Consider the following 144,179-nt stretch of genomic DNA (forward strand, 5'->3'; position numbering starts at 1 on the left):
ACTACCACACTGACCCAGTGTTGTAATATTACAACAAAGACATACAGTAAGCTGCTCAAAATCAAATTTGATGAATGTATTCCACAAAAACTAAATATGTATACATGTTCTAGACATTGTAATAATCACCAAAAAAAAGAAATGTTGCTCGTTTGAAGATTCGGAAGTTGTGTGAGTGTATGGCCAGAGGGCACATTTACTACCCAATAGCGTGAGGCTGAACAAAAGGACCTTTTGACTATGTGAATGTAGTCTTTAAGGATAGCTTAAAGTAATGTTGTAAAATTACAACCGTGGGCCTTACAGGGTTAAATGTGAAGATGTGCTGCTTTTGTTTTATTATATATTTTAAATATTTAAAAAACAAAACCCACCGCCACTCGAACAGCTTCTTCTCGTCTGATACTTGCCTCAACAACAAGGCCAGGACCCCTCCTGACCCTGGCTCTTAACCCCTCCTCAGACACTTGTGTTACATTGCGAGCAAATCTTGTTTAACTTGTGTTTTTTATTGCAAATAAAGGAGAGTATTTATCATATTTTACGTTACTTAGTTCTAGATTTAATTTGTTATAATAGTCTTTTAAATCGTTGTTATTATTGTAAAATTACTACTTTTCCACAATGTATTCCTCTGTGTCTGTGTGTTCACACCAAAGCCCATCCCTGTGTGTAACCCCACTCTGATTCTGAAGAACCTGTCGGTGTTTCAGTGATGGCCGCCTCCCTGTCTGCAGAGTCCTGCGTGGGTTAGGGTGTGGTGTGTAAAACAACACCCAGGGCTATGAAGGTGTTGCTATTAGTGAAAACACAATAGGTGGATTTAGCTCAGCCCATACCTGCAGCAAGGGGAGGCTTGGATTTCTCCCCCCCCCCCCACAGTGTCCACAATGACACCCTTTCGGGAAATGTTTTGCAAACAGCATTCCCTGCTCTTGATTCGTCACTGTTTGGAGAAGCAAGCAGAGCGGCACGAAGCCAAACACATTGAAGCTGTTGTCTGAAGCTTCTTCTCTGTTGAACCACTCAGTGTCGGTCAGGTTTGGTTACTGAAATGCACTCTTTTTGTATTGAATCATGGATTGCCCAAGACGTATGGATAACTCTACATGTCAAATTTCTAAAAGCACACCTTCCCCCGACTCCCTCAGCTACATGCAGGAAATGAATATTTTGTATGAACATCTGACAGTAAGTTTGTGATGAATTCCACACCAGACCCTGAACGCGGCTCTGGCTGAAGTTGTCTTTCATGCCTCAGCTGCAAAAAGATCTTGTGGCTTCAGCACCTCTGTGTATACTGCAGGAGGACTTCTATCAGTTTAAACACTCCTAGTGCACCATAAATGGGGCGAAGCCTGCGAGCTAGTTCAGGCAGTCAACTCGAGCACCAATAGCCGCGTTCACACCGGAGTACTTTTCACTGTACTTTTTGCGTTTAGTTCGGTTAGTACCCCTTATGTCGCGTTCATACCAAAAAGAGCACTTAATCTCGGGAACTTTTACCCCCATTTTTAGTGCCTGCTGAGAGATCGTACTTTCCTGGGGGAAAAAAGTGCCCCAGTTCTGGTTGGCTGGGCGAATTGCAAACCACGCCTCGTACAACTCTGAAATGTTTTGTAGAGCCGCCATTGTATTATCCTCGCATTAGCATTATTAGCATTAGCATTCGCCCAGCGCACAAACGCAGAGAGACTAACTTATGGCAACACAAAACAAAACATGGGAGCGGTGGAGATGAGGAGGTGTCGGCGTTCTGGCGATTTACTCGGAAGGCTTCAGTAGAAGCTGCTGGGAGTCCCAGCAGCTTCTACTGAAGCCAGTCCCCAACTCCGGGGACTTCCGGCCGGGGACTCCGGGTGGCAGTATACGCCGTGAAGTTGTTTGCTGCCTGCCAGTAAACCCAAAGCAGAAGAAGACGAAGTGACGTCAGCGGCTCATTTGCGTAATCTTCCCTCAGGGAAAAGTACTCCGGTGTGAACGCGATCTGTACTAAATGCCCTGGGGTCATAAGTGCCGGGGCTCTGAGTGCCGGCACTAAATACGGCAAAGTACTTGGTGTGAACGCGGCTATTGATATATTAACACGTGACGCACCTCGTCCCTCTTACAACCAACCAAACACATTCTCCTAAACATGCCGCTCTATTTAAGCTGCCAGGTCTTCCTGCCTCTGCCTCGCTATGCTGCTGCTGCCACTGCTGTGTTCACTTGCTATTGCTACGTTCATGTTCCTGCTGCTGTGTTTCATGTTGCTGCTGCTCGCCTGCCCCACCACCACCCCAGCTTCCACCCCAGCTTCCACCTGTAGGCTCGGGGGATAGTTATCTAATCATCACTCAATGTTCTTTGTAAATCTGTGGAGTGATGAGGCCTGAGCCTAGACGCCAAACTCAAACTATGGTGCTATAATAAACATATTAAGAAACACGTGAGTTGTCTGACTGAACTAACTAATAGCAGCAGAGAAGTGATGTTGTGTTCCAAAGAGGGTTGGTCCAGACTCAGCAGCTTCTTTTTTGTATCAGGAATCTTAGCCAGTCCTCTTGCCTGCTGTGCTTTGTTGTGCAGGCCTCATCTCTATGGATGATAAAGAGAAGAACCACTATCATATTAAAAAGGGCTTTTGTTACATAACAGGATCAGAACATTAAAGCATCTGTGGCCCATTGGATCAATAACCGTCTTTTATAGCAGTGGTCAGATCTTTTAATGAAACTTTCACATGTGGTTTTGAAATATAGCATCTTCCAGCTGTTAATCAAATCTCAACATGCTATTTGGTGGTGGCTTCACTTATTTGTTGCACAGTGTAATTGTATTTGTTGAGTACTTTGCATGTGGTGTCTTTATTGTCTGCACTGTATGAGCTGATGTTGGGGCAAACAATGTTTCCCAATTGGGTATTAATAAAGCTTTCTGAACTAATAAAGTATAGCACTACAGAATCAGTTGTAGAAGTAGAAACCGTAGTGTATTAGCAGCAGTAATAATAAAGATAAACGTTACTACTACCCCAACTACTGCTAATGCAAGTACTACTAATACTAATATTAATTACACATGTGCACCTCAGAAAAATAAAAAAAGGCAACCTCTTTGCTGATGATCATCAGAAAAACTTTTCAAATTGTAAGTATAAACACATTTCTACTTTTATATTATTACTTGGTAAGATATCAAGGTCCTTCCTTCCTGCAGCAGTCAGTCTTTACAACCTCCTGGAAGACCCCCACACATAACTATGACACCCCTGTTGTGAAACTTTTTTTGTTTTATATAATATGTGCATGCCCTTCCTAATAGTGTTTTATTTTTTGCCTCTATCTTCAATTTTGCTGTAACAATGTAAATGTCCTCACTGTAGACCGAAAAAAGGTATTCTGATTCTGAGGTTCAGTCTGGTGTCTTTATCATTTCAAATCTAGTCAAAAGGCTCTGCGAGGAGTGACCAAACTGATTCCAAGTCTGACAGATATTTGCCTACTTTTGAATACAGGAGACATACAGGTGACATGAGGGAGGTCTGTCAGCTTGTTCACAAAATGTATGACATCACAGCCGAGCCTTCCACATATTAATATGTATGATTTAAGAGGAAACTCCTTCAATTGATGGTGTTCCTTTGAAAAGAAGAAATGTCCTCACACTATGTGCTATGAAATAATGCAACAAGCTCAGGAGGATGAGGAGCCTCAGCTAACTCTTTAGAAAATAGATCAGATGTATTCTGCTCAACAAAGGATATGTTATTCAGTTATAAAGCTGATTTGGGATTATACTGGCGCATCATCTGTTGTATTGTTTTTAGTGTTAGTTGGACTATCTAGTATCCTATACCAGACATTTCAGTTATAAAATACGACTTTTTCCTCTCTAATACTTACAGAAGTATCCAAAAAGTATTATTATAATATAAATCATAAAATCCCCAATAAGCAATCTGATCCAGAATACCTGTTGTAATCCATCTGAGGGGCCTGAGGGGCCCAGATCTCTGTTTCCAGACCAGCAGAGTCACTTTTATTCCCACGTTTAAATTCAGTGTAAATGTTGGGGTTACTTTTCAAATGTATCCCATTACAGTTACTAGTTACGTGTAAAATCATGCAGTCACCTAATCTGAGTATCAAAACATAAAAGTAATGCAACCTGATTACTTTCCATTACTTTTGTAAAACATAGTGTTTCCAATGCAATGCCGATAAACAAGACAAATTAGATATTAAAATATGTTATACTGAGGTGTATTATTTAAGACAATGTAATCAGAGTGGAACATAAAAGTGTAAAAGTCCCACATTTTGTTCTCAGAAGACAGCAGCAGCCACACTTTGAATATGTAAATATGAATGTGTAGGAACATGGAAACCAGCAGGCCTTAATGTTGTTTGACTGCTTTAGTCAGACAGATTCTGCTCTGCCACATGCTAACACACACACATTCATTTCCCACTCATATCTATTAAAATGTTTTGTTTTCCTGTGACTTCAGACTCCTTCTCCCTCAGACTGTTCAGAGGAGGGGTGTGTGAACGTTCCTGGCAGTCTAATGCAAGTCCACACATGCCTGCATGGGAATGTCTGCCTCACCTGAGGAGACTTAAAGATTGTCAGGATGGGTGCATTAACATAAGAAATATACCTGCAGATCTCTTAAATCCCACAATAAAACCCAGCTGCGCATTTCCGGATCTTACAGGGTGTGTCTTGGATGTTTAATGTCCACTTTGTTATCTTTTGGCTCCTGACCAATCAGCACTCCCGTGTTTTTACTTACATCGTCACATTGCATAACCCTCCAATGACTTCACGTTCTCCCGCAGCCTCACCGTGGGCGGAGAGACTTCACCTGAAGAGACCAGAAACATTTCCTCCTCCGCCCTATCTGCCCCCAGGTGAGTGGAGAGTGTTACCTGGCTAAACCCTGCACCTATCGTTCTGCTTTCCATCGGAACGGCTGCTCTTTAACTCTGGAGAAAAGGTAAATACCCATTTCATATTCTTCTCAAAGCACTCCTTTAAATGTACCCGACACCTGCGCTTGTTTGACTTCTCTCTCATCCATTTGCTCTGCGTGTACACGGTGGACACCTTTCATTAGATGTGCTGCACCGTAATTGTGACAAGAAGATGAATTGGTGTGCCATTGTGAACCTTAGTTTAAAAACAGAGAGGACTTTATTTGGGAGTTCCCTTTACGCGCTTGCGTAAAGCCTCTTTGACGCGCTGTGTCCGGAGGCGCAGTGTGCACGAGGAGGTTTCCCCGTGTGTGTGACTGTGCCAAGCCGGGTCTACTCATCGCTCGATCTATGATGAATACTGCGTGGGAAAGGCTGTATATATGATGTGGCCACTATGTTCCACAGCATGATTTAAATGCGCATTATTTATCATACACTCACTGTTGGTGTGAGTGGATGTGCTTTTCCTTTCCTGCAGATACAAATCTAACAGAAGGAGCGCGTCCTCCAAGTGACAGCAGGCGGGCAGTAAAAAGATAGGTATGCAGATAAAGGGACAGGAATCATTTAACATGTATATAGTGCCTTTTGCTATTGGGACATGTAACAGAACGTGAGAGACATTTAGGACATTTGTGTTCTCCATATAAAACGAATAAACACTATTAATCCCACAAGGGGATGTTCAGTCTTCACTCGTTTTTAGAGAACACTAGGCCTACCCCTGAAATACATACACATGTACAGGATTGATAAACACTCAACGCAACGCATGCATTAATAGAGGTATCAGAGTCAACTACCTACTGTTCAGCAGCTGTATTCATGAACTTGCTTCATATTGATGCTAGACTGCTGCTCAAAGTGGTTGAAGTCATATTTTGAGAGCTATCAGTGTGTTTCATTCTCGCGTTGCTGTGATTTGGTTTTACGAGAGACCACTACAGCGAGCGCACGTGCGCTCTGACCACCTCGCGCCTACTGGAGGACCCGAGCGCAAGTGGGCGGCACCAGCTGGTGCAGTGATGCTCGAGACCAATGCTGCTTTCAAACCCGTAGGAAATAACCACACGTTCACACGTTATATTTAAAGTACCTGGAAGACTAGTTCCCCATCATTTTTGTTTTACATTCAGCCACTGATTAATTATTTACACATCCTTCAATGCATGAAAAATAAAATGGTTCAGATTTAGTAAGCAAAAAACACTGGGTTCCTTGTGTGTGTTATCATCATATTGAAAAGTGAAGATTGGGATTTTCAGAAATATTAATAACCAGTAATATTTGACAGGTGATTGAATCACACTTCCTGCATGACTCTTGTTTCCTGAAGAATTGTATTGCAAAATGCACCAACAATAATGAACAAAAGATCCAGAAAAGCGAGCCAGTCAGGAATTGAAATACAAAGATATAATACTTTTTGGATTTTAAATGATTTCAGTATAGTGTTACCTCGTTCAGATATGCAGCAAGATATGTCGTTTTTGATAAACACATTTTTCTATTGAATGCTTTGGCTAAAATAACTAAATTATTACTTCCTTTTTGGACCCCAAAAACTAATGTCTGAATTAAAGAAGAATATGCACAATTAAAGTACTTTTAAAAACGTTCCCATGTTATGATTGGATCTTGTTATCCACGTCCCCCGAAAAGACCCTGAAATGAGAGGAAGTGTTATCGAACAATCTTAAGGGATTTTCAAAGCTCTAATTGTGGTTAATTCTCTGCTGAATGGTAGTAGAGGCATTTTTTTGAAATCTAAACTCTCTTTTCTCTACCCCCACCAGCCACCACAACAGTCTCATTTATCAAATCAATCCGAAAAATAGAAGAAGAAAAATGTGTCTACACAGACATCCACTCGAAGTCAACCATTTTTCTGAAGAATGTGCTGACATGGGGGTTTAAATTGCCATGCCTCTTTTTGGCTTTCGAGCCCGTCTCAGGATTAATGCCCAGGAAGCACCTGAAAACAATAAGCCAAGACAACAATTTCAATTTTACATAGATTTATATGTTGCATCGTTTATTTTAAGGCACATGCAGCGGTGCCCCTTTCAATTTAAGTAAAACCTGCACCAAAGAAAGAAATTAGTATTTAAAGCCAAGCAAGAGCAATAAAAGCAATCTTAATTTGTTGTGTTATCACAGAGGATGGTCTGAATACAGTATTTTACTATGAAATAATACAGTAACATGTTGTGAAATCCTGGTAATCATTTATCCTGTACATTCACAGTAATTAACTGTGCCTGCATTGATTTCCCTGTGAAATTCAAAATTACAGTATTATATTGTGAACATTACAGGTAAAGACTGTAAAGTGGTAAAACAGTAATTTATTGTAAAATATTACAGCTAAATATTGTGAAATCATGGTCATATTTTACAGTGTAACTACACCTAAAAGGTGAAGTCATGTCAAAGAATTGTCCCGACCCTTACCATGGCGTTTTATGCCAATGGTTAACATGACCTAGGAATATTGCAATCCTTATCGTTATAGAAGTAGCATCCCTGCACAATTATTGTAGAAATATCCAGTTAAACAGTTTCAGTTTATCACCTGAAACTGAAATCTCTGAGGAAAGCCAATGTTAGCTGTTTTCCTATGGGACTTGAACGCACCACCATTCTAGACAGTTTTGGCACCATTTTCGCTCAGCTTCCCTGCGCGTTATCTCTCTGCTCTATGAGGGGATAATCCCATTTAGACAGAGAGCGTCCTCACACGAGGACAAGATGTGTTAGCATAGAAGTCTCACTGTGACAGATGATGATATTTAGGCAGGGATTATCCAGAGCTTCTGTAATCTTTTTTTTTGTATATGAACTAAAATAAATAGATTAATCCAGTCGTTTCAATTGAAGGAGTTATTTATTTTTGGACAGATCACACAGGGAATTGTGACGGTCTTTCCTAAAGAATGAATTAGTGGCTCTCGGGCAGCGTTTCCATGCAACAGCGCAGAAAGCCCCGCAGCACACGGACGCACGGATAGATGCTGTAGACCGCGTTCACCGGGACTCAGGGCGCCTTTTAGAGCCGATGGAGCGACAGGATGATGGGGAGGATAGTGCCGAGGAGCCGGGTAAGAGCTTTGGCAAGAAACGCAGGAATATGATGGCCAATATGTGTGCAGTAGGGAGAACATAGAGCTGTTGGTACTCTATTTTCCAATTGTCATGCATGTCCCTAAATTCCCTCTGGTTAGTTCAGGAGATAGCGCACGTGCACTGGGTCTAATACAGATATTTGCATGGTGAGAGCAACATCACAGTGAGCCCATTAAAGGAGATTTTGACATTAAAATGCAGATAAGTGCTACTTTTATTTATTATTTTCTCATCAGGCAGTCTCATTGAGATCACGGTCTGGGAGGGAGACCTGAAAGCAAGACACTCTTACGTCAGCTGCAAAAACACAAACAATACAAATCTACATTACAAGGAATGAAAATAGTTTGATAAAAAAAGACCTGATAATAAAGTCTCCCATTGGATAGCAAGACTCCAGTTCAGCTTGAAGTCTGTGTAAAAGGTGCACAGTCCCTGAAAACAGTTCTGCCAACGTTTGTGTACAGGAGTACTTTAAGCATTGACTGTACATTTTAATGAGAGAACATGTGCGGTAGTTTGGAAGCTTTTTAAAGGAAAATCACAAGATGGCTTTACTGCTGGACTGTAAGGAGCTTCATCCTACTGTTACACCAAAAACCAAAATATGTAGTTTGTGATTAAAAATGATACACTACAATACAATGCAGGGTAAAATGGCTACAGTTTGGATGGTAGTTTCACAGACGTCCTTCTATTTAACACAAGAAGCCTAGACAACCTTAATCTTGAAGGGATAGTTCAGATCATAGCCTATTGTTTATGTATCATAGCATATAAACAATACTTGTTTCACTTTACACTCCACTGGGAAAACCCAGACCATTTTTCTACAATATTTTGTCTAAAATCCAGCTGCGGATGGAAACATGATATAGAATACATATTTTACTACCATACAATTTAACTTAAAAAAAGGTAAACACATTAACAAACACATCAACTGCAGAAACGATGTTAAGAAGTGCGTTTTATTCCAGTTTGGGGAAGCCTTAAACATTAATGCTCTCTTTCCAATTGTATTTGAAATGCAGGAACAGATAAATGGTGTTGTGTAGAATTCATCCATTACATGTTGTGGAATATTGGACCAAAAACTGTTGTGGGTAGTGAGGATAGTTGGTGTGTATATATTTTAAGATGAGTTTCAGCCATGCTTAAGTGAACAGTGATTACAACTACACATTGTGGATGCTTTTTGATTGTGTAAAATCATTTCTAGGTCGAAATAAAACACAAGGTGTGAAATAAAATGTTGCTGATAATATGACCAATATTATATATTTATTAGTGCAGCTAATCACTGTCATGAACATGAACAGATCTGCATAGGGATGCTCTTTTGGTAATTCTCAACATGTGTCCATATTTCCCAGCCATGCTCTCTCATGTGAGCTCAGTTGGTTTGACACACCTGTTCGATTCTCCACACATGCCTCAGACCTTTTGTGGCTTTCTTCCATAAGCAGGCAACATGTGCTGAATTGTTGGATAGTTGAATTATGTGGCACCCTCTTTCTTATGAAACAGAGCCATTGTGTAACACGTAAGTATTTGTGGTGGACAGGTACACATTGGGGTTGATAGATGCCAGTTCACATCACCCTGATGGTAAACACTGTCAGCATGCCTTGTGATCCTGTTAGATTGCTATTATATTCAATGTAAACCCCTCCTGTGTAGCCAAGACCAAGGCAGGTGAAACAAGGTTCAGCCGTTGAGTTTTTCTGCAGGTTTTCTGATTCCTGGATTTCCTAAAAGTATTGGCATGATCCTAGCACCAGTTCTCAAGGCAACAGGCAAATGACTATTCCAGTGATTTGCATGGAGATCTTTTATTTTGCAGCATGTCTCTGTTCGGGCTTGGCTCTTATTATATTGCAAGTTAAGCGGTTTACTATTCTGCTAACTGAGGTCAAAGGTTTTTCCTAACCTGTTGACCATGCTAACACACTGCTTTTTGATATCTAAGAGGACACAAATGGTAACATGATAACCGTGTGTGTGCAGATTTCAGAAACATGGTCTTATCATAGTCCTAAATGTAGATTTACAGTAAAACATCTCATGTTGTGAAAGCAAATCCATTCCCACACTGGGTGCCGCCTGTCTAGGCTGTGTGTCAAGACATTTGGCAGATTATATCAAGACTTGGGCAGGGTTGCATTGCCATGGAGGGCGTTACCTGAAACTAGGGCTGCTCAATTAATCGTATTTTAATCGCAATTACGATTTTGGCTTGCAACGATTATGAAAACAACATAATCGAAATAAAACGATTTATTTATTTATTTAATTTATTTATTTTTAATTGGTTTTTCAGTTGAATTATACTTAAAGTTCAGGGTAATCAACTGTTAAAAACATACTGTTCAAATTTATTTTTCAATAAATGGATGTTTTCAAAGTAAATGGATAATCGTTTTTAATAATCGTGATATCAATTATTGACCCAAATAATCGAGATTATGATTTTTGCCATAATCGAGCAGCCCTACCTGAAACTAATAAAACCCATTATAAATCTGATTGATGTTATTTTAAATAAACACATAATGTGGTTGCAGACACTTATTGGAACTTAATTGTGGCAAATTAGAGGATTTCCTGTGGCAGTACCTACCAACAAACCAATAGCACAATTCAACAACAGCATCAAGGACTTTCTTCATGCAATGATAATTACATATAAAGAATACTGTTTAACCAGATAACGAACACACATTTGGGGAAGTATTCTTGCCTGGATTCTGAGTGAGATATTCAGTGTCAGTAGGCTGATGCTGTCAAAGTCAAACTTGCCATGCGAGACATGTTACACCAAGTTCACTTCAGGTAATTAAATCTGCCCAAACAAAACAAGCCTGTTCTATCCTCTCACCTTTACAGCGAGCTTCGCCTGAGGCCCTGTCCTGTCTGTGCCAGTTCTACATAACACCATGGAGCTCAATGACCCATTTAAGTGTCATTGTTGAGCTATAGTTGCCTTAATTTCATGTACACTTTCTAACTTCCCCTTCATTGGAAAGTTGGACGCAACAAGTCCTCTTACCTATGGACATGACTTTACTTTGTATAGCCAAGCCTCCACTAAAAACATCTCCCTAAGAGGTTCTGCGGCAGTCTAACAGCTCCTTGCTTGTGATTGAGCTTCTGAGGTAGGGCAGTCATTATGTACACCACCACTAAAGCTGGTTGTCAGGAAGACAGAAAGACTAATTAAGTGTTTATAGGAACATCTTTCCCACTGGTTCCTACTGAAGCCATTATAGGCTGCAAATACTGTATATTCAGTCAGAAACAGGACTCAAGCTACTGGTTAAGTCTGAATGAAACTGTTGGCTGCATAACACTTCCACTAAGCATATAAACAATATCATTGTGGAGGCAATATTAAAATATATATAGCAATAGCAACAATTCATAGTCTTATTTGGGTGATAGTCATCCCGTGAGGGATCTCATCTTACAAGAATAACGACTCTACTATCCAATGTTGGCAGTAAACAACTGCAGTTCAGAGGAAATTGGGCGAATTAACTTGGCATTTACTCTGTTGACAGATTGTAATGCTGGTGTCCCTATAGGTTCCAATGTATTAGCTCATCCTTCAATCTTTTTACCTTCTTGTCTCTTTATTGAATGTTATCTCTTGGAAGCATTTGTATAACGTCTTCAGAAAGTTGCAGTGCGAATCCTGATTAGCCAACAAAGCGTATTGGTTTGCTTTTGGAAATATGGACATTTCAAAATAACTATGGAATTGGGATTGCTTATGTAAGGAAGTCACATAACAAGTAAGTCAATGTTGGTTTAAAATAATGATGGAAGCCTTTTTTGACCAAACCCAACGACACTAGCCATTACCGGACTTCGGTGTTGTTTATACTCACCTGTCCTGGCCCGTGATAACATAACCTATACTAATTGATTATGTGGGTTGTTAATTATTGTGCTTTACTTTTGTAGGTATAAATAAGAACAGCGTATGAAAACAGCCTGTAATATTAACCAATCATTGCTCAATGATAGTTATGTCCCTATCATCAGTAGAAACAGGTTTATTGCCATGTGTTAACCGACTTGGCAATAAACCTGTTCCTGATTCTGATTCGTATGATGATAGTGACAATAACAAATGCACAATCCAAACAACATGCTGCTGTATTAAATAATTAACAAATGTAGACCTAATTTGTCTGACTTCCTTTAAATATTCTTTAAAACATACCTCTTTATAGCCACCAACACGTGAGGCTGTCTAGTGCAGCTTTTTAGAACCACACAGCACTGGTGGCATGGTTTGTAGTCCATTAGTTTCAAACCACTTCTTCTTCAACGTTTCCCAGGTTTTCTCCAGACTGAGATTCTTCAACAGATTACTACTCAAACTCTTCCACACTGACATGAAGTTGTGCAGTGCTGCTTTAAAGGACCACAGTGATGGTTTGTTTGTTTGAGCTCATTAATCATATTGTTTATACTTTACATTAAGGCTGCTCCCTGTTGCATTAGACAGACTTTTACCATCAGACAGTCAGTGGTTTTAGTTCATTTCATCACAAGGAAATCTCTCTGATGGATTATCTGCAGTAACTTTTGAACGGCTGCAAGTTGATTCAAATTATTAATGAAATTAAATCTTATCTCAATGTATTTAACATCTGGGATGCTAAAGACCAAGTGGTCCCAAGTTGGTTTTGGTTTCTCCGCCTCCATATTGATTGTTTTGCTTCTCACAGCTCTCTTCAGCGTTGTTTCCAGCAGCAGCTGTTCAGGAAATAAACTGTGATATACACTCTGTATCTGCCTGGCACAAACTTCATCTAGTTAGTGTTAGCATCTAGCTAGTGAACACAGTGGAGCATTTAGCAGCTAAAGAGCCAGATATTACAGGAGTGGTTGGAAACCAAAACAGAGCTTGAAGAGTTTCAACATATGTTCATCGCAAAAATAACCACAAATAAACAGAGAGGTTGACTTATTCAAAATGTACTTAATTTGTAGTTTGTTATTGTCAAAGGGCAATGTCTCTTTGCTCAGCCTTGTTTGAGGCGCAGATGTTTGTAGTACTCTGATGGCCCCTTGCAGAACTGATAGTTCCTTTTTTATTCTGACAAAATCATAAGGGTGGTGAAATGTATCAGTGGAATTATGGTACAGCGTTTTACAGTCATATGTTCTACCAACAATGAACAGTCACTGAAGACCGAAGTGTACGCAAACCATTCACTGTTGCCTTATGAACCCCCCCTCTTCTGGTCTTGACGGATGATAAAGTGTCCCCAAAAAGGTTTCTACCGAAGTGGGCAATTGCCGAGTTGGCAATTTCCTCAAGGAGTTGTGTTTCTGTTAAACCTAACCGACGATAGGTTGGGATGTGTCACGTGTGCCGCAGACGATAGGTTGGACGTGTCATGTGTGCCGGATGTCGCCAATGACGTTATAGGAGCGAAAATTCTGGATCTGCTTGTTAGCACCCCCCCCCTTTTGTTTTCTGACACGTTGTGAGTTCCCTGACACACCGGGGACACATATTTATGTATAAAAGACCCAAAAAGTGCATTTTGCATAATAGGTCCCCTTTAACTTGTGTTTACAGGACCCAGAGAGGACGCCTTCCGAGCGTCATCTTGTTGAACGTCAGAGAACTGAGAATATCTAATATTACTAACCTCTCTAAACATTGAACACATTAGCATCGAGTTGTGTTTAGCAGTGTGTAACAAGCAGTTATCCAGTGATACTGATACTCCCTATGAACACCCAGGAGAGGTGCATTCAATTGTTTTCTTCATGATGGTTCCTCCTGAGCTTTTTATTAATTAAAAGTATCCATCACGGTTGATGGGAATGTCGTGATTACAAACTGTGGCCTGGTTAGAGAAGGTATAAATATATATGAGTGTTTTAGCCTACAGCAGTCTGTGGGTGTTTCTCAATCGCGAGTAAAGCTGCTTCAGAGCCACTATTTCAAGCATACTACATCATCGAGTGCCGCCGAAGTACTGTTCCAATCTCCAGCATACTTGGAAATCTACCGAGCCCGGCGTACTCCGTTTGGAGAAATATCGAGGCTGCACATGAGTAGACTCCGCGGTCTTAAAATCCCCACAATGCTTTGCGCACGGACCAATTTCCCCAAATCTGTGGCGGAAGATGTAAGGCGGGGCCTCTCATATGACGCACACCTGCACACTTGCTAGCGTGTTCCACTCTTCGTTTTCCGAATGCCAGGAAGTATTCTTGACTCGCTTCTGAAGCAAGATGCTCGGCAGACATGTGCTACCAAGCAAGCGTACTCGCGATTGAGAAACACCCTGTGACTGATAACCTTCATCTTGAGAGCTTCATTACACACAGAGGAAGGTGATCCTGTTGAAATGTCTGCCATTGGAGCACACTAACCTCCATCCCATCATTCTTTTCAGAGATAATACTCAGCCTCCGCTAATGAGTTCACATAAATCAGCTGGATCGGGCTAATTTTGGTGATATTACAGAAGAACAGCTTGTAATATAATGGTTGAACCAGCCGCGCGTCTATCAGTATCCATGGCGACAGCTGTTTCCTGTAAATGGAGAGTGGCCGTTCATCCGTCTTTATCTGTTTATTTCTAGCCTTCCTCAGTGTGCCGTGCTGCGTTTACTGCCATCTCGTAAAGTTTGTGAGTGATCTGGGACAAGAGGGGGTAAAATGTGTTACATTTATGAACCAAATTGTTTCCATGGAAACAAAACGTAATATCTCAAAATGGTATTCTGAATGGTTCTTAATAATGTTTTATTTTCGTATAATAAATGGCTGGTAGTAGCATTTCCCTCGATGAGCTGCTAAACAATCTGTCTCATTTAGCAGATTATACAAATCTGGCTTTCACATTTGGTTTGTAATATAAATCCTCACTGCATCAATTCTTGTTTTTGGATTTACTCATTTGAACTTGCCTTAAGATGATCATATCCATACAGTTTTGCTTATTGAGGGATTACTGAATGAGTTGATCAAGAGCCTGTTTGAAACAACCTTTATTATATATTTTTTAGGAATTTTATGAGGCTGTTATATTTTTAACCTGTTAAGCCCGAGAGACCCCGGTACCGGGGCACTGCCGCAACATCTTGCAGGAAACAGTGTCTGAGGGCATGTTCATTTAATAAAACTATGAATGTTTTATATCCATGTAACGGGAAGAAACTCATCTAACTGATAATTTTTTTTTTTTTTTCAAAAGAAAACCCACAATGCTAACACTGAGCCTCTGAATTAGCAACGAGCGAAAAATGCTAACACTTTACTGCACCGAAAATCACTCACAAAACCTTATTATTCATCTTTTCACCACATCCAACACATCGTTTCACATCGTGAGGTGACACAGAATCGATTGACACCGACATTATCACTGAATTATACGTATTTGCGACGTTCTAAGCAAAAACGGACATCAAAACAGGTGACGCTAGGTAGCTAAAAATGCTAACATTTTTACCTTGGCTCTGTAGTCTCTCCAAAGTGGTCTTCAATGGCATTAAAACTATAAAAACGCTGCTGAAGTTAATCCATAGGTTAATCTAATGTGTCTGTGTCCCTTTGAAATGATTTCTGATAATCCATAAGCATTAAAACTACTTTTCCGTTTCCAGATGTCAAAGCTAGAGATAGGTTCACTCTGATGCAAAATTACATGCGCGAAGCCCTCACCTTTTCTCTTCACAACGTGTGTGTGGGGGACTCCCCCTTCGATTCTATTGGCTCTAACGGTCAGAAAGAGGTGTCAACCATCAAAATCGAGCGAGGAGGGCCAGAGATATGGAAAATCCACCCAAATGACCCCAGAAGTGGTTTCTTTTTGCTAAACCTCTCTAAAAAGGTCAAATGTCACTTGTTTCAATCTTGATACAGGGTACTTATTATATGTTGTACTTTGGATTCCTAAAGCTTTTAGTCTACTAACCCATCATCCAAGGGTGATTTTCACTTTAAGTAAAAAAGAATTTTTGGACGGACACTATAATTTACAGTTTTTTACTATGTAAAATCTGAATTTTCTTTAAAATAAAAAACATCTATATTGATTCTGACTTTTCTACATCCAACTCACAGGTTTATCATTACTTTGAGAAAAAAGATTATTAATTTAACCCTTTTAGAAGGGAAGATATGGTAATTTGTTCTGGGAATGTCATTTTCGAGCCTGAGACCTGAAAAACAGGCTCAGGGCTTAACAGGTTAAAGCAGTGCAACGTACTGTGGCAACACTAACTTGAAAGAAAATGCATTAGTTATCCAATTCAAAGTCAAGTACAAAACAGTTCTGCTTTCAGAAAAATAGAAGCTGCATCTTAGGTTGTGTCTAATGGTTTATAGTGCATTTAGTAATATATGTAGTCTCAGTGTGAATATTGTGTGGCAGGAAGCTTTGGCCGGGAGTCAGATAGATTCTTACTATTACCAACATGAAAGAAACACTATTGTTCAGCTGCAGTTTAACCAACAGCTGCTCTTGATGGCTCTGTTCCCCCTGTATAATGTCACTGAGAAAACAACGAGGTAATCTGTAATGGATTTGTTTCTTTCTCATTTGATGGGGTGCTCTTTTCAGTCTGTTATGTATGTGCATGTTTAAAGCCTCGACACAGGAAGATTTAGCAATATGTTTTATAATAATACATTTATTTTTATTCAAGCATGCCTTTCACGATACCCAAGGACACCATACACTTCGATTAATACTCTAAGAGGTTCAAAGCAGCACAACATGATAAAAAAAAACAGGCAAACATGGAGGAGACAATCAAAAAAGACACTAATGATGGGGACAGGTTGTTCAGAGGATGGTGAGCACTACAGTGAGGAGGTTTTTTGTTGGGATCTGACTGTGGTGATTGTGTCAGTAGGATGTGTGTTGTGAGGGACTAAAAGCCTGAGCACCCATGGTGATTTATCCAATGCGACATCAACAAAAAGAAAAAGTCGGGTAGAAACAGGGTATTTAGCCTGGATCAAGGACTTTGAACTCTGCATGGTCAGTGCTATTGTTAGGCTAATAACTCATTTCATATTCATCTCTCTGCTCCTCTCCCAGGATCTCCAGCCCTAGCTCGTGAGCACTCAGGCAGCCCACAGCAGGAGGTGTCAGCCAGCATGAGGAGGAACGACAACTACCTGCCGGTCGCTGGCGAGGAGAAGAACCTGGATGTGGACTTCAACACCACCGCCAGGAGCAACGAGTCCATAGTAAGACCCGACACCGTACTGTTCTACTGGGTCATGATGTGTGGCGTAGAGCAGTGACTTAGGGCCAGTACGGAGGACCAGTAAAATACATTTTTATGAAAAGAGCCAAAAAGGTGCACATTACATTTCATTAGAACACAGAGGAATATTTTCATGGCTTTGTTTCTTGACATAGTTAGCAAAGACCTGCATGTCTCTGATTACTGTGAAAAATGCTCAAATAATAAGCCTGAAAGTATCAAGTTAAAAGCAGTCTAATATTTCTTTGGATTACCGGTTAACATTGGAGTTAGTTGGAAGCCTGGTTAGTCTAATCAAGACGCTGGAGGTTGGCTTGTATGTCGGAATCAAACACAGAGGGGTGGGACAAAGCGTCTGTATTTGACGACCAGGAAATTATCACCACCTGCAGTAACACTTGAAACTGGGGACATGGGCAGACAGAGTTCTAGAATACTCCTCAACTTACTAGGAATAGGAAATAGGAAAACCTCTTGCAGGTAAACCTGTGTGTGTGGCAGGGTTGTGTTTAAAAAATATGACAATAGCAGGGACCTTAAGGTGATACCATTTCCAAAAGAGTATAATTTGACACCTTCTAAACCAATTCTTTTTTACTTCATTTGATACCCATCATGTGATGGAGGCATTCAGTTGCGTGAAAGGTCAACACCACTCCCCAAAGCCATAGTTTAGTTTTGCAGGTGTCTTGACAAGCTAAACTGCAAATACACACACGGCCCTCTCATGAAAACAATTTATTTCTTTGAGTAACAAATATGAAGTGATATTCACAATGTGCTTAGGTGCTTACACAGCAATGCAGGACACAATACAAATGGAGTGATTTCCTGAAGATAACTCAGTGGAATCTTCACTTGCATTGCATCACAGTTGTTCTTGACACGAGCTGTGTTGTGTAATCAGCGCTGATGAAAGGTCAGGTGCACACACAGCATGCCAACACAGGCTCACCTCTGATATGTGATTATGATCGGCTCCACACTGTTACCATGGTGCTGGATATAAGTGATGCTCTATTAAATGCTACATGTATATTGTGAACAGCCCAGTTACAGCATTCCTATTTTATGGAAATGTGGGGACTACTCAAAAGTATGTGGTGCATAAACCATTTCAAAGAGCCAAGACTCAACCATCCATAACTCTAACTTATGCTTTGTCATTGCATTCATAAATAACTTTTGACTCTCTACACGTATGCCAAAAGAACCGCCGTAATTTAGGCTATAGCCAACTGTTTTATATTTGCATAGTGTCCGGGGAACAGGAAGTCATTTGTTTTACAGAACATGTTAACTGACTGAAATGCAACAGGGCTCTTGAATATTGAGCTTGAGCAGCAGTAAAAAGAGCAGCTATGAAAGCGACCACTTGAGCTGAAGGATATTCCTGCAGCTCGGCGCCTCTCCTTCAGCAGACAGCTTTTTCATGGTCACCACAAACAAAGTCCTTTATACTGGAGATCAAGGGTCTAAATGAAACATATGTTCATATTAGCTCAGAGTGAAAGTGTTGCAACCTTTCACATGTTTACATTATTTATAGATTTTTATTGTGAAGATATATTACAGCCAATTGACCTGCTTGTTCTGTGTCACTGCTGCAGCTGTTTTCAAAAGCAAACAGCTGTAAAGACTGCTCACTACCTGCTGAACAGCAAACACACACATATTATCTGCTGAACCTAGTGGAGCATTTAGCAGCTAAAGAGGCAGATATATCCCTCAGGAGTTACACCAGAGAGTGAATATTGGACCCACAGTCATCAGGTGTCCAGAGACATGATATCACATGAATAATAATGTAGATGTGTTGATAGACGATAGATGATATTGTCAAAAAAGTGATTGCAGGTTGAATGATCTATTTAATATTGCATTCCCTTACTCACCACTAAAATGTGTTTTTATAGTCTTCATGTTCTATTCAAGTCTGTTTCATTACAGTTATGCATGGCCTTAAGGGAGGAATTATGAAAATGTGTTGTCTAGACTTAATAATAATGAACTTGACTTCATTTTAATTTGGTATCTTTTGAAAGGTTTGCATAATAATACATAATTGTCTTGAAACATTTTTACAATTCAAATGAATCAGTTTTAAATCTAGGAAAATGTGTTTTATCCAAAAATTAAAAAGTGCACTCAAAGATTGCAGATAAATGGAGACAAACCACAATTGTCTCCCAAACGTCGCCTCTCTGTTCATGGGACACTGAAGCGGCTGTCTATACTGATTCTGTCTGAGAATGTCAAAGCCTCGAGCTGCACAGGAGCAGACAAAGTCATCTGAAGGAAATGTAACTGACCCTTAAATCATTCATCATTTCACATCAGAAACCATAGGACATTCAAATGTGACGCACACAGCTGGGACCGGGACCATGGGAAACGTACCTCAAATATTAGTTTTAGCTTGTTCTAACAATGTGATCACATGATTCCTTCCTTCCTGCAGATCTGCTGTAAGCTAGCTTGCTAACGTACTGTAGATAACCTAGCCATTTTAAATATACTGACAAAACACTTACAATTATAAAACAGACTAACTCTGCCAACAGTGACACTTGTTTAACTGTATAATCTTCGAACATCAACAATCGCTCCAGACCCCGCTTTGTGCGTCCCTTTTTAGTGTCCCCGTTTACGTGGTGTTTTGAGCTTCGGCGTTTTTTCATTTCAGCGTTTGTTTTATACAGTGCTTTAAGTAAAACCCATTTGGCACATATGTTTTTTTTATATTTGACTTGTTTTTGAAAGTGCAGCTCATGTTTCTCCTCATGGAAATATTTTTGGGCATTACATCAGCCACCGTAAGATAAGAATGTACACAATAGAGGAACAAAGAGAACAGCAACATAGGAGTACATGCCATCTGAAACAATACAAAAAGAAACATGTAATGATAAAAAGCATTTGAAATAAATTGTAGTAATCAGGAGTCAGCAGTCAATGATAGTATAAAACAGTCAATACATATGTCAATAGTTTATTCCAAAAATGGTGAGTCATTGCACACACACACACACACACACACACACACACACACACACACACACACACACACACACACACACACACACACACACACACACACACACACACACACACACACACACACATACACACACACACACACACACACACACACACACACACAATCCCCCCAAGACCTGTGCCTGGAGGCCATAATAACAACAACCAGATAATTAAATCAAGTCTTGGGATAACATGCTGAGAAAATATTGTATAATTAGAAACTTTAATTTCAACAGAAAAGCAGCCATGGCCAATTTCACTGCATATGAAATAGGGCTTCAAAGATCATTTGCATAATTGATCATGTGGTCACTCTGGTGGAGCAAGGCACTAATTATATTTTAGGAATTATACTCAGAGGACGTCTTGGTTAAAAATGTACTTCTGCTTTGCAGCAAAATCAAAGCTTTCACTTTTCCTCTAGTGGGATGAGTTATTTCAAAGAGTCGCTTTCTCACTTAGATCTTGTGCTATTCAGCTTTGGAAATACTGAAGAATAAGCCACTTCAAAAACTGTATACACTGAGGCCAGTGGAGTATGACAATGTTACATTTTGTTAACAAGTTTCTATGTAATGTTGTGAGCACCGTAAATGGGATTGTTTTTACCTGTTGTAATGCACAGATATCTCATATCATAACACTTTCTGCATTGCCCTTGCCTATCTGGGTTTGTAATAACTTACTGCACATTTATTATTGGCACTGCGGCCAAAATTGTGATTGAAAGCCTCCAACGTGCAAAAAGACAGCTCCCAGTGCTGCATGCAGCTCACTGCTGCTGCGAAAAACATTATTGACTTGAAAACTGCTGGCTTGTCTCAGCCTTGAGCTTATTGTGTGTGTGTGTGTGTGTGTGTGTGTGTGTGTGTGTGTGTGTGTGTGTGTGTGTGTGTGTGTGTGTGTGTGTGTGTGTGTGTGTGGTGTGTGTGTGTTGTGTGGCTGTGTGTGGCTGTGTACATGTGGAAGCCCAGAGGAGAGGAGAGCCTCATTTCCCGGTGGCTTAGTGAGAAAAGAGTTCCTATTGGTGAATGATGCATACACCACCACATCCTCATGCGCCCTCTGAGGAGCGACCTCTGACCTTTGCTGCTATGACTACTTCCTGTTGAGAGAGGGCTAAAGATGAGTATGTGTGTGGGGATGAGGCAGGGGGCTGCTATATACAGTTTACACACACACATTCACACACAGCAGACCCTCCTGATACTGGTTCTTATCTCCCACACGAACAGTGGGTCGGTGGCTGTAAAAGGAAAAGCTCTTCCACTGTCCACAGTGCCCGCTGTGTCAATATTAGTTTTCAGTTTTATTGTTGATTTATATCGATTTATTGGCCATGCAATTGTCTCTATATCACTAAGTAAACATCCGTGTTGGATATCAGCAGCTTTTAATGCCATGACACATTCCCATGCAATTTGCTGCCTTCAGATTTGCGTATTCTCGTCACTCAAGGAGTTCACCTTTATTTGTACTGCTTTAACGCTGCATGTTAACTGATTAATCAACATAACATTCACATGCATCATTACATTACATGTCACTTGTTAGACGCTTTTATCCAAAGCGACTTACATACTCAATACTGTGGGCAATCCCCACAGGAGCAATTTGGGGTGAAGTGTCTCAGGGACACAACGACATGCTGACTGCAGTGGGGTTTGTACCCCCTGATCCGAACACCAATGCACAACCCAAAAAAATGAAATGGGTCAGTACCTGTAACCACAGCAATGCTATCACTGTACACACATATACCATATACACACCAAGCAGAACCAGAGCAACATCATTCAGTCTAAATATTGTCCAATATTCTTTTTGCTCTGTTTTTGGTCTCCACCAAGTATTAAAAGAAAATCTCTGCCTAATTTGCTATTAAATGCTTGCCTTTGTTCATCAGCTCATTTCTAACTTTGTCTTTCTTAACTTAAAGCAAAATTAGAGTGCCAGTTTTAGTGCTAGTTAGCATGCTAAACCAAGATAGTCGACATGGTAAACATGGGTTCCAACTTCTTTTTAACTGTGCAAACAAACAAACTTTAGCCCTAAACTTGTATCTACTTTTAAATTAGTTTACTTAACCAATAAAGCTGCTAGCATGGCTGTAAACTCTTGTTATTTGTTAATACCCGCATTATCTGGTAGACTATTTGTGGAACATAATTCCTTTTTAGATGCACATGTTTACACAGTATAACCCCTTACAGTATTTGTTTTTACTCTATTTGTATGTCTATCCTGTTCCCTGTTGTGACCTTCCTTGTTTTGGTGACCCAGTGACATCACTTTCCCCAAAGCATCATAAATTCTCATGTAACGTAATCAAAACAAAGATGTATCCGTCAGAGTTTATACAGCACGCCTTTTGTACTGTGTGTCAACTTTGCAGAGGGTCAGTGCAAGTCGCTGAGGATCTGTGTGTGTTTGACCCATGTGTGCCTCATGGTTCTGTCAGAAGTGTGTTACCATAACCTCTGCCAGCTCACACACACATTCTAGCACACACTCACGCAATAACACACGCACACACACACAAATGTGAATAGCCTGGAGTTTAGTTTATCATGTGGCAGGATACACTCAGCTGTAGTCAGACAGGGCAAGGTCAAAATGACGTTTTTATTTAGATTTGTGCTAGATTGCATCAGAAAATACATCTGAAAAAAAAATACGTCATCAAAGATGGTGGTTTTTCAGAGTTGTAACAGAAACTAAAATAATGAATGTGGACAAATTGTAGTTTCAGGTTATTTTCTGCAGTGATATTTTGTTGGTGGCCTAGTCTGAATAGAATTTCATTCTAAATCCTGCCTCAGCTGTTTTCAGTGTATTAATATGAGTACAATCTGTTTTGAGACTGCTCTTAACATACTGCAACATACAGTATACATTCAGTATACCAGCCACATAAGCAGTTGTAATCCAATCCCTTTTCCACACAATATAGTCTCCCTAATATCCTGTTCTAAATGATGATTATGACTTAAGCATTTCAAGCCTGTAGATCCTATATTTCTGCCTGTGGCTTCCTGACAAAAAGTCACACTTCAGACAATACCATATTTAAGTAAATAAGCTGCAGCAAACTGTCCATTTATTTACTTTCTTAAAGCCACCATTTTGTTCTGGTCTTTAAAAATCATTTGGCATTCATCTCCAAATGTATTGGATAATATTTACTTAGTATATATTTATTTATGAGCAAAACAAATGTGATTACGTTTTAAAATTGTCCTTAAAAGATGACAACGAAACAGAACTGAACTCAGACTGAATTACAACAGTCATTAACCTGTCCTTAACAAAGCTAACCTAACTGACTATGTAAAATATATACTGGCTGGAAAAACAAAGAGCCGTGAGGGATGAACAAAACACAACACATTATCTACAAATAAACAGTCACACCTTAATGCAAAATTCAATTGTGTTTATTAGATGTCTGTAACCAGGAAGTTAACTAAATTAAAGTAAAGGTGAGCGTGAATGAAAATGATAACATCCAGTATTTGTCGGCAGTTGTGGCTTTGGGGCAGGCAGGAAATATTTCATTTATTGGGGATTATTTCTAGCGGTAGATTAATCCACATTCTGTGTTGTAGTGAGTATATTTGTGGCAGCAGGATAAGTATGTGTATGTGTGTTCATGGTTTTGAATTCAAAATAGGAAGGAGCATGTTATGTGTGCCTCTTTCATGTGTTTTTAATAGGCGATGGAGCCTATTGCACATGGCAGGTTGAGGGCATGTGGGTATATTAAAATACAACTATTTGTCATTTTTTCTCTTGGTTTGGACAATATAAACCAAATAACAGAGACCCGTAGTCTCTAGATGCAACATGCAGCAAGCAAAATTCTTAATGTGTTTTAAAGTGTGAGGTGACATTTTTGCAGGAACTTGCCTAGCAGTATATTGAAGGGCTTTATAACCCACTGTTTGACAAGAACAACAACATATATCATTTAATACAGTTGGGAATTCAAACACAAATAGACATATATGTGTATATGTGAAATAAATATTCCATGAACAACATCTTTCAGCTGGACAAGCACATATTTGTTGCATGTACTGTAGCTCCCTGTTGTCAATGACAGTCAATGGTGTAACATTGAAAGTGTGAACATGTGTGTTGCCCTGGAGTGCATCAGTCCAGTGAACCATGAGGCAAATATACTGTACTATACGGAGAAAGAATAGCATGAAGTCCTCTGACGACCATGGACTATGTTATCTGCCCCTTTAACATGATGGCTGGAGTTTTTTGTAACCGCAAATCAGTTCTGCACAAATGAAGATGTTACACTTTACAAGAATAGAAAAGATAGATTATGTGATACAGTAGTTTCATAATCTTTCAAACCTCAGGGGGGCACAGGATTAAAGCATGGAAAAACATGGAAAATACACATCCATACCATCTTCTCCCAATACTTACAAGTACTACAAGTAATATTAGATGTAGATATTAGAAGTAGAAAGTTCCACTAGTTTGGTCCAACCAGTGTTTCTTTCAGTATATTGAAATGTTTTTTGGCAGCATCATGAGAACAACGTCATTGTTCAATTTATAGACAAAAAAGGATCAGGCCTTCAGATAACTTAAAGGTCCCATGTCATGGCCATTTCTACTGATCATAATTCCATTGTTGAGGTCTACTAGAATAGATTTACATTGTTCAATGTTCCAAAATCACATTGGTTTTCTCATACAGCATATCTGTATAGTACTGTATGTGTATTCACTCTCTGTCCTACACACCTTGTTGGAGCTCCTGCAAGGAGAAAAAAAAACGTTTTTTTTTCAATATTCTTTTTTCCAATATTTTTTTTGTTATATTTTTCATTAGTTTTACCAAAATAACTAATTTAATTGTATTTAAAATAACATTTCCAAAGAAATAAATCCTTCGAATCTGCCTGTTCAGTTTCTGTTTGAATGTGAAGGGTTAAATTAAAGAAGCTCGTCTCTGCGAGTTGCTGTGAAGATAGGAGCTGATTGGTGGTCCAGCTATGAATTCACAGAGGGCCCGCTATAGTAACTCAATGAGAGAGTAATGTCAAATGACAGTACAGTTGACCAATCATATCTTCCCTCTAAATGGGTGGGCTTTATTTTCGCACTTTATGACAAGTTCTGCCCGCTGTGAAGTTTATGCATGTGTATAGAGTGGTGCAGTGACGCGTCCTAAAACCCGGAAGTAAGCTGCGCTCGGGTTCCCTCGACAAAAAAGCAATGGGATTTCTCCATAGGATTTTGGAAAATAGCTTGAAATAAGGTCTGTGGAAAACGAACCTGTTAGATAAATGCACGTTTTGTTCAGCCGGATAATATCCACATGTCTACCCTACTTTTATAATTTTCTAATCATAAATCTAATCGATAGATTTATGATAGATAGATTTATGATTAGCATAAGTTCGTTCATGATGGCTCATGTCAGTGATAGTGATGACATCGTTGCGAAATTATTAACCGAGTCATTTTCAAGATTGAGTTACAATGATAAATTGATGAGAAAAGATAAGGCTGAGTGAGTGTGTGTGTGTGTGTGTGTGTGTGTGTGTGTGTGTGTGTGTGTGTGTGTGTGTGTGTGTGTGTGTGTGTGTGTGTGTGTGTGTGTGTGTGTGTGTGTGTGTGTGTGTGTGTGTGTGTGAGAAAAGATAAGGCTGAGTGAGTGTGTGTGTGTGCGGAGCTCCGCGGATTGGTCCATTGGACCAATTGGTCACAAGACCCGGAAGGAAACAATGGAAAAAGAGAAATGTCCAACGAGGCGTTCTGGGGCAGCATAGACACGTCTTTTCTGTGTTAGAGTTTTACTCGCTACAGGGTGTACTTTGAGGGTTTGTGACTTTGCAGACCGTTTACATGCAGAAAAAGCTACATAACACACAAGGGGACGGGTAATAACCAGAAAAGCATGACATGGGACCTTTGAAGGGGACCTATTATGCAAAATCCACTTTTCATGTCTCTTCTACATCAACATGTGTCCCCTCTGTGTAAAGAGATTCTGAAAATTTCAGGAAAAAAGATTCGCTCTCTTTTTGTCCTGACCCATTTATATAAAAACCTGTCTGAAAATGAGCTGATCAGATTTTGGCCACTTTATGATTATTAGCCATTAACCAACCAAGGTAACCCCCCCCCACACACACACACACCTTATCACCTGAATCTCCTCCTAGAGCACCATTGTGTTCTTTTTAACCAAATATCTCTCAGAGGGGCGTGGGGAGGGGCTCCTTATTTTCATCTAAAGTAACAGACAGAGAATCAGCACTTTTGAAACAGGGCTGAAACAGAGGGGATTATGGGATGCTGCAATGATCTATTTGGTATATCGAGCAAAACACTTCAGAGACATGTTTTGTACATATCTGACACCTATAATATATTGATGAAAATCAGTATAATAGGGGACCTTTAACTAAGTTATTAATATTTTTAAGGATGTGTTTAGGAGCATTTCCCGTAAGCAAGCATGTTTTGTCATGACTGTAATATATCTGAGGACAACAGGCAGAGGTGGGAGTAAGTCCTACATGTGCAAGTCATGAGCAAGTCTCAAGTCTTGACCTACAAGTATCAAGCAAGTCCCAAGTCACTGTGGTGAGAGTCAAGCAAGTCAAGTCAAGTCAAGTCATATAAAATTCTGATGAATAAGCCCAGGTTCCGCATTTAAATCAGTTAAAAGACAGTGGTTATGAAAATGGATTTAACCCACACTATGATCTTCATTACATACACAGTTAATCATTTGAAATGTAATTTAGACCGATGACAATCATATTAGATTCATATTAACCCTAGAACTGCAGACAATATAGCTAGGACTCAGTCAAAAAGTCTGTTCAAAAAGGCAGAATTCCAGGTAAGAAAATCATATACTGTATGGCATTTGCCATTACACATATTTAATTTAAATGTATGTTAACACTAGAACCGCCAACAGCATCAGCACCTACATAGATATCATTTTCAAATCATTTAATTTGTTCCTCTTCATAATTTCCTTATAAACTAAGTAGGACGATTTAAAACTCACTTAATTGGGTTAATTTTGAAATTGCTTCAGTTTATCATCATAACAGATCAAAAAGTTCATATTCATTTTACAATAAATCAAGGAATGATGCACTTCTACAAACAAAAACAACATAATTAAAACATTTAAAACAAACTACTAAAAGTAGATGAACTACATTATTCAAAAGTTTACAGTAACTTCTGATAACACAGGGGAAATAAACGAGGCATCTCTTTTCCTCTCTCTCTCTCCCTCAGCCCGTCAGTATCAGGGTTAGTACAAATGAATCCCTTGGCGGTTCTAGTGTTAATTTACCGTTTTGTCTTCTCTTTGCAATGCTTAATCGATTTGAAACCAAGTCTAACGTAGCTTAAACTTAACGTTAGCTTTCTAGCTAACACAACACATTCACGCACCTTTCTCTGTGGGGTTTTTTGTAGTGACGAATGAAGTTGGATGTTGTGGTGGTCGTGTCACTGATCTTTATGCTGCAGACCCTGCATACCGCTGTTCTCTTCTTATTAGCGTCATCGACAACATAATCCTTGAATCCAAACTTCACTATTTGTGAAGTAACGCTAGCCGCTGCCATGTTAACTGACACTCCTGCCGTCTAGTGGGTTGCCAGGTTTGCGCGCATGGCGCTATAATCACCCAATCACGTTTCTCGAAAAAACTAAACGTAATATCTCACTACAAAAACAAACGCAAATATTTAATTTTAAACAGACAAGTCCTTTCAAGTCATCTGTCTCAAGCTTAAGTCAAGTCTCAAGTCATGAATACCAAGTCAAAGTCAAGTCAAGTCTTTTATCAATATTAGTCAAGCAAGTCTCAAGTCAAAAAATATGCGACTCGAGTCTGACTCGAGTCAAGTCATGTGACTCGAGTCCCCACCTCTGACAACAGGTATCAACAGGTTCCCATGCAATGCTAACCAAGCTATGCAACACAACTGCCTCTAAAGAACAATAAGGATATTGTTTCATTCTTCACTTGAAACATGTTTGTGAGTGGTTCAAGGAAGTTTTGCTCGAAAGTGAATTTTTGGTGGTGATCGCAGATATTGCTTTGGTGTGACAGAAAATATTTGACCACAGTAAAAACAATGGAGAGATTGTTGACCTTGTTGTATTTGAACTTTGTCCTTCTTTTTAAATTAGATGTTTATATCTAAATAAATCTAGTAATTTCCCTCTTTGCCTGTCTTTCTTCTAGCCAATGAAAAATATGTATGCGGATGACGGCTCTTCTCTGTCTTCACGACTTGGCCCATACTTCTCTGACGGGCGGCGCCGGGTGGACTACGTGCTGGCATACCAAATCCAAAAGCCTGCCAGCATCCGGCGCCAGTCCTCCAGGTTCGGAGATAATAACTTCATCCGACGGATCCGGCGCAGCCTGAGCATGAGAAGCAGCCGTGCCCCCCTGCAGCCAAAAGAAGACCCTGAGATCGCCGCCCAGGATCAACGGACTGACTACCATGAGGATGACAAGCGCTTCCGGAGGGAGGAGTTTGAGGAAAACCTCCTGGAGACGGGGCTGGAGCTGGAAAAGGACGAAGCGGTGAGATATAAATGTGATTTGACCTGTCTTTCAAGGTTTCAGTTGTAGCACTATACCTTTGCATTTTACAACATTAACATTGGCAATACTTGAAATTGTTAGTCCTATTTGAAACTGACTCCAGGCAAGTCATCCTGAGCATAACGTTGTTATCCAGGTAGATTAGCAAGATTGCCCTTGGATAGCAGTGTTGCAGTTAAACATGGTAAAATAAGAAATACAAGATCAAACCTTTTTTTGTATCTAACATAAACCTCTTTGTCTGCTTAGTTTACAAAGTATATTATTTGTTTTTTCTCCTGGGAAATGGAATTGAGTGAGAGTAATAGATCTGAAATACATTTCCATTATTTCTTCTTATAAGTCTCAAGATGGACTACCTGCTATAAAATAGCTATTATACGCTCTTTCTTCAGCAACATGTAGGATCAAAGTAAGTCCAAAGTGTCAGCCATTGACAAAGCATTGAGTGTACTAGTCCCTACGTGGTCTGAATTAATATGTCTGCAGGAGTGTGTGATTTTGTGCACAGTATGTAACATTAGGTGCTCAGTGTGTAACATCATTGTTTTTAACAGGTATGTGTGTACAAAAGCATATGATGATAATAAAATAGAGGAACTAAAGAAATACAAATAAAATCTGAAAAAACAGGAACAATAATCATATTACTAAAAGAGGACAGAATATTATGGGTCACTGAGTGTTCAACAACACTAAGAGGCTGTGCTTGAGCTGGTATAATAAACAATGTTCACCAGGAGGATTTAGCTTGTAAGTGGGCAAACATTTGCTAATTAGCATTTAACACAAAGTACAACTGATATTTGACAAGAGGGAAATCGTTGACCCGTTTCTGGCACGAGAAGTAATGTCAGAGGACTGAATACTTTCAAACATATTGTGCAAAACTGTGAGAAGTAGCAGAGAAAGAAAATACATTTTGCCTTTGATTCCAGCGCATATTATGTAAGCAAGTCTGTTTTTGATTGGCTCTAGCATAAAACTTAATAGGGGCTTTCACACCGGAGTACTTTTACCCGTACTTTTCCCTTTTAGTTCCGATAGTGCCTGGAATTTTGCGTTCACACCAAAAAGAGAACTTAGTTCAGAGAACTTTTACCCCCATTTTTAGTTCCTGGGGAGAAAAAAGTACCAATTTCTATTGGCTGGGCGAATTGCAAACCACGTCCCGTAAAACTCTGAAAAGTGTTGTGAAGCCGCCATTGTATTTGCTGGCATTAGCATTATTAACATTAGCATTAGCCCGGCGCTCCAACGGAGAGAGAATAACTTATGGCAACACAAAAAAAAACATTGGAGCGGTGGAGTGATGAGGAGGTGTCGGTGTTCTGGCGATTTACAACTCCGGGGACTTCCGGCTGGGGACTTCGGGTGGCAGTATACGCCGTGAAGTGGTTTGCGGCCTGCCAGTAAACCCAAAGCAGAAGAAGAAGAAGTGACGTCAGCGGCTTCATTTGCGTAATCTTCCCTCAGGGACTTATTCCGGTGTGAACGCGATCTGTACTTAGTTCCATGGGGGTACTAAGTGCTGGCACTAAGTGCTGGCACTAAGTGCTGGGCACTAAGTACGGCAAAGTACTTGGTGTGAAAGCGGCTTATGAGACAAATTATGTTGTTGCCTTTATAACTTCAAAGGAAAGGCTTATTTTAGGCAATGTAGTTCTTCTGAGTATATGCTTACATTTTAAATACTGATCAAATTGGTTTACATTGTATTAAGGGTAGAACAGACTGATCTATTGACACTCTTTTTAATTTAATCCCCGTCTTTAAAACTGACTCCAGAGAATTACTCTGGTGTTTATTTATACATCTTATCTTATCTAAACGTGGATGTTTGGTCGGCTATATTGTTAGAAGCTCTTGTGTCACTACTGAGTATTTGCTACGTGAGTGGACCCATGAACACAGGGACTATGTTTTCATTAACAGTGAACCAGAGCTATTTGTCATCTCCTCGTCCGTTTTCTGTAGAAAAGCTAAATGGGGGGAAATTGACTCTTAGCACAGTGAATCATCCAATAAAAACTGCACGAACAAACCTGTGACATAATGTAGCTTGATATTTAACATATTTAAAATAAAAATAAAAGCTTTTAGCAACTCACAGTGTCAGGAGATGTCACTCTAAATGGTTTGAAATGTTTGGGCAAACTTTGGAGAAGGTGAACTATTGAGGACGATGAAGGCAGGAGTGTGCCTATAGATCATATTCTGTAGGCTGATCCATGATGGCAGCCTGATGATAGATATAATTAGGTTTCCTTTTTCAAGTCCATGGTTTTCATATATCTTGCCTTTGGGTTTTTATCACAAAATAATATTGCCACTTTTGAAGGAAACTAAAATCATAAAGCTGTGTTTATATTTTGCCCATTTAGTTTAAGTGTTGGTGGTGTTAGGTTTGTTCATGTGGACTAGCATCTACTAAGAAAGGTATAATCCAATGTGGAAGTGCCCTAAACCTGCATGTTGTTTCTTAATTGATTTATTATGGTCTGTTAAGGTCCCAAATGCTAGTTTCAAGTCTTACGACATTATGTACATTTTGTAAATATGGTTTCTTTGAAAGTGAAAAATACGTTAAAGCATAGGCTTTAGGTCTTGGCTAACTTGTGATTGACAGATCCATTCAGCCCAATGTTGAATGGCTACATAATTTGAGCTTTCACGGCCAAAATAGTGGTTTTGTATTTGTTTAGCTGCCTACCTTTCACCACTGCATGGCTGCTGCATATTCTTTTGATGACAAATCTGGTTACGTGGACATTAACTCAAGTCTGGCTTGAAGGTGTCAGATACAGCACTAAGCAAGAATTGAACTACTCCTTAAAAAGTGCAGCTATGTTCTAAAAAACATTGTTGCATTCTGAAAAATAAATAAAATAACATATGTCTCTTATTGACTTGAGTATATCAACCACAATTCTGTATTCTGTTTTTAATAAACAAACATACAAACCCAATGAACATTGCCGGATCCTTCCAGCTGCAGCAACCTTATTTCACCACGGATTTACTCTATCAGTCATTAGCTGTCAGCTCACAAACAGAAAATATTGATTTTATATTTAAATAACTGGAAAATCTCAGTGATGTATACCGTTAGTCAGCTAGTTGGAATTTGGTGGTTATGTATTTCTGTATCCAGACAGGTCAGTGTGCCGAGCTGAAGTGTGTGAAGTGAGTCTGGCAGTGTGTGAGTGGTTTTACATAACAGCAGGCCTAGAGGCTGCAGAAACATTCCCATATGCAGCAATAAAGATGTGAGTTTTTTTTTGCAGAAATAGCTGCAGAGGCTTTTTCTTGGACTATACAAGTAGAGATTTCAGAACAACAACTTTCTGTTCTGCCAGCTTGTTTGTTCTGATATGTCAACAAAATATGCATTATTTATAGATGTAGTTTTAGAAAATAATGAATTGTCCCAATTGTATTTATTCCGTTTATTTCTCAGGGACATTGCATATTCATGAACATGACTGTGAATATGTTATTTACAGTTCAAAGTGGGTGCAAACAGAATATTATTTTAATATCCAAACTGTGTTTGTATTTCAGACTAAGATCTCTGGAATTGGCTTCTTGAAGATCCATGCTCCTTGGAACGTTCTGTGTCGTGAGGCTGAGTTCATGAAGCTCAAGATGCCAACCAAGAAGGTACTCCACCCATCAGTCAATCGCCAATTTGTCAAATGCATATTTCCGGTAGCTTTTTCTTGTCATTAGGCTAATTGAACTGGTTCCCAGAGCTGCACTGCTTTGTGACAAGAGTGAAGACAAATGTTTCCTGTTCTGAGGCCAATTTGCGGTGACAGCTCAAACAAGCCTTGTAATGTTAATTTGATAGAAATCCAACAGGATTGCTAAATGCATAAATAACCAGTGGAAATGTGTTTAATTCCATATTGTATCATGTTTTCGGTATTTATAATAGTAGTGTGTGTGGCAAGAATCTCACTACATCTACCTTATCATGAATTCATCAAAATGAGAGGTTTTGTAAATTGGAACAAAACACAAAAATACGAACCACATTGTCTGAAAATTGTGCATTTCTGTAGATAAATACCAGATTAAAACCTCAGCAGTCAGGATTTTAGGTTCAAAGGCTATCCTATTCTTCAATTAGACATATCTAATGGTTCCAACTAAGTCAAGAGCTCTTCATTTAGTAAAGGTGTCCTGCAAGGGCCTAGTTTTGGTCCCATTCTGTTCACTAATTACATGCACACAATATTTTGTCCTAATCTGGCCATTGTAAACATAGTCTGGTTTTGAATCATTTTTATCCTATAACATTTTAAGCTTTTGAAAAAAATTCTGATGTCAATATGACCACCTTTTTTAAGTATATGCAGTGAAATAACATGCAGTCCTCTGATTTCCAGCTAAATGTAGTTATTTGACCTCCCCTGCAGGTTTACGAGGTGAAACAAGGCAGTAATCTGGTGGAGAAGATCCGACTGTTCATCCACAAAGTCACAGCTCCCCTCCACCCCAAAGTGGACGCCAACCGGCAACAAAGCACCAAGTCCCTCTCTCACCCCTTCTCCAGAGAGAAGCAGCATCTGTGAGTCACATCTCTGGGGACTTTCTGTCTGTAATCTTTCTAACACATGTAGCTTTGTGCATCTTTGCTATGCTATGTCCATGCTAAAAAGATTTAACACATGTGATGCACACTTTCTGACAGAATGTTTACAGGACACTTATACATTGATGCAACCTCATGAATGCACTTATTTTACAATGGAAGTTGTGAGGTATATTGGACGATTGCCATCATAGTAAAATGTACCTTGTTATCAGTCTATCCACCAGCAAAGAAATAGGCACAAAGGGAACAAAGCCTTTGCCATAGATTGATACACTTAAAATGTGTATTTTTTTTTAACATGAGGTGTTTTTGACAGCTAGTGTTAGGAGTAGAACTGATATAGATAGTTTAGATAGGCCTAAACCAAAAGTAAAACAAAAAGAATATAATTAAATGTCCTGCAAATGGTCTCATGACATCTCTATTTACTGTGGATTGTTAACTTAAAATGCTAAGATGTTTCTGAACATGAAATTGATTTTTACATCAGCATTTCAGTCCATTCCAAATCTAGTACACTGGATCGACACAATATAACTCTGCAACAACATATTGACCATTGCATCAGCCCAGTTAGCGACTAGCTGGTGAACAGAGTGGTGCATTTAGCAGCTAAATAAACATTATTTTCTCAGGACTTGTTGAAGAGCAAGAGTTAAGAAAGTAAATATTGGACCTACATTTGTCGCGTGGACACATCTTGATGTGAATGCTAGTGTTGCCTGGTGTGTTATGGATGAGGCAACTATTCACTTATACAGTAGTCTGTATCACCTCCACATGTAGCTCACACCTCTGTTCTCAACTTTGAAAAGTGGAAGAGCCTGAAAGTGCTGATACACAACTTTGAAATATCTATAGTTACAGTAGTTGGCTAAAGGATTCAATGTTATCCAGGTTGCTGAAGAAACCGTTATCTTTTACATGGGTGTAAACACTATTGTATATAAATGTAGGTTTAACCCTCCTATTGTCTTCGTTTTCCCCCCCTTACTTTGGTGTTCGCGGTCAAATTTGACCGGTCCTGTTTTAACTGCTATTACATTAACACAAAAACTATTAATCATCACCAAATTTCATTTAACACCCTTTCAAACTGTACATATTGTATCAGACTACTGGTATACAGGAAAAACTGCAGTAAATATACAAAGAATAGACACTGAACATGTATTGCGTGTGCCAGGTGTGATCCATGTGGGGGGATGGGCACATACGAGCGGGAAATGTGTCAAATTGTTCTGTGTGTGTGTCTGTGTGTGCCAGGTGTGATTCACATGGGGGGATTGGGCACATACGGGGGGACACACATATATAGTGTGTGTGTGTGTGTGTGTGTGTGTGTGTGTGTGTGTGTGTGTGTGTGTGTGTGTGTGTGTGTGTGTGTGTGTGTGTGTGTGTGTGTGTGTGTGTGTGTGTGTGTGTGTGTGTGTGTGTGTGTGTGTGTGTGTGTGTGTGTGTGTGTGTGTGTGTGTGTGTGTGTGTGTGTGTGTGTGTGTGTGTGTGTGTGTGTGTAGATTCAAAGAGAATGTTCCAAAACACATCATTTACCTCTGACCTGGAGTGTTTTGAGATGAGTTGGTTGCAGAGTGTTGCAGGAATTTTGGTCATCCCTTTAAATATCAGTAAGCAGAGCCATGTCTGTGAAGGTGCCATGTATCAACTGAATTCTGCATATAGTGCAGTAGGATAATCCAGTAAAACTTCCATAATAATCTCACACTGCAGTAAGATATTTCAATAGATACAATATTCTGAAGCGAGAGCTCATGGTGAAATATTCTCTCCAGCTGGTAGATGAAAGTTATTTCTGTGTGATTATAAGAATATTGTGTTGGATTTGAAACCTAAAAGAAGAATTACCATGTTTGATGATGTTTCACCTCTGAGTAAAGCAAAGTAGCATTACCCACACAGACACACACAGAGGTAGCAACCTCAGAGGTGTCAATTGGAATCAAATCCTGACAGGAAGGCTGAAGCGTGACGCTCTCCTGCTGCATTCTGCTGAAGCTCCCATTCCTCAGCTTTCTCTGCCTCCAGGAAATGAACACAACTCGCCTGAATTGCAAAAGTCATTTACATTTTCTCAACAGTGTGTTGGAGGATTTTGGAAAAGGCAAAATAAAGGTTTAGACTCATTTAGTGGATAAACTACAGACAGAAAAAAGGACTTATTTGCTGCTTTCAGTCCCAACAAGTAAAAGCATTTTGAAAAGGCAGTGATCAGAGAGGAAGAATGTCTTAGCATAAACGTCAGCCTGCTGGGATGTATGGAGGAGAGAGTGGGCAGTGGGCATCTATATTTACAGCTCTGACTAACAACTAGCAGGAGATCTCCCTCCACATATTTTCCATCACTTCATCTTCATCAGTACTGCCACTTCCCATAGATTAAGCCTAGATTACAGTAACAAATGTCTTCAGAAACTACATGAACTCAATCTGCCTTTATCAGACAGTGCCGTGCCTGTTCCGCCCATTGATTGGCCTCCAAGGCAAGGCAAGGCAAGGCAAGGCAAGGCAAGGCAAGGCAAGGCAAGGCAAGGCAAGGCAAGGCAAGGCAAGGCAAGGCAAGGCAAGGCAAGGCAAGGCAAGGCAAGGCAAGGCAAGGCAAGGCAAGGCAAGGCAAGGCAAGGCAAGGCAAGGCAAGGCAAGGCAAGGCAAGGCAAGGCAAGTTTATATAGCACCTTTCAACAAGGCAATTCAAGGTGCTTTACAAAAATGAAAGACATTCAGACAAAGGCATTTAAAAACAGTCATTAAAAAGCAAAGATAAAAAATAATAAACATTAAAAGAAAAAAATACATGAATAGAAAGTTACAGTGCAGTTTAAGATATGAATAGTTCACACAGAAGTTCCACTTTACTGATGCCTTTCTTTAAGGTTTCTCCGAACATGAGCTGTGTACGCTTGTATGGCACATACGTCCCGAGCAGCATACACAGAGAAAACCAGCCAGGACAAAGTCCCCAGACACTGATTCCCTGGTGTTACTAGCCCCAAATGTTCATTAACCAAAAACGAACCACAACCGCTCAGTTTCAATTAAAAGCAACGGCAAAAAGAAAAGTCTTCAGCCTGGATTTAAAAGTAGTAAGAGTTGCAGCGGATCGGCAGGTTTCTGAGAGTTTGTTCCAGATATTTGGAGCATAATAACTGAACGCTGCTTTACCATGTTTAGTTCTGACTCTGGGGACAGAAAGCTGACCAGTCCCTGAAGACCTGAGAGATCTGGATGGTTCATAATTTAGCAGTAGATCAGACATGTATTTTGGGCCTAAACCATTCAATGCTTTATAAACCAGCAGCAGTATTTTGAAATCTATTATTTGACACACAGGAAGCCAGTGTAAAGACTTCAGAACAGGAGTGATGTGATCCACTTTCTTAGTGTTAACCTCTTAAGGACGACGGTCCCCCCATTGGACCCCTCCCACCGTTTTTTTTTTCGAGACAATGTCTCAGGGCTTCTTAACATTTATGAAACTATTAATGTGTAGCACCAGATTAACGGGAAGAATCTCAGCTAACTGAAGATATGAACCATTTTTAGCAAAACAAAACACAAGTCTCATAAGAAGAGTCTAAATGACCCCTGAGCGAAAAAATTCTAACGCACTGCGGCACACAATTCAAGATAAAGATACCCTTATTACTTATCGTAGCTGCACATACAATATATCCGATTAAAGCTGAGACTCCACAGATTATTTAGGTATAGTATCATCACTGAGCGATCCGAACTTGCGACAGGGGAAGCAAACACAGACATCACAACACGTACCTTTACGGAGCTTTTATGGCAGATCGTCTCACCGTAGCTGTCAATTAGGTCAAAAGACGTGTTCAATGGCATTAAAACGAAAAAAAAAAATGCTACAACTGTTGATCCATAGGTTAATAATGTATCTGTGCCTTTGAAAAAATTATTTATAATCCATAATTCCATTTTTATGTAAAAATCGGAACGGAAAAGTTAGCTGCTAATGGTAGCCACCAGAGTGTATGCAGCTTCCGGTTTTGGTAACGCGTCACTCTCACTCCTTATTTGTTAAGGTGTTGGTGTGTATATAACTTTCCCTCTATTCCATTGGCTCTAGCGGTTATAAAGAGATTTCATTCATCAACATCGACCAAGGGGGGCCAGAGATAGGTCAAATCCACCCAAATGACCCCAGAAGTGGGGGTTTTTGGCTAAATCTCTCTAAAAAGGTCAAATTTTGTTTTGGATCAATCTTGATACAGGGCAAGGGTGTAACTTTGGTTTGAGAAGTGGAGGGGACACAAAACAGGGGGTCCTCCGCAATGAAATATTTTCTCAATTTAATTCCATTTCCTGCCTTTCTACAAATATATTAGGGACTATAGTGTTAACAAATCCAAGAAAAATGTGTAGTGTATATAATGAGTGTGCACACTTATCTAGTATCCTATCCATGTGAACCTGTTTTATTTGTGATTACCTGACATCCTCTAGGGGGGTCCGGGGGCATGCACCCCGGGAAGATTTGTTTCTTTAAATTGAAGTTGAATGCATCAATCTGGTGCACTTTGAGGGCAACATTAAGAGATTTATGGATACAGCTCTCAACACTCATATGAAACAGAACTGTATATATTTCAATAATCAAAAAGCCATTAGAATATGCTCACAACCAATAACAAATCATTGATAAACTCTCCTATCTTTATCTTACCTAGTCTGCATTCTTTCTTTTTATTTATGCATATTTGACTAATCACTCCCCTTTCAAACTGTGTTTTTTATTTTTGTACTGACCTATAGTACACATTGGAAGGATTTCTTAACTTATTTTATATACAACTATATATTACATAGATGGAAATATTTGTTTACATACTGTAGATGACCAAACCGTTTGAGACCCACTGAGATAACTAGACTAAAGTTTACAACCTAATCCCTCAGAGTCCTTTACCTCACTGAGCTGACGTTATCGCTCTCAGTCCGACAGGAGAGGACTCTCCCTCTCCTTATTGTTGAAACAGCTACTAATCTCCATTAGCTCCGAGCTAGCACCAAATGCTAACAACGTGAAGTCGATCGGATGAACAGGTGACGAGAAAAAGGATGGACAGACTGGGGGGCCTGCTAATCGAACAACCCATTTCAATTAAATAGTGTAACCAATTCAATGATCAATTTACCTTCAGATTGGGAGGCAATTTATTTTTGGGCCGTTTGGAGCTATAGATTCAATAATCAATTTTGAGAATGTTATTATTAATGTTGCACCCCAGGTTAAGTAGTTTTTCTGGAAAAGGATCAACCACAGGCATATGCAAGCTCTTCATTAAGTAGTTAAACCTTTATAAGTAGTCATTCATTTCAAACATATTCCCGAAGGACACTTAGAGTGGCATTTCTATGACAGTTACAGTACAGTCCCATTTTCTTTGTCAACTTGTCCGACTGAAAACCCATTTGAGTTAGTGTGATTCAATATTGGTGAAGCGCCTTAGAGATGGAAAATGTGCCAATAATGTATCCTGCTAACTGCAGCCAGGATGGTTGTGCCACAGCAGTAAGCTCATGCACAAAGCTCAACTATTAGAAAGATGGAGAGAAAATGTTGCTGTAGCAGCAGTAAGTAGAAAAATAAACTGTTGGAAACATTTTCTCTTCATCTCTAAAACGCCTGCCCATATTGTCTGACTCTCTTTTTGATCCGTCAAAGTCCGTTTTTGGGTGAAGCTTTTCAGTGCAGGCAGTTGCCAATGCCGGAATAGCAACTTTCCTGCAGGATATTCTGCATTTGTATCAGGCCTTTACCATGTTCCAAGATATTTAAATTCACCTGCCTTTGTTGAACAGCCAATAGTATTGCTTTCTTTATTACATGATCCATGAACCGCCAAAGCCTAGATTTTCTGAAGTCTGAAAACCAAGAGGAAGAACAGATATCTTGTTTCATCTCAGTCCACTTGAATTATAAAAGACTGCAAGGTTATTATGGAATGTTTGCCCAATATGTCTAAGTAGTATATTGCCTACCTCAGCTTTAATGCCGCCTGTCAGTGAAGGCACCATTTGGACTTTCAGCCAACACAAGCGCTGAGTGACTGACAGCAGCCGCCCACTCAGTCAGTGCAAACACTTTCCAGTGCTTTTTTCTAAAGATGCTTCCCCATTGCTGCGCAGCAGGCGCCCTGACAACCGCCCTGACAACCGCCCTGACGACCGCCTACCTGCCAGGGCGGTCCCCAAATCAGCACTGTGGCTTGGACAGAGCCAGGTGGTTACCACAAGAAGTTCAGCACAGTGATACAAATATATCTGAATAGACCTAATATTATGATCAGACCTGCTTCCTCTCTGCCCTTTAGTCGAATAAAGTAGACATTGAGTTATGTTGAATTTTGTTTACCCCATATGAATAACGCTAATTTTAACTGAGTCGGACTGCTGTCTTTAAGTAAAGTACGTAAATAAGTAACAATTATATAATTCAACTTTATCGTGAACTAATTATATATTACTGAAATGAAGTATGTTATTTAAAAAGGGACTTGTATCTAAAGTGTTAGCAGCAGATTGCCAAAACAGCTGTGTTTTGGTAATAAAATCTTAATTATTTTATTCTTATATTTCATGTGATCACATTCATTGTCAGCAGTATTGTTTAAAATTATGTTCTGTTAATTAAAAAGGGTTAAAGGGGGATGTAAAGCATTGGTTAACACATCGCGCAATATATTCATACTGATCTAAATACAAATAAATGTAAGTAACAAATACAACCATAGACACATATATATTTCTTCCACCCTCCATTTCCCAGGCTTCAAAAACTTCAAAAAATTGTAAAAATGAAATAAAATACATTAAAGCATTATCATTAGATTTGAAAAGGCTGATTTGCCCTTTTGAATATTTCATTATGCATTTATTGGGTCACTTTGTTTATGAACATAACTCTATGTGCAGTACGCCCTGAATGGCAGTAAATGTTGCCACTGATGGAAATCACTGCAGCATATTTCCTGCTCATGAACATCATTAGCAGGAGACAGGGGTGGCTAGGATGACAGGAGTTTATGTGCTCCACCCTTCATTATATCTCTGTTGGAAATTGCAGCTGGCGGTAATGAAACATATTGACAAAGCCTCACTTTAATTGTTGTACTTTAACATACATCATACATTTTCACTGTCATTTTCCGTTTGGTTCTTTTTTTGCGAGTTTTTTTGTTTTACATTAACAATTTAATCTCATTCTACATGTTATTCAATCATTTTTTTAAACTCACTTAATCTTGGTTCTTTCACAGAGAAGAGGTTGTTGCTCCACATTCCTTTAATCAGAACAGAAGTATGAAAAAGGTATTTCTCTTTCAGGCTTTAAACTTTAAAGGAGGACCTCAATGGTCTTTTTAGGTTAAATACAAATAATATAAAAAACATATTGTATGCTGAACAACAAAGGCCAATTTAGCAATTTCTATACCATTATCTGTGGTATTGAAGTGGCCTTGGATAAAGGTGTGAGCTAAAACAACATGAAATGTAATTTAATTGAATGCACCATAACCCTGCAGATGTTGAATGTTATTCATCTTCTTTTATCTTACCTCTTCTAGCATATTTGATAAGTATGCTACTATCAGACTGCACTCTATGTACCTGCTACTAAAACTGGACCTGTTGTGTTCTTTGTTGCCAGGTTTGATCTGTCTGACAGGGACAAGTTCTTTGACAGCAAGACCCGGAGCTCAATAGTAAGTATTGGTTGAAGGTGAAGGGAGACTTTTAGAAACAGTTTTAAATCCAACATGTTGACAGCATGTTTATACCATGTTTGGCACTGCCCCTCTTAGTCATATAGTTGGTTGCTTTGGTCTTAAGACTATTATTTCTTTAGTAGATTAGTCACTTTTAAATGCTTTCTTAATGCTGGCTTATTTCCAAGAAACTTCTGTAAACACAATATTTAAATAGGTGCTTTATCATGCTTCCTTGTGGAAAAACTCAGTTTATTTAATCAACAAAATTATTAGTTGACAAAATCGTATGAATATTATTCGACTTTCTTTTGGCCAATACAGCACTCGTTAATGCATTATTTATTGTAACGTCCACTTTAAGCAGCTGTTTACAAATGTGCTTTCCTGCTCATATCTATCAGTAAAGAACACCCTGTGCTCCCTGGTGTGCACTTTGCTCCAATAGCACCCTTTGCTTCTGTTTGACTCCAGTGAAAAACGAATGCGTTCTGTAAATCTGCGTATACATTTGCAACACTGACATACACCTACACAGCCTCCTGAGACTAATGACTGGGTAATGTGATTGGCTTCTCATTATTGGATGGAGCTCTGCAATCGTTGCAGTCGTTGGCTTTTTAGATCTTTGTGGTTTCAGTATTATATTTGAATAGGATGAAGGATTTTAGTCATGGGACGTCTGCATCTTAAGTTATCAGAGAAACAAGTTGAGCTAACGTTATCGGCAGCAAAACAGCCTAGCAAAAACACAAACCTACTATGAAACTGCTTTATTCAGTGTTTTTACTGGTTTTAATCTCTGGGTCTGTTTAATTTTGAGAAGACAAGACCACCACAGATAATTGGGCTCCAGTCAAAGAACTCCTGAAGGTTTCAAGTCATCACAAAAACTAGCTTAGCGCACGTTAGCAGTTGGCTTTGAGCACCTCAATCCTAGTCCGCTTTACTGCTTCAGAGAAACCCTGATTTTAACATGAAAGTACTTTATTGAGTATTTGTACGGGTTCTTATCACAAGTTCCCTTTGTTTTGGAGATAATTAAACTTCTGCAGATTGTTCGGCTCTAGTAAAAAACTCAGAACCTCAGGACACTGAGGGAATTCAAACAGGGAGAAACTGACTGCAATGACAAACTCCAATGACCCCATGTTACTTCCCGCTGAAATCAAACTCTGTCTTTTGTTATTTTATAAAAAGACAGACCCCTTGTTACAGAACATTTGGTAAATAAGAGTTTTTAATGTTTTCTTGTATTGTTAGGTCTATGAGGTTCTGAAGAGGACGAGATGCACCCGAGCCAAATACTCCATGGGTAAGAGATTCTGCCTGTAGCTCTAATTCAAGAGATACAAATCAATATGCAATTAATGTGGGCTGTTATCATCCGAGTTAGTGTAATTGCCACCACAGAAGAATGCCAGCATATCTCCACAACTAGTGACAGATTCATTCTCCTGAGAGAAGAAACCTATCGAGCGCAGTGACTACAGACCCTTCCTCTGGTGCACGTGTCAAACACAGCCACTTATGTGAAGCTTTATTACACAGTAGTGTTAACTTAAATTAAATAGTAACTGGTGAAGTTATTCAGCCGCACCTGGGTTCAACAGTTCTTGCATGTGTGTTATGAAGTAAAATTCAGTTGGAGAACACAAATACAATAAATATGTTTAGGTCACATTTTGATCAGAAAATGTGGAATACGCAGGGACTGGTGTTTTTTTTAAATACACCTGTCTGTCTTTGTCAAAGCCAAACATTTGGTCAGACGCTCTGAGCTGACTTTCACAATGTAGACAAAATGGCATTTAGAAAATGTATAGGATATCTCTGGTTTGTAACAACTTTTATTTTAGTTTAGTGCCTTCATTCCTATCAGTTTAGAATGTATTTATTTTGGTTGGTTGCAGTTTCATTATTAAGCTCACATTCTTAACATAGTAAAACTGGCAATTTAGGCAAACAGACTAATTTGCCAGAAAAAGTAAAAGAACATGGTATGGGTTAAAATAGGTAAGTTAAATAACTCAAAGGTGCATTTTGGTTTCACAACAAGACATACAAACTGGTCTCATGAGGGGAGTTGTCCCATTTTGAAATATGTCACCTAACTTTTTAATTGCTAGATATTAATATAAATGCAAATATTGGTTGTTTGATGCTGCTAATAAAAACACGTCAGGTCCTTTTTTGGCGAGGACAGGCTGTAAATAAGACCTACATTTAAAAAATAAACTATGTAACTTTAAGGTTGGTTTCCTGCATTCCTAGTACAACACACGTAAAAACTCCATGATGATATTTTAATGTCTTGAATCCTCCCTCTACGTGTATTTCTTTAACATGAAGGCTTAGGTTTGAACTCTCAAGGGGAGTCTACCTTTCTGGGTTTAACGTTTTTGTGAGAGCCTTTCCATTTGTTCTGAAGGAGAAATAAACCTCTTACATTTCTAACTATAGTTTAAAAACGGTAGCTGCTTTTGTGTGTGTGTGTGTGTGTGTGTGTGTGTGTGTGTGTGTGTGTGTGTGTGTGTGTGTGTGTGTGTGTGTGTGTGTGTGTGTGTGTGTGGTGTGTGTGTGTGTGTGTGTGTGTGTGTGTGTGTGTGTGTGTCTCTTCTGCTGGATTATAATCAATTTTTTGGCTTTTTACAGGGATCACCAGTCTACTAGCTAATGCTGTCTATACGTCTGCTTACCCTCTGCATGATGTGAGTTTTTATCTCACAGCCATCTCTGCCTGACCGGCCTGATAAATTGCTGTTTATATACTGAGAGATTTATTCCAATTCATTGAGTTTCTAATATGAAAATCCCCAAAGCTAAATTGACGGTACACTATAATGTATGTAAAATAATCCTAGGTTTCTAATTTATAATTGTGTTTTAAGTGAAAGGCGTTTTTCCATTTCATGCATGATGAACAAAGTGCATTTATGGTTACAGGGAGACATCGAGGGGGTGAATGCAGAAGCAAACGACAGGAAGGTACGTAGAGCAAGTCCACCAGTCAATACATGGAACCAGATGTCACCACGGCAACACCTTCAGTCAATTTACAGATACTCAATCCTCAATCAGTCCTAACGGAAACATAACACCACCTCTTCATTTTCATTAACTTCCAACTTCTCTTCCCCGCACTTTGTCACTCTCTCTCAAACATCACAAATGAGCATAGTGAGGAGGATTTGGAGAAAAACTGCATTCAGCAGCATCATGTTTTTCATCTGATAACGATGACACACAATCTCATGTGAAATACATTTGACTTAAAGAGGACCTATTCTGCTCATTTTCATAATTGTACTTTGTGTCTCTACTGTGACATGTCTCCATGCTTTAATGTTCAAAAAGCTCTTTATTTTTCTCATACTGCCTGTGCTGCAGCACCTATTTTCACCTTCTGAAACCCCCTCTGGAGGGAACACAGGGATTTTAGCCTTTGCAGGCCATTAACATGCACAAAACCTAAAGAACACACTACAGGAAAGATAAAAATGACTTTAGATTAGATTAGATTAGATAGAACTTTATTAATCCCGAAGGAAATTATTTTTGCCAGGTTGCTCCAAAATTACAATACAGATAATACAGATATATCTTAATAAAAGTATACAATATACAAAGTTTTAAAGTAACGTATTACAGTGCCCCAGTAGAGAATAGGTAGCAGCCTGTGACAGTGACAAGTCATTTGGTGACAAGTCATATTGCACATTCAAGTAAAATACTAAATATCAAATACTAAAAGCAACTAGAGAATGCAATTCCTGAAGAAATTGCTAGTGGGAATGCTTTATGCTGAAATGTAATGTGTAAGAAGAAAGTGAATAATTTATATTGAAATGATACGTGAACACTGGGGGCTTGAATGTGTGATGAGAGAAGAAAAGAAAGTAAAAAGGCTTGGAAAAGCAGCAGAATATTTGAACTGTAAACCTTTGAACTAACTTGATGGCGAATGATCTGTCGCCATGCCAACGCCATTTGTTTTGGGCCGTTTGGAGCATTTTCACTGAAGTTATGAGAAAACCGGGTTTCATGGTGAGCATTGTGTTGCCATGGCAACGGCAATTGAAGAAATCTCAAAACTGCCCCGTAGATGTCTTGACGGCTGGACTGTTAGCACACGTGAAGTTTGAGCACTTTTTGAACATTTTCATAGGCGTTACGACAACATTGTGTTTTATGGCGAGGGATGCGTTTCCATGGAAACGGCATATGGTGAGATGTCAGATTTGACGTAGAGCTGTTGAGGCATGGAGAGGTGATATACAGATGAAGATTGTGGGACGACCGGACCGTGTCCATTGGAGCTACAGCAACATCGTGTTTTATGGCGAAGGATGCGTTTCCATGGCAACAGCCTATGGTGAGATCTCAGATTTGGCGTAAAGCTGTTGAGGCATGGACCGGTGATATACAAGCGAAGTTTGGGGGACGATCGGACCGTGTCCATTGGAGTTACAGCGACATCGTGTTTTATGGCGAGGGATGCGTTTCCATGGAAACGGCATATGAAGACACCCCATAATTGACATAGAGCTGTTGAGGGCAGGACCATTAACCATTATCTGAAGTCTGCTGCTGTTTTATGGCGAGGGATGCGTTGCCATAGTAACACCACACTACGTAACATCAGATTTGATGTAGAGCTGTGTTAACCATTATCTGAAGTCTGCTGCTCTGAGCATGTCAGTTGGAGTTATGACATCATCGTGTTCCAAGACACAGGTGTTTATATTTGAGCTGACGTGTCCAGAGATCAAAGGTTTCCATGGTGATGTGCAGTAATCAGGGAGAGGAGAGCATTTTCATTGTTCTGAATGAGAGATAAACCTCTTACATGTGAACGTTTTGTTGAAGAACCGTAACAGATATCGGTGAAATTTCAAAGCGTGAAGCATGTCAAGGAACTTGAGCATCTGAAGTGTACTTTTTGTGTACTTTCGGGTTCATAATGTGGCCTTTTTGGCAGATTAACTAAAGGTGTGCGGCTGCTCTGGTGGGGAAAGATGAGGCTGAACTTACAATGGGGTTTAATGGAGACATGTTGAACGTTTTTGTCACTTCATGCCCTCAAGAGGCATTTTGTTTAATTATTTTGCTTAATTATTATTTTTTTTTTCAGCTACGAGATGTTTTCCTACGTTTGTCATGAAAAATGATGTCTCAGGAGTGTAGGGTTTGGGAATTATGGCAGGTTTAAAAGAAAATATGAAGGCAAAATTAAATCTGTCCTCCACTCTAGCTGTGACATCATGCACTCTAAAATCTGAAGAAGGCCTCTTTACCAAGGTCTGAACAATGTTTAATATCTCTAAAAGTATGAATCAGATTTAAAAGTTGTGTTACACGAATAATGTCAGAAAGATGTGTAACATATTAAAGTTGGAATGAGGTTTCTGAGTGAAAGTATGAAGGAACAGTTAGCAGTTGAAGTCGCATGAAGAGTTTCTCCATTGACTTCCAGGTTAAAAATGTGATGAATTATGGGATGTATCTCTGGAATTATGAAAGTTATGAATGAGAAAAGTAATAGCCATCGATTCCCGACCGAGCTGAACGTTTTGATGTTTGAACGGAGTTTCTGCGATGTGGAATGTGGGAGAAGAAGAGGTGCAAAATAACCTGGCGGAATAATAAAGAATTTTGTGCGTCGAAGAACAAGTAGTTGGAATGCTGTATCAGCATTCCCACTAAACTAATACTAATTGCTAATTTCTCATCGTACTAAATAAAATTAGGTTAAATATTAAAACTGCAAATGTTATGAGATTATGACATTAACCTAATATTGCTCATGGTGTTATAGTTTAATTATCCTTCCTGCAGAAGGAGGAGGAGTTATAAAGTTTGATGGCCACAGGAAGAAAATACCTCCTGTGGCGTTCTGTGGTGCTCCTCGGTGCTCCTCGGTGCTCGCAGTCTACTGCTAAAGGTGCTCTGATAGGCCTCCAGAGTGGCATGCATGGGGTGAGAGTTATTGTCCATGATGCTGAGCAGTTTACTCAGCATCCTCCTCTCTGACACCTCTAGCAAAGGCTCAAGCTCTACTCCCAGGACCGAACCAGCTTTCCTGATGAGCTTATTGAGCCTATTGGCGTCAGTTGCCTTCAGCCTGCTGCCCCAGCACACTAACGCGTACAATATGACGCTTGCTACCACCGAGTCATAGAACATCCGCAGCATGGTTCTGCAGACATTGAAAGATCTGAGTCTCCTTATGAAATACAAATTACTCTGACCTTTCTTGCACACTGCGTCTGTGTTTTTTAGTCCAGTCCAACTTATTGTGTATATAGACGCCCAGGTACTTGTAGTGATCCACGATTTCTACCTCTGTTCCATTGATGGTGACTGGGGTCGGGAGGGTCTTCTGTTTCCTAAAATCCACCACCAACTCCTTGGTTTTTGTGACGTTGAGTTGCAGGTGGTTTAGTTCACACACACTCCTGTACTCAGCCTCCTGATCCCTCTTGATGCAGCCCACGATGGTAGAGTCGTCTGAAAACTTTTCTTATATCCTGCAACCGTTTCCCACCAATCAGGACACGGTATTAATAAAAAAGTTGATTCCTTTCCCTGCCAATCAGGACTGCTTTCAGTTTTATTACCCCGGATACAGGCTTCTAAAAAAATAGATAATTTAACTGACAGACCATAGTGCTAACAGTACAGCATGTGTACCATTCTGAGCCTTGCTCCCACTGTACAATAATAAAATCACCCGGGCAATAAAAAGAAAACCAGAGCTCACGCTGCGTCTGAAGTCATCTCCTCCTCTGCTAACACTCTCCATAATTATACTGTAGGCTGTGTCACTACGGCAACAGCCTAAGAATTCCCCTCTGTTGTTCTCGAGCATCAGAAAAGCTCTAGCACGGTGCTTTCAAGTGCCTCCACATCAGCGTACTTTTATAGTGTTTTTAGGAAATGGGTTCCTCGGATGTAGGAATGAGTTGTTGAGTCTCAGTGATCTGTGAAGGCTCCTGCTGTGATTAAAAGCCTTCATTTGCTGCTCTGCCTGCGAATGGAGAGTGATTGTGTGTGAAAAAGCTGTGATTTATTGCCTCAGAGTAGTAGGATCACAGCACACACTCAGTACGCTGTTTGATAATCACTGTAAAGGCCCTATTATACTGTACATAAAGAGATTTGCATATAAATGACACTGGGACACACACACAAACACACATACAGTACAAACACATACACATGTTTCAGTGTTGTTTTATTAATCATGAGCATTTGGTCCGATATTTTAGAACACACTAATCACACAACGTTGTGAATCCTATTTGACTTAAATTATTAATACAATAAATAATAATGTGCTTATATGGACAGTGTGATTTTACTGTAACCTAATTCCCCAAACTTAACTATACTAAAACCAAAAATGGGGAAAATGTAGCTTGAATTGACCATTTACAGAATCATTTGCTGTTCAGGTGGATATGAGTATCCACTGAGGTGCTACTTGGTTTACGTGAATGACGCAAACTTTTGCTTGTTAGATGAATATAAAGTCAGATACTAAAGTTTCAAATTGGACACTCATTCCATTTATTTTCCATTCATGCTATCTATTCATTTCCATCCGACTCCCTCACCGTAAAAAAAATGACACTTAGAAACAGAATAACTTCGACAGCCAACTTTACCTCAGCGATTGTACGTGTATACCGTGTTTTTGTGTGTGTGCTCAGGTGTGTGGTCAAAAACAGCTTTGGCCATCCGGCGTAACTTGAATCAACAAACATTGGTTCCTACCTTTATACCCAGATCGCTAATTGGCTCCTTCACTACTTATTAAATAAATCAATGATTTGATAGAATTATAGAATAGAATCGGAGGATGAAACCTTCTCTGATGGTCACACATACATGCACACTGCACACACTGTGACATTTGGTCTCTGCATTTCACCCATCCTAGTACTAGGAGCAGTGGGCTGACATTTGTGTCAGCCCACTGACAGTCAGTTAAATCCAGTGTTCTGGATTTGGCTGACAATGTTGATTTTAAAATGTTATTGAATTAACAATTACAATTATCACCAACAAATGGTCTGTTCCACTGCAGACCTACGGCTGGAACTGAGGTGACAGCAACGTAACTCAAAGTGACAGCAGCTCTGATCAAGGTTTTCTGAATCTGTCCACGTCTGTTCACCTTTTCTTCTACATTATTTAGTCTTTAAACACTGCCAGAGCCCTTCTCCTCTGTCTCCCCCTTACAACACGATTACAAAGTGTTTTCTGATAGAGAAACCCTAACATTAAACTGATCAGACTTCTTTCTGCGGATTGATATGGCTCACATGGTCCCTGATAAGAGTGTCTTTAGTAATGGTCTGAATCCATTGAACCACCAATTACAAAATTAAAAACGCAGGTTCTCCAAACTTTAATGAATAAAGATTTATCTGAGGCTTTCCAAGAAACACAACCTATACAGTACAACCATTTGTTGTAACTAAAGCAAGTTGCTTAGGAGGTTAACATCTCGATTAAACTATACTAGTTTGGACTAGACTGTAGGAGCATTTCCATTACATGTCATTTGTTAGACGCTTTTATCCGAAGCGACTTACAGACATTCAGTACTGAGGACAATCCCCACAGGAGCACCCTGGGTGTCTCAGGGACACAACGACATGCTGACTGCAGTGGGACTCAAACTTGCTACCCCCTGATTCAAAGTCCAGCACTCTATCCACTGAGCCACAGCCTCAGCATTTCCACTGGGGGATCGACATGTCCTCAAAATTCAATCTTTTAGAGAGATTTTCAGTCTTGAACAGTGTCCATGATCCAGATAAGAGATGCTTTAAATTAAACATTTAAAAGCTCATCTGAGTCACCTTGATTTATAAGTGCAATACTTTTTTCAAATAACAGCAGCATGTGCTCTAAGCAGTTATTAATGCTAATGAATGCAATCCAATAATACCTAGCATTGCATTGTAAATGTCCTTGATGTTACCTGTGGTGAGAATGTCTGCTGGTCCAAAGTTTGCTTCACATTAGCAACATGACAGAAGTCCCTGTTGGGTTGGAATATGGTCTCTGTTGAAGTTAATGGTTTCAGGTTTCAGCCTGCAGGTTTGTTTTTGATTACAATCGATTTTTGTTGTCACGCAGCAGCTCCTTTGGATGTGTGAGCAGATAACTGAGGAGGTCTCAGTGTGCAGCTCGGCACTGCTGCCTGAGAAGCATATGTTACTATGAATATGCTGCATCAGTGGATTTGTATGAAATATGCAAATATGATTACATTTTAATGTATATCATTAGTGCTCCTTGCTGTGATACACATAGAGTATAATACATCTTCAAGGTAAAGCCAGCGGGCGAATCATATCTGACGAAGCAATAAATAGTGGGATGATGAATTTGTTTAGTATATTCACCATCATTTAAATTTCCACACCACTGATTACATCATTTCAAAAACAGTCAATGGAATCACGTCATCCATCCAATCACAATTCTATTCTTCTTAAATACATTTCTGGTATTGATTTTTATTTATCTGGTTTACAGCAGTATGAAACCCAAAAAGAGATGTTTTCGTTTGCAATAAACGGATCAAAACTATGCAGAAATAACTATATAAAGGTGCTGGATTTTTTTTTAACCTCGTCATGCTTTTTCAGGTCTGTTATCAAAAAAAAAGAAACTTTGAAAAAGACTGTATTCTGAATTGAGTTCTGTATGGCTGTGCTAACATCATAGCCGCTCAAAATAAAGTCACCTGAACTAGGATGAATACAGCCCCAAGTTATTGTTCATGAAAAGAGATATCTACATACTGTAGTTTAGTCGGGGAAAGCAGGACGTTTAAAGTTGTCACTATGGGCTTTGGGAAATCATGGATATTCTCCACTTATTGGTGACATTTTATAAATAATAATTACCAGGTACTCTCCGTTCTTCTTAAATGCTTTGAAAAATAAATGAGAGGGACACTGTTTTGCAACCAGTAAATATGGAGGAAGTATTTTGTTAGCTTTCAACAGCCAACTTGCTCAAGTGTGATATATATAAAATTGTTCAGATAATGGCCGGTAATATATAATTGAATATGAACGTTATTACAGTAATGATTGACTCTTCTCTTCCCAGCTGCTTTACGAGGAGTGGGCCAGCTACAGCGTCTTCTACAAGTACCAGCCCATCGGACTCATAAGGTCAGATCAATAGCAATGAGCTTTGTCACACATCAGAGGAATTACAGACACATTTGCAGGAATTATATGTATTGCTTTCACAGCTGCATGAACTGCCTCCAGCCGCCTGCGGGCAGGAAGGACGGAGGAAGACTCTGAATCAGATCGAAGCTCCGCTGAAGCTCTCTCACAGTCAGGGCTGAGCGCAGAGCTCTCCAGGAAAAAGACTGAATCTGAGCAGCTCACTCTGCTTAGGGACTTTAATCATGTCTTTTAAAGACTGTCATGTCAGCGTAGGATGAACTGGTTTGAGAGATGAATGCAGTTGGTAGAGGATGTCAAAAATATTTACAACAACTAAAGACAGCAGGATGGGATGTTTCCTGCTTTATTATTTATAAAAAATGGAACATCCGTGATAATGTCTATCATGATCTCATTTGTGAAGGGGTTATGGTTATGGACAGTGATGTATTCATGTTGTAATGTAGGATATTTCACCTATGGTGTGTCCTTCCACAGGAAGTATTTTGGGGAGAAGGTGGGACTATATTTCGCCTGGTTAGGAGTCTACACACAGATGCTGATCCCTGCAGCCATCGTCGGAGTCATCGTGTTCCTCTACGGCTGTGCCACTGTCGATGATAACATACCGAGGTACACACACACACACACACACACACACACACACACACACACACACACACACACACACACACACACACACACACACACACACACACACACACACACACACACACACACACACACACACACACACACACACACACACACACACTCAGCAGGATTTTCAATACAGAGTTGCTTTTCATGCCTACTCAATCATTTTTTAAGGTAGGATGGGTGTTGTGATCAAATTTCTACTACTGTATGAATCTTTATAATCATGTTTTTCTTTTGTAGAGAATGTATTTGCAAAAGAAGCCAGAAAGCTCAAATGTTAAAATATTTCCTAAATCTTAGTTAATAAGGTTAAAGACATGGATAGACACAAGGAGGTAACTCAAAGAGTGCAGATTATGTCACAATGTTAAAACAAATTAAAATAAATAATGTTTCTTATTGCACAGAGATTTAGATTGACCAAAAAGGGGAGTAGGAGCACATGTTGCCATGTTGACTCACAAGGTGAACAAATACCAGCCACACTCTGTTGTAACCAGACTGGGAACTTATAAATAGAACATTTGATGACATCTTTCAGATGGAAGGCGATACTTGGTGCTATGGACGCCTTTCAGAAGCCACCAAAAAGTGTTGATTGTTCATACCCAGCTCTGAAATAAAAACAAAAATAAAATGAGACACTACATTAAGGTACATATCCAAAATGATTTCTCATGTCGTTGTTAAAGTTGTATTTACTCCTAAAGGTTTTATTTATTGACTGGCTGGCTCTCCAAATGGCAAGCTAGCTAAATGTTATTAAAATACTATGCCAGTGTAAAAGGAGATGCTAACCACTGCTCCACATGGAGTTCAAACTAAGTTCGTTTTGCTGAAAAAAGGAAAGTGAGCTTATTATTGAGTGCAAAATGCTATACAGCATTTTCCTAAAACAAGTAAGCAAAGTTGCTTCACCTGTTGGCGGTACAGTATAAGTAAAACGGTTAGCATTGTACGTGAATCTAGTGTAGTATTGTTTTATAATATGCAGAAACTGAATATAACTAACTTGTGTTTGGCCTCTTTAGCACATTGTGAAAAAAACACACTTTTAACAACTATTGGTTTAGAAACTCCACATCAGACCCAATAGAATAAAGGAGGTCTCTTCCACTGTGCAGCCTGATGGTAGACGGCAGGATTAGCCCACACCCTGACTCCACCTGGTTACATAAACACACTTTGAAGCTTTGGGTTTATTGCAACACCGCATCATTACACACTTTACATTTGCACCGTATCAATTCTTGTTTAGGAACATGAGGATAAAGTATGTTAAATGAGGCAATAATGGGCAGTGATGAAGGACTACATTTCAAATGTAATCACATATACTAAACAATAGATTTGGGTTTTAACAATTATACTTGTGCAATATCCCAACCTCTGCCATTTACATGGATTTAATGATTTCTTATTTATTTACAATTTGCAATCACTAATCACAGCCCCTGAAGCAGCGTACTGTAGTTGTAGGCTTATCTGGATATTAGGAAATGCTATCAAAGGTGGATACATTTTCACAATCGCTCTCATAATCCAGAACCTTAAAGGTGGGGTAGGCAAGTTTGAGAAACCGGCTCGTGATACAGTTTTTGTTATATTCCATGGAATGCTCTTAACATCCCGATAGCAATGAATATCTTAAGTGCTTTGACAAAAAATCCATAAAAGAATGTCATCTGTGGAAGCCGTAGTACTGTAAAAAGCACGACCAATCATTTTAGCCGGCCCGGCTAAAGTAACTGGATGGCCTACCTGCCTGTCAGCCTTCCATCTGTGCACAAACTTATCTCGTGCCCTCATTGGTCATGTGCGCGTTCGTGTGTGTTGGAGGAGGGGCTCTGTAAGGAAGTGGCAGATTTTCTCCGGTTGTGTATTTTCAAATTCTAGCGCACTCGAGCCGGTTTCTCAAACTTACCTACCCCACCTTTAACAGACATACTGTAAATAAGAGAATATATTTAAACAAAATGGTTCACAAAGTGGGTGACCTCGAGGTGCCGCAAGATTGATCAGGTTAGTGTTCACAGTGCATTACGGAAACATGATGACATTTACATTAACTGTTTCATTCTAAGTTGAAAGATGATCAATACATATATAATTGACTCCATAAAGGGCAGTTGAGGCCTTTCTGCAGGGTTTTAGCATGTGTTCCCCATACACCTCGGGTTAATGGGAGTGAAGGTGTGAATGTGAGGGTGATGGCTGTCAGTCTCTGTACAGAGAGTGTCAGCCCTGTGATTGATTTGTGACCTCTCCTCGGGAAACGCTCACCCATTGTCAGAGTATATAAATTAAATATCCATATTTCTGTACAGATATGGCTGTTGGCTGGCACTGGTTTTGAAACTGCTGCTTTAGAAACAAAAAAAGAAGCATTTTAGTTGTAAAATGTATTTTGTTCTTTGCAATGTAACCTGAATCTAAACTCTTGTTCTGATCCCTCTCCAACATCATTTTTCCATCTCCTTAGAGAACACATTTTATGATCGTTAATCAATTGGTATACAGGGTAAAATATTCAAGTCTTTCATTAATTCTGCGAGAGTTAAGATTTAATTAATTTAATTTTCAGCACATTTGGTGTCTTTTGTTTGGTAAAGTAAGCTCATTACGCTCATAAACCCTGGACTAAAACGCTTATTTGTGTTTCAGCTAGATTTGTGATTATCATAAACCTCATATCTGTCAACGTGATATTATTATACGATATGTTTTAGATTCAAACCAATAATCAATCGCTTTCAATTAAATGAATGGGACCATTTGAGGGATTGAGGAAAGTGGACCGCTTTGCCTTTGATTAATTGGTCTTCTTGTGTCCATCCGTCAGTATGGAGATCTGTGATCCCAGGAACAACATCACCATGTGTCCGCTGTGCGACCGCGCCTGCAGCTACTGGAAGCTGGTGACCGCCTGCGGGACGGCCCGGGCCAGCCACCTCTTCGATAACCCCGCCACCGTCTTCTTCTCCATCTTCATGGCCCTCTGGGGTAAGGACCCTTCACATCCAATCATACCAACCGCATCCAAAGAGTCCAATAAAAACCAGCAGCCAGTTGCACAAAACATCTTAAATTAAAATAAATTCCAAGGTCTGACTTCAAGTTTCCATGTTTCTAAAAAGGTTTAGATGCTCAAAACACAATTCTTAAGGTTTGCTTAAAACTTTCCCTTAAGTATTTGAAGTTTTGTCCTTATTTTGGTCTTATACTTGAGGAATCTCCTAAGGTCAATTAAACCGTTGCACAAAAGACTTTAACAGCCAAAGTGAAAAAGGAAACTTAGATTAAATTAGACTAGATAATGTATACTTAATTCATCCAATACACATTAGTATTAGAATAAAATCCAAGTAGAATAAGATAATCATAAACACTAAATAAATACACATCATCAGCACAAAATATATATATAGATTATTTAAAATATACACAATATAAATAAAATACTAAATACATTAGAGTAATCCATAATAGATAAATCTACTACAAAAACTGCATAATAAAGATACATTCTATATACAAAAGTGTGCAACATTGAGTGCAGTTTTTGAATTAAAATTCATATCAATTCAATGAAGAAGCGTGATATGCCCACAATGATCAGGGTTACTAAAGGTACCACTGACCAAAACATGGCAGTAAATGGTGTTAAATAGGGAAAATGAATGTGTCTAAGAGGGATGACGAGCTATTAGTTTTACACAATATATTTGACCATTGGTCAGTGCATGATTTGTCTTACCGTCTACAGTTGGATCACTATATTTGCTGAAACTGCAATTAATTATTACCCTTCAGTTTTATGCTAATGAGTACTTCAAGAGAACACCTCAAGTGTATTTCGAAAAAGGCCACTGTAGATGAGTAGAATTTCAAACACAACCTGTTCAGCAAAGTAGTTGCTAAGTTGCCAAGTAAGTTGCTAGTTCAACCGTTTAACTTTATAGACAATACGGTTTAATCCATTCAGTTTAGAAAATGTGATTACTGCCCCTCAGGCGCACATAGACTGTACAATAGGAATCTGCAGAGTAACTCTTGAGTAAACAAAGAGCCGCTCCTCTGATGTCCTGCCAATCCACGCTGCCATCTGCGAGCAGCAGCAGGGCGTCAGACCAGAGAGGTTCTGGAGCTGGTGTCTGACAGAGTCACAGCCTGTCTGCCATCTGGGTTCATGTTCTGTAGCCCTGATAAAGCAGAATATCATGAACCTGTACGCACTGCTCCTTGTGGGAAATCATTGCAGGAGCCAAAATAGCAACATGTGTGTCCATGTGGGAAAATGAAACACAAAACACAAATGTGTGTTGCCTTCTTGTCAACTAATAACATGACAATATCCGATCCAACAATTACTGTTTCAACTAACAAGTATTGTAAGTTCTGTAAGTAAAGTTTGTTTAGTAAAGCACCCTAAATGAAACAATATCACACATTTCTTCATGACAACACAATGATTAACCATAAAAACACATGAGGTGAGAAGAAAGGCTAGCTTTAAGTGGGTCTTCAGCTGCTTTTAAAAAAAGGCTCTAAATGTTAAACAGGTACCTTCAAATAAATGACAATATTAGACAATGTAATAAGGAGATACATTGGGTTTGATCTGGGTTTCCCTGCTGGTAGGTGTTATCATTGCCATGTGCAGAAGTATTCAGGACCATTAGCAGAAGGTTCAGAGACAATTGACTGTGGCAGATCAAAAGGGAGACATAGGGTGCGTTTCACTTCTCTTATTTTTCATTTCCTCGCTCCTCGGTCTCGGTATCACCGGAAGTTGATTTGTCTGCGCCATCTTGAGTAGCGTCCCAGTGGCCTTATTTGTGCCGGAGGACCGAGGATCGAGGAGCGAGGAGCGAGGAGCGAGGAGCGATAACGGAGGAGCGATAATCGAGGAACTACCAGACCATCGTCCGGTGAAATCCTCATACACCGCCCCACCCCCCTTACTGTGTATCACTCACTGATTGGACGATGCAGCGCATGCACTGATCTGGCTGCTGCCAGACGATCAGCTGGGCGGCGTCATCACAAACGGACGTCGCTTCACGTGACGCTCCGGAGGAAACGACGTCCCATTGCTCTTAAAACTCATTTCCCTGCTTCTCGTGGTTTCCTTGCGTCTCTCCATGCTTCCCTGGTGGGAGGGACTAGTCGCAGGGAAACTACGCAAGTGAGGGACGCAAGGAATCCATTTAACCGAAGTGAAACGCACCCATAGTCCTGCTGGGATAATACAAAAGCGTGAATAATAATTTCTAGCTAAAAAAGAACCATATGACCTTATACTATGAGCAACTATGAAAGCTATGTTATCTGAAGCGATCATAGGACATCATCCTTAAGAGATGTATACCTGAATATCATCAGCGTTACAGTAAAATAAAATGTTCTCATTTTTTACCTAAATAATAACCTAGAAAAAACATAGGAGAAAATAATATAGGACCAAAGACTCATCCCTGAGGGACACCCCAGAAACGAGCAGCAGTTTCAGACTTGTAGGGACCAAGGGACACAGAAAAGAAACTCCTATCGAAGACATAACAGGAGAACCAGTCCACATTATGTATCAAAGCCTGATAGCTTCTTCCTCTGTGCCATAGAGCTCCACTGATGCCCATAACACATCATTGAGCCACACTGTTGCACTGTGTGACATGTTCCCTCATTATCATGATCCCACTCACACAGTCCTCATCTAATATGAACCAAAATTACTTTTTGTTGTTGTAATTAAGTGAAAACATGTGAAAAGCTTCTAAAGATGTACATGTTTATTAGGAACCAACAGACTTGGAACTGAGAGCCACAGACAGAGTAGTGAAGGATAGTCCATGTGGGATTTCTAGAGATACATTGTTCATGGAATTGCAATCACTACAGTTATCTAGCTAGGCATAGAGGTTAACTATATACAAGCTGATGATTAGTCACAATAATCATTGTCAATGTCAATTATAATCAACATAACATTGTTTATTGTCATGTATATATGATGGTATAAGGGGCATGTATACAGATGTTGCTTGAGCCTGTGTTAATATTGCTGTGTGTGCTTGGTTATGTAGCGGTTCTCTTCATGGAGCACTGGAAGAGACGACAGATGCGGCTCAACTATGTCTGGGACCTGACGGGCTTCGGAGAAGAGGAGCAGGTGAGACAATGCTACAAATGTCTAAAGATATACCTTTACAGGAGTATATTTGATAACAATAGTTTCACATTTTGGTAAAACCTATGATTTGTTTCTTTTCTGAGAGTTATTACTCTTGTGTCTGAATATGAGGCTATAGTCAGCAACTGGTTAGCTTAGCATAAAGACTGGAAATAAGCAGCAACAGAAACTAGCTTACAGGCAACAGGCACCTCTAAACAGAGGTGGGAGGAGTGCTCAGATCTTGTTCTTAAGTAAAAGTAGAAGAACCAGAGTGTAAGAATACTAAAATATTAAATAAATGTAGTGGAGTAAAAGTAGACTATTTACCTCTGAATCGTAGAAAGGCAAGGAGTCGAAGAACATTGAAATACTCCAGTAAAGCACAAGTCTGTCAAAATTGTACTCACTACACTACTTGAGTAAATGTACTTAGTTACTTTACACCACTGCCTCTAAAACATGTTAATGAACATGTTACTGTATGTAATGAAATGCTAAGATAATAAGTTATGTTTTCTACGCAAGCCCCGAGAGGCAAATGACTTAAAATAGATGTTGGTGGTCCAATTTTAAGTCTAATTTGAATAGTTTTCTCTACAAAATGTTTGGCAGTTTATTTGTTTCATTTCACCATGCTATCTTATCACAAGGTAGACATATGTTTGTGTTAGCAAAACAATAAGCAACATAACTGTCAGGTTTTTCTTTTGGCTAGCCTGCTCACATGCAATAAAGACCTTGTGTTTAGAATGCACGGAGAGATGAAAGCCTTTAAGAACACAGGACTTATTTAAGTCTCTTTTTAAACAACAACTCGTGCTGACACTTGTATTAACATGACAAGAAATACAGATGTGTCACTGCAAAGTCACATGGATCATATGGATGACAGAGAGGTGGGGGTGTGAGTCTGTGTTCCTGTGTCGTGAGTCAGCCCTCAGCTGTAATGTTCCCACACACACACCACAGTCTCACACATCACTATCTTTTCAAATCATAAGGAAATGAAGCAGTGTCCTACAGCCTTCTTCTCAAAGGTTTTTGTCAGTATCATGTCCTGTATCATTGACATTTGTTCCTTTTGTGTTTGTGTGTGTTGTATTTGACAGGAGGAACATAAGGTTTGGAATCCGACTTGCTTACCTTTTTTTTAACCTACCTGCAGCCGCTAACGCTAACATTTTCTCCCTCAAGGTGTCTAACAATCTCCCTCAGGAGTATTCCCTTGGCATTTTGTACTCTTTTATCTGCTGTGTAAGGTTTACTGCAGCTTTTCTCTTTCTCTCTGAGGTTTATACTGAAGCCTCTTGTTAGTGTGGCCTCTCAACACTGTGTTGTTGCTGTTGTTTGTCTCCTGACGGCAGCAGAGATGACAGGACCATTTATTTGACTCATAGCTCTCTGTCCTCCTCCTTGCTCCTCTGCTTTTCTTTTTAGATATACAGGGCCCATAGGAGCCATAACACAAGTAGCACACAAACTCCCAACGTGAAATCATATGCATTTGAACAAGTGGTGTGAAATATAGGCTTAGCATTCTGTACTTTTAAACAAAAAGGAACAGAACTGGCTAACCTGTTGGGTCAATAAAATCTGAACATTGTGAAGCACTTTAAGTGCAAATGGCATAACAGAATTGATACGGTTGGTTTAATTATGTGAGGCCTTGGTTTACCAAAATGGTTGAGTAATGGCCCAATGAAAGAAGTGGCTATCTGTTCCTTTTACTTCTCACAATTCCTAAAGGCCCAGAGAGTCATGTAGGGCTCATAGCACTGATGGTATTTGACCCATGTGCGCTTCATATAGTTTTCACAGTTCCTGCCCACTTTAAGCCTGTATTGGGCCCACATGGACATGTTGGCTGGGAAGTCAGTGGTATGTCAAACCCGTAAACTTCACAAATACCTGGAAATATGTTTCTCAAAAATCCACAACCTGGAACAGGACCAAAAGGGGATCAAATAGGCAGGATAGCTGTTTTTTTGTTCCCAATTAAAACAGTATAACAAGTCCACTCTGTGAATTAAAAAAAGAGCTTTTATATTTCCAGAGGTGTAATGAGTGTGTAATTTGAAAGGTGTGATATATAGGGTGTTTCTCAATCGCGAGTACGCTTGCTTGGTAGCACATGTCTTCTGAGCGTCTTGCTTCAGAAGCGAGGCAAGAATACTTCCTAGCATTCGGAAAACGAAGAGTGGAACAGGCGAGCAAGTGTGCAGGTGTGCGTCATATGAGAGGCCTTACATTTTCCGCCACAGATTTGGGGAAATTGGTCCGTGCGCAAAGCATTGTGGGGATTTTAAGACCGCGGAGTCTACACATGTGCAGCCTCGAAATTTCTCCAAACGAAGTACGCCGGGCTCGGTAGATTTCCAAGTATGCTGGACATTGGAACAGTCCTTCGGCGGCACTCGATGACGTAGTATGCTTGAAATAGTGGCTCTGGAGCAGCTTTACTCGAGATTGAGAAACACCCATACTGTAGTGATGAAACAGCAAAGAGTTATAACCTTGCTGTTATTATTATCACCTCAGCTTCAAAAGCTACTGTAGGTCTGGTAGGAGAGTGCATTTTTGACTTATATTTGTCAGGTGGCCAAACATGACTCAAGTTACTGCTGTGTGTATAAATAGTAGCTTGCTAACACGCTCTTGTTACAGTGAGGAAGAGTTGCCAAGAAATCTGTTAATGCAGGTTAAGTTGCAGTAATGATGGGTCATGAGGACTCTAAGAAGAAAATGATTACATTTCTACTGAATATGAAATGATAGAAGAGCAATTGTTCCTTTTAATAATCCAATTCTTGAAGAAGTCACTCTTTACATTTGCTTTTTGTCTGCATTTGGGTCTTTGTTTGCCTATCTTCGCTCATGTTCTAACCTTAACAATGCAATAACTATGCCTAACCACGTTTTGCAATTTTTTCCAACCAAGGGTTCCACTAGAGTCCTCTGTGTACGCTGCACCTCTTCATTCCTCTTGGCTTAATGCAACAAGTATTACTCTGTGACAAATGGGTGCATATACATTCATTTCTGACGGCATATTACATGGAAATAAAATGTTAACCTGATGTTCCTCACCATGCAAGGATTATTTGATAAAAACAAAAATTCAGTTTGCCATATCATGGAGCTTTGTGAATCAAGTGGTAACAGCTGGATTAAGAAAGGACAGTTTCAAATGTCCATCACAGACACATACTGACAGAGGTAGGTTTTGATGGCATACAGCACACATGTAGCTGTTAGCTTAGCTGTATTGCATTAAGCTTGGATAAACATAAATGCATCAAAACTAGCAAAAAAAATGGACTGGCTGTTTTTATGTTATTCTAACATTTAGTTTCACATACTCCTAATCCTTTCATGGTGGGTCCACGCATTGCTCTTTCCTTGCACAGAAGGCCGTAATCTAACTCAAACACACCATTTTGCTTCATGCACACAGGCTGTTCATTTCATGGCTGTCTCCACACGTTCTACTGTATATCGCTTTGTACTGCTTACTAACCCACAGGGGTCGCGTGTCAGTTACTGTAACATTCAAACTGATTTCCATTCCAGGACCACAACCGAGCCGAGTACGAGTTCCGGGTCATGAAAAAGACAATGAAACAGGAACAATCCAGCCCCAAGGTAAAGTAGATTTACTTGATGTTATTTATGTGTGTAAAGCAGACCTGCACAGTCAGAGGAGGTTTTCTTAAAAAGCAGAAGGCATCATGTTTTAGAGATCTGTCCTCAGAGCGTCGGCATCAGAAGATGTAGTATTCACAATATTACATCATTTTGTTACATCATTTGTTACTTGGTATGCCTTTGTGCCTTAGTACTCTAACTGCTTTGGACACCTACACTATCATTTACATTACTGCATCATTTTCTTAAGCATGCCATTAGTTTAACCCATAACATTTCATTTTGGGAACTTTTTGAAATGAATAAAGTGCACTTTTGTATGGGGTCAGATAGGACTTAAAATAAATAAATGCACACAAAAGTTTCAACAAATAATTTGGGATTTACATACAAATGTCTCTATTCACAAAAATAGTTTTCAATGGACACACAAATATTAATCATTTTATATAACTGTAAAACAATCCATATAAATAAGAAAGTTGCACAAATATACTTCCTATCCCCGCATAAATATTTATTGTTTTTAATAAATATATAATAAATCTACAAATATATCTATTCAAAAGTGTGTTATTTTTCATACTAAACATTCACAACAAATACAAAATACATATTTGAATGTTGTTACATTTATATAAAATACACTTTGTGTGTATGAACCGGTTTGTGTGTGTGTGGCCTTTTGAGACGCCACTCAACACTAGATTCACAAATGCCTTTTCAACAGGGAACTGTCCGTGGAACTGTTAAACTGAGACTGATCGGACTCCATACTTTTGAAATAAACTAGCAGGGACAAGAAAGTTGATAAGAAATAGCTCACTAAACACAGTAAATATTAAGTCTCCTTTAATTGTATTACTTTTAAATGACTTTGTTGCATCTTTGTCTGATAATATTACTCAGAGTCATCCAGCAAACATGGTTTCTGTGAAATGGATAATTAGACTTGGTCCTCTCTTGCAAAAGTCAAAGATAACATCCTGCCAAACACAGAGTGAAGACACACACCGTCCGTCAGCAGCTGACAGGGAACGTGGATCACACTGAACAGTGCAGGAATCAAATCGAATGGTGGCTTCATCAGCATGAAAGTGCTGATAAAACACTCTAACAACATTGTATATTGTAAAAAAAACGGTGTACTTGACCTTCACATCACTACGTGTGTGTGTGTGTGTGTGTGTGTGTGTGTGTGTGTGTGTGTGTGTGTGTGTGTGTGTGTGTGTGTGTGTGTGTGTGTGTGTGTGTGTGTGTGTGTGTGTGTGTGTGTGTGTGTGTGTGTTTTTTCAGAGTGAGAAAGTGAAGCTGACCTGTACAGACAGAATGCCAGCTTACCTGACTGCCGTGTTGATGATGGGCTTCATGGTGAGTCTCAGCCCCCCCCCCCCCCCCCCCCCCCCCCCCCCCGCCACAGTCAGTGTATTACCTCAATCCACTCACAAAAGGCTCAACAAAAACAAATCAATATCATTTAAAGTGTATCATATTACACGAGTCCACCTTTAGCTTAGCATTAATGACGTGCAGCCATGACACTGTGATGTAGTTTGTTTATAACCTAGCGTTAGCTTTTTACTGGCGATTGCATTTACGCTTCAAAAATCACAACGTGGTGTTAATATGTGGAAATGATCCTGCTGAACAAAAGTTCAGTAACATACAGTATACGAGAGTTTCCCTTAAGCAGGTCTTTTGCTTCATTTGATTCATTCATGGTTAGCATGGCAGGATAACTCAACACAAAGGTCACTGCGTGTCCAACATGGATATGACACACACACCAAGGGAAGAGCCAAATAAAAAAACTGAAAGAGAGCTTTTCTTTTAAAAATGCAACCACAACAGAATTTCAAGCCAATACTAATTATTTGACAAAAAGGTCCAAAACGGAGCCAAACCCTCAGGACTCGTCAGGGTTGATTGCAGGAGACTGTTGTGTAGCAGAAGTTGTTGCTATGGACACAGACACATTAAAGTATTACATCCAGGCTCAGGTGGGTAGTAATGCATGTCAGAGCAGTCACCCTTATTATTTATATTGTTTGTGACTCCTGTAAACGGCATGTTTAAACAAGTGTAGCCCTTTACTGTGCTTTGATTTAGTCAAATGATTATACATTTAAACCTTTCAATGCACTTCCTGCTGATTGTTCAGATTCAAATAAATGCAATAGAAATGAAGGAGTGGTTGTTTAGAAATATCTACTTGAGAGTGAATCCAACAGGCTCTTCAATACTTCAGCAGAGTTCACATATCTCCTTCCTCCCCGTGAATGTTTTGTCTCATTATCAGCAGATTGTTAGATTGCGTGTTCTCTTCCTCCTCCTCCTCCTCCTCTCTTTAGATCCTCGTGACGTTTGCCATGGTCTTCGGGGTCATCCTGTACCGGATCAGCATTAAGGCAGCGCTGCACATGAGCACCTACTCCGCAGCACGGTCCAACATCAGAGCCACAGTCAAAACCACAGCCGCCATCATCAACCTCATCATCATCATCATTTTAGATGAAATCTACGCCGCCATCGCCCGCTGGCTCACCAAACTGGGTGAGGCACATTTCACTGTTAACCCATTTAAAGCAAGATAATCTTTATTTGTGTTTGACTACAGATTGACAAGTTAAGATGTTCGAGCTTGGCTGTTCAGAATGATGTCTGTGCAGTTTGTTTTCACATTTACCTGCTCTCTTTGAGCTTCTCAGTTCAAAGCAAACCACTTTAACCAAATGTGTCTTATTGTGTCTATAGATTGGAAATAAGGAAGGTTTCATGATGATATCTGTTAGTTAAATGTTTAACCCTATTAACCAGTAGTGCCTCGTAAAATGTATGGATTTTTCGAACACATTTCTTTAAAGGTTATTTTTTCAAAATAAGCTTTCTTTCACCAGAAATCTCTACTTCAGTAGCAATTAGTAACACCAAAACGTTCCAGTTTCACTCAGTCTAAGAGGGGTTTGTCCAAATAAAACTCACAACCTGATTATAAAGCATTGTGTTACCTAAATAAAATAAAACATGTATCATGACTATTTGAAAGTGTTATCTGATTTAGCAAGTGAAATCTAAAATGTAAAATTGTTTCCAGGTAGGAAACCAATCAGTATTAGTGTTCAAACACAAATGAGGTTGCCTTTAATGGTGCATAGAAATTGCAATGGACATACAAATGTAAAACACACTCTGTACGGCTCATGAAGGGAATTCCAACCGATCTAGAAAAGTAAACACAGCTTTTTCTTTGGAATCAAAGTTGCAGAGGCTTCAGTAACGCTAATGATGAATGAATTTGTCTGTGATATATTCAAACAACATTTGACCTATATTTCAGAGGTGCCAAAGACAGACAAGAGTTTTGAAGAGCGTCTCATCTTCAAAACCTTCATCCTGAAGTTTGTCAATGCATTCACGCCCATCGTCTATTTGGCCTTTTTCAGGGGCAGGTAAACAATGGCTATATTTTGTAAATTGTTATGTTGAATCATTTTTATTAAATTCCTATCAGTCATTACTTAAAAAAGATTCATTCAATTGACCTTTAATTCAGTTTGTTTGCATAACCACATTGTAAACCACCTGATGTCCACGTCTCGTCTTGTGTTTGGTTCACAGGCTTGTTGGGCGGCCTGGAAGCTACTTGTATGTTATTGGATCGTACAGAATGGAAGAGGTAAATACACGTGTTCAAAATGTATACATGTTCCTGTTGTCAAAGACTGTCCATGACAATAAAATGTGAAAGATGTTATATATGACACTGACCAGTTCCATATTATATCACAAAAATGTATTGATCTTTCCTTGTTCAATGAAACAATTCATTTCTCAATTTAGGTGGTGTTAAAGCTGTTTAACTTTCCTTACAAAAGTCCATATTTTATTTATGTCACCAAATCAGACAGTCTCAAAATAACTGCTATAGTATTTGTTTTAATCACTTTTTAACCTGCTTGGGGCATAAAAGCGTAAGATTATAAGCCTAATAGATTCCTAAGGAAGAGATACATGTTCAACAATATATGCGCTGCATTATAATAGTATAGTTTTGAACCGAGGTTACCAAATTAGTAGGAAATGGTTCACCTGTCCGTGACCATTATAAGTACGCCTAGTGAAAATATTTGGCAACAGGACAGTGTAGGTAGCATTGATTAAAAAGAAAAAACTCCAGTGTGTTTCATAGAAATAATTTGAAAATTCAACGGCTGTTCTCGTGGTCATTTGACCAGTGTGGTCCAAAATGGCAATTGTTGTTATGGTTAAAGCCACATTCATGTGGGTGTAAAGTGTAGTGGTAGCTGGCCGGTAAGAGAGATAGCTGGCCCAGCTACAGATATAAATGAATGGCTAGTTAGATAGGTAACTTTTGGTTGGACCTGCCACTATTGCACTGTTTTGCAATTCTTGTGTAACCAATATAGATTCAATCATGCTGGAATCATCAAGCTAGCTAAGTCTGCCTTAGCGTTAATGCTAACATGATTAGAGAAAGTTTGCCAACCAAAGTCGTCACTTATCTGCCGACAGAAATGTGCTTTCCCATGCGAGTTGTGTAGATGAAGAACAATACTTACAATGTTTATTAAATCTGGCTCTCTTTGTGTAACGTTACCACTCAGCTGCTTGTTGAAGTTGTTACTGCAAAACCTCACTTATGTGAGTCCAAAACTTGCCACCAGTCAGTTTATATGGAAGTTACACTGTTTTGATTGTTTCAATGGTAACGGAACACATACAAATTACAACTGGCTTGACCAAGTTGTTATGTTGATTTGAATGTGAATCTTTGTTCTGCTCTCATTCTATTTCTAAGATAAGTTTGTGTGTTCATGGCAATAAGGGAACACCGAGTGACTTGGCTGTCTGTGGTCCGCTTCTCCTGACTGCACTTTGAACTCCCCACTGTCCCCCCCACTGTCCCCCCATGCTCTTTGCCTCCATCTGATCTCACTTCCTGAACCTTCTCTCTGCAGTGTGCTCATGCAGGCTGCCTCATGGAGCTGTGCATCCAGCTGTGCATCACTATGCTGGGCAAGCAGCTCATCCAGAACAACCTGTTTGAGATTGGCATGCCGTGAGTACATGACTTCCACTGTGCAACATATATTTTCCCACGATTATAACACAGTGAACAACCTTTCCACACACAGTAGATCACAATGCGTCGGTTCAGCAAGCCCCAGAACAAATATTGCACGCCCACTCAGTTGTACTTTTGCCCGAGAGAAATCATTTAAAGGCCTGTCTGGTTTTCAGACGCACTTACCTGGGAACTAGACAGCATTATGCCGAACTCTCTCAGCCTTCAATGTTCTCTGTCTTGCTTCATCTGTACAGAACTCTGTAATGGAAGTCTATTTTCCTTTTTGTTTGGTTCCCTTTCTTTATGACGTGGTACAACAAAAGCACAGTTCTCCACTGTGTCACATATATCATTTTTAGACCTAAGTACATTCTGTCCATGAAAGAGTTCTGTATCAGCAAGGGGAAACCACATGCTCTTGTATTTTCTCTGATAGTCAAGGAGAAAATGACCTTTGTCTGGATTTATCATGAGAACCTTGAGACTTTAAAACCATACTCCACAAACAAATGGTGTTGCCATGGTGATTACATCCATAACCAATTAACCACCAATAATCCAGGTGGCATGTTTCACGAAGATGAAGATGGATCAATTGGAAAAAAGACTTTGATATTGACAGTGTTGTAACAATTTATTTCACAACATTGAGTTATACAAAGAGGTATTTATTTGATTTTGTCCAGCCATATATATCAATAAGGGTAGGCAAAAATAAATGATTACCCAATGCAGCAACGTCACATTGCCAAGGAAACTTCATGTAGGGGTTTTTTCCCTGTTGTATTAGACTGCATTAGTTTAGCATCCGTGTAGTGAGTCCTTTTTATCAAAAGAAAATCCTGTAAAGATCAGACTCTGTTAACAATGTGTTGTTCCCATACTTGTATGTATGTACAGGAAGCTGAAGAAACTGCTCCGGAGGAGGAAGTCAGAGTTGGACTCAAAGCAAGAGGAGGAGCTGAACAAAACCCTGCAGCGGCACGAGAAGGACCACATCCTGGGTCCCTTCGTCGGCCTCAGCCCCGAGTACATGGAGATGAGTGAGTCTGAACACAAGGCAGTTGAACACACATAACACACATAACATGCACACTGATGCTCTGTTGGGATTGGTTATGTCTTCGCACTGACAACTGCTGGTCCCGAGGCTACAGTATATGTTTTCTGGTTATCTGTCTTTCACGTGATATTTCATTATCACCTTGAGGGAATTCTTTCAAATTGGTCACAAAGGTTGCACTCAGGGATGAAATGATGGGATGTTGGTGGTAGAAGGAAAAGCTCACTGTGACAAACAAAACCTGTTTCTAGCCTAACTTATGAAATTCTAATTATTACATTTCACACAAATGTCTAATAAGATACAATTAAGAAGTGATGAGTTTTTGGTCATTTGTAAAATACAACTTGACTGGTGGAGGCATACATCCACAAGGCGTTCATTCTAGTTTTTGAGGGTTTTACTTTAGGTTTTTTATTTTGTTATTTTATGGTTCCTGAACATGAATTAGACACACCGACTGTCCTCAGGAGCAGTCTGTAGTCCGATCCTTGTTGATCTTGCTCTTCACCTCAGTGATGCATTATCCAGCTGACTAACAGCAGAGGTTCTCAGCCTCATCGCTGTCAGAGTGGTGCCCCCCACCCTGACTCAAGAACATCCCTGCTCTGTGTTAATACCTTCCTCTTTAACACCCTAACCTTTACAGAGCATGACATTTTGAGGTCAAATCGAACAAGCATAATGGCTGCGAGCACTTTGAAACAAACACTCTAATGCTCAGATTCTACATGTATGTGCAACAAACACATTCGGCCTTTAATCCCTCTCCATGTGGGACCTTTGCTTGACATGACACATATAGTGTCAGCACAATATGTTAGCTTTAAGAAACAAGTAGGCTTAGATATTCCATTGAGCTGTAGTACAAGTAAATGTCCGCCTTGAAGTAAACTGTGTTGACTTTAATTGTATAAAGATATAATTTAGCAGCACACGGACAGTCAGTCAGTGATGTGGAAAACTTGGATTGATCATTCTTCATGTGCACCAGGGATGTCCGTGCATGCATGTGTTTAATTAAGTCGTTTTAATTTGGCTCATGGAAACTGCGGTCATGTAATTGCTCTTTTTTAATCTAATTAAGCCGTTGATCCATAATTCCCAAGGGGGAAGAAGATCCATATCACTTAATGAAGGATATCAGCAGCTCATCCCAATACAACTGAGAGAGGATTAAAACTGCTTCAAGCTCAATACTTCTACTTCTTGTGCCCTTTTTAGGATACTCAATTACACTTTACATAATTTCTAATTAGCAAATAAATGCTTTATGAGGCTGTACTTGATTCCTTTGAGCTAAATGCTGACAACATTTCATGGCAATCCATTAAATTGTTGATGAGATTGTTCAGTCTGTACCAAAGTGGCAACCAACTGAAAACCTTATACTAAATAAACATTGAAAAAGAATAAGGGAATCTCAAAATGCATTCTATCACCTTAATGGATCTTTAGCCAAACCATTCTATGTGCTGGTGCATTCACTTCAAATGTTCAGGACTAGTGTGGGCTATATTATTATTTCCTTTAATGAATGGCCATGTTCAGTCGGTACAGATGGGATTTCAGTCTGCGATGGAAGATGTGGACACTTTCAGCTGTCATGATAAACACTATATTCATTTGAGTTGTAGGTCAATCCGTCCAACTCTGACAGCAGAAGATAACTATAATATTTTTTTTTTTTATAGAGCCCTTTTTAGGGTACTCTGACACTTCACAGGTAACATTCATTAAAACATAATTAAAACAACACTTAAAATATACAATAAAATAAGTGATAAAACATGGCAAATAGAAGTTGAAATTAAGGTCACATCAAAATAAAAAGTAAGTTCTAGTTTTTTTTTATTTGAAATCATAAATGTTGGCGAACCGGAGCTAACCCGGAGAAAACCAATGACTGAGAACACAGAAGGAAGTCGGGCGGAGTTAAACCTTACTCTCTTACAGTAAAGCCTCAAACAGCTCATACTCCCCTCTGGTCAGCTCACAGGGACGTACATCCTGAAGACTCGTTGGAGTGTGAGGACCCCTGGGTGGTGTTGAAGCCTCTCTGGGTGCCTGGAGGGCTCCACAGGTCGGACAGCTCCTGCAGCCCCTGAAAGAGCTGAGAGACGAGCTCCAGGCTGGCTCCCTCCTTCTCCTCTACCATGGCACCATCGCCTGCCTTGGCGTTTTTCAGCTCTTGAACTTTGCGTCTCAGCTTCTCCCTCAGTTGGAGTGCGGCGTCTCTCTCTGCTGTGATGGCTTCGTTTTTGGCCAACACACCGTAATAGTTTCTGGACCTGCTGTGATTGAGAAGGACCTCAATGTTTTTGCGGAGAAAATAGTTCTCATCGCTTATTTTGTCCTTTTCCATATCCAGCTCCTCACATTCCCTGTCCAAAGCGTTCCTCGCTCTGATCCTGGCGTCCAGAAACTGATGTTGCTGCCTGAGAGCTTCATGCTCGCTGGAAATGGAATCCGCCTCAGCCTTGACCTGGTCACAACGGTTGGCCGGCAGGCGTTGGTGTCTCTCTGTCAGTTCTCGGACTCTGCGTTGGAGGATGTCAGTTTGTCTCAGCTTGGCCGGTTTTTCAGCTGTCATACGTGCACACTCGACCATTTTACTTTCTTCATCCGCAAGTGTTTGGGTTAGTTCCTGGACCCGTGTTCTCAGGGAAGTGTTGCGTTCGGTGACGCTAATGCACTCCTCCTGCAATTTTTTACGTTTGTCTTCCTGTTTTCTCCCACCTTTCTTGCGGATTTCCCTGAGTGTGGTCTGAATCTGCCTTTCCAGCGCATCATTTCCCCGGCTCTTTGTGGTGTTTTCACGTTTTATTGTCTCAAATTCACTAAGCAGTCTTTCGTGGTCGGTGAATCTCCCGTTTATCTCCACGATTTCACTCTGCAGCAGCCAATTTTCCTGGAGGATTTTTTGCTTCTCCTCCTCAACAGCCCTACATTTTTCCTGCAAGGCTGTTTGAGTCTGGAGTTTGATGCGGAATTCCTCCACTTGCCTTTCAAGATTTCTATTTAAATCTTTTGCTGCTTTCCTCTCTTTCTGTAGGTCTTTCAACTGCTTTTTAAAATCTTGACTGTTCACAAGCTGAGTGCTAAGCTCAATTATTTGCACACTCAAGCCAGCATTCTGTTGGTTGATCGCTCCTGTCTCCATACTTAGAGACAAAACCTTGTGGGACAGACTATTTTGTCCCTCCAGGATTTCACTTCCCTGGAGGGTGGTCTCGTCCCTGCTGGACTCCTGAGACATTTTGTGTTCAGACTTCCTCTACTTTTTATACCACCGAATATAATATAGTAGAAGCAGCAGCCTGATGTACGGGTTTTTTAAAGTAACGTACGGGTCTCCTGAGAAGATACTGTTACTGGAACATGTGTGTATCTGAGTATGTCAGTCAGGGTATATTCAAAAGTTCAAAGCCTAGAATTGTTACTATGACATCCCTGGAACTGCCTTTGTGCTGTCATCATATTCCAAAAGCATTTAGCCCCGCCCAGAATTAAGAAGTGCGGAATGTGATGACATCATTACATCATAAGTATGTGCCTCTGATAAAAAAAAAGAATAAAATGGATGGCTTTGGTTATATTAAATACATTGTGATATAGAGATTTTTATATTGATTTTAAAGGTATATTTGGGGGCTTTATTGGAGATACAGTGTGTGTGCTGTGTCATCCTTATACGATTACTTCAAATAATATAATATGTACATTTTTGCAAAAAAAGGTCTAAATCTACACCTAAATTATATACTTTGTTGAGTTGTGTATTTACTTTATTCCAACTATTCATATAATTTTCAAGTACAGAGAAATGTGCAATCTAAATCAAGATAAAGGTTTATTTCATTTGCCTGTAATGGCAACATATCCCTTTTGAGCATGATTCAATGTAGCAATGTCTACCAGAAGCTGGGATAATATCATCTTACACCCTACTACACACTTTTTGTGTGTTTGTTGATTTTACACATATATTTTAACTGATTAAAGGATTTTAGTAATTTAGCATCTGGATCTTAAGTGACCAATTTTCCTATATTAATGAAGTTTTTTTAATGTATTTATTTATTTAATTTATATATATATAATTTGTAGTATAGGGGCAATGGCACATCCAAGCATCTTTTGGACCTGACACATTCAACCCAAATGTAGTTGATACAGTTGAACAGTATAGCGTTCCAATACTACACTATTAATATCCAGTAGTCCAGGTCAGTAGCAGAAGAGAGTGTGACAATTCAGTAACTCCTGCTCATGTCTCCCCTGTTCTGTGTCTTCAGTCATCCAGTTTGGGATGGTAACTCTTTTCGTGGCCTCCTTCCCTCTGGCTCCTCTCTTCGCTCTCCTGAATAACATCATTGAGATCCGCCTGGATGCCAAGAAGTTTGTCATGGAGCTGCGCAGGCCGATTGCAGCCAAGGCCAAAGACATTGGTAGGTGACCCCCTGATCTGCCCCCCTATGTCAACTTTATTTTATTGTAAGAAATCCAGGAGAATAGCCTGTGCAGGAGACGAGAGGTTCAATCACAATAAAAACTAGAAGGACATTTACATACATAAAGGCATGTCAATATTGAATTATAACCAAAATGATTAAGCAGTCTTAAAAATGAAGGTGTTAACATGTCACTGTGAAAGCAAATATTCTTAGACTACCCTTAAATGTGCCAGACATCCAGAACATTTTAAATGCTAATAATAATAATAATAATAATAATAATAATAATAATAATAATAATAATAATAATAATAATAATAATAATAATAATAATAATGATAGTTACCTTTTATTTGTTAATTGTCTTAAAACAAAACAAACTGCTTAACTTAAACAAGCAATCATTAACCAAGCATAAGTGATACAATAAACCTCATAAATAGATATTTTACTCAGACCATCAATAGGAAATGAGAATCCAAACCTGCAATTTGGTCCTGGTCAACTGCAACAACACAAAACATAGGGACGTTTTACCAACTCTGTACTGGGGCCATCTAGTGGTGGCTGGTAGTAACTGAATACAATAATAATATAATGTCCACTTTTTTTTAAATGTCAAAAAAATATAAAAATCCTGGAAAAGGGCATATTGTCTGTTTGCACAATAGCAGGAACATTAATAAGAGGGGGTTCTGGGGTCTCCCTCAGGAACACTCGGTTTCCTTCATTCGAATTAGTGGAAAACAAAACAATTCAGGCGCCAGGAAGTTAGAATATAAAAAATAATCTGGTAAAACTCATTAAGGCTCTCAAGCATTCTGGGTCGCTTTGAAATATTTATATTACAGCTGCTGTCAGCGTTCCCCTCTATTTTAGTTTATTTTGTTTGGGGAAGTAACCTCTTTAAAGGTGGGGTAGGTAATTCACTTCAGAAACACTTTTTGTTATATTCCATGGAAAAGGGGCAGATTTTTTTCGGCTGCGTACTTTCACATTCTAGCCCACTCGAGCTGGTTTCTCCATTCTACCTTTAAATGTACATAAATTAATTTAAAATTAATTAATTAATCACTCATTTAAAAGCCTTTGAACTTTGAATGCTCATATAGATTTCAGCAAGATTTCTGCCCATGTTCAAAACTTTCTGCACATTTTCCAACATTTCTGTTTACTCTGGGAAAACACAAATGAATGTGGAATAGTTAAAAAATTAATTGTAATATTATGATATAAAGTCTTATTTTATTGAGAATGAATTCATAATAATCCAAGAACAAATCTACCCACCCTTAAGATTTCTGTGCATTATGCATTATCACACAAATAACAAACAAAGAATAAAAACATTTTATAATTGACATGAAACACCAAATAACTAGATGTCTTAGTTATTTTACTAAGATATTTACAAGCCAACATCAACAAATAAATACCAGCACATTCTCTCAGGGTTTACCTACCATTATAATGCTTAGGTGCTGCACCCATTTTGGCTCCACCTAGCTAAATGAATGTAAAATCAACGGGCAGAGCATCAATGTTAAATACATATATTTTACCAGATACAATGGTTGTAGTTCCTGAGTGGACTTCTTCTGCAGGTGTTGTCTTTAGACTATTTGAGTGTTCATTCATTGTCTGCTCTAGCTTTACCAAACTCTTGAACAAACATATTGTAGCAATACTAAAATGATCAGAAATAGCATTTTTTTTTATTCAGTAGTGTAGAATTGTAGGGAAACCCTAAAACACCCTTCATGCACTGAGGTCTTCCAAACAGCTTAATTCATTAAAATTAATAATAACAAAAATAAGTAGTCAAACTTATGAGTTGCTTCAATTCCATTTAGTTGCACCATGGGATGAAAGTCAGTATAAGCTCAGCTGGAAGCATTTTCCAATAGGATGAGGGAGTTAGGATAAGTGTAAATGTAAAAGCAGATTAAGCAAAGGCATTGGGCCTCATGGGATGTGTAAGTCTGAGTGTAGAGCAGATGAAGAGGTTCTGCAAATATGCTTAGTAACATTGTCAAAACTATTGAATACCAATTGACCTTCTGAAAAAACCTGAGGAGGCCAGTCTGCAGGAGCTGAAACCCCCTTTAAGGTCTGTGTGTGCATGTCCCAGTTGAAGCTCCTGTTTCCCAGCTTAATGGCAGACCTTCTGTCTTTCTGCAGGCATCTGGTACAACCTCTTGAGAGGCCTCAGCAAGGTAGCAGTCATCGTAAATGTAAGTCCTTTACCTTTACCGTCACTGCACTGTTGTACTTCAAAAACATGTCTGAAGAATAAAAATGTCAGATTATGGAAAAAAATGTCCTCTGTAATTCAAAATAACAAAGACAAACTAGAGAATGCAATTCCTGAAGAAATTGCTAGTGGGAATGCTTTATGCTGAAAATCTGACGCTAAACTGCTATGCTGAAATGTAATGTGTAAGAAGAAAGTGAAGAATTTAGATTGAAATGATACATGAACACTGGGGGCTTGAATGTGTGATGAGTGAAGAAAAGAGAGTAAAAAGGCTTGGAAAAGCAGCAGAATATTTGAACTGCAAACTTTTGAACTAACTTGATGGTGAATGATCTGTCGCCATGCCAACGGCATTTGATGACATCCCATAATACGCTTAGATGTGTGGATGGCTACATCGTTGCCAAACCTGTGAAGTTTTGGGCTGTTTGGAGCATTTTCACTGAAGTTATGAGAAAACCGTGTTTCATGGCGAGCCTTGTGTTACCATGGCAACGGCATTTGAAAAAACCCCATAATTGACGTAGAGCTGTTGAGAGCTGTACCGGTGATATACAAGCGAAGTTTGGAGGACGATCGGACCGTGTCCATTGGACTTACAGCGACATCGTGCTTCATGGCGAGTGGTCTGTCGCCATGGCAACGACATTTGATGACACCCCATACTACGCTTAGATGCGTTAATGCATCGTTACCAAACCTGTGAAGTTTGGGCCGTTTGGAACATTGTGTGTGAGAGAGAGAGAGAGAGAGAGAGAGAGAGAGAGAGAGAGAGAGAGAGAGAGAGAGAGAGAGAGAGAGAGAGAGAGACAGAGAGAGAGAGTGTGTGTGTGTGTCTGTGTGTGGCAGAGAGAGAGAGCGAGAGAGAGCGAGAGAGAGCGAGAGAGAGAGAGAGAGAGAGAGAGCGAGAGCGAGAGCGAGAGAGCGAGAGCGAGAGAGAGAGAGAGAGAGAGAGCGAGAGAGAGAGAGAGAGCGCGAGAGAGAGAGTGTGTGTGTGAGTATGAAATGAACTGACTGCTGTCAGTTGGAGTGATGACATCATCGTGTTCCATTACACAGGTGTTTATAGTTGAGCTAACGAGCTCTGTAGAGATCAAAGGTTTGCATTGTTCTGAATGAGAGATAAACCTCTTACATGTGAACGTTTTGTGGAAGAACGATAACAGATATCTGTGAAATTTCAAAACGTGAAGCATGTCAAGGAAGTTGAGTATCTGAAGTGTAATTTTTGTGTACTTTCGGGTTAATAATGTGGCCTTTTTGGCAGTTTAACTAAAGGTGTGCGGCTGCTGCTGTGAGGAAATATCAGCCTGAAATTGCAATGGGTTTTAATGGAGACATGTTGAACGTTTTTGTCACTTCATGCCCTCAAGAGGCATTTTGTTTAATTATTTTTTGCTTAATTATTTGTCATTTTTCAAGCTACGAGATGTTTTCCTACGTTTGTCACGAAAAATGATGTCTCTGGAATGTAGGGTTTGGGAATTATGGCAGTTTTAAGAAAATATATGAAGGCAAATTTTAAGATTTGCTCCACTCTAGCTGTGACATCACGCACTCTAGTTAATGTTAAAATCTGAAGAAAACCTCTTTAACAAGGTCTGAACAATGTTTAATATCTCTAAAAGTAAGAATCAGATTTAAAAGTTTTGTTACACGAATAATGTCAGAAAGATGTGTAACATTTTAAAGTTGGAATGAGGTTTCTGAGTGAAAGTATGAATGAACAGTTAGCAGTTGAAGTTGCATGAAGATTGTTCAAGTCTGAAGATTTTCTCCATTGACTTCAATGGTTAAAAATGGGATGAATTATGGGATGTATCTCTGGAATTATGAAAGTTATGATTGAAAGTATTAGCCTGCGATTCCCGACCGAGCTGAACGTTTTGATGTTTGAACGGAGTTTCTGCGATGTTGAATGTGGGAGGAGAAGAGGGCCAAAATAAATCGGTGGAATAATAAACTTTTTGTCCGTAGCATAACATATAGTTGGAATGCTGTATCAGCATTCCCACTAAATTAAGGGAATGCGCTGATTAGCAGTTCTCTGTCCCCAGGCCTTTGTCATCTCCTTCACCTCGGACTTCATCCCTCGGCTGGTGTACCAGTACATGTACAGCCTGGACGGCACCATGCACGGCTTCGTCAACCACACCCTGTCGTACTTCAACGTCAGCGACTTCCAGCCCGGCACAGACCCTCTCCAGCCAATGCACCTGGGCTACAAAGTAGAAATATGCAGGTAACATTTAACTTTATATCCAGGAGCACTTCACCAAAAGTGATATATTTAAAGGAGATTTATTGGACACATTTGAACGTTCATTCTAGTATTTTTCACACGTATTGCCTGAATATATATCTATATTCACCCTTGGTTTGAAATGCTCCGTTTTGGCGCCTGTTTCTTTAAAGGTCCCATGTCATGGCCATTTCCACTGATCATAATTCCATTGTTGAGGTATACTAAAATAGATTTATATTGTGCAATTTTCCAACCTCACATTGGTTTCTCATACAGCATCTCTGTAAAGTATGTGTATTCACTCTCTGTCCTAAACGGCTTGTTGGAGCTCCTGCCCCCCCCTCCCTATGAGCCCTGTGGCCGTCTGCGAGACAGCGAGACACAACGAAACCCAGCTCGAAACCAGCCCGAGCTCACACACCCGCAGCCTGGCTGGGAGTTTGTGTGTGTGCTCACACACAGACTCACAGCCTCGCCGCGTCCCGCCGTCTCAGGCGGAGAAATCGGCGGAGCTGCAGCTGAGAAAAGATTGAGCGTGTGTGTGAGGAAGTCCGCGGATTGGTCCATTTGGACCAATCCACGGACTTAACGTAACGGCTCCGCGGACGTAGCAGAGCTGTTACGTTACGTTACGTCACTATACCCAAATACGTCACTGTACCCAGGAAGAAAAAGAGAAATCTCCAACGAGGCGTTCTGGGGCAGCATAGACAGGTATTTTCTGTGTTAGAGTTTTACTCCCTACAGGGTGTACTTTGAGGGTTTGTGACTTTGCAGACCGTTTACATGCAGAAAAACCTTCATAACACACAAGGGGACAGGTAATAACCAGAAAAGCATGACATGGGACCTTTAAGCCCATTCTACTCTGATTGGTCAGTGTTTCAGAGGGTTCTGTATCCGTGGTATTGGCATATCTGCCAAGCCCAGAGGAAGTATACAACACAGGGTTTTGAAGCAAGCTACGTGGCCATTTTCGCCAAAAGGGGAAATATTAAATAACAGCTCAGTCATTTGATTCCATTGAGCCCAGAGAGAATTGTTCTCATTGATTGACATTGGAAAACACACATCAGTAAATCAGCGTATGATTTGTCTTTGAAGTACACATTTTTTAATCGTCTTAAAGGTTCCCTATTATACTCTTTTTCAACAATATATTACAGGTCTCAGATATGTACAGAACATGTCTCTGAAGTGTTTGACTGAAACACCAAACAGATCATTGTAGCATCCCATAAACCCCTCTGTTTCAGCCCTGTTCCAAAAGTGCTGATTCTTTGTCTGTAACTTTAAATGCTAATGAGCTGCTGCGGGCCACGCCCCACTGAGATGATTGGTTACTAAAAACACAATGGTGCTCTAGGAGGAGATCCAGGTGATAAGGTGGTCGGGGGTTACCTTGGTTGGTTATAATGGTTGCACAACCCAAAGAACATTGTGACATTACAAAGTGGCCAAAATATGATCAGCTAATTTTCAGACAGGTTTCTATATAGATGGATCAGGACAAAAAGAGAGCGAATATTTTCCCAATCTCTTATCACAGAGGGAAACATAATTATTGATGAAAGACATGAAAAAGTGGATTTTGCATAATAGGTGACCTTTTAAAAAGCGCTAACAGCTGAATCTTCAGTTATTTTCCATCCTCCATTCACACGACGGAGTCAAGATCAGACATCACTGAGCAGCCTGGAAGGGGGGATTGAGGAAAGCTTAAGGGCGGATGACCTTTGGGGCCCATGGATGTGAAAGATCGCCGGAACATCCTGGGAATGTTGTACTTGAACTTGCCATTTTGGCTTCATGTGCAACTTAGCACATTTTTTGTGACATTACAGCTCTATTGGTGCCCTGATGGTTCATAATTCAAAATTCATCAAAATTCAAACAATACTAAAACTCCTCCCATTCTCAGGAGGACATTTTAAAAGTCTTATTCTCATGGCCTGACCTCCTAAACAAGAACTGTTATACAGTAAAACCATGTACTGTTAAACAGCATCGTCATCTGTATTTCTGTCCTTTGTACTATTGATGATCTCCATTTCTTTAAGGGGAATAGGTTAGATTGACAAGCATCAAATGAAACATGTAAATTGCATTTCTTAATAAAGATGTTTTCTGTGTCCAGGTATAAGGACTACAGAGAGCCTCCCTCCTCCAGCTCACAGTATGAACTCTCCAAAGAGTTCTGGGCGGTTCTGGCCGCTCGCCTCGCCTTCGTTGTTGTCTTTCAGGTTTGGAACAACACACAGATATTAATATCACACACACCGTATGCTTCGACATGCTTTCACACAGTCACTTACTTTAACCATTCATATTTGATGTGGGTAAAGAAAGCAAACGTGCAAACAACTCATCCATATTTGATGAGGTGTGTGAGTGAGTGATGTAACTGAGGGATTCTCTGCGGACTTTAATGTGAAAGGTCTTTAAGGGGAACAGGCTGTCTGCTTCCCTTCAGTTCATTTGAATTATCTTGATTTTTATTTTAACTTGATTAATAAAAAAAAAATCTCCAAACAAGGAGAGGACCACTGTCAATTTAAAATAAAACAATAACTCGCTATTTGTTATCATGCCTATTAGCTATGCCTTATTTACATTTCTAACCTACAGTAAATCAAACCATGTTGTTCCTGGCGTATATTTTTTGACATCTGCTCTGTTTTGGTTGGACTTCCTTTCTGAAATGTATTTGTAGATTTTAATGTACTTATACAATCTGTTAGCAGATGGTCAGCTTCTCAAAAAAACGTATCTGTTTTTTGAGAAAATGTTTTATGAGACAGTGTCTACCTTGGAGTGTTTGTCCACTGTGGTGCACCAACTAGTTCATTGTTATACTGTAAAATGTCCCGCTTAGGATGTATCTTTACAATAGAAATAATATTCTTTAAAAATTATGGTGACAAATCTTTTTTAACTTGTTCTTAAGCCAAAATCACAAAGGCAAAACAGTTTGGATCAAACGTATTCAATAATAACTCAACAGGAAAAAAAAGCTAGGATAGCTAATGTAGTGAACCTCATTGCTTTTGCTGCTAACCTACACAAATTACTCTTTCAAATGAAAAGAAACACATCCTCATCCTAACAATGATTAGTTGAGATACAACTTGTTCTGGATTGACCAGTAGCCAATGATGGCTTAAGTTAGCTGATGTTAGCTGTTTAAAATACATTACTAATTAAGTTTAAGTCTCCTCTACTTCTGCTACCAGGCACGGCAGAGGATCTTCAGGCACAATGCTGAAGACTTCAGGCACAATGCTTCAGTAATGACGGGCAATAAGAAGACGCTGATATTGTACTGCTGAGATACTACTACTATGTGCCATAAACTGTGTTTAATATAACTCACAGATCATATAATACTTAGTAAGCACACAATTAGAAAAAGTACCACATAAGCTTTAGATAAGATGTATTAGACACAGGTTTCTTCTTTTTGTTTTGTTTATGTTATTGATTAGTGAAACAGTAATCGAAAAAGGGCCCTTCTTTGAGGTCTATCTGGGCACACAAAATTGTGTCAGCTTGTCACAAATAAACAACAGTTGGACAATAGTTATTTAGCTTGGCTTTATGTTACTAGGCTACTAGGCTGTGTGTTTCCATGCTTTATTTCTGAGGTGTTCCCATCTTCTCTCTGCCCCCCCTCTGCAGAACGTGGTGATGCTCATGAGTGACTTTGTGGACTGGCTGATCCCGGACATCCCCAAGGACATCAGTCTCCAGATGCACAAGGAGAAGATTCTCATGGTGGAGCTCTTCATGAAGGAGGAGCAGGGCAAAAGGCTTGCAGCGCGGGACAACCACAACCAGGACAACTGCAACTCCCCCTCCTCTGCGACGCAGACCCCCCCGCAGCCGCGCTCCAGAACCGCCACGCACGCAGTCGGGTGGGAAAACAAGCACAAGCAGCCAGAAGAAAACCCAGCACCTATATAGAAACTGTAAATACGCTACTTTAAGACAGCTGTTAAAGACCTTAAACACATGATCAGTTTTTAATAATCAGCAAAGCTTTGCTGCATTCATGTTGTTTGGTAATACTTGCAGGAATTAACCTGCAGTTCAAACATTAACGTGTTAGCAGTAGCACTAATTGTTTGCCTCTTTTTATCTTTTTTCCCATGTAAAGAGCAAGCCATACATTAGGCATACATCTAGCCAGTGGTTAAACAATACTCGTAGGATTTAGAATCGCAAAAACATTATTTATTGAAGTAACTGTGTTTGAAGGGAACAAGCCATTAGTTCACTTGACTCTGGGAAAATTCCTTGTCAATGGGATCTTCATTCAGGATTTCCAAACCAAACCCAACCTGCAACTTAATATGAATATTTTTGAGCAGTAGGTTCATAACTGCCACCTTTCTCACGGGACTTGAATGCAGCTTTTATATTAAAGACAGCCTCCGTCCAAATGGCCCTGCTGAGAAGAATTCCCTCCCAACACAACAGGAAGTCCTTTCTCCTGCCAACACTAAAGCTCAGATAGGCCTTTTACCCCGTTTCTTTGCAGAGTTATATACAAATGCAAGAATGTATTGATGTACTGTTTTTAATGCGCAACATGGTCTAGCACATGTGTTTTGGTTGTTGAGATGAACACCAGAAGGTTTTGGAAGACCTTCTGTGTCATCAATTTGTACTCTTGTTTTGTACGAGCACCATTTTGCTCATTGTTACATTTGTTATATTTTGACTATGTACAAACTGTCAAACAGTGCTCTGTGGCATTATTCCTGGAAGCACAAGTCTCATTATTTTTCATTCCAATTAACTGGAAAGCTGTATTTGGCTAGATTTAGAGGATAAACACAAAGTGACGCCACGCTCCTCTCGCTGAGATGATATACTGTAGATACTTCGGGTGTGCCCTAATAACCACGAGAGAAATATTTTCAACACAAGTTTTTAATGAAAATGATTCCTTAAGCTTTATAAATAGATTGTTTAGTGATTATCTTATGGAAGTTGTCAGCACAACAAGTTGAAAACCACAGACTGAATATCAAAGTAAATGTACAGAAGTTACCGTGACATCAGCCATTGGTTTGTAGACTACTGTTTCATGCCTCAAATGTTCCATTTTGGTTGTCACCATTTTGGTTTGCATGATCCATGGAGGAGAGGTACTTTAGGAGCTGGAGAGGAGGGAGGCCGGGCGATGCTAGGTACTGTCAGCATAACAAGCACTAAATTACCAGCTAACGCTAGTGCTGGTTTGCTAGCTTGGTTAGCAAGGTCGATCTGTAATTCATGTTAACTTACCTGCTTTCATTAACAGGGCGCCAATGAATACTTACGTTGCTAAAAATACTGAGTTTGTTAGCATAGTGAAGTAGTGCGTAATCATGGGAGTTGTTGTCTCAACCACCATTGCCGCCACTGCACTCATTTTCTCCTGAAAAATCTTGCGGATGTGAATCCCTAATATCCAGGAGGGTCCACTTGTATAGAAGTCTCTAGGAAAATGAATTTCACTCAATGAAATACCACAGTAAATAATTTTCTAGTGAGTTATCTCAATCACTAGCTCCAAATCTTTAATTTAGCATGATGTTTATTTTGTAAATGATGGTCTGTTTTGAGTTGATGGAAGTTAATTGTAACTGTTTGCTTGCCTGAAATGTTTCTTCTTCAGTTATTGGCTTCACTAGGGATGGGTATCGAGAACCTGATTGGACGGTATTGGTATACCGTTAAGCCGCTGGACAAACGGTGCTGCTATCGGTATATGAATTACGCTACTTCCTTAATTTAAACAATTCTGGTTGGTTGGGAACCCTCATCCCGTGTGACGTATCCGGTTTGAGTACCACTCTGATTGGCCACTGTGAATGCCACTCGTCATCTCTCCTAACAGCCCTCTTATTATTGTGAGACTCCCGGGGGCAGACCATAGGGGCAGACGCAACATCTTGCTAGAAACAGCATCTCAAGGCTTCTTAACATTTAACAACCTATTAATGATGCATACCCACTTAACGGGAAGAAACTCAGCTAACAGACGATATTAACCATTTTACCTACACGGAACAGAAGTCCAACACCAAGAGGCTAAATCAACACTTAGCAAAATGGGCTAACGGGGCTAACGGCTACTTTAGCACATAACTGGCAAAAGCGATATTTTCTACGTCATTTTATCAGCAGCCAGGAAAGAGCAAGTAAACAACTTCACTTTACGTAGCCATGATGATAATGATGTCTTACCTTTGCTGTTTTGTGATCAAGGGCATACAAACGGTTAATCCAATGTCTCTGTGTAACTTTAAAATGATTAATGATAATCCATCATTACAATTATAAATAATAAACGCAATAAACGGATTATAATGGTTAGCCTACCGGAGCTTCCGGTTTTGGAGGTGCGCACGCAGCGTCTCGTTTTAACTGAATAATGGTCATGTTTACATGGATTTATAAACTGCCCCTAATTACCGCCCCCCTTCCAGAGACACACTGTCAAACACACTCAGACCTGCTTGGTATGACATTGAAAAAGTTACATTAAATAATATATAAAATTAAATTACAATAAAATGACTGTTGTTTAATCTTCACATCTTGTAATCATGTCTATAATTTTGAGCACCAAATTATTGAAAAGTATCGATAAGAGAATAGAAAAATACAGGTATCGATAAGCAGTATCGGTATCGATAAAATCCTAACAATACCCATCCCTATACTTCACCCTCTCTCTCCAAGATGATGAGGCCAAGAAACCAGATGGCCGAAAGTGCTACATTTGAGGCTTCAACACCATGCCACCTTTGTGGCCACCTTTCTCACGGGACTTGAATGCAGCTTTTATATTAAAGACAAAAAAGCTTATGTGTCACTAGCCAATGGGTCACTTCATGGTTGCTATATCCACTTCTTGTTTGCAGTCTGCTTCCAGTTAAGATTGGTCATCGTTTAGAAGGTTTTTAGCATGAGCCAAATGATCAGCAGAGGTGTCCTCTCTACAATGAGGGTCAGAAGCTAACTGCTTGTAAGTTCCAAATGTCCCTTAAACTCAATTCTTCATTAGGTATAAATATATATAGTTATAACAAACAAAATCTCAAGAAGATCTTAACAAATTTGGCAAAAAATCCGTTTATGACCGCATTTGCAAAGGGGAAACACCATTACAGATGACTTAAAGAAAACGGTTAAGGACTTCTCTATATTTGAAAATGGTTGAAAACATTTTGCATATTGTATGTACACAACTAAGCAAAGTATGTTACGTAGAACTAGTCTTTTTTATAGACATTTTATTTGCGGAAATGTTACATTTTATAACTTTAAAGTTGTGCACTGAAGATGGATTTCAATGTTTAAAGTCACGTGTGGTGGTACAAATATGTCCATAGTGTTCTTATATAAAATCAGAAAACTGCATCTTGAAACAAATTTGATTGGTGAATGGAACCACACTGATAGCACTATGGGCTCATTACTTAAAGCTCACCTATTATGCTATATTTGAACAATATATTATAGACCATATCTATACAAAACATGTCTCTGAAGTGTTTTGCTCAAAATACCAAACTGATCACCCATTGTAGCATGCCTCATACCCCTCTATTTCAGCCCTGTTACTAAAGTGCTGATTCTGGGTCTGGCCCTTTAAAAGTAACCGAGCTGCTGCTGGCCACGCCCCTTTGGAGCTGCTGCTAGCCACGCCCATTTGGAACGCTCGCATGCAAGCAGTGAGCTCTGTGAAGAGAAGGCTGTCTACCAGCAGAACCTCAAGGATTATTTCTGAAACAGTATGGAGCTCAAACGCTTTCTCTCTTGCGGGTTTACCACAAGGACAGTACCTTTTATATCAGGCTTCTTTACACATACTCTCTCCAGTACAGCGTTAGCTCTGAGTGTTAGCGATGCTTGCTAATGTAAACACAGACCATATTACTTCCAAAACACGTCGCGCATTGTTTCTGATACAGCAAAGTTTCTGATACGGGGCGATAGGTTGGGGCGGAACGTTGCCAGGAGTTCAACGTAAAGCCAGCCCACATTTCCGATATTACGTCATTACCGCATCAAATCTGGATCAGCTCCGTTGTACCCCAATTTTTAGAGATGTGGGTACGGAGGAAAAGAGAGAGGGTTTTATTTTCTGACACTTTGTGAGTCTCTTTACACACCGGGGACACATATTTATGTATAAAATACATAAAAAAGTGCATTTTGCATAATAGGTGACCTTAAGGGGACTCTGCATCTGGCTAACGTAGGACTTTTGAGCTTCTTAAGGAACCTTAAAAGCAGCGCCAGGGTTTGCTCACACCACAGTGACAGTTTTTAAGCGAAGTGACTGATTTACTGCCTTACATTCTCCCAGCCTACTTCAGGAACTCCCTCAACTATTCTGACTTATTTCAGATTTCCATCAGCAGATCAGTACAAAGCAGAGTGTACCAATGGAAAGGCAACACTGTTTATATTTTATTATCTTGCCTTATTTAAAGCTTTGAATGAATTGGCATTTACCTAAAGCTGCAACTCTTTACCTATCAAAGCACAAAGACTGAATAATATTTTGTTTTGTATTTATCAATCTGCAAAAAATAACACAGGGAGTGACTGGATGCCACTTTAATGTTCTGGAAGGAGCAGTCACATGTACACTCCAAACTCACCCATGTGTCGAAACCTGCCCCCTGCTGTATGTATATCAAACTACCCCTGATTTAAGCCCTAAACCAGACTTATAGAATGTATTATCATTTTATTTTCCCGTGATGTATAATCACATTTAGGTCAAAATGTTGTAGATGGAAATGCATTTAATGTGTCAAATGGTTTTATCAGCCCACAGGGGACCACCTATCTATTTAGACTATCACAAAGACAGTGATGTATTTTATCTGATTGTCTTCATTTGAATTATTTAGTGTACTAGAAACTATGAATTTGGACCTCTCGATGTATCTGGGAGTGTGCGTGAGAAAACATCTCCGAATACAGACTACAAAGACATTTTATCACAGAAGATGTTGCTTTTTCTTGGAAGATTACTCGCTTTTTGAGCAAAGACTGCACATTTTATTTTTTACCAAATCTTAATACTCTGTATGTAAGTAGGTTAGTGTTGATATTCAGTGATAGATGCTGTCACAGGGCTGCGGAGCTAGTGTTAGCTACAATGTGTGTTTTCCCTCTTAAATCTCTTATAAGATGATGTCACATGTGAAGCCCCTCCCCGGCGTCCCCCATGAAATGTCCCCTGCCTTGTGTGTCATGTTGTAGTTACAGCATTAATTAAACACTGCAAGTTGTGCTAATATCTATTATAACATGTGTCAAAGCACATTTCACAACATGTGTGAGTGTTTATGCATGTATAACCGATCTGTCTGTCCCTGCGATTTTGAGTCTGTTTTTGGTTCAACTAAATGCAAATAAATGCGAGATGAACTGCCTGCAGCCTTCAGACATTTATTGTAAATTCCTGTATTTGACTTCATGGCATTTTTATTCAATGTACTATAGATCCTCCTGAGACCCACCCATTCATTTTTGTCCTCTGTGGAGGACATTTGGTTTAGGTCCATAACTATGAGGTTATACATGCCACAGCATTAAGTCCAATTGTACTCCACAGAGGACATCCTGGGCTTTTCAGAAATATGACATATGTGGGGGTGTGGCTTTGAAAAAGATAATTTCATTGTATTTCAAAATGGCGTCCATCAACACTAGCACTATTTATAGAAAGAGAAATGGTAAGTTTGTAATTTTGTAATTACCAGTGTTGTGAGGTCAATATTTTAATTAATTATAGTAAGCGAACATCTTAGGAGTTAGTGTAGTGAGTTTCAGAGCAGTGTAATACTTATTTGACCTAAAACTAAATGTTTTTATGAATGTCCTCTGAGGAGGACATGGGGATTTGCTAACTTTTTATTTTACACAACACAAATGGAGTCCACTATGGGCCAAATCTAACACATAGGTTTCTGTAGGGTTCATGGCAGACGGATGCAGTGGGAAAACATACATCAAGTGCCTCAAGTGTCAGATGTATCTCTGCATTTCAAAAAAGGATGGAGTACTACAAATGAGGGCTCAATATTTGTTGCATTGAGTTGTTGTGCTCTAATGTTGTCTATAGGTACTTGTATGTTAATGTTGTTTGTATACTATGCTTCGCATAACTAACACCTGATGTCCTCTTCAGAGGAAACACAATAAAACAAAAATAAAAAATAATTTGTTTAGTTTCTGTTAGTCATTATGTTAATACCACCCTAAAGACTTGTGTGATCTAAAAAAAAAGAGGAAATTTGAAACCTTTCTCTTTCTGGGTCTCAGGAGGATAGAAACACAATATATACCACTAAGATTGTATTATAGCTTATTTTGTGGAGATATACCTTATTTGATAATGTGTGATCATGGTGCATATTCCATGGTTCCCAACCTTTTTTCCCAAGGGCCCACCCAAATGACTCCTGTTGGAAGTTGCGCCCCCCCCCACACACACACACAAGGGGGGGGGGGGGGGGGGGGGGGGCGCAACAGCGGTAAATACAGTTTAAAAGTCTCAAAAATGCTACAACTAGTCACAAACTGGATGAATGTGAAGTATTTTGTTAAAGGAGGATGAAAGCGTAATTAAGGAGCACTATTGGAGTGACTTTGATGGTTATTGGACTCAGGATTAATTAATTTGGATTCCTGCTGTATGAAGAAATTAAAGGACGGCGCAAGTGGAAACAATTCACAAAGGGATTAAACTGTTTAAAACACATGCTCAAAGTAAACCGGATTTTGCCGATGTGTTTATGTGGGTTCAAAAGTCGTAAATAATCTACAAAATGGAGGAGACCGATCTGATCGGAGCAACTGTGACATGGACAATGACTATGTTTTAAAAATGCGCTTATCCAGACAAGCCTGGTTTGGACACTTTACGGGCAGAAGAAACATTTCTATTAAAGAAAGAATTATACATTTCTGTCTTTTTATGCCTATAATAGCTACTAACTTGAATTTTCATTAAAATGAATGAATCAATTATTTTGTATATTTTATTGTAATGTAGAGACAAGGCTTTTAGCGACAATCATGTATTGCATTACAATTATATGTAAAAAAAAAAATTTTAAAAAAAGTCTAAATATGATATTTGGCCTCAAATCATCTGAGGCCTGGCGCCCCCCCCAGGTTGGGAACCACTGCTTTAATTGATACACATATAATAATTTGGTGTTGGCAGGCATATTCTGTCTACATATCTGAACTCGTAATGTAAGTGTGAAATTGTCCAATAAGACTCACAATAGAAATAGCAAATATGACTGACGGAAAGCACAACACCTTGTATGATTAGAAACATGCCAGGGGAGGTAAGGATTATGAGAATAAAAATGAATCAAAATAAAATAAAAACATTTTTTTATGAAATTAGGTCAAAAATAATAAGCATTATAATCAAAATAGAATTGCAAAAACTGAGTAAATTGATGCCCATACTCTTTAAAAATGTGTATTCAAGTTGTATACACAAAACTGTTCGAACAATGAACAAAAAAGAAGAATAAAACAAATATAAAACAAAAGTTGATACAAATAATAATTCAAAACTAAAACGATGCAAACTTAAACAGTGGAATAAAACACTCCATATTGTTATAATATTTTAATAAATATAAACCCTAAACAGAAAAAAAAAGCAAAAAGTGATAAAAAGTTGTTATTGCGTTCTCGTGTATAATATATTGTTATGGTGGTGCCATATTGCTGTGGTTTTTGGTAGGAGTGTTAAAAACTCCGTTTGGATTCAGTCCATCCTTGTGCAAAAAATAATAATACAAAATTCTATCACATCATCTTCAAATGATATGCACATTTTATCCTTACATTTTTTATTGATTTTCATTTTAAAATAATATTCATGTGTGCTCTCTTCTTGTAGCTGACATCAGTTGTCCAGATGTGACTCAGAGCAGGTAGGAGTCACATTCAAGGAAGTGACCGGAAAAGTAACAAACAAGAAACGCTAAGACACAGTAGAGGTAGGATCCAAACCAACACTAATGCCCCTTTCACACCAACGCAACTCCGGTTCAAGCTCCGTGCTAGAGCTTTTCTGGTTCAGAACCGGTTCTTCGGTTTAGCGCCGGCTCTTTTCACACCGCTCAGAGCCCGACTGGTGCTGCCGCTGCTGCGTCATGACGTCACAGTTTACGTCGCTGAGTTTCTCCCCAACGCCGGAGCTCACTTCACAACAACAACGGGCCGGGGACTGCGTTGCTTTTAATCATACGAAGCCAGATTAAATTAAATAACGACTTCTCCAACCTTATACTTTTCTCCAGAGTGCCGTGGTTCATTGTTTATTAATGTGTTTCAGCGGCATTTACCGACCGCTGCAGTGCTGGCCGGCTGCTCTTCAACGGGAGTGTATTCTCCCGTTAGCTCCGGGTTAGCTCACACGGCTCTAAAGTATTCACTGTCTGACTGTCACACAAGCAGCTGATACATATCCCCAGTTCCCCTTAAGTGAATGTGTGTCAGTCTGAATTGACGCTGTTTGGTGTCAGTCTGAATTGACGCTGTTTGGCATCACAACGCTGTTATGAAAGTTTCTCTGGTATAACATGGGTGATGTTAGCATAGCAACCGAAGCTAAACTGACTACTTGCTAAGCAGTTTTCTACAGGCACTTTTTACCGACGTATTTTTCATTATGATTCTACTTGTGATAGTCGGACATGACAACCTGTGCAGCCCATGTATTGATTCCATCCGATAGCTGCTATAATAACTAACGTCTGCCTGCTCTCCACAATGATCAATAACAGCGAACGGATGGTCAAAGTAAGGTACAAATAAACAGAATCACACGAAGCCTGGTTAGTGTTGCCTGACTTTATAAAGTGTGTTTTTTTTAACAAGTGTGTGGTTGCGTTCTAGTCACTTTGCTCAGCACTACTGCTTGTTACAAGTTTTATTTGCCGTACTCGCCTTAAGTGTTAGCTCAGGTTAATCTCGCCCCCCTCCGACGTAAGCGTGACGTATGCGGTTCTTGCTTCTAGACGGACAACTTTTTGGTGCTCGAAACGAACCGGATTCCGGAGCTATGACGCTGCTCCGCTGCGGTGTGAACAGGAAAACCCGGTGCTTTTCAAGCACCAGCACCGAACCGGCCCTGAAACACCGTTGGTGTGAAAGGGGTATTAAAGACGTAACCAGTGGCGGAAACTGGAAAGCAACTATGTACAATTAATCAAGTATTGTACTTAAGTACTTTTTTGACACATTTGTCATTTCCATTTTATGCTACTTTAAATCTCTACTCTGCTACATTTTAGAGGCTAATATCTTACTTTTTACTTTTTAATTACATTTATATAAACACTCACCTTTACGATTTTATTTTTTACATATAAAAACACATGATATGCTGATATGGTGTAATGCAGTACAGTACTACACATCTACACAGTATTTCAAGTTTTCTAAATTTGGTCCACATTCACAAAACACAATACTAAAAAGCTCTTACATGTATAAAAACAGGATAATATAATAACTGTAATAACATAATACTGTGAAAATATCCATTCGGCATAACCAGCGGTTTTACTGTTGATATTATAAAGACATTTATCAGATTCTTTATTATTATTTTTGAAATGGGCCATGGGGCAGAATGAGTACTTTTACTTTTAGTGTATTTTGATGCTTATATTTTTGAACTTTTACTTAAGGATTTTATAGTGGATTATTTTAAGATCCTAGTATTTGTACTTGTATCTAAGTAAAGGATCTGTGTTCTTCTTCCTGTGATTTTTTTTGTTTTGTTTATACATTTTCTAGTTCATGTTATGAATGATTATGTACTCATGTTTGTTATTATGCTCATGCCAATAAAGCTATTTGAAATGAATTGAATGGATCAGCTGCACCAGCGCCATATAGCTAGAATTCTATTATATGGCTCTGAGCTGCACTAACCGACAGAGCAACAGGCGGAAGTGAAAGTGAAACGGTGCTTCCTCCTCCCTCCCTCCCTCCCTCAGCTGCTCGGTGTCTCGGCGGAGGCTCACCGTGAACACCGACATGAGCTCCCTCCAGTTCAACAGCCTGCTGCTGGACATCTCCAACCAGCTGACGGAGAAGCAGCTGGAGGACTTGAAGTTCCTGTGCGGGGACATGCTGGGGAAGCGGGAGCTGGAGAAGATATCCAGCGGGGTCCGACTCTTCCTGCTGCTGACCGAGAGAAGGAAGCTCGGAGCGGACAACACCGACTGCCTGAGCCGCTTCCTCACACAAATCCAGCGGCAAGACCTGGCGGAGAGGTTGGAGAGCTTCGAAAGCTTCGAGAGTCAGGCCGAAGCGAGCGACGACCTGCCGGACAAAGAGGAGAGAGGTGGGCTACAGTCACACTGCTACCTACTGTTTGTAGTTCCACAGAGGGTGTTACTCCTCTAGGACTACAACTCCCATACCATAGACTGAGTACACATTACCATTGGTGTACAGTAGCCTAACTAACTTCCCTACTCGACACAGACACTCTTGTACTGTATAGTATTTCAATTCCATGTTGCTATACTTCTACTCCATTCAGGCAAACACAGTAGGCCTACTATTTACTCCTCTAAATGCATTTCAACAAACAAAGGCTTTAACTATTTATATACTTTGATGAAATTCACAATGTCTGTAGGCCTATATTGTAAAATAAATAAATAATAATAATCCATGTTTATTATTCTAAAAATGAAACGTTGTTCACTATTAAAAGTTATTTTCGTACCACAGTACATTTGATGCTGTTACTTCAATACACAAGTCACTAAGTAATAAGTACTTTAAATGCAGGACTTCTATTTATTTTTTATTCAAAAAGTACATTTATTAGAAAACATATAAATTCAACATTCAAAAGCTTTATTTGTCATGCACATGAGCTACAGCACAGTGTTGGCAATGAAAGCCTTAAGACAGTAAACTTAATTGTCTTATTTAATGATTTATAAAAATACATTGTGAAAAATGCAAGTATATATTTACAAGATATATATGTAAGAATTGAGCAAGTGACACAATGGTGCAAGTTAAATGCAGGAAAAAAATCAAACAAACAAATATATGTTAACTATATTGAATTAAAACAAAATGTAATATTTAATATTGTACAGTGGAACAACATACTGCATATTGTAATAAGTAATTATGTAGACTGTAAATAGATCAATGTGTTTTAAACACAAGTAGGTGGAGTTATTTATTTCCCAGTTTATTTACTTATTTAGATGAATAACACAACATATAAGGAACTAATCATTTATCATGTATTTGTATAGGTTAAAATAAACAATTTTAGTACTTTGAGAGTCATGAAATATTACCCCAGTCTGGAACTCAGTGTGTGATAACATTAGCTGTCATAGGCATAAGCTGCAATGCATCTAGAGAAATTAGTGTCTCTGAACTTGCAGTGGCCCTTCACATTGCCGCCTGATGTGTAAATGAAACAGCTGTTTCAACTGGAAAAACATCAGGCAGCAACATTTTAGTGTCATGTTTGGAGACGATGCTAATATCGTCTGCGCAGGTAACTTATGACTATCTGAAAATTATTATTTAATTATAATTATTTATTAAAAAAATAAAATCCGTAAGAGAAATGTGAACATTGGTTTCATTTTTTTAATATAATTTTAGAGTCAAATGCTTTAACTAAGGAAAACTCGTTGGACCCATGCATACTGTATAAATGAAAAAACTACCATCAGCATTTAAAAAAAAACACATCTATTTTCACCATGATTAGATATGAAAATGAGGCCTTCTCTAATGCTAACTTTTGTTCAATTTAGGAGAAATCTAAAGACAAAAATAAACCAAGCTGGTAAAGTAACACTAAAATGTGCTTTTTGGATGTTATTGGTTCTAGTCTGAAAGAACATTTCATTGGATAAAAATAGCCCAAACTCTCAAAATGTAACAGTGCATAAAAAACAATTGTTTTGTCTGTACAGTCTTCCCTTAAGTTGTAGTGTTTGCAGTCCCACATTTTCCTTGAACAAGTCAGATGGATTGTGGATCAGCATCATACTTTTGTGGAGCTATCAGCATGTGAAAATGAAATGACCATGTAAGAAGCGGTCTTGTTTTTGGAAGAATGCTTTGGGAAAAAATAGCAAATACATCTTTAGGAGATTTGTTTGAAACTGCTGACTTTTAAATTAGCTAAATAAAATGACAATAAAATGACAAATCGCCCAACGCTCAACTGTTCCAAATTGTTCCTGGGAAGGGTGTTTGAGTAGATGAGTTTCATATTTGCCTGAGTATACTATATTTCAGAATGTATTATAATTAGAGAAATACAAATGATTTTTCTCCTGCCAACCCATAATGCCTCCTCCTCCTTTCATCAGATAAACTGGGCATCGCCACAGAGGTGATCGTGGAGAATCTGGGAAGGAATTGGCGTAAACTGGGCCGCAGACTGGGCCTGACGGAGGTGAAGATAGACTCCGTCTCCAAGAGGCATCCCACAGATCTGGAGGAAACAACCAGGGAGCTGCTGAAGGAGTGGAGGAGGAGTCGGGGGGCCCAGGCCCGGACCCAGGAGCTGATCCAGGCCCTGAGAACCTGCATGCTGAACCGCACCGCCGACCAGGTGGAGGACAGCCTGCCCTCCTGTTGAGGATCCACACAACAGTCTGACAGAACTGTGAGGGCTGTGATTAAACTACAAGAAACAATATCAAGAGAATGATACGCAAATATATAAAACTATGCAAAATAAATTATACATATAAATCAACTAAATGAATGTCAATGGTTCATGTTTTTTATCAGATAAAAACGAAGAACAAAACTTTCATTAAGAAGAACCTTTGGAAAACTAAAATACTCAGGACTTTAAAATGAAACAAATACTTAGTAGGTCAAATCCAAAATATACACAAGATAAAATCATTGGGACGATCTCCACAAATGCCATCAGTTTATGGTTTTAAGGAGCATTCTCCTATGATGATGAACCTGTTTCAGTAGCCCCTTGTTAAATTGTGCACTGAAAAGTAGACGAAAGGGAAATGGTGCTACGAGTGCACGTTTAGTACTGACTTCAATACAGAGGTGCAGTGATGACGTATTTTAGTAGGCCGACCGGGAAATAAGCATGTCTTTATTTAGATTATTGCAGAAAATAAGTTCTGTGGCAAACACACATTTATGATACTTACACATTTTGTTCAGCAGGATAATGCCCACATAAAAACAACACTGTTATTATAGTTGAAGCGTAAATTCAATAGCCAGAAGTAAAAAGCTAACGTTAGGCAATAAATGAACGACATCACAGTTCAGTCACCAGCGCTATCAGAACGCAGTACTGTGTGCCGTATCATCACATAGAAGTGTTGATGAATGAGCCTCCAGACATGTGACTTCAGATGATGTTATTATGAGGAGCGGTCAGGCATTTGGGGAACTTTTGTTAAAAGGTTTTTATCATTGTTGGGTAACAACAATGTAATGGTGTTATGTCATTTATTTACAAAATAAATGTTGTAATTTGTTATCTAAGTTACTGAAACCGTTAATAAATTACAGTTGATAATCAAAATGTTGGTGATTACAAGGGGTTACATTTGAGTGTATTCTTTTTGGTAAAGATGCATTACTTTTTTTTTTGTCACATTTTTCCACACAAGTAAAGCCTTTAAGACTTTTCTGTGTTTTTTTGGTTTGTTCTCTTGTTTGAATTTCCACCACCTCTCTTCTACTCATCAATGTGCATTACTCTAAGCCTCCTGAGTCTGGGTGCAGCCGGACGGGGGGGCATGTCGTGGGACTTTCAGTAAAAGCCAACACTATTTTCCTTCTGAGATCAGATCTTTGACGTTTTTGCAACGTACAATGTTTTGTTTATTGCACTGTATTTTGTCAGACTTTTTACATGATGATAATCAGAAATGTGACTTAACGTTTAATATTGAGATTTTTGAAATATATTTTTGACATATTATAAAATGACAAATGTTCATATTTCTTAACGTACTATATTATGCAATTACTTTTTTATATTTTTCAACATGGTCTAAAAGGATTTTTTTCTTTACAACAAGATATAACTTCTTCCATGATATTGTCGACATGCTATACTATTGATTTTTTTTACACATACGATATTACAGTATGACTTTTACATTTGTTGGCATAATATACAATTAGTTCTCTCATTTTTGTTTTGACAAACTACACCATAGAGTCTAGACTATCATCTTTTCATATTTTTTAACATACTATACAATTACTTTTTTCATTCTATTTTCAATATAATATACTATGAGTGTTTTACATACAGAGAATCGCTTCACCAAGTCGACCAACTGTAGCAGATCTCAAAGCTGGCTGATGGATTGCCAAAACTGAAAAACATGGCTGGTGTCGGCGCTTGTTTTGATGTGCAGCAGGGTTTTCTACGAGCTGAGCGTGCCTTATAAACCCATTTTTGTAAACATATGCATAGAAGATGTGTAAATGGTAAATGGACTGTACTTATATACCGCTTTATCCAGTCTTTACGACACCTCAAAGCGCTTTACATACTACATGTCATTCACCCATTCACACCCATTCATACAGAGCAGTGTACCTTACTCTAGGAACTAACATTCACACACATTCACACACCGTTGGCTATGCCATCGGGAGCAACTCAGTATCTTGCCCAAGGATACATCGACATGTTGGCTGCACGGGCTGGGATCGAACCCATAACATTCTGGTTGAAAGACGACCGCACTCCCTCGCAGCCACAGTGTGTGAGGCTGATAGCGTAAGAGCGTTGACCTCAGTCCCAGACTGGCTGTTCTAAATCTTTGTGCTAAGCTAAGCTAACCAGCTGCTGGCTGTTACCTCATGATGGCAGGTGTGACATGCAGCGATAGTGAAGTTCTCAGCTGCTATTCTGACAGGAAATGAATAAGCATATTTTCCAAAATGGAATGAATTAAATGTAATTCACTGTAATTGTTTTATTTTATGATCATAAGCCATCAAACAAAATATGAGTGTAATGAGATGCTATTTGAAATTAATTGTCTCTTTATCATGTCCAGAATCTACACAGTGCTTTTGTAATTTGCCATTTCATTAAACAAAGATCTGCATGTGGTGCTCATGCATTTAGCAGGTTTATTGCTACAGGACAACCCAAACTGCTCCTTGTGAAATCCTCTCTGCCTTAACTGCATGTCTTGATGTCATCAGGACGGCAGGTCAAAGGTCTTTTTCAGTTTCTGCAGAAGAAATGCATGTCATTAGAGGAACTTGTATAGATAGTTGCTTGCTGTGTTAATTGTTGTGATGTTGAGTTAAAATTGAAGGGGGATTCATATGTTTGTCTCGAAAACAAAACTTATGCTGTCCTTATTATTCCTATCCTGTCATCCTGTGACGGTGGAGAGAATCCACTAAAGTTTATCTGAAGTTAATATATCTGAATTAGACTAATCAAACGGATGTGCTCCAAAGTTAGCCTTTTTAATATAAAAGTCCCGAATTTTTGTAATTCAATTATTTTTAACCATTTGTTGTGTATTTACCTCAAGAGACGCAAGTTTGAGGCATAAATGTAAAGATTGATTTTTATTTTACCGTTCTGTTCTTATGTTATTGAGATTTTTTCTTTTTCAAATATAGCTATTTTATTTTATAATGGGGTATTTTTTGGGAATCATGTATGACCTGTAATCAAGTGGGCATTTTTTAAATAAACATATTTTTTATAAATCATATTTTGTTATAATTTGAAATCACGTTTACACGTTCACATTTTGTTTAGTATGCTACAGTAAGTTAACCAAACCAGATTTCTCCCTGTGGAAGCTTTGCCTGTAGTTCATCATCTTCCAGTGTGAAATAATGGGTAGCTTGCAAATGCTTTCAAAGTATTGGCAACACTCAATTTAAATGAAATAATAAATCATTTGTGCAGGTTCTGTGAATTTTGTCCCCCATCATTTGCACTGGAAGCACTCTTCCCACAAAGTGTTTCTGTGCTCCTCTGGGCCCCTGACTGGTGTAGACTTTAAAGATTTGTTATCCTGTATTGGCACATCCATATAAGGCAGTGGGTTGACTTAGCTGCCGGCATCGCTTTACTGTGACTGTGTGTGTTGTACGTTTGTCTTCCACCCAGCTGAGCCCCGGTTCACTTACAGCACTGGTAGAGTCTGTTCAGCCTGTCGATGTCGTTGTTGCTCATCTGGGTGGCCTGTCCGAAGGGGACGTTGCTGTTGGGCAGCATGGTGGGGCGGTTGTTCTTAGAGAAGGCGTACCTGGAGAATCACAGATTCAAGTTTGATGACCTCCAGTAGGCCTGTCACAATCACTAACTACTATTGTTGGACAACATATTCTCCCAGGAATAACCACAATGGTACTAGTCTCATTTTAAGACCATTTAATGCCACCGAAAACAATGAAATAATGTATAATGATGGGTGTTCATTCTAAAACAATGAATACAATGAATTCTCAGATTCTGTTAACGAAAATATGCAGTGTCTGCAATGACTAGGTCTAGTGGTAGGGAAACAGTGCCGTTTATTCTGGCAACATGTTGACTACAATGTTGGTGACATTCTTTTAAACAAACACGCTTATAAACACAACGGGCAATATTAAAGGTGGGGTAGGTAAGTTTGAGAAACCGGCTCGAGATACACTTTTTGTTGTATTCCATGGAATGCTCTTAACATCCCGATAGCAATGAATATCTTAAGTGCTTTGACAAAAAATCCATAAAAAAATGTCATCTGTGGAAGCCGTAGTACTGTAAAAAGCACGACCAATCATTTTAGCCGGCCCGGCTAAAATAACTGGATGGCCTACCTGCCTGTCAGCCTTCCATCTGTGCACAAACTTATCTCGTGCCCTCATTGGTCATGTGCGCGTTTGTGTGTGTTAGAGGAGGGGCTCTGTAAGGAAGTGGCAGATTTTTGCCGGCTGTGTATTTTCTAGCACACTCGAGCTGGTTTCTCCAAAATTACCTACCCCACCTTTAATAAGTAACTTAAAAATAAATCTAAGTCAAGTCATTGAGTGTACAGTCAATGTATATCCATTCTTCCTGGGTCTAGTCTGAAATGCTTACAGCAGCAGAGGTTAGTATCACTTGGGAGCCACGTTGAAAGAACTGCAACTTTGTTGGCACTTTTGTTACATTTGATTTCTAAGAATCAGAGTTAGCTGCTGGATGCCACCTGGGACTGATTCCCCATACCCAAGCTGCTATTTGATTGTTGTTAAGTGTCGTGGTGTTTCTTTTAAAGATTAACCGCAGTCACCATTGAGGTGTGGATTATCTTCTACAGCACACCCCTGAAAGTCTGCCTTATAAAGAAGAGAGTGTATATTTGAGATTAAACACTTAGTGCCAACCAGACAAAGGATATAACTGCTGGTAAAAGTTATCACATTTAGTATGGAGTGGTTCTCCTATAACTCGTAGCTTGTCAGACGCATTTTGTATCCCATGAAGCAACAGGACAGTTGTGCTTGCTTGGGAATGACAGGGAAATAAAATACATTAAATAAAAATATGTTATCTCTGCCTCTGCTACATTGGTTTTGAACCTGACCTTGTAGAAGTAGTACTATGATGAATCAGTAGAGTGCTCTTAGAAAATTCCCCCAAAATGTAGACGTTCAAATAATTCAGTGTGTTTGTTAACTACTTTTAAGACGAAACACCAATCATGATGATATTGTCAAACCATCGATGACGTTTTCCAGGTACACCCTGATGTGGTTGTCTCTGTCAGAGCGGGTCTGCTCGTGGTTGAAGCCCAGAGCGTGGAGCTGGACGCTGCTGTGATACAGACACCCGCTGCGGGCCAGAGACACCGTCTGACCCCCCCCTGACGACCCACGTAGGAGTAGCAGCTGTAGACACAAAAAGATAGATAGATCTAAATAATACACAATATAACAAAAATATGGAATAAATTAAATACTTTACAGTATACAATCTCACTGAGCTACAGAAATATATATAAGTATACTACAGACATATATTGGCATTGGATTATACATTACAATAGTGCAATACTGTAGCCGTTACATAGAGAATGCAATAATTGTATAGGCAATTGCTTGCTTTAAATAACACATTAACAAGTATACATTTGAGTGTGTGGTTTAAAATGTTTCTGGTCTACCAAATGCCAGCAGAGCATTTGTGGGTTATTCCTGGGTGAGATAGTCATTAGAAGTCTGATTGAGCTGTGACTATAAAGATGGATGCATCGGTCCCTGTGGGAACACATTATATAACAGTCAGTGCTTACAGTAGTGGTTGGCGATGTAGTATGGGATGTAGACCTTCCCATCCGTCCACTTCTGTCACAGGCAGCCTCTGGAGGTGCAGGGGTCAGCGTTTCTTTCGGCCTCAGAGTTGATAGCGATGTCTCCTCCGATCAGGATGGGCTCATCGATGTCAGGGTCTGCAGGACAAACACAGGTGTGGATGTGAGTGGGAAATACACAGTTAGAAATTAATACAAATCTAACATCAATGGCCTGACCATTAAAGTTTTACAAGTCAATAGTGACTCTAGTTATATGAGGATCTACAGTATAAGTGGACATAATGTCTTTGATGTCCCACATTGTGTGGTGGACTACAAGTTGTTTTTATTTCCACAGAAGTGACACCAGAGGGTGGAATTAAGCATAACCCAAATACATGTTTAGGAGACCGAAATCTGTCAAATAACTTCTATGTACGGAAAACGTTTTTAGTTTGAGGAAGAAATCATGGAAAACACCCAAATCCCCCCTGCTTTATCATCTATTTTACTGTAAATGGGACCATAGTTAGCACAATGAACATGATGCTGTTTTGAAGAACACTTTAAACTAGAGATTGTGACATAACATAATGTTCCATTAGGAACATGTTAACTGATGTAATAAATCAGTTGAAAAGTAGGTGTGGGGGAAACTTCTGTGTAAGGCAAGGCAAGGCAAGGCAAGTTTATTTATATAGCACCTTTCAACACAAGGTAATTCAAAGTGCTTTACAAAAATGGAAGACATTTTAAAAATGGCATTTAAAATCAGTCATTAAAAAGAAAAGATAATAAAATAAACATTAAAAGAAAAAATACATGGATAAAAGTTAAAAGTTACAGTGCAGTTTAAGATGTGAATAGTTCAATTAAAAGCAGCGGCAAAAAGAAAAGTCTTCAGCCTGGATTTAAAAGTAGTAAGAGTTGCAGCGGACCTGCAGGTTTCTGGGAGTTTGTTCCAGATATTTGGAGCATAATAACTGAATGCTGCTTTACCATGTTTAGTTCTGACTCTGGGGACAGAAAGCTGACCAGTCCCTGAAGACCTGAGAGTTCTGGATGGTTCATAATTTAGCAGTAGGTCAGACATGTATTTTGGGCCTAAACCATTCAAAGCTTTATAAACCAGCAACAATATTTTTGAAATCTATTCTTTGACACACAGGAAGCCAGTGTAAGGACTTCAGAACAGGAGTGATGTGATCCACTTTCTTAGTGTTAGTGAGGACTCGAGCAGCGGCGTTCTGAATTAGCTGCAGCTTTCTAATAGATTTTTTAGTGAGGCCTGTAAAGACACCATTTCAGTAGTCGAGTCTACTGAAGATAAAAGCATGGACAAGTTTTTCCAAATCCTGCTGTGACATTAGTCTTTTAATCCTAGATATGTTCTTTAGGTGATAGTAGGCTGATTTAGTAACTGTTTTAATGTGACTGTTGAAACTCAGGTCAGAGTCCATGACTACACCTAGATTTCTGGCTTTATCTGTTGTTTTGAACATTGCAGACTGAAGCTCAGCGCTAACTTTTATACGTTCTGCCTTGGCTCCAAAAACCATTACCTCAGTTTTATCTTTGTTTAATTGGAGAAAGTTCTGACACATCCAGTCATTGATTTGTTCAATGCACTTACTCAGTGTTTGAATTGGAGCATAATCTCCTGGTGAAATTGTTACGTAAATGTGTGTGTCATCCGCATAGCTATGGTAACTTATTTTGTTGTTTTTCATTATCTGAGCCAGTGGTAGCATGTAGATGTTAAAGAGAAGAGGCCCCAAGATGGAGCCTTGAGGTACCCCACATGTCATATTTGTCAACTCAGATGTGTATTTACCTATAGAAACAAATTTTTTTCTGTCCTTTAAGTAGGACTCAAACCAATTTAGAACTGTTGCCGAAAGTCCCACCCAGTTTTCTAGTCGGTCTAGTAATATGTTGTGGTCAACAGTGTCAAACGCAGCACTGAGATCTAATAATACTAACACTGAAGTTCTGCCACTGTCTGTGTTTAAGTGGATGTCATTGAAGACCTTTACAAGAGCAGTCTCAGTGCTGTGGTTTGGACGAAATCCTGACTGGAACACATCCAAACAGTTATTTAAATGCAAGAAGTTACTCAACTGTTGAAATATAACTTTTTCAATGATTTTACCTAGAAATGGCAGGTTTGATATTGGGCTGTAATTGTTCATTACTGAGGCATCTAGATTATTCTTTTTTAAGAGCGGTTTAATGACTGCAGTTTTCAGGGCCTCTGGAAAAATACCTGAGTGAAGAGATGTGTTTACTATATGAAGTAGATCTGAGGCCATGCAAGGAAAAACATCTTTGAAAAATCCTGTTGGAATAATATCAAGGCAGCAGGAGGAGGATTTCAGAAGTTGAATAATGTCCTCTAAGTTTTTACCATTAATCTGATGGAATTGTGTCATGGTGTTTGAATTGATATTAGGTGGACATAGGGACAAAACATTTGCTGTACCTGATGTAGAGGCACTGACTGCTTGTCTAATTTTCTGAATTTTGTCAGTGAAGAAGGAGGCAAAATCATTGCACGCCCTGGTGGATAGAAATTCAGAGGCTACTGACACTGGGGGGTTAGTTAGTCTGTCGACGGTAGCAAACAAGGCACGTGCGTTGTTTTTGTTTTTGGTAATGATGTCAGAGAAGAAAGACTGTCGTGCGTTTTTCAATTCCAAATTATAAAGGCCAAGTCTCTCTTTATAGATTTCAAAGTGAACCTGGAGATTTGTTTTTCGCCACCTACGTTCAGCTTTTCGACACTCTCTTTTTTCTGTTCTCACGGTCATGGCCTTTCTCCATGGAGATATTTTCTTGCTAATCACTTCCTTTACCTTAGTTGGAGCAATGGTATCTATAACATTTTTAATTTTTGAATTAAAATGATCTACTAGCTCATTTACTGAGATGTTAGCAGGGGCAAGTGTGGATGAAAAATTCTGAGTAAACATTTCCCTAGTATTTTCTGTTAAATATCGCTTTGTGGTTACCTCTTTCTGAACATTTTTGTGAACAGAAATAGAGCTCTCAAAGAAAACACAGGAATGATCAGAGAGTGCAACATCAGTCACCACAACCTTTGAGATATTCAGACCCTTTGAGATAATTAAGTCCAGAGTGTGCCCCTTATTGTGCGTGGGCTCCGCCACATGCTGAGTCAGTCCATAGTTATCAAGAACACAAAACAGTTCTTTAGCCCCTCTGTCCTGGGGGTTGTCAACATGGATGTTAAAATCACCAACAATGACTAAACGGTCAAAGTCAATACACACTATAGACAGCAGTTCAGTAAAATCATCAAAAAAGCTTGCACAGTATTTGGGTGGTCTATAGATATTTAGGAACAGAGCTCGAGAGGAGCATTTCAGCTGAAGGGCCACATATTCAAAAGAAGCAAAGTCCCCATAAGATGTCTTCCTGCATTGAATGGAATCATTGAACACAATAGCAACTCCACCCCCTTTCTTATGCATTCTTTCCTGACTCATAAAACTAAAGTTGGGAGGGGTTGATTCGATAAGAACAGCTGCACTGTTATTTTGTTCAATCCAAGTTTCCGTTAAAAACATAAAATCGAGATTGTGCTCAGTGATAAAATCATTGATTAAAAATGTTTTTCCTGCCAAAGACCTGACATTTAATAAAGCTAGTTTAAGTTTGTTAAATACACTATCAGTAAAAAATGTTGTGACAAGCTGTGGCTGACATGGAATCACTGCTAAATTTGATAACCTCACACAAACGTTTGAGCACTTCCTGTTTCTAAGCTGATTTACCGCTCTTAATCTATTACCTATCAACACAGATATCGGCAAAGCTACTGGCAGGCAGGGCCCCGGCATGTGCTGGAAAGAGTTGAGAGTGCCATATGCCCTTGAGCCTGGACCCAGCACATATCAGTAAAAGTTTGTTGCGTTTTGTACACACACATCCTTATCAGGCTTCGGAGACTGCAGATGCTTTCTTGAAGGGATGGGAGGTGGTTGACGTAGGCACGGTGATGAAGACGGGGGAGATGGTGCGCGTCTCTGCTTCTGTGATTTTGGTGGGCGTTGTGGAAGGGCGGGGGTAAAGGAGATGCTGCCAGGGGGGGGAGGTGGTTGACGTAGGCTTGTCTTCGGTGATTTTGGTGGGCGTCGTTGAGGGGCGGGGGTAAAGGACATGCTGCCAACCCTGCATCTCGCCTTCATGCGGTCATCGAACTCCAGGGGGGAGGGCGAGGGTGAAAGGGTGAGCGGAGAGTAGAGAGAGCTGGGGGATGAATGAAGAGTATCCTCAAAGGCGTTGACAGGGGGGGTGACGGGCAGTGGAGACTCCTCCATTTGTGTCATAGGTCTCCCATAATCAGAACATTCCTCAGGCGGGTGCAGTGATACTTCTTCAGGGTTTTCTGCGCAATGTGTTGTGTCTTTCTCCTGTTTTGATTCCTCTTGCCGCTTGTCCTTGGCAGAGGGAACAGATTGCTGACGCAGGCAGTTGAATATGTTAGAGATAAACAATTTCACTCCTGACTTGTTCAGGCAAACTCCATCTGCCTTAAAAAGATGTCTGCGATCCCAGAAAAAGTTAAAATTGTCAATAAAATTGACAGAATGGTCAGTACAGGCAGCTGAAAGCCACATGTTCAATGCAAACAGTCTGCTGAATCTCTCCACTCCTCTTCTGACTGGCGGTAGAGGGCCACTGATGAACACCTCCGCATTTAGAGAGCTGACAGTTTCCAACAGACATTTAAAGTCTTCTTTCAGCGCTTCTGACTGTTGTTTCACAACATCATTTGTTCCAATATGTAGTACCACATTCTTCACAGTCGGATGTTCAGCCCCAATATGCAGGATCTTCTCAGCCAAGTCGGAGACCATATCCTTGGGAAAACAGAGTACTTTGGTGTTGTTCTTACTACACAGACCTTTTACATCTCTTACAGCAGAGTCACCCACAATCAGAGTTTCAGGCCCAGTCGTTAGCTTTCCCTCTAGCCTTTTACTTTTGGAGTAGCTATTGGTCCTTACCCTGCTGTGTGAAGAGGACAGGTTATCCAGGTCATCAGAAAGAGATCTCCGGTTCTCGGTCAGCGGAGCGTATCTGTTCTGGATTGGCACACTTGGTGGTTTAGGAGGATTGTTTGTAGTTCTCCCTTTAGCAGCTGTCCACGGCTGTTTCCTAGTATGAATAGGGGTTGAAGAGGCACTCTTCCTGGGTGATAACAATGCAGGCCAGCCGGTCGCATCACAGATTTCAGAGCGCTGGGCTCTGCCTGTTATTCGTCCTCCCAAATCCCATGGAAATGATTTACTCTTAGGCTTTGCACCCAGAGAGTTCCAGGGAGGACTACCACTTGTAGATTTATTACCCAGTACACAGCCCTCCTGTTCCTTGGAAACCTTGTAGCTGCTAACTAGCTGTGAGTTAGCATACCCTTTTCCATTATCTTGCAACACTGGTAAAGTGGTGTTATTCCCACAACATAGTCCATTCACTTTCCCGTTAACTTCCAACCGTTGCATTTTCATTTCCAACACAGCCATCTTCTGTTGAAGTTTGTGGAAATCATCTGTAGAGAACGGAGGCATTTTGCTACCAACTAGCTTAAGCTAAATAGCATGCAGTAGCCTACCAGGCTTTAGCTGTTGCTAGGCCACGCTACTGTAAGACTGAGGTCGTCGTAAAAATGTTGAAATATGGCTGAAACCCTCCGTCTATTTACGATGAATAACTGTCCCAGTGATAAGTTAATGTCCAGGAGCCGCTGCTCGAAGTTTTCAGAGAATAAGAATAGGAAAATCAGCATAAAAAGTAAGCAGAGGCAAGAGCAAGCAGAAAAGCGTCTGCACTGTAAGAAAGATAAGACAAGATCAGTAGCAATGCAGGAGGAGTCACCGACTCAAAGGAGACACGGGGAGAGCTGGAGCTTTGATGTCAAACACTGATGGGTTTATTTGGAGCTTCGGCCGGAGAATTCACAAAACAAGTCAAAGAGTCAGAGGTTCTGACTTCACGGTAGAGTTGCCACGTCAATTCTGAAGAACTCTACCCCAGACCCGTGTATTTAGCTAGTTCAGAGAGAATAATAATGATAGAATCATAACACCTCTATCAGCTGACACCAACAGGCAGGAACAGGGAGACAAAACACTGAGAGCACAGCAGCCAAGGTTACAGGTGCGTGTGCTCAGTCAGGACAGTATGAACTGATAAACTGGGTCAACGTTATGGGCCTTGGGAAATATTTCCCCTACAGTAGGGACATTTCCTCATAGAATTCTATACAATCTGTTGGCCATTATAAAGCATGCAGATATAAAGCACTTCTGCATTGGCTTTACGTTGAGACCAGGAGGTTAACACTTGATCTGATACTTGTAAAAGCTTTTGTTTTTATCCCAGTGAATAATAATACCGGAGGCCTGTACTACGAAGCAGGATTTTCGCTTAGCGGGCTAACTTCAGGGAAAACTCAGGGTTTCCGGTCCTACGACGCTGGTTCTCTTTTTAGCGGGCTAGATCTCCATGGTAACTTATGCTGAGCGGCTAGCCTGGTCCGGAGCAGGTTAGGTTGCAGGCTAAGAGATCAACTCAGTGAAAGCACCGCCTGCTGACCAATCAGAGCACAGTGTGCGGAGTTTAAAGCGATCAAGTTATATGACAGGAGAAAGGAAATACAGTTTAAACTGCCGTTGCAGGAAAGACGGCCGGCAAAAATCACAGACTGTGTGAACGTGAAAATGAATAGAATATCACCTCCCATCTTCAGAGCAATCTGACTATTATAACATTAGCGTTAAGAAAGCTTAATTAAATATCTGCCACAATATAAGTAACCGGATCAAAGTAACATTACGTAGCCTACAGTCCGTGGCACTGTGAGTGCAGACGTCGATGTGTCCCATTATCATTCATATCACATCATAAAGTATCATATATTTCCTTATCTGAGTCAGCTTCTTGAGCCGTATCTGGCCGTGCAACACTCACAGTGTCACATACTGTATGCAGAAGTATTATTTTAAGCAACACATTAAGTTGACGAAACACTCGAGTCAAATGTAATTAAAGTCAGATCGTGTCTTAGACGGGGCAGTGATATCATAAACCTGTTAATTTACGCATTCAAACACTTTTTCTTTTACCAGCTGTATTCACCTTGCAGGTGCAGCTATGTTGCTTTTATCCTGGATAAAGTGTTTAAGTCATGGATGTTTAAAGTTTAACTTCTTCATATGTCTAATATTATAGTTGACTTTTCATTCAGGAAGTATGACGCGCTGCGCTGTCAGTACGCTTGTCCATGTTTGTGATTGGTCGAATGCTCCAAATACTACCCCTTTCATGTTAACGCGCACCTAACTAGATAGGACACGGCTGGCTTGAGCGATCCACTTGATAACCCGCGTCGTAGGACCGCTTAGCGAGAGCGCGTATGTTTTGGATTAGGCCAACCGGCTAACTCAAACATATCCAGGTTATGTTGAACCGGCTTCGTAGTACAGGCCTCAGTACTACCACTACTAGTCAACAAATGGGAAAATATTGCATATTGCCTACTGCTTTTAAATCGATTTATTTTAATATGCAGCCCGATTTACAGAAAATCTACTTTCTCATGGACATGCTGTACTGCTTTTACTGTTTTGTCAGTACAATTATAAGTTTAATTGGACTTTGCTGTAGCAACCCAGGCTTTCAAAACCAAATGTTGCATTCCGTGACGGCATGTTTTATTGAATTTGTTAAGAAAAGCTTCACTTACTTCGGTTTCTATTGGCTCTCTCCAGCAGTTCACCAACAGAGAGCTCCCTGGATGTGTCCTCCTCCATGGTAGCAACTTCTGCACGCCACATGTACGTAGTATTTGATATAAAAGCTTGGTTACATCAGAATTTGTTCAAAGAAGCATCATATATTATAAACATGAAATACATTCTAAATACACAAAAAAAAGATTCTAAATCAGTGTCTAGGATGTACTGCAACTTTCAGCTTTGGGATATCTTATTAATCTGCTGGTTAAAAGGCACAACAGACTCTAAATGCTTCTGTGCTGAGGATTTGTTTGATGATAGACATTTTTCAATGATCTAACCGCTGTTGGCTAGAGCAACCACAGGAAAAGACGTGTGTTATGTGTCTGGAATATACCACAAGACTCCAAGAACAATAATGCAAACAAAAATTGTTGGGGTTAGGACTTCTCAAAACCAAAAGAAAAATGGCCTGATATTGGAAAAATACAGAAACACTATAATTTTGACTGTGGACATGTGTGTTTTATGTGGAAATTATTTATGTATTTATTTGAGGAATTAAAAAAAAAATGTAGAACTGAAAAGAAAATGTGTGAGTAGATGAGAGTGTGTTCTACCTTTCATTGTTTATACTATAATGTTAATTAAAATGCACATTTTTAAAAATATATTCTCTAAATATGTTTAATTTGTGTGACAAGTGACAAAAACGCGGTGTTGATCGCTCCCAGGACTATCCACGAACCCTCCCTCAGTCCTGCCATCTCAACTGGGGTGTTTCCATCACCGCTGCTGAGGTTCGAGGTCCGGTTTCTACCAGGCTAATGGTGCTAGTGTAATAGATATTGAAGTAAGAAGATATGATTCTACACTGTATTGAAGTAAACATGTATTGTTTGAACTGTTGTATGTATAATCACTTAGAAAAAGAATGTTATTCTCACTTTTAAATTCACTGGCCCAGAGATTCTGTGTTTCATACACCAACATTGATCCTTATCACCACTAAGAGCCAGATGCTGTTTCTAAGTCGTTAAAGACATCGTAAAATAGGAAAAGATCCCCTGGGAAGGAATGTAGCAGTAAGATAAGGTAAAGATAAACATTGACTTTTGACCTAGTGTGGTTTGGGGTCTCACTCTGTTCGAAACTCTGATTGACCTCGGCCAGAAGCGAATCCAGCCAATCAGGACACTTGGGGGAGGTTAGCAGTCTAAACAGCTCCTCCCCAGGCGTTCTCTGGTTCGCTTGGGAGAAAAGTGGGAAGGAAGAATCGACAAATCTCCGCCCCAAAAGTAGATAGAAATACTGTTGTTTGTGTGTGTAAAAATGCTTTTTGGGTTTGGTGAGTTGGTTGACTCCGTTAATCTGTATCCGCATCGCACCATTGACAGAAGGCACTCTCTTCTCGTTCGATGGGTGGTTTGATCCCGATACATTTTGGCCGCATCGCATCACGAATCTAAAAAGTCCGGGGTACTCGAGTACTCTGTATAACTTGTATATGTGTTTGGTTTCCTACTAGAAGTAAACTCAGATAATTTGTTATAACTTTGATTCCGGTGTTTTCAATTCCTTTCTTAATTTAATAGAGATCCAGCCTCATCCAACGAACGGCGCGTAGCAGAGGTATTCTACTCCAACAATATGCAACGCAGTCTCACGGCATTTCGTGTTATTAGTCACGAAATTAATTTAATCTATTGATTCGTGTTCACCAACACGATTTTCACCTTTTTTTCGTGTCACACAGAACGATTTTAAATGCAATGTATTTCTATTGGTAGTATGTTTCGTGCCTGCAACACGTCTTTTTGTCCGGTCGGGTCTTGGAAGACCAGAAGCTGTGTGGTTCATAAAAACATGTTCTTACTCAATATCTTACCCTAAGCCTAACCCTTTTATTTTAAATTGTATAATGTCTGAGTTTTTTTGCCGTCAGTGAGGAAAAGAAATGGGGCTCAGAGCCTCAGAATACTGAAATCTGTATTTTATGTCATCTTTTTTTCCTTCTAATTTGTTATTATTTGGTGCAGGCACGAAACATACTACCAATATAAATACATTGCTTCTAAAATCGTTCTGTGTCAGAATACTTAAATCTGTATTTTTTTAAATGTGTTTTTCCTTCTAATTTGTTATTATTTACATTGCTTTTAAAATCGTTCTGTGTGACACGAAAAAAATGGCGAAATCGTGTTGGTGAACACGAATCAATAGATTAATTTCGTGACTAATAACACGAAATGCCGTGAGACTGTGTTGAGATATGACAAGTCATGGTTGATGACCTTCCGGGTCTGTCCAGCAGAGGGCGCTTGTTGTTTGCCACTGGTGCATAATACATTCGACTTGAAGCAAACTAACAACGTCTCTGTTTCCTTGTCTGATATTTTCCCCATATAGAGTGGCGAAGTCACGCCCATCTACTTCCGCCCCATGGGACCTTATTTCGGAAAAATAATGTATTGAAATCAATGGAGAGAGAAAACTTATCTTTCGATCCCGTTTGAATTGTGCCATGAATTACACATATGATGTTTGTCAATCTTAAAAAATAATTTCCATGTCAAAAAAGTCACAGTTTGTCGTAAAACTGTTGAAATATAAGACTATGAAAAATACGCAACTAGAAAGACTACAAATCCCAGAGTCGCGTAAGTCAGGGGTTCCCAACCCCCGGTCCGCGGACCGGTACCGGGCCGCGGAGGTGTTACTGCCGGGCCGCGAAATAGCTGTGAGTTTATCGAATAATTTTCGCACCTATGCCACCAGTCATATTATTTCATCCAGTAGCTAGTTAATCTTTCACCAGAAAACCGTTGAAAATGGCTTTTATGATGTTCCGAGGGATTCGGCGGCTCAGCCATAAGGTCTCAGCCTCTTGTGCGCACGAGCATGTTACCGGTGCGCCAAGTAGGAAGAGGAGCGCACAGGAGACAACCGTTTGATTGCAGACTGTTATGTTTATGTGGGGAAATGGTGGTGCATACATTATTTGAGATATATTTCAAACTCGGACTTCATTTTAAGGACATGTCGGCCAGGGGTGTAGAGCTATTTGTTTAAGCACCGGATTGGCAAAACAGGAGAGTAAACCAGTCTGCCTTGATATATGAATTAATGTCCGGGACTCTCACGGTATCTGCTGCCCGCAGCTGTTTTATAGAAGGAAACCCTCCTTCACTTCATGACATGGCTGCAGCATCAGGAGGCAGCGGGACGTATACTCGGTAAAGAGCTGTGCCTTTTTACGCACCGCCTTTGCTGTGTTTAACTTAATCAGAACAGTTTAAGAGTGACTGCAGGCTGCTACGTGTTAACCACACACACATCTTTTATTCGTTTTATGAAGGAGATGTCCAGATGTCAGCTCTGTGTGTTCGGTGTGTTTGTGTCTGTCCGACACCGGCATATATGCGGCTGTTCCCAAAATAAATTTGCTTAATCTTAATCTCGATGTAGTGCTAAATGCTGTCGGGAGTGCACCGGAACGAACGACACTATCATAATATCTTCTGAAAACAAATGCCAGTGACACACACACACACACACACACACACACAGGCGACCGGACATCTCCTTCATAATGCGCCTTCTCCTCGTTTTCCCAGCATTCACTGGATTATCCGTAAATCATACAAACAAAACCAAAACGTTGATTTATCTGTTTTCCCGTTTTGGATGCATATTGTTCTAGTATTTGTTCAGGCTGTTACATATAATTAGCCTCTGTTGCTACCTGCTGGTGGTGAGTAAATATTAAAATCAGTTAAAATTGACAACCGGTCCGCGATTTTTTTTTAATGTATCTACCGGTCCTTGGCACAATAAAGGTTGGGAACCCCTGGCGTAAGTGATGTCACAATTGTTTTCCTCCACTAAGAGATAGCTAAGATCAGCGCCATATAGATAGAATCTATCTATATGGCGCTGGCTAAGATAAGATAACTTTAACAAGATGCCTGTGTGCTTAGTACCAGGTTGTTCATACCAGCAATGGGTCTTGCTCGTTCTTTCGCTTCCCGTCTGATGAAAGGACTAGGAGTGTCTGGATCAAGCTAGCTAGTAGCTAGCACGTTAGTTAGCATTACAGCCTTGTCATTTGTATTAGCCTTAACATGAAGTAACATTAAGTAACCCAAAATGTTAAACAGTAAGAGTGGTAGTCATATTTCGTGAACCCTTTGAAGAGTACTGTCACACTGGTGTGATCATTCTATAATACACAATTTAAGCCCGGGGGAGAAATGCTAACGCTAACGCTAGCGATCTTCTCTACTTCATGCTATCTGCACAAATGGTTGACATTAAACATTAAAAAGACCAGGCAGTTCAGAGAGAATCAAAGGAAGGCAGGCAGGCAGCTTTGCATGACATTCTTCAGGACGTGTTTCATTGTGGTGATAGTGAGGGTAGTCAATCGTTTTGTTGACAAGACAGTAGTGACGGCCATCTTGGTGACGTGTGTTGTTGACCAGAGATGTAGTTCATTGAGCGTTTCACACAAACAAATGTGTTACTTCACAGTTTTACGACACATCTTTTTTTTTTTGACTTGCAAAATTATCTTTTAAATTGACAAACATCATATGTGTAATTCGTGGCACAATTCAAACGGGATCGAAAGATAATCTTTCTCTCCATTGACTTCAATACATAATTTTTCCGAAATAAGGTCCCATGGAGGTCCACCGGAAGGGGAGGGACTTCGCCACTCTATTAGGTGAGTTCATCCGTGATAAATGTTATATATGTAGACTGACTGTGTGTAATATTAATGTGAAAAGCACACTGTTGGTGTGATAGTTGTGAGAGGGTATTTTGAGGGTTTTTCTGGGTTCTGTAATTGTTGTAGCTGTGTATGCTAGCTTTGCTAGCGCCATTAGCTTTTCTAGCACCATTAGCTATGCTAGCGCCGCTAGCTATGATAGTGCAGTTTAGCTCCAAGAAGGGGATTTTGTGTGTTAATTTGGATATGCATGTTTGTAGTGTGCATTTAAAAAGGGACATTTTGTGTGTTAAAATGGATGTATGTTTGCAGTACGTGCATTGTTAGTGTTTGTTTTATGTCAAGAATCTATGTTTTGTATTATACAGTGTGCTATGTGTACCATGTGGTTGGTTGGATAATACATTAGACTTGAAGCAAACTAACAACGTCTCTGTTTCCTTGTCTGATATTTTCCCCATATTAGGGGCATAACACTAGCTGCTAGCTGGCTCGCTGTTCTTCCCACATGCCCTACCCCGGAACCTGCGGTCTTCAGACTCTGGCCCCCCGCACCAACCTGTGAACCTTCGGGGATAGAGCCTTCAGTACGGCAGCCCCCACTCTCTGGAACGCTCTCCCTGCGGAGATCCACAACATCCCCACACTTGACGCCTTCAAAAGGGCCCTCAAGTCCCATCTGTCTGCCAAGGACTTTGGCCCCAAATCTATTTGTTGTTTTGTCTGTCTAAACTGTTCGTCTGACTGCCTTTTGTTTTGTTATGTTTGTTTATACTCCTGTTCTTCCTTGTAAAGGGACCTTGGGTATCATGAAAGGCGCTATAGAAAGTTATTATTATTATTATTGATCAGTAATTGTGTATGCATGGGCCAATGTCATGTATAATTGTATCCTGATGTGTTGCTTAGTATTATAAATATCTGAAAACATTGTACAATATTGTTTTTGGATCTTGGTTAACTCTTTCAGTATTACAATTGATAATATGAATTGACTGATTGACCCTTTGTGTAAGCCTTCATGTTATGTCAGTGAAGTTAGTATTTTACCTCAGCCCAGCATGAGGACAGCAGCAGCAGGGACACGAGAGACCAGGAGAAAACCAACATGGCTGCAAAGCTCTTTAATTACCCAAGAGCAGAGGGAGATGAAGTGGAAACATAAATCAGAGCGAATACATAAATGAAACGAGTTTATAAAAGCTTTTGATCACACATAAAATTCCATCTAGGTTAATTTGCTACATTCAGGCTTTAAAGCCACTGCTGTCAGATGGAAGATTAAGATTCTGGTATTAAAGGAGGATTGTGTTCCTACCTGAAGGTCCACAGACAGAATGAGTGTCTCGCTGAACCCAGCAAGTTTTTATACTGTCCAGGTACTTCAAGAGCGAATACACACCATGATGTACCGACGTGTGCAAACATAGCAGCACAGCTTTATCACTTTAACTGGAAAACTCCAATGCAACCTGTGTGAAACGTCATGCCAGTCCCAGGTGTGTCATGGGGGTGTGCAAGGATACAGTCCTTTGTTATGTTCAACTGTCCAAAATCTCCTTCACAATTCAATACAGGCCATGTACTATCCAACAATATACATGGACACTCAAACATTATACATATGTGATTGTTCAAAAGTGTTTTATCAGCCTCTACGATTTTAAAAGGAAGCCTTCCGGGAGAGCTTTGCACAAATTCAGAGACTAAATTATAATCTTTATGAACAGATCTGCTCATGAATGCAGATTTTGAAGGTTATGAAATAAGATTTTTGTATTTAATGCTTTCTGGTTTCTCTTTGTATTTCGAGTATGACCATGTTTGAGCAGACTTTGGGTAAAACTGTCAGTTTTTAGAGAACAAAAGATGAATGCATTGGGCAGAAGTCCAATCTCAGAACACATGGGTTATTGTCTGGAGAGGATTTAGCTTCTTACTTGTTTAAAGGGGCCCTTTCCTCTAGTGCAGGGGTATATATTCTTAAAGTTACAACCGGCCCTTTGAGTGCAACCATAACGGTACGTCCACACAGCAGCGCTAAAAAAATCTTGGAGGTGGGCGTATCTGAAGCTTGGGGATTTTTTGCGACCAACGCGACCAACAACCAATCACATGAATCTCCCGCCCCCGACATACAAAGCAAAAAAGCCCGAAGTAAACTGGATATAAACTCCCCAAACAGGCGAAAACCTACCACTGTCTCTGCCACCTCCCTCCATGCCTGGCTCCTCCGGTTTGTATCCCGGTAGGTAAATAGGGACTGGTCATAAAGCACCGGGTGATTCCCTACCGCTATAATTAATTTCTCCTCCATTTTTTGGAATATGAGGAAATGACTCTCCCAGCATACACACGGTTTGATTGGCTAGCGCTTGCACTGTCAGATTTGCATGAACGGGATTTGATTGGCTGATGCTTCCACCTCAGCTTCAAAAGTTGAACATTGCTCAACTTTTGAAGCCTGAGATGCCTGGAAAGCTCCGCTCTGCTTCCCACAATGCAGTTCGGCGAAAAGTGAGGCAAAGTGACGTCACCCCATTCAAAGTGAATGGGCAGAAGTGTTGGAAGATTTTTTTAACGCTGCTGTGTGGACGAGCCGTAATACTGATTTGGCCCGCGATGTAATTGAGTTTGACACCCCTGCTCTAGTGTGTTATATACACTGTACAAAATTACCAGCATTTCACAACATTTAACAGTATTATTTTACAGTGACATATTGTAATCAAGGCCCCCTGTAATATCCCAACAAATACATGTAAAAAGGACTGTATCCTTGGATTTCACAGCATTTAACTATTATTTCACAATAAAATACTGCAATCAAAATCCTCTGTAATATCACATCAAATGTTGTAATATCACAACAACATTGTAAACATTGCAAGGATTTCACAGCATTTAAGAGTATCATATTACAGAGAAATATTGTAATCAAAAGCCCCTGTAATATCACCACAAAATATCTATAAAACTACAGTAAAATTGGATTTCACATTATTTAACTATTATTTCACAGTAAAGCACTGTACTCAAAATCATCTGTAATAGCACAACCCATTACTGTCAAATTTGAATTGTGCAGCATTGCACATGTGCAGAATAGACTATTTTAACCGGCGTGTGCCCTGCAGCATAGCCTACTTCTCAAACCGTCTGGAAGATTTGAACTGAGACATTCTATAGCCTATTCGATTTGACCCAACTGGACTCACGGGTGAGATGCTTTTTGTGCATTTTTGCTTGCCGTATGTGGAGCATTATCTTCGCGCCTACGCGGATGCACGCGACGCAGCCGCAGGCAGCGAACGTCGTCGCTAGAACGGCCAATCATATCGCGCTTTGAGGAACCCGAACCCTCCTACCAGAGATGCCTCCTACCTTTCGAAAATTTGCACGCAGGCAAGAGGCAATGTGAACATCTGTGAGGTTCTCCAAGGCGGTTACCATCGGTAAACAGCAAGTAAGTACTGCCCATAATGTGGATTAGTGGTGGATATTATGTGCTTTCGATTGCAAAAGCCAGTGGAGTAGTGTCGTGTTGGTTTGTACATGGTAGCGAATAGATAGCTAGCTTGCATTAGCTAGTAACGTTAGCTTGATAGCAGCCATGTCCATCTTGTGCTAGCCAGCCAACTGTTGCTGACTGTTCCATTTTATGTAGACTAACGTCAGTAACGTTTCCAAATGTTGGCAGAAGGCTTATGTATTCGAATGAAAGAGCGAAAAATGAATACTTTAACAGGATAGACTGGCATAATCGCCATTGGTATAAGCTAGTTAGTGTTGTATTCTGAAGCCATGGGCTAACTAACTTACTAGTAGGCTAGCTGATGTTAGCTAGCTAATGAATGTTTATTGCGCTAGGTGCTTGGTGGTTTCATGACATAATTGGGTGATTCTCACAAAACCACCTTTGGTCATGTCTGTTAGGTCATAGGCTTCTCCAACAATGCAACATAATAATACAGATAGTAAAAGTAATACAAAAAGAAAAATAGTTCTAAAATAAAGTGAGAGAGAAAAAAAAAAGTGGAATAGTGCAGTACGAGTCTATATATACAAGTTATATCTCTCACAGGCACTGCCCTCTACTGGACTCTATGGGTACTACCTTATCATGCAAGCATTCACCTACTGAGATTTCTATAGATGTAGCCGGCCCCGGGGCGGGCCTACCTGAATGCGTGCGCATCTCACTTCCGTATAAAAGGAGGCCTCGCCTCCTGACGACCATCCTTTACTCTTCAGCGAGCGGAGGTGATAGCCTAGCACTGAGTCCGAGACGTACTATTGGGAGAAAGGAAGAAGAAAGTATTTTGTTAAAAATGGAGCCACTCCTGGAGCATTGTAATTGCCCGTCGTGCCCTGGACTGATTGCGGGAGCAGACCCGCATCGTCTATGCTTCCAGTGCCTGGGGCAGGGTCATGCCGAGCAGGGAGCGGGCCAGACACCGGCCTGCGTTTCCTGCTGTTCGATCCCGATGCTGAACCGCCGGCATCGTGCGGAGCACTTCTTAAGGAAGTTCGGCCCGCAGGTGCCCGGAGAGGAAGAGGATGTGGACCTCGAGGTGGTGGACATGGACGACCTGGAGGACGTGCCGTTCGAATCTGTCCTTCCGAGGGACCAAGTGGTCGACTTCGCGGAGGAGGATGACGACATCTCCTTGTCCGACACCCCCGGTTCCGACGGCCAGGAGGGCCCAGCACTCAGGTCTGCGCGACTGGACTTCCCAGCGGTGATGACCCAGGCAGCGGAGCGCCACCAAGGCCTATAAGCCACCTTAGGCAAGGGTTTTACGGCCCGGTGCTTCCGGCGCATCCGGCTTTCGTCTCGCCCCCGTTGCCAGAAATCTGGCAGTGTGTGGAGGCGACATGGCGGCGTCCATTGAAGACGAAGGCCGCCATAGCATCTTTGTCGGGCATTGTCAGGGTGCAGGGCCGATCAGACACGGTGTGTTCTGGCGTGCCCCCCCTCGACGAGAGCCTGGCGGCCCATCTGTTGCCGCGTTCAGCTGGTTGGGTGGAGGGGAAGAAACCTCTGCTCCCGCTGCCGCGGGACCGGGAAGCCTTGGATAACATGTTCAGGCTCGGTTCACAGATGGCGGCTGCGGCCAATAATCTGGGTGTGTTGGGCGTCTCCTTGATTACTCCTCGAGCAGACGCCCCCGCTCTCCCGTCTCAGGACGGGGATGATTATCCGGACCGCTGCATAGGTCAGATGAATAATCTGATCCATGGAGTGGCCACCGCAGCCGGGCGGGTGATGTCCTTAGCCACAGTGGCGTCTCGTCATGTGTGGCTGGGACTCACCACGCTGCCCAAAAAAGATCGAGCAGATCTCCTTGGAGCCCCCGTTTCCACGGAAGGGCTCTTTGGGTCTATAGCCTCGGTCACCCAGCGTTTCAGCCGTCTGGAGGAGGAGAGGCTGCAGTTTAGCCGCATGTTGCCGCTGGCTTCTCCCCAGGTGTCACAGCGTCCTCCGCGGGCGGTGGAGCGCAGCGCAACGGCAAGACGGAGGAAGAGGCGCCGGTACGAAGGTCCCGTGTCGGTAGCACCCTCCGCTTCTTCGACCCACCCTGTGGGACCAGCGTACCGGCACTCACGGGGTCGGGCTGCCCGGCCACGGCAGTCTCAGCAGCAGCAGAGGACCGCCGGGTGGGGAGCTCCACCAACACGCAGCTGACTGGCGGAGGGAGGAAGCGTCTCAACGGGTCTCTCCACCCAGGACGCTAGGGTGAATCCCACCTCCTCCCTGTTCAATGCCCAGGTCCCTGTTATTAGGAAAACTAATAAAGAAAGAGGTGATCTGTATCCAAGTCTGAGTGTCAATTGTTTTCACAATCCTGCACTCACACACATTGTTGACTGTACATATTCCCCACTCGCTACCCCGGTTGTTGCTCCTGTAAAGGAGATAGCTAGTGGGCATGCGCAGATGAGAGAGATAAACCGCAGGAAGTGCTATAGTAGCGCTATGCGGGTGCAGGGGATTGTTAGTCGGCGCATTATGGTTAGGGAACACACTACGCCTAGAATAAGGGCTCCAATTAATACAGTTTACCGTAGTGGTAAGAGCTGCATTATGGCGGAGCCCGCGCTCTCTCAGGAGCACATGGTGGTGTGTTCAGGGACCTCAGTTGAACACATTACGTCAATAAAAACTTCGGTTAATGCTGGTTACCATGGTAATGAGAACAGCGTTATGGTGGAGCGCGCGCTCACACAAGAGCGCGCAACGGTGCGTTCAGGGACCTCAATAAATAATCTGCCCTTTCTGTGTCGACCCTCCATGGGCAAATCTTCCTTTCACGGGGGATTTTGCGGCGGAACGGGTCACCAGAGAGTATCACAGCTTTATAGCTGCGGCCCCACAGCTAAGGGCTTGTCCATTAACTCAATATTATGGGGAATGGAAACACAGCTGTGTACTGTCAGAGTGGATGGACAGGACGCTGAAACGGGGTTATTCAATCCAGTTTTGCAGCGTCCCACCTCCATTCAGAGGCATGCGAGAGGTAATTCTGTCATCCCAGGAGGAGATGGGTTTCCTCTCAACAGAGATTCAGGCTTTGGTGCAGAAACAGGCTGTGTCTGTTGTGCATCCTCAGCAAAAAGAAAGTGTGACGTATTGAATTATTGGACCCCAAAGCAGAGACAGACACAAGTAAAGCTCAAGGTGTTTAATAAATAATAGGCCAAGGCAGGTACTGAAGACAGGGAGCTGGCTGGCTGCAGAAAAGTCCAAAAACAAAGCGGAGGGAAACGTCCCCGGCTATACTCAAAAAGTAGCTCAAAAACTGCAAAGAAACAAAACAAAACTCAAGGCTGCAGAAAGGCACTCTGGATCGTTGAACAGCATTTAATTCTCTGGCAGAGAAGTGAGGTGAGGGCCAGGCTCTTAAAGAGCAGGTGATTATCTGAGTGGGAACAGGTGTGCCTCATCTGCAGCCAGGAGAATACCAGCCACGCCCCCTGTCACACACCAGCCCTGCAGAGAAGGAGAGACAGAGTAGTAAGGGGTAAAAGGAGCAAAACAGGAAATAACACAACAACAACAAAACCCATGCATAAACATAACAGTACCCCTCCCTCAAAGGACGCCTCCTGGCGGCCTACCAGGCTTATCCGGGTACCGGGCATAAAAGTCTCTCAAGAGATCAGGGTCCAAAATGAGCGAGCGAGAAACCCATTGTCGCTCCTCTGGCCCATACCCCTCCCAATCCACTAGGTACTGGTAGCCACGGCCCCGCCTTCGAACGTTCAGCAACCGCCGTACAGTGAAGGCCGGGTGGTTGTCGATGAGCCGGGGGGGTGGAGGGGGTTCGGTCGGAGGGCAAAGAGGACTGCAGGAAACTCTTTTGAGGAGTGACACATGAAAAGTTGGGTGCACCTTCAAGGCAAGAGGCAACTTGAGCCTAACCACACTAGGATTGATGACACGTTCAATCTCATAAGGTCCAATGTACTTGGGAGTGAGTTTCCGAGACTCAGTTTGTAGAGGGAGGTCACGGGAGGAAAGCCAAACATTCTGGCCCGGTTGGTAATCAGGAGCTGGTCGGCGGTGACGGTCCGCCAGCCTCTGGTTCCGGGCGGAGGTGCGGGTGAGAGCTGCCAGACGCCAGACTCTGCGGGCTCGCCGGAGATGCCCCTGCACCGAGGGAACCGCCACCTCTCTCTCTTGAACCGGAAAAAGGGGGGGTTGGAAGCCGTTAGAAGCCATAAAAGGTGACATACCTGTGGCAGAGCATACCAAGGAGTTGTGGGCGTACTCAACCCACGGTAGATGAAAAGACCATCAGGCCGGGTTTCGAGAGGCAACACAACGAAGAGCCGCTCCCAGGTCCTGATTTGCCCGCTCCGTCTGGCCATTGGTCTGGGGATGGTACCCAGAGGACAAGCTGGCCGACGCCCCCAATGCCTGGCAAAAAGCCCTCCATACTTGGGAGGAAAACTGCGGACCCCTGTCTGATACAATATCCTGAGGGATACCATGCAGCCTAAAAACATGCTGGGTGAGAAGAGTGGCAGTCTCAAGGGCAGAAGGTAGTTTAGGCAGGGGGACAAAGTGCACAGCCTTAGAAAAACGGTCAACGATGGTCAGAATAGTGTCGTTACCGTCTGATGGTGGGAGACCAGTCACAAAATCCACCGCAATGTGGGACCAGGGCCGGTGGGGAATGGGAAGGGGGCGAAGAAGACCAGCGGGGGCCTGATGTGAAGCTTTGCTGCGGGCACAGACGGAACAGGCTGAGACATACTCCTTTGTGTCTGCGGACATAGTGGGCCACCAGAAGCGTTGTTGAAGTAGGGCCAGGGTCCGAAGAAAACCTGGATGGCAGGCTACTTTGGACGCGTGTCCCCACAGGAGCACTGGAGATCTAGCATCGGGGGGAACAAACAGCCGGTCTGGTGGACAATCCTGAGCCGCTGGATGGTCCTCCTGGGCCTCCTGGACCACCCTTTCAATCTCCCATCTAGCAGCTCCCACGACACAGGAAGATGGCAAAATTGTTTCATCTGATGAATCCTCCACTGGGGGGGCGAACTGCCGGGACAAGGCGTCGGCCTTCACATTCCTGGAGCCAGGCCGGTAGGTCAAGGTAAAGTTGAACCGTCCCAGGAAGAGAGCCCACCGAGCCTGGCGCGAGTTGAGCCTGCGTGCAGAGCGAAGGTAAGACAAATTCTTATGGTCAGTCCATACTACAAAAGGATGGGTGGCTCCCTCCAGCCAGTGCCTCCATTCTTGAAGGGCCAGAACCATTGCCAGCAACTCCCGATTACCAACGTCGTAGTTCCTCTCAGCAGGGGTCAGCCGGCAAGAGAAGAACGCACAAGGGTGGAGCTTCTGGTCTGAGGGGGAACGCTGGGATAATACTGCCCCCACTCCAGAATCAGAGACATCCACGTCCACCACAAACTGGACCCCTGGATCAGAATGAGAGAGAACAGGAGCAGTGGAAAACATACATTTCAGTTTTACGAAAGCTGCCTCAGCTGCAGGAGACCACACAAAAGGCAACTTGACAGAGGTTAGTTTAGTCAGAGGTACTGCTACCCTACTATAGTCCCGAATAAACCTCCTATAAAAGTTGGCAAAGCCCAGAAACCTTTGCAACTGCTTCCTGTTAGAGGGAGTGGGCCACTCGGTCACTGCTTGGACCTTGGCGGGGTCAGTCCTTAATTGTCCTTTGTCGACGATAAAACCCAGGAAACTCACAGAAGAGGCATAAAACTCGCACTTCTCAACCTTAACATACAGTCTGTTCTCAAGAAGTCTCTGTAGTACCAGCCTTACATGCTGGACATGCTCCTGAGGAGTGCGAGAGAAGATCAGGATGTCATCAAGGTACACAAAAACAAACCTGTTTAACATGTCATGCAAGACATCATTAATCATAGCTTGGAAAACACCTGGTGCATTCATTAACCCAAAAGGCATTACCAAATACTCAAAATGTCCCAGAGGAGTATTGAATGCAGTCTTCCACTCATCCCCCTCCTTTATTCTCACCAAGTGGTATGCATTGCGAAGATCCAACTTAGTGAAGATTGTGGCTTCATGGAGGGGGACAAAAGCAGAGTCAATGAGTGGAAGGGGGTACTTGTTCTTGACTGTGATCCCATTTAGACCTCTGTAGTCTATGCAAGGGCGTAGGGTCTTATCCTTCTTGTCCACAAAAACGAAACCTGCGCCCATAGGAGAGGAAGAGGGGCGAATGAGCCCAGCAGCGAGTGAGTCAGAGATGTAACTCTCCATGGCCTCCTTTTCTGGCCTGGAGAGATTGTACAGTTTACTAGATGGAAAGTGGGTGCCAGGGAGCAAATCTATGGCACAGTCGTAGGGCCGGTGAGGTGGCAAGGATTGTGCGTGGTCCTTGCTGAAAACCTCCTTGACGTTGTGATATTCAGGGGGTACAGAGGTGAGATCAATGGGTTTGGGGGAATCTGGTGCCCTAGTAACTGTGGGGGGTACAGCAGAGTGTAAGCAATGTGAGTGACAGAATATACTCCAGTTAACGATAGATGAGTTGGCCCAATCTATGTGAGGGTTATGGAGCTTTAACCATGGAAAACCTAAAACGAGTGGCGACATGGGTGAGGGGATAAGGTACAGGGAGATAATCTCGTGATGGTTACCAGAGAGCTTGAGGGAAACTGGAGCAGTACGGTGTGTGACTTGGGCTAGGAGTCTCCCGTCTAAGGCAAACACATCTTTAGGTTCAGGAAGAGGCTCAAAGGGGAGCTTAGACTGCATCACAAAGTCAGAGTCAATGAAATTGTCATCCGCACCAGAATCTATCAAGACCTGAAGCGGAAAAGAGGCCTGAGACCAAGAAATAGTACCTTTGACTGGGATGCGGTTGGAGGAGGCTGAGTTGATAGAGGTATGGCTCATCAGTACTCCCCCTGTTGCTGATGAGCCTGGTCTTTTAGCTGAGTAGGACAACCGGCGCAGAAGTGACCAGCCTGGCCACAGTAGAAGCAGAGTCTCTGATGAAGACGGCGTTGACGTTCTGATTGGGTAAGCGTCATCCTTCCCAGCTGCATGGGCTCCTCCATGAGGAAGGGAGAGGCCTTGGTAGCAGGCGAAGCACTGGAAGGCCAGGAGTCTGGAGGATGAAGAGAAGGTCCAGGGAACGCAGGCTGTCTAGGAAACTTGGACTGAGGGGGAAGGGAGGTGGAGCTATGCTTTCCTGATCTCTCCCTACGCCTCTTGCGGAGGCGGTTATCTAATCGTGTCGCTAAAGAAATCAACTCCTCTAAGGAGGAAGTTTCATCCCTGGCAGCTAGTTCATCCTTTAAATCATCATTTAGCCCCTTACAAAAAATTCCCAGCAAGGCCATGTCATCCCAACCGCTCTCAGCTGCAAGAATGCGGAAATCTATAGCAAAATTAGCAACAGAGCCTGAACCCTGGTGGAGTGAAAGGAGTCTTTTACCAGCCTCCTTCCCCCTCACTGGATGATCAAAAACCTTACGCATCTCTGCAGTAAAAGACGGCAGAGACTGCTTGATAGGCGAGTTGCTGTTAGATATGGCAAGGGCCCATGCTGCTGCTTTATCACTCAGTAGGCTCATAATAAAAGCAACCCTAGATCTATCAGTGGAATAAGTGAATGGTTGTTGCTCAAACACAAGACTACATTGGTGCAAGAACTGACTACAAGACCCTAAATCTCCTGAATACCTGACGGGAGTGGGGATAAAGGGCTCACGAGGATTGCAGGGCTGTCGTTCCGGATCAGCTTGAGGTGGAGGAGCAGGATCTGGAGCTTGAGCATTGGCAGTCAGCGGGCGCGTGGAGAGATGTGCTGCGACCTGATCCATACGGCCTCCGAGGTTGGTCACACCGGAGGTTAATTCCTGAATCGCTTCCATTACCTTCTGCAGGGCTCTGTCATGATGCCCTATAATTACACCTTGGGCAGCAAGCGCTTCCCTGAGTCTCTCATTCTCTGCGGGGTCCATTTGGCCAGAGAATTCTGTGACGTATTGAATTATTGGACCCCAAAGCAGAGACAGACACAAGTAAAGCTCAAGGTGTTTAATAAATAATAGGCCAAGGCAGGTACTGAAGACAGGGAGCTGGCTGGCTGCAGAAAAGTCCAAAAACAAAGCGGAGGGAAACGTCCCCGGCTATACTCAAAAAGTAGCTCAAAAACTGCAAAGAAACAAAACAAAACTCAAGGCTGCAGAAAGGCACTCTGGATCGTTGAACAGCATTTAATTCTCTGGCAGAGAAGTGAGGTGAGGGCCAGGCTCTTAAAGAGCAGGTGATTATCTGAGTGGGAACAGGTGTGCCTCATCTGCAGCCAGGAGAATACCAGCCACGCCCCCTGTCACACACCAGCCCTGCAGAGAAGGAGAGACAGAGTAGTGAGGGGTAAAAGGAGCAAAACAGGAAATAACACAACAACAACAAAACCCATGCATAAACATAACAGAAAGGGGTTTTTATTCCATGTACTTCCTGGTTCCCAAGAAGACAGGAGAATTCAGACCTATTCTAGATTTGCGCAGCCTGAATCTTCACATTTGCCGCAGAAAATTTCGCATGTTAACTATCAAACAGTTAATGGGGCTAGTGCAGCCGGGCGATTGGTTCACCACCATTGACCTGAAAGACGCATACTTTCATGTGGAGATTGTGCCAGAGCACAGGAAGTATCAGCGTTTTGCCTTTCAAGCGATAGCCAGCCGGCACAACAGCCACTGTGCCCTGTGGTTCTCCATGGCCCTGAGCCACGACCCGCCTTTGGGGGTGGACGCGTTTGCACACGAGCCATGGCCAAGGAAGCTGCTATACGCCTTTCCACCGCTGCGTCTCATTCTCCCTCTCCTGGGGAGAGTGAGGCGAAAACGTCTGGCAATCATTCTGGTAGCACCGGATCGCGTCGGGGCTCCGTGGTACTCAGAAATGACACAGATGAAGGTGGGCCAGCCCTGGGCGATCCCCCAGTTCTGGGGGGCGATGTCTCAAGAGGCAGGTGCAATCGGGGCGTTACCCACTCTGGGCCGTCCTCTTCAGGCTTGGCTCCTGAAAGGGACAGGCTGAGACAGGGTGGATTGTCTGACAGCGTTATTCAGTCTATCCAGGCAGCTAGAGCAGAATCCACCACAGCCTGTTACAGGCCAAAGTGGCTGAGATTCCAGCATTGGTGTGAGGAGCGGGGAATAGAGCCCCTATCTTGTGAGTTGGGCTCTATTTTATCCTTCTTACAGTTACTGGTGGACAGAGGGCTTGCTCATTCCACAGTGAAAGTGTATGCAGCAGCCATCTCGTCCTGTCATGAGGGATTCAACGGCAGGTCAGCCTTCTCTCATCCACTGATGTTGCGGTTTTTACAGGGGGTCAGGAGGCTGCGCCCGGTAGTGCACGCCTCCGCCCCACAGTGGGACCTGCCGCTGGTGCTCGAGGCTCTGGTCACGGAGCCTTTTGAGCCTCTTGAGCCTCTTGAGCTCTCCTCCCTGAAAGCACTGTCGTGGAAGACAGCGTTGCTACTTGCCTTAACGTCAGCCAAAAGAGTGTCCGAGTTAACCGCTCTGTCGGTGCACCCGAGCTGTTTACTGATTCGGGGTGACCAGAGTGGGGCGACACTCAGACCGAACCCCTCCTTTGTGCCCAAGAGCCTAAGGAGTGCGTTCAGGTCGAGGGCTATTCAGTTGGGGGGTTTTAGTCTTCCACCCCATGGTGGGGCTAGGGAAGCTAAATTACACCTCCTCTGCCCGGTGCGCGCGTTAGCATATTATGTAGAGCGCACAGCTACCCTGAGACGCACTGAACAGCTGTTTGTGTGCTTCGGGGGCGGGGTGACTGGAAAAGCTCTGTCCAAGAAACGCCTGGCAGGCTGGCTTTGCGAAGCCATTGCACACGCCTACGAGCAGGCAGGGAGAGCCTGTCCCATGGGGGTCTGTGCGCACTCCACACGAGCTGTGGCTGCATCAACAGCCTTATTCAGCGGTGTGAGTGTGGAGGATATATGCACGGCGGCGTCTTGGTCAACGCCAGGCCCCTTCATAAAGTTTTATCTCTTGGATATGTCTGGCTCTTTCTCAACGTCTGTGCTTGCTGGGGCAACACAGGACTGGTGAGGAGGGGGGGGGGGCTGTGGGTCAGTGGGCATCTGACCCCCTCCCCGGGCGTAAAAGCCGGGGCCGGCTACGTCTATAGAAATCTCAGTAGGTGAATGCTTGCATGATAGTGGTAGTACCCATAGAGTCCAGTAGAGGGCTCCGCCTGTGTTAATATAACAAGGGTTACAATACGTAACCCGGCGTTATTGGAATGATATATATTAGATAGTAGATATATATTACTAAGTAGCAGATGAATGTTATGAAATTGTTTCAGGAGTTCAATTGTTTAACAGTCTCACTGCCCGCGGGAAGAAACTGTCTCCGAATCTTTTTTGTTTTTGCCAGGATGCTGCGGTAACGTCTGCCAGACGGCAACAGAAAGAACAGTTTGTGGCTGGGGTGATGGGGGTCTTTGATAATCCGTAGGGATTTCTTCCTGAGCCGCTGGGAGTAAAGGTCCTCCATGGATGGCAGCTCCGTCCTGGTGATGTTCTGTGCAGTTTTCACCACCCTCTGTAAAGCCTTACGATTGAGGTCGGTGCAGCTGCCGTACCAGGCCGTGATGCAGCCAGTCAGGATACTCTCTATGGTGCACCTGTAGAAGTTGCAGAGTATCCTGGAATCCATTTTGAACCTCCTCAGCCTGCGGAGGAAGAAGAGCCGCTGTCGAGCTTTCTTGGTGATGGTGGTGGTGTGAAGAGTCCATGTCAGGTCCTCAGTGATGTGGACCCCAAGAAACCTGAAGCTGCTGACTCTCTCCACCGTAGTCCCATTGATGGCGATGGGGGCGTGTCCCTCTCCCTGCTGCTTCCTGTAATCCACAATCAGCTCCTTTATTTTGCTGATGTTGAGATGGAGGTTGTTATCCTGGCACCAAGATGTCAGGTTTTCGACCTCCTCTCTGTACGCCGTCTCGTCGTCGTCTGTGATCTGGTCGATGACGGTCGTGTCATCAGCAAACTTCACGATGGTGTTGGAGCTGTGTGTGGCCACGCAGTCGTGAGTGAACAGGGAGTAGAGGAGAGGGCTGAGCACGCAGCCTTGAGGGGCACCGGTGTTGAGAATCAGGGTGGAGGATGTGATGTTTCCCACCCGCACTACCTGGGGTCTGCCCGTCAGGTAGTTCATGATCCTGTCACAGAGGGCGCTGTTGAGCCCGAGGTCTCTGAGCTTGATGGCCAGCTTGGAGGGCACAATGGTATTGAATGCTGAACTGTAGTCAATGAACAGCATTCTCACATGTGTTCCTGTTCTTCGGGTCCAGATGTGAGAGGGCAGTGTGGATGGTGAGGGCTATGGCGTCGTCTGTGGACCTGTTAGCTCTGTAGGCAAACTGCAGGGGGTCCAGAGAGTCAGGGAGGGAGGAGGTGATGAATGATTTGACTAACCGCTCAAAGCACTTCATTATGATGGAGGTGAGTGCTACTGGGCGGTAGTCGTTGAGGCTGGTGATTATTGTCTTTTTGGGGACAGGAACGATAGTGGAGTGTTTAAGGCGCCGTTTACACGATGACAAAACGGCTTGTATCTGCATAGTTTCGCGTGCGTATAGCCCTATTATTTACACGAGGCCGATAGAAACGGACCCCACAAACGATAACGGGTCCCAAGGTGGATAGATTTGCAAACGAAACTCTCTGGGGGGTCAAACGAGTCCGTGTAATCGCCTCTATACGAATATTTCCTGAAAAAATAATGATAGCCCCACCTCTCCCGACCTCTGCTGCTCACTGCTGTAGCATGGCCAGAAGCCATCTGTAACGATCAACTATCAAAAATAGCTGTGTTAATTAAACGCACAAGGGGTTCTTGAATGAAATAATATTATAAAAGGCAAACCAGAATTGTTAACGCCCAATATACTCCTTAAACAAAATAAACAGAGTCAGATTTCATGCATTGATCCATCATATTGACAATTTTCCAGCCAAACAACACAAACAAAATTAAACAGTCCGCTCTGCGATACACCAAAATTGTCTTTACTGCCTAATCCAGGCCATTATTGTTCATTGCTCACCCGGTGTTTGTAGAGAATATCTCTCTTTCTGAGCGCGTCCTCTCCACGGAGACGTGCTTCTTGGTCGGTCGATGCAATATCCACAGATTCGGTTTCTTTAAGTTAACTTCCCCGTTGCATTTATTCATATATTTACATGCTGAGGAAATTACTATATCCCGCTGAATACCAGCAATCGCCACACACAAAATAACGATAGCCCCACCTCTCCTGCTCACTGCTGTAGCATGGCCAGTAGCTACTGTCAGTAGCTACTGCTAGTGCTACTGCTACTGACCATGCTACAGATGTTAGTACAACATCTACAGCTCCTCTACCACAACCATCAGCAACAAGTGGACATGGAGAATTACATTAACTACTACATGTTGCTAAATCCACCGCGGGGCATAAACAGAAGGGTAGCCATGGCAACATTGCTGTGGGGCTGCTTCGGGGTCTTCTTCGCTGCTTTTGGTGTATTTTGGCGGAAGTTACAGCGCCACTTACAGTCCTGGCATATGTACTACAGCGTTTCCAGCGGTCTCGTTTGAACAGACACGTTAAATGAAACGAATGCATGTGAACGGAAGACTTTTTTGAAAGCGCATACTGTGCATAAACGCAAACGTTCCCGTGTGCACAACGCCTAAGACATGTGGGGACTACAGACTGCAGCAGGGACCTGTTGAAGATGTCTGTGAACACCCCTGCCAGCTGAACTGCACACACCCTGAGAACACGGCCAGGGATGCCATCAGCTATGTATGGTGAGAGTAGTTATACATATCCCGCTTCCATCACATTAGTATGCATAACAAGTGACAGGTGCTGTGACAGGTCCCGCCCCCCTATATGAATGAATATTTTACCAAGTTATAAAGTTTTCCATACATAAACGTGTATCTTACAGTTCCTTTGTGAGAGAATTACGCACAAATCTGTCATATCAAAACATTCTATTGCAGTATTTTATCTGTTTTATGTGCACTGTTGGAGGAGCCTGTGACCTATGTTTTTCATTGACATATCTACACTGTAGCTAATGGGCATATGCCATAAAGCCTTGAAACTTGAAACTTAAAAAATGATCAAAACCCAATTCCATACAAAGTACTTAACTTTCTACCAGTTGTAAAGTGTTGCTCACTTCAAAAGTGTATCTAAAAAGTATCTTAGTAACAAAAACAAAAGCATTAATGTTAACAACGCCTCAAAGGGCGGACTCCTGAGTTCCGTAATGCCCCCCTACCATGGCACTTGGACTATTTACATCATCCAGGGCTCAACACCAGTAAATACACCTCTCTTTATCCGCTCTCCAAGCCTCCAAGGGCGGACTCCTGAGTTCCGTAATGTCCCCCTAACATGACACTTAGATTATTTTCATCATCCAGGGCTCAACACCAGTAAATGTAGCCTCATGTAACTTCATATAGGTATTCATTAATAGTTGTGTGAAGTAATTAAACATTACAAAATACAATATCAGGGGGTCATTAACATATTTTAAATTATTATTTTCCTCTCAGAGAGACTTTGTTGTAGTTAGTAAAGTAATTAAACATTAGTTCACAAGCCATACAACTTAAGAGAACATCCTTAGTTAACACAAATCATATTAAAAACGAATCTAATTTAGAGAGGACAATAAAAGTTTTAGGTGACTTAGTGAGTGAAAATTAATGGCTGATAGCAAAATCAGGAGGTGACGGGCAGGGGGGAGGGGAGGGGTGGGAGGGGATGTGAGGGGAGACAGTCTCACACATCCAGACTCCATTTTTCATGAAGAGCCTCAGACGGAGGGGTTTGAACACGGCACAGATATTGCATCCGTTTCTTGACTGGCGCTCCCGACGGATGGCGGTTAGTTGTCACAGGCGTCTCGCTGATTAAACCCATATCGATGCGTCTCTTTGCCATTTTCGTTTTTGAAAGTTTAGGTGACTTGGTGAGTGGCTTTTTATCTAGTTTGCACGGATTTCTTTTTTATCTAACTCCACCCCCACCTCTATCTTCTGACATCACAGCAAAAGGAAGGTGGGAGGGGGACGGGGTGGGAGGAGGACGGGGTGCGAGACAGTCTCACACAACTTCAAAGAGACTACCTTAACACTAATTACAAACACTGATCAAAGGACATACATCAAAGGGCTAATTAGAGTGACATCAAAGGCTTATAACACGCCAGTGCGATATCACACCTACATGTTACAACACCTCACCCCCTTACATCAAAGGACAGACATCAAAGGCTAATTAGATTAGACAACAAAGGATCTACTACAAGGGGGGATTCACACCTACATGTTACAACACCTCACCCCTCACATCAAAGGATAGACATCAAAGGGGCAGACATCAAAGGCTAATTAGATTAGACAACAAAGGATCTACTACAAGGGGGAGTTCACACCTACATGTTACAAACACATCACCCCTCACATCAAAGGATAGACATCAAAGGGTCAGACATCAAAGGCTAATTAGATTACACAACAAAGGATCTCCTACAATGGGGAATATCACACCTACATGTTACAAACACCTCACCCCTCACATCAAAGGATAGACATCAAAGGGTCAGACATCAAAGGCTAATTAGATTACACAACAAAGGATCTACTACAATGGGGAATATCACACCTACATGTTACAACACCTCACCCTTCACATCAAAGGATATCACACCTATCTGTGATATCACACCTACACGTGATAACACCTCGAACAAAGGGGCTCATTAGCATATCAAAGGGGCTCATTAGCATAATGTAGGGGGGCGGGACCTGTCACAGCACCTGTCACTTGTTATGCATACTAATGTGATGGAAGCGGGATATGTATAACTACTGGTGAGCTTTAACTATAAAGAAATAATTTATATTTATTATTTGAATCGAATTTATTTAATGAATACTGAATCCCTCTTGAAATTAAGGTCAGAAAAGGTGGAAAGGAAAAGGGCAGATTCCAAGGTGAGGGTGGTGAAGCACAGAGAGAAAGTGTACAGCAACCCAGAGCTGCTGGAAGAGTACAGAAGGAAGGAAAGAGAGAGGTTAGAACAGGACATTTTCACATTGTGTGTGAGAGAGAGTGAGTGAGAACGAGGGAGAGACAGAGAAAGAGAGAGACTGAGCACATCATGCAGTATACTATAATTATATAATTGATTTTTGTATACCTACCATTTTACAGATATCAAAGGAGAAAGGCAAAGGGGCATTTGAAGCCTATTGCAGCATTAACAGCTAAACAGCAAAAATAACAACGAACAAAGTGGAATGAGAATTCCATGAGATACAAAGAAAGAAAAAAACGCCTCAATGCAATTATGAATGACAGCCCGCCCTCAGACAGCCTGCCCTCAGATACATCTAGCATGGCAGATGATCAAAGACAACAAAGTATCCTACAGCCCAGAGATCAAAATGTCAGTCAGGACACACCATCAACCTCCAGCCCAACATCAACACCAAGACAGAACATATCTGTAAAACTGAGGAAAAAACTTAATAAGACACAGAGGATGCTCAAGACAAAAGAAAAAGAGCTTGACAAACTGCGGAAGAAGGTAAAAAGACTTGAAGCAAATCGGGCTGCAAAAGGTTGCACCAAGGGGCTGCTTGGGACTCAAAACAAGACTCACAAAAAGAGAGTTGAGGTTGCAAATAACAAAAGGAATAAAATGAGAAAGCTCGTCCAAAACTTTTTGCACAGAGATGACATCACAACTGTGATCAATGGGAAAAGTGGTGAGATTAGAAGAAGTGGCCAAATCTACAGGAAGAGGTCTCTCACTGACACAATGGAAAATCTCCACAAGCTGTATCTAAGTGAGAATCCAAGCCTGGCGATTTCCCGCTCCCAGTTTTGCAAGCACAGACCTTTTTGGATTGTGAGTCCTAAAGTCCAAGATAGAGAAACCTGTGCCTGCAAGATCCATGAAAATGTTACCAACAAGCTAAAAAAACTGCATCAGCTTGGGGTTACGAGCTGCACGTCCCCATCCGATTTGGTAACTTCAACAGTGTGTGATAGAAACAACATAGAATGCATGTACAAGAGATGCAGCACCTGCAAAGACAAGACATTCCTTGCAATGATAGACCCTGACACAAAAAACACCATGGGAGTGGGTCACGAGAACAACACCATTCACAAAGAAACAATCTGATGGTACGTCAACTGTAGTTGATGCAAAAAACACGTGGCCAGCACTGAAAAACTAGTGGAGCTAACCAATAATGACTTGCCACGATTCAGCATTCACCTGTACAATATTGCACACCAGTTTACACGGATAAAAGAGCTGAAAGAGAGTTTGGCAGAAGATCAGGTTGTTGTACATTTTGACTACAGTGAAAATTACAACTGTAAATGGTCTAAAGAAATCAAGGACACACACTTTGGCGGATGTCACAAACAGGTGACCTTACACACAGGAGTTCTGTACTTCAGTGAGGGGCAGTCTGAAGCATTCACCACTGTTTCAAGTTGTCTGCGGCACGATGCAGTGGCTACATGGGCACACATGGATCCAGTGTTGGAGCACATAAAAACCAGTCACCCTTCAGCAAAGAATATCCATCTTGTGTCTGATGGGCCAACGTCACAATATCGGAATAAGGTGTCATTCTACTTGGCATCCACCGTGCCTTTTATGAAGGGATTCAAGTCCGTAACCTGGAATTTTACAGAGGCATCGCATGGAAAAGGGGCTCCGGATGGTGTTGGGGGAGCACTGAAGAATCTAGCTGATAGACTGGTGGCTTATGGAACCGACATACCTGATGCTGAGGCTTTGCTGCACAACCTGTCCAAGCAGTCATCTGTGAAGCTCTTTAAGGTTGAAACATATCGGGAGTTGGTACCTCCATCTCTTAAAACAGTGCAGGGTACACTGAAAGTTCATCAGGTAAGGAATTATACAGTAAACACTCAATCACATTCAGACACAATCTCTATCCATTTCACTCACTCGCTGACTATTCTAAATGTGTAATTTCACTTGTTTTCTCACATTTTTTACAGCTTGTTTCAACAGATCCAGGTAAGATAAAAGTGAGGGAGGTGTCTTGCTTCTGCAGGCCCGTCTGTGACTGCTACTCTCCAAAAGAGTTCATCCTCAAAGAAAATGCAGCAAGTGAAGAAAAGGCTGAGGAATCCATTGAGGTTGGGCAATGGGTGCTGATCGAGTATGATGGTGACCTGTATCCTGGCACTGTGACACAGGTATGAATGTGCTACAGTTGAGTTAATGGGTAGTATTATATCTCATTGCCCTGTGTAATAATAGTAAAACTATTCACATACAAAAGTAGTAATAGTAAAACTATTACTACTTTTGTATGTGATTTTACTATTATTTGTTTTAATTGTTTATTTGTTTCACTTTCATGTCTAATTGCCCTATCCTGTCACTGAAATAAATATTTATATTTTTTCTACTATAGATTGTGGAAGACCAGTTTGAGGTGGATACGATGAACTGTGGTGGGGAAAACCGATTCTTTTATCCCTCCATTGGTTTTCCTGGAGACAACATAAAGGACATGATCCCTGAGCCAATGCCAGCAACATCATCTGCCAGGCATTTTAGTGTCTCTGCAGAAATTTGGGCCAAATGGAGGAGGGGAGAGAAAAGGAGATAGGAGGAGATGTGGGGAGGGAAGAAGAGGTGAGAGGGGAGAGGAGATGAGTGGAAATTAGGGGAGAGAAGAGATGTGGGAAAAGAGATAGGAGAAGAGAGAGACGTATGATGTTAATTGTTGGTAGTTGTTGATTACTGTTGATTAGATGTTGAAGAGAGTGAGGAGAAAGCAAAGGAGATGGGAGGATATGGGGGAGAGGAAAGGAGATAGGAGGAGATGTGGGGAGGGGAAGAAGAGGAGAGAGGGCAGAGGGGAGAGGAGATGGGTGGAGATTAGGGGAGAGAAGAGGGGATGTGGGAAAGAGAGGAGATATGTATAAATTGTTGTTAGGCCTAATTGTTGTTGGTTGTTGAAATGTCATTAAATGATGCCATATTTTTTATTTGGTCAATAAAGGTTTTTAATAGACTTTTGTACTTGTCATTCTCTAAAGATATTATATTATTTAGTAGGTCTATACATTTGAAGTAGTGTAAAATATTGGCCTGCATATAATTTGGTTGGAATTCCAAAACAAATGGCTGCTGATACATTTGAGTCCATGTAAGGTCATTACCATAACAAAAGCTTTTCATTACCGACATGCTCTTTTCATTACCATAACACTTCTTTAATAAGTTAATATTTTGATAGGAATATGGAAAACCTTCAAATTTTCATTTTGTACAGGAAATGTTTGGTATGTCTGTTCATATTTTTAAATTGTCTTTTTTCAATCAATTGTATGTACACCACAGTAAAAGTCAATGTGTGGAACATAAAATGGTAATGAAGTTAATAACTACAATTATTATATTGTTATATATTTACCTGAATTATTACACTATGTGACTACTTGTGACTATTGACAGCAGCATACATTACAAAATAAAATGCCAAACATTTACTCATATTTAGTTATCATCAATTGAAAATCTGTTACGGTAATGAATTTATTTGGTTAATGACTCGTTAAAACTCTCTAAAAATGTGTTTTAAAACATATACAGAACTTTTCTTTTACTGCAACTAGTTCATTTAGAACCTGGTTGATACTAATGAGAAAAATAATTTTCAGAATCTGCATCGAACTGTTTTGGCACATGTTACACCAAGTTCGTGAGAATCACCCAATTGTCTAATCAAATTAGGCCTAATCTAAATCAGTGTCAAAGTTGGCCAAGTAACGTTAGTTGCTCTTACAATGTTCTTAATGAATTCGTCAGAGACCCAATTGCACATTCCAGCGCAAAGTTCGTGCTTAAAAGTCAAGTACAGTGAATGATGAGCGCCATGTTTTGAGAGCAGCATGCCCAGACATAAAAAGTTGAACTCTGTTTTTAGCCTCATTGTAGCCTGTGGCTTACCTAGAGTTTAAGCCTCGCCTAGCAAGCAAAGTTTCAATCACAAAAGACTTTCATCAACGCTACTCTGGATGATAAAGGATTACCAAACTCTCTCTCCTTTGCCTCTTCGCAATGTTTACAGGTTTGCAATGTTCATAGGTTTGAAATGTTTATAGGTTATTGTAATGCGTAATGTCATTTCTCCGAAAAAAAAAAACTTTTATCTTATTTTACTTCTATACTATTCTAGCCTAAATTAGCTTCTACTTTTACCTGCATTTTGTACACTGTCCTGTTTTGCACTTGTCCTGTCTTGTCCCTGCACCCTGTCCAATGTTGTCTTTATGTCAGTACCCACCAGCAACAAATTCCTAGTATGTTGTAAAACTACATGGCAGAGATGGAGTACTCGAGTCCTGGACTCGGACTCGAGTCGGACTCGAGCACTGATTGGCGCAACTCGGACTTGGACTCGTGAATTCTCGCGCACGATGACTTGGACTCGGCCTCGTGAATTCTCGTGTACGATGACTTGACTAGCGTACGATGACTTGGACTCGGACTCGTGAATTTTTCCCCCCACGATGACTCGGACTCGACTTGTACATTGACGCTCCAACTTGGACTCGGACTCGGACTCGAGCAAGTTTTCTCTGGAGTCTGAAGTCCTCTATCCTGGCGTGTGCACCTGCGAGGCGAGTTCACGTACTGGGCCCCGCTATTCCAGTCTAAAGATGTCTAGAGACACACCCTGCATCGTGCTGTATGCTTTCACACATTCTGCTTCCACATTGGAAAAGAGCAGCGCAAAATGCTCGTTATGTGGAAACAATATTGAAGAGAAGGCTCCGTAACACATTACTCTAAGGATCGAGTTCAGACATACATGTATAGGCTGTCTTGAACACTATCACTAGAGTAACGTGATCTAATCAATAAATAAAGATTCAGCCGATAACGCGAAAGCACATGGCTACTTAACATGCAGAATGACTCATTTTGCATGCTAAGTAGCCATGTGCTTTCTGGGGCTTAATCTTTATTGGTAAACCAATTTAACCGGTAAAACTTCCTTCAAAATAAGAGTCCCGATCTTATTACTATCAAAATAAAAGTGCATAACGAAAACTTTACCATAGAAAAATATTGGCATACAAATATAATCACTTCTCTAAAAGGTAACTAATTTTAAATATAGTTAGACATATTAAAGGTCATTTACAATAATAATAATAATAATATTAATATTAGTAATAAGCTTTATATTTGTATAGCCCCTATTACAAGAATTGTAGCCAAATTCGCTTCACAGCAGTTCAATAGACAGATTAGTATAACATGACAGGATAAAAGCAATGTAAGGCAAGGCAAGGCAAGGCAAGTTTATTTATATAGCACCTTTCAACACAAGGCAATTCAAAGTGCTTTACAAAAATGGAAGACATTAAGAAAATGGCATTTAAAATCAGTCATTAAAAAGAAAAGATAATAAAAGAAACATTAAAAGAAAAAATACATGGATAAAAGTTACAGTGCAGTTTAAGATGTGAATAGTTCAATTAAAAGCAGCGGCAAAAAGAAAAGTCTTCAGCCTGGATTTAAAAGTAGTAAGAGTTGCAGCGGACCTGCAGGTTTCTGGGAGTTTGTTCCAGATATTTGGAGCATAATAACTGAATGCTGCTTTACCATGTTTAGTTCTGACTCTGGGGACAGAAAGCTGACCAGTCCCTGAAGACCTGAGAGTTCTGGATGGTTCATAATTTAGCAGTAGGTCAGACATGTATTTTGGGCCTAAACCATTCAAAGCTTTATAAACCAGCAGCAGTATTTTGAAATCTATTCTTTGACACACAGGAAGCCAGTGTAAGGACTTCAGAACAGGAGTGATGTGATCCACTTTCTTAGTGTTAGTGAGGACTCGAGCAGCAGCGTTCTGAATTAGCTGCAGCTTTCTAATAGATGTTTTAGTGAGACCTGTGAAGACACCATTGCAGTAGTCGAGTCTACTGAAGATAAAAGCATGGACAAGTTTTTCCAAATCCTGCTGTGACATTAGTCTTTTAATCCTAGATATGTTCTTTAGGTGATAGTAGGCTGATTTAGTAACTGTTTTAATGTGACTGTTGAAACTCAGGTCAGAGTCCATGACTACACCTAGATTTCTGGCTTTATCTGTTGTTTTGAACATTGCAGACTGAAGCTCAGCGCTAACTTTTATACGTTCTGCCTTGGCTCCAAAAACCATTACCTCAGTTTTATCTTTGTTTAATTGGAGAAAGTTCTGACACATCCAGTCATTGATTTGTTCAATGCACTTACTCAGTGTTTGAATTGGAGCATAATCTCCTGGTGAAATTGTTACGTAAATTTGTGTGTCATCCTATAATAGCTATGGTAACTTATTTAGTTGTTTTTCATTATCTGAGCCAGTGGTAGCATGTAGATGTTAAAGAGAAGAGGCCCCAAGATGGAGCCTTGAGGTACCCCACATGTCATATTTGTCAACTCAGATGTGTATTTACCTATAGAAACAAAGTTTTTTCTGTCCTTTAAGTAGGACTCAAACCAATTTAGAACTGTTGCCGAAAGTCCCACCCAGTTTTCCAGTCGGTCTAGTAATATGTTGTGGTCCACAGTGTCAAACGCAGCGCTGAGATCTAATAATACTAACACTGAAGTTCTGCCACTGTCTGTGTTTAAGTGGATGTCATTGAAGACCTTTACAAGAGCAGTCTCAGTGCTGTGGTTTGGACGAAATCCTGACTGGAACACATCCAAAGAGTTATTTAAATGCAAGAAGTTACTCAACTGTTGAAATACAACTTTTTCAATGATTTTACCTCGAAATGGCAGGTTTGATATTGGCCTGTAATTGTTCATTACTGAAGCATCTAGATTATTCTTTTTTAAGAGCGGTTTAATGACTGCAGTTTTCAGGGCCTCTGGAAAAATACCTGAGTGAAGAGATGTGTTTACTATATGAAGTAGATCTGAGGCCATGCAAGGAAAAACATCTTTGAAAAAGAGGAGCAGCTACATTTCAACACATATATCCACGAAGATTAATACATGAAGACTTGTGACTCTGACTTGACTTGGACTCTTCTTAGGTGACTCGGACTTGGACTTGGACTCGAACACAGGTAATGATGACTCGGACTCGACTCGGACACTCCTTGGGTGACTTGGACTTGGACTCGAACAGAGGTAATGATGACTCGGACTCGACTCGGACACTCCTTGGGTGACTCGGACTTGGACTCGGACTTGACTACGACTCTCCCTTGGTGACTCGGACTCGAAGAGTGGTGAATCGAGAGTGACTTGGACTTGTGAATTGGTGACTTGACTACAACACTGCTACATTGCGAATAAACAGATATTGTATCTTGTATCTTCCTCTAGGCCTACTGATTGCCTGCCTGGTGTTATACGGATTATTTTCCGTTTCCGGCGGACCGACGCGACGAGGCGTATTGCCGCCCTCCACAGGACAGTAATCACACTGACGGATTCAACCTCTCCCTAAATCCACGGATTGCTTCCTAGTTGGAGGTAGGCCTAGTATGCAACACAGACCGTAGTTTATAGACTATGTGTACAGATGAAGCGTCTTATTTTGGACAGTTTAAAATGCGAGGGTCGTGATCGGTTCGTGCACGTTCCGTGATGGCCGGCCGGCCCCCAGTCTGACTTGATACCGCCCCCGTGATAAATACATTTAATTATTGTGAAGCCAGCTGCAATGGATCATTGATCCACCAGGGGGTGCAGTGGGGTTCCACACTGGAGTCATGTGAAATCAACTTCTTTGTTGTTAAGATCCATATGTCACGGATAGGATCATAGTCTGTGCTAAATAAGACATGTAATCATTTAAATAATGTTGTTTAGTCGGAAAAAACGAACGAGCCGGCTCTCCCGATTTTTAATCCTAATTTAATCATCATCATTGATGTTTATGTTCGCCGAATTGACATGAAATCACTGACAAATATGAATATTCTGTATTCAACTTCATTGAAACGATCAGGATGGGTGTTATTTTTCCCCACAATGACCAAGTCGCTGCAAATGATCCCATGTATTACATGTACATGGCCACATTCTCAACAAAGTTACGTAACGAAACATTCTGTATTCCTTGCTTACTTTTTATTTAATGCTTTATAACAGCTGGAATAGTTCGTTTAGAACAGGCACCTCACTCGCAATCTGCTCCTCCGCAACGCCTACCACCTACCTCCGGCTGAAATTATGAATGTACAGTAAGGCATAGTAATCATAGATAACACGGCAGGGTCCGTTACAGTTTGTTTTCATCTGATTTCAAATATTTCAAATGTCTGAAGTTAATAAATACATTCTCAGTGTTCAAGTCAATAATAGTCATATAAGAAAAGTACTGATCTAATAACAGAGATTTTATAAGGACTTTTCAATGTTCGACATCGCTCATGTGAAATACAGTAAACTGGATGTTGTGGTGCCGAGAGGCGGGGTATCAAAAGTACAAGCTAAACTTTTATTTAGCATCTGAACACACTTGTAAACAACGTGATGCCCGGGAAGCGAAGACCCGGCGGAAACAGCTGGTCTGGTTCACTAAAATGTCCGTGTACAGTATATCTGGTACTAATGTATAGCGGATCTTTGTTAAGATCCATATGTCACGGATAGGATCATAGTCTGTGCTAAATAAGACATGTAGGCTGCGTTTCACTTCGGTTAAATGGATTCCTTGCATCCCTCACTTGCGTCGTTTCCCTGCGACTAGTCCCTCCCACCAGGGAAGCATGGAGAGACGCAAGGAAACCACGAGAAGCAGGGAAATGAGTTTTAAGAGCAATGGGACGTCCTTTCCTCCGGAGCGTCACGTGAAGCGACGTCCGTTTGTGATGACGCTGCACAGCTGTTCGTCTGACAGCAGCTCTGTCCCCGTTATTTTCACAAACACCCCCGCCTCTGCACATTTACTGACACAAACATTTGTATCATCTGTTGTAGACCCAAATAAATTAAATCAAATAAGAACTCATTCTCAAAAAAGATAAACGCCATTCTTAAAATGTATAAACGAACAATAGTTTGATTAATATTGATTAGAGTGCACAATAGAAATAAAATAATTGAGAGAAGAAAAAGAGATATGTTATCTATCAAAACTGTCACGATCTGTCTGTGTTGTGTTTTGTCTTGTCTTTTTCTGTCTCTGGTTCCTGTTTTGTTTTGAAATGTTTTCCTCCTTGTGTCTTCTCTGTTCCTTCTTCCTGTGTTTGCCTTCCTGTCTTAGTTTCCCTGGTGTGTCTGATTGTTTGATTGTGTTCACCTGTTGCCCTTGTGTTTCTGCCTCCCTTACCCCAGCTGTGTCTCGTCTTGTGATTACCCCTCTCTGTATTTAGTCTTGTCTTCCCCTGTGTGCCTTGTCGGTTCATTGTTGGTTTTTCCTGTCTTCCTCCATGTCAGTCATGTTTGTTTCTCCTGTCTCCCACCATGTTGGTCACGGTCAGTTTTCTGTAGAACCTATGTGTTTCATGCCATGCTATTGTTAAGCTTTGAGAATAAAGCTCGTTTTTGTTTCGAGACCGTTTACCTTTTCTGATAGTCTGCATTTGGGTCCTACCCTTCCACGCATTCCTTACAAAAACCCAGTTAGATTAACATTCATTGGATTGCACACTTTGTTTGTTTGTGTGGATATGTAGCAAATCAACATTTTAAATAGCACTTAATGACTGACTGAATGGAAATGACAATAAATGAAAATGTAAAACGAAAAAAGCGATCATGAAAATGTTTCCAATAAATGTATAAAATGATTTTTGACCACTTTGTTGTTCAGATATATCACATATTTGTAACTGAATGATGCATTCATTGAAACAAAACACAGTATAAACTGAGGAGTGAGTTTCATGTGTTTTCTCCACTCCGCTGGGAAACTCTGCTCTCATGTCAAGAAGCATCAGATCAGTGCATGCGCTGCATCGTCCAATCAGTGAGCGATACACAGTAAGGGGGCGGGGCGAGTGTCTGAGGATTTCATCGAAGGATGGTCTGGTGGTTCCTCGATTATAGCTCCTCCATTATCGCTCCTCGCTCCTCGATCCTCGGTCCTCCGGCAAAAATAAGGCCATTGGGACGCTACTCAAGATGGCGCAGACAAATCAACTTCCGGTGAGACCGAGACCGAGGAGCGAGGAAATGAAAAATAAGAGAAGTGAAACGCAGCCGTAATCATTTACAAAACATCACCATGTTGTTATGCGCATGTGCGAGATGTTATGCATGTGCGCATGTGCGAGATGGTCCGCCATGTTGCACAACTCAATTAAAAAAAGTGTGTTGGTGTATGATCACATTTGTATATGAAAATGTCAGAAGTTAATAAATACATTCTCAATGTTTAAGTCAATCACTGAAGATGCTTACGATATCATAAAATCTAAGTGTTAATGATTGTCAGTAGAGATGGGATGGCAGAAGGTGCTATATATATATATATATAATTCCAAAGCTGGTAAAGACCTTTCAAATTTAGCAATAATAGTCATATAAGAAAAGTACTGATTTGTTCTTGAATCAACTTTTTTATGGAAAATGTTTTATGTAATTTTATTTCATTTTAAATAAAATGAAAGACATTCACAGTTAATGTAATTAGATATACATTATTAATGCCATACATTTTTAAATGTAATTAGATATACATTATTAATGCCATACATTTTTGCATAAATATTTATTCAGTATGATAGCTGTCTAACAGAAGTTAAATCCATTTCTCACTTATTCTGACAATGTACTTAACCCCAAATAAAAGAACCCAATAAAAATAGTTGTTAAATAATAGTGAAGTCACGTTGTAATAACAATAACTCATCTCTCTCGGTTTTTTTTGTTTTCTTTGTGTGCTTTGCCAAAAGCCACTGTGTCAAGTGTCCTAGTTGGGTTGCCGTAACGAACAGCAGCCGGCTCTCGATTTTTAATCCTAATTTAATCGTTTATGTTCGCCGAATTGACATGAAATCACTGACAAATATGAATATACTGTATTCAACTTCATTAAAATGTTATTAACGTGCCTAAACTCAGTAATCCACTAAAAATTACTGATCCCTGGGTGTTATTTTTCCCCATAATGACCAAGTCGCTGCAAATTATCCCGCTTATTACATGGCCACATTCTCAACAAAGTAACGACATGACTCCCAATATTAATTAAAATGCTTTTATGGATTTACAAAATATTTTTATTGATTTAAAAAATAGTTCTATGTATTGATTTAAATTTACATGCATCCGCTAAGAAAAATAGTCCGTTGTTACCGTTTAACAGTCAGAATGAAACGGCAGCTCTCAGCTGTGTGTTCACACTCCTAATGGCCCATCACAGCTCTCTCCCCCTCTGATCTTTCTTTTCCAACAGTTAAGTTAACTGTAGGTTACTCTGAGTGACAAGCTTACAGTTAGTGAAGTAACACTTTTTTTTTGTGAGTCACAACCTCGCTGTTTCATTCTAACATAACGCTCCAAATACGACTGTTTCCACTCGGACTTCAATACAGCAACACCATTGTTTGGTTTCCATGGTAGCGTGTCTCTTTAGTAGCGTGCACTCCTTTCCTGTAAATTACAGGTCCAGCCAGGCAAAACAGTAATATGAAATATGAACGTTAGTTTTTAACTGAAATGATCAAATAAAGTCAAAATGTCACAGTGTTTACAAACATTGACCATACCGTTCACCAGCCCCCACCCCCCTATGTTGAGTATAGCCTACTCTTTGTTTAAAACGAATTGGCCATCGGAATGTGTGTGTGTCCCAACCCCCCCCCCCCCCCCCCCGTGATATCTCTTCTCCAGCAGTCTGTAGGTTAAGGTTTGTGTTCGCATATTTATGCTGTCGCAGTTCCTCTTGTTTCTATCGCGCATTGCCGGTATGAAAGGGTCTGTGCCGGAAATATCAAGATAACACGGCAGGGTCCGTTACAGTTTGTTTTCATCTGATTTCAAATAAACAAAGTCTTGGCTTTCAGAATATTAAACTTGTTTCGGCAAATTTAGATGATAAATACAACTATGGAGCTTGTAACGCCATAATTACTAATAATTTTAATTTATAAAATAGCACTTTACCCCTGCTTACACCTATATGCCATTTTATATGCTGTGAGCTGATTATCGAGCCTTCATTGTAAGAGTCGCGGGTACACTGTGTATGTGCGTACTCCACTGTAGCGCCCGGTACATTAATGGGAAACCCTAGTTTGTACTTGTTCAATACATTTGTAACACTGTACACATGGACGTTTATTTTTTCGGTTCACCAAAAAAAAAAAATCTCACTCCAAGCTGAACTCAAATGTTGGCAGCCCTGCGTTCACCATCCCCCACCCGCATACTGTATGTTGCTTTTTGACATGTAAATGGGTAACTACCCCCCTCTGAGTGAATACCTGTTGTACCTGTCCGGGGCTAAGCCCATAGAACGATGCTCTGATGTCATCACCCTCGCACATTTGTCATATGTTTACAAAAAACGATGTTAACACTTTCTCGTTCTTAATATATGCTATATTTAGGGTCGATATGTGTTGAATTTACTTTAAAATAGCAGATCACCTCCCCCGTCGCACCTTCTAACAGAACCCCCCCCCCCACATATCAAATCCCAATTTAACTGCTCTGGAGCAGAAATGAAAAAATGTTTACGTTTTGGTAAGTTTTTAGGGAAATGTTGTAATATTGCAACGTTGGCCTTAGGTGGGAGCAGAATTTCTGTATTTCTACTCACATTGTCTGAATAAATATATTGAACAACTAAGGGTTCATTTGCAGGATTGATTGCTTACTTAGCCCTATATCAGTATATAGCATGAATAATAATCACACATCACTCATATTTGTTATGAATAATCATTTATCATTTATTAAATAGTAAGTCGCTTTGGATAAAAGCGTCAGCTAAATGCAATTTATGAAAGCCTCACTCAGGATTTTTTTAACAAGTGTTTTTCGACAATGTCAATTTCACTTTCCACTATGTCCACCGTTGTTTTTCACAACCAATGGCAGAACTTTATTGAGGCCTGTAATTAGTCAACTACAGGTCTCTTGGGTCAGTCTTTTCTTCCAAAAAGCTTGTGAAAAGATGTTAAGTTAACAGGTATTCACTCAGAGGGGGGTCGGTGATTTATTGCTCTTGGGGCATTAAAAACAAGATTTTAACTTTAGTTTTTTATATAATATCTGCATTGTCTCTTGTGAAAAACTAAGTCTTAGTTTGGCCATAGTTATTTAATATATAGCGCCATCTCCTGGTTAAACCCTGAAATTGGAGAATAGTGGGAGGGCCTAACATTCCTGAATACTGGTCTTTGGCAGGTCTTAGGCAGGTAACTGGCTGGCAGTCGGCAGGAAGCTGTATGCTGGAGTCCAAAATAAGACGCTCCATCTGTATAACTGCAGTCCCCAGCTCCAGTACTTCCTGGAGGAAGCTCGCACATTGGTTTCCTGTCAAATATTAGATGCCGTGATTAATCTCAGGTGTGCAGCATAGCTGATTAATCACATCATCCAATAGTGTTTCACA

At 40.7% G+C, this 144,179-nt stretch overlaps 2 protein-coding genes and 1 pseudogene across 4 annotated transcripts; 2 read left to right on the plus strand and 1 right to left on the minus strand.

Annotated features, from left to right (window-relative positions):
- Positions 1-4,839: 4,839 nt before the first annotated feature.
- ano1a (anoctamin 1, calcium activated chloride channel a) lies at positions 4,840-82,234 on the plus strand. 3 transcript variants are annotated; one of them, XM_034140937.1, is made up of 27 exons: positions 4,840-4,984; positions 5,443-5,504; positions 17,180-17,331; positions 28,651-28,998; positions 32,584-32,682; positions 33,444-33,595; positions 41,313-41,367; positions 42,634-42,685; positions 44,026-44,081; positions 44,317-44,358; positions 51,508-51,572; positions 52,074-52,208; positions 55,078-55,238; positions 58,322-58,407; positions 59,520-59,531; positions 61,981-62,052; positions 63,352-63,426; positions 64,407-64,608; positions 65,393-65,504; positions 65,674-65,731; positions 67,035-67,135; positions 68,045-68,187; positions 72,506-72,658; positions 74,846-74,898; positions 76,979-77,163; positions 79,304-79,409; positions 80,845-82,234. In XM_034140937.1, exons 3-27 carry the CDS (start codon positions 17,239-17,241, stop codon positions 81,127-81,129), a joined length of 2,901 nt encoding a protein of 966 aa, XP_033996828.1. In that variant the 5' UTR covers positions 4,840-4,984; positions 5,443-5,504; positions 17,180-17,238; the 3' UTR covers positions 81,130-82,234. The 3 variants fall into 3 exon arrangements, with proteins under 3 accessions (XP_033996828.1, XP_033996827.1, XP_033996829.1); XM_034140936.1 differs by lacking the exon at positions 5,443-5,504; XM_034140938.1 differs by lacking the exons at positions 5,443-5,504; positions 59,520-59,531 and having other exon boundaries at positions 80,845-81,129.
- An 8,951-nt stretch (positions 82,235-91,185) lies between these two features.
- On the plus strand, positions 91,186-94,897 carry fadd (Fas (tnfrsf6)-associated via death domain). The gene is made up of 2 exons (XM_034140939.1): positions 91,186-91,573; positions 93,594-94,897. The coding sequence occupies exons 1-2, from the start codon at positions 91,264-91,266 to the stop codon at positions 93,863-93,865; spliced, it is 582 nt and encodes a 193-aa protein (XP_033996830.1). The 5' UTR covers positions 91,186-91,263; the 3' UTR covers positions 93,866-94,897.
- Positions 94,898-95,923: 1,026 nt separating this feature from the next.
- On the minus strand, positions 95,924-113,132 carry LOC117491106 (annotated as a pseudogene).
- Positions 113,133-144,179: the final 31,047 nt, after the last annotated feature.

This window comes from Trematomus bernacchii, unplaced genomic scaffold (genome assembly GCF_902827165.1).
Source record: "Trematomus bernacchii unplaced genomic scaffold, fTreBer1.1, whole genome shotgun sequence".
In the NCBI taxonomy this organism is placed as follows: domain Eukaryota; kingdom Metazoa; phylum Chordata; class Actinopteri; order Perciformes; family Nototheniidae; genus Trematomus; species Trematomus bernacchii.

Bases quoted from the DNA above. Each gene is read 5' to 3' on its own strand.
- fadd (XM_034140939.1), top strand. From the start codon at position 91,264: ATGAGCTCCCTCCAGTTCAACAGCCTGCTGCTGGACATCTCCAACCAG. The intron at 91,574-93,593 runs GTGGGCTACAGT...TCCTTTCATCAG, and splicing joins GCCGGACAAAGAGGAGAGAG to ATAAACTGGGCATCGCCACA.
- ano1a (XM_034140937.1), top strand. From the start codon at position 17,239: ATGAGGAGGAACGACAACTACCTGCCGGTCGCTGGCGAGGAGAAGAAC. The intron at 64,609-65,392 runs GTGAGGCACATT...CCTATATTTCAG, and splicing joins CCGCTGGCTCACCAAACTGG to AGGTGCCAAAGACAGACAAG. The intron at 74,899-76,978 runs GTAAGTCCTTTA...CTCTGTCCCCAG, and splicing joins AGGTAGCAGTCATCGTAAAT to GCCTTTGTCATCTCCTTCAC.